Source organism: Terrapene carolina, unplaced genomic scaffold (assembly GCF_002925995.2).
Source record: "Terrapene carolina triunguis isolate 2854851 unplaced genomic scaffold, T_m_triunguis-2.0 Scaffold558, whole genome shotgun sequence".
In the NCBI taxonomy this organism is placed as follows: Eukaryota; Metazoa; Chordata; order Testudines; family Emydidae; genus Terrapene; species Terrapene triunguis.
The window spans coordinates 9,824,018-9,938,922 of record NW_020664909.1 but is presented as its reverse complement, the minus strand read 5'-3'; the positions used below and the strand labels follow the sequence as shown (position 1 = coordinate 9,938,922).

Here is a 114,905-nt window from a genome sequence, read left to right as displayed (position 1 = left end):
GTTGATCAATGAATTGGTGTCTGGTCTCTGACAGATTGTGAGCCCCATACCAACTCCGCACGAACTCGGGTGCTGGAGAGGTGAGTAAGGACTTGCTTTTTACCTAACAATTTGGGGGCTCGTCCGGGATTTCCTTCTGGTGCGGTGCCTCTGTCCAGTACACGACCCCTCAATATTGAATTGGCTGGGAGAAATCTCCCGTGGCGCCTGCCAATTCGTATATGAGTGGTCTGACCACTGGACAGCAGGATAAACGCCAGTTGGAGGGCTCCTGTCAGACACCATGGGTCAAGGGACTAGCGTGCCTCTTGAGAGTCCGTTGGGGATTGTAAATAAGTTATGGAACGAAGGGAAACTCCCAGTACAGACAGGAATGTCTAGGAGGAAGTTGTACACACTGTGTGTAAGGAATTGGACTAGGTATACCGCGGTATTGGCCGACCCGGAGATGAAGTGGCCTTCGTATGGCTCTTTCGAACAGGCTGCCTTAAGAGGAGTAAGGAGCCAGATCGAAAAAGACCATCCGGGACAGTTATGTTACTGGTTTTGTTGGGACACAGCAGCAGAGCTGTGGAAATCTTTAAAAATTATGGCAGTCAGGTATTCTCCCGAGAGTGAACCCCCTCCATGTTATTTCAATGAAGGGTGTAAACCACGGCGTGTTTTGACTCGTCAGTTGGTCCCCACTGCACCTGCCCCTATTTCTCCGCAGGGGTACTCTCTCCAGGGCGCAGAGGGGAATCTGCAGGACTCCAGATCGGAATCTCTGCAGAGGGATAAGGGGGAAATGGAAAGGCACACCTCGGGAGGAGTAATTACTAGGCAAAAGATCAAGCAGATGCAGCAGGTTGCATACCCCTCCCCTGAGGATAGCCCAGAGGCTGCCTCCGCCAAACCTTTTGTGAGTGATAAAGGTGTAAGTAGAGAAATGCCTTTACAGGTGCACGACCAACCTTTTGTGAGCAATGATGGCCAGTTACAACATACTAATATTGTGGAATATAAAGGATGGCTAGAATGGGACTTGAAAGAGTGGGGACGGTTGTCAGGGTCCTTTGGGGAAAATCCCCGAAAGATCACAGAACTTTTAGAAAGATTGTTTTCAAGTCATAATCCTACTTATACGGATGTAGATCAGTTGTTAAGTAGAGTTTTGACCGGAGAGGAACGTAGTAAATTGTGGATGGCAGAAAGGACATGGGGGGATAGCGATGCGGTTAATACTACTTGGATGGATAGGCGGGATCAAGCCGCTGGCTGGAATCCCCTAGACTGGAGTCAGCCAAGGCTGACTCAGCTGCGAACAGATCGAGAGCGATTGTTAGAGAGACTCAAAGAAATGGCTCGCCGCTCGCCTAATCAGGCTAAGTTCATGCAGATTCGGCAGGAATCTGATGAGCCACCCAGAAAGTTCTGGTCGAGGCTATTGGAGGGGGCCCGAATGTTCACTCAGATGGATCCTGAGAGAGAAGCAGACCACCCTACTCTTATTTCGTTTTTTGTGAATCAGTCAGTGCCCCCTGTAAGGGATTATTTCTTAAAGTTTCGCCCTGGTTGGGGAGGTGAGTCAGTCACTTCAGTGTTGGACGTAGCTGATTTTGCATGGGAGAAAGAAAGGGAAAGTAGTAAAAAGAAAGAGAAAAAGGAAGAATATAAGTTGATGGCTTTAGCTTTTCGCGGCGGTGTTCGAGGCAGAGGCCGTGGCTGTGGCAGGGGATTTCAGGGTGCTCGGGGAAGAGGGTCCTGGCAACCCCAGCCACCAGGAAAGTGTTTTCAGTGCGGACAGCCCGGTCACTTTAAACGTGAATGCCCCTGGGGACGCCCAGAGGGTCCGGTCGCATCCGCAGATACTTACACCAGGGACGAATACACCCCTGCACCACCAGCTCAGCCCGTTCCCCAGGCCTGGATCAACTACGGGCAACAGCAGCAGCTGCAGCAAACTCAGCCTCCTCAATGACTGTACCCCGGGGGCGAAGGCAAACAATGTGATGGTCTTATTTCCTTAATGTCTTTAGCCGGCTCCTTCCTCACTTTCTCCCCTCCCAGCAAAGAGCCTCGTCTAACCCTTTCAGTCCAAGGACTGCCTGTCTCTTTCCTCATTGATACTGGAGCTACTTTCTCTCTTTTAAATCATGCCCCCTCTCCCTGGCTATCCTCTGAGGTTAAAACTGCAACTGGGGTGGAGGGCAACCCACAGTCTCTGGGACTCACTTTGCCTCTAAATGTTATTTATGCTGATAAATGTTTTTCTCACCGTTTTCTTTTTTCCCCAGCTTGTCCGATCCCTTTGATGGGCCGGGATTTACTCTGTAATCTTGAGGCTACTTTAACCTGCACTCCTGAAGGGGTAGGATTATTGATGACAGTGTTAGAAGATTCGGCCCCAACTCAGGGTAATTGGGAAACCCCCCTCTCTCTCCCCTGACCTCACTGACTTGCCTTTAACCCTCTGGGGAATTTCTGACACTGATGTTGGCCTGCTCCTTTCGGCAGAGCCAGTAAGGATTCAAGTGAAGCCCTCCTTAACCCCCCTGTCAGTCCCTCAATACCCCCTGTCGCTGGAAGCCCGGGAGGGCATCCGCCCCATTATCGAGGGATTCATTGCACAAAAGCTAGTCCGCCCTCAGCGCACTCCCTGTAACACCCCTATACTGCCTGTCAAAAAGCCTCCTAAAAAGGACGGAGACCCTATTCTTTGGCGCTTTGTACAGGATCTACGGGTTGTTAATCAGTATGTGGTCCCTCTTCATGCAGTAGTTCCTGATCCAGCTACTATCATCAGCCAAATCCCCTGGGATGCTGAGTGGTTCTCTGTTATTGACTTAAAATCAGCCTTTTTCAGCATTCCTGTGCACCCAGACTCTCAGTATCTCTTTGGTTTCACCTGGGAGGGACAAAGTTATGTCTGGCAATGACTACCTCAAGGCTACAGAGACAGCCCCACGATTTTCAGCCAATGCCTCCGCCACGACTTGGAAGGCTTCACCAGTCCGCAGGGATCCACGTTAGTCCTATACGTAGATGACATCCTATTAGGTAACCGCGAAGAAGCTGCCCTCCGCATCGATGGTAAGGCACTTTTATTATACCTACACACCAGAGGCCACAAGGTAGACCCTAACAAGATTCAGTGAGTCTCACAGAAGGTCCGATATCTGGGCTTCCTGTTAACCCCAGAGGGGAGACAAATGGACCCAGTCCGCATAAAGACTATCCAAAACTGCCCTCTGCCAAACACCAAGAAACAACTTCGAGGTTTCTTAGGATTAATTGGCTTCTGTCGCCCCTGGTTGCCGTCCTGCGGGGAGTTAAGCAAACCGCTCCACCGACTCACTGCTAACCTTGCTCCTGACCCTTTGCAGTGGTCCCCGGACACGATCCAAGCCTTTCAGTTACTCAAGGACAGTGTGGCCTCCTCCATGTCTCTCCGCCCCCCCAATTACAGCAAACCCTTTCACCTTTTTGTCCACGAGAGGGGCGGAATTGCTAGTGGCGTCCTTACCCAGCTGAGCGGGCCCCACCATTTCCCGCTTGCTTTTTACTCTCAGCAGATGGACCCTGTCGCTCAGGGAACCCCATCCTGCACCCGGACTCTGGCAGCAGCTGCCCTGCTGATCACAAAGGCAAAGAGCCTGACCCTGGGTCATTTTACCACGGTTTGGACCTCTCATGCCTTGTCAGCCCTTCTGCGTAGGGGCACAACCCAAGTCTTTTCAGCCCATCGGCAGCAACAGCTAGAGGCCGAACTCTTAGAAGACACTAACCTAATTTTTGAAAGGTGTGGGCCCCTTAATCCAGCTACCTTGCTTCCTGACCTGCCAGTCCTCCAGGATCAGCACGACTGTGTGGAAGTAGTTTATAGCATCTTACAGATAAGGGACAACCTTTTTGACGTGCCACTGGACAACCCTGATTGCATCCTCTTCTCGGACGGAAGCTCCTTCTATGTTGATGGCAAGCGTTTCACCGGTTATGCAGTCACCTCTGAATGGGACATTCAAGAGGCCGCCTCACTGCCAGGCAACTGGGGAGCCCAAGCCGCCGAACTCTATGCCCTGGCCCGAGCTTGCCAGTTGGCCGCTGGTAAGACCGTTACCATTTTTACTGATAGCAAAGATGCTTTTGGAGTTGTGCATTGTCACATCCACCTCTGGAAGTTTCGAGGTTTCCAGACAGCTGCCGGTAAACCCATTCAGCACCTCCCCCTCATCCACAAGCTTTTGGACGCCCTCCAAGAACCCTCGGTCCTGGCTGTAGTTCACTGCCGGGCCCATACTAAAGATGATAGCCCCGTCACCTGTGGGAATGCCCTGGCTGACGCCTCCGCCAAGACGGCTGCCGTCTTACCCTTAGCCATGCCCACGTTGGCTATTGCAGCCTCCTCCTTTACTCCACCGCACCCCGTACCAGTACCCGCTGCTGAACTACAGTCGTGGGAGAGCCTCGGAGCCACTCTGGTCAAAGGGACCTGGCTTATGCCGGATGGCCGAGCCTGCCTCCCTCGCTCCACATACCCCGTGGCAGTTCGCTGGCACCATGATAAGGGGGGTCACTACGGCACGCACGCCCTTGTGGACACCATCGCTCGCTTTTGGTATGCTCCAGGCATTCAACCCTACTGCCTGTCAATAGTGAAAGCATGCAGCACATGTCAGCGTAATGGACCTGCTCCGCCTCTTAACAAAATTAAGGGTGGAAGACCTCCGCCTGCTGCTCCATTTCAACATCTTCAAATTGACTTTGCAGATATGCCAAAGGCTTTTGGGAAAAAGCACCTCCTTGTTTTGGTTTGCCCTCTGACTTCCTGGGTTGAAGCTTTTCCTACTGCTAATTGTACTGCTGCCACAGTGGCGAAGATTCTCCTTAGAGACCTTGTACCCCGTTTTGGCATCCCCCTCGTGCTTGACTCAGATCGCGGACCTCACTTTACTGGTCATGTCCTTGGCCGTTTAGAACAAGGACTGGGCATTTCACACTCCTTTCATACACCCTACCACCCCCAGTCTAGCGGGAAAGTTGAGCGTATGAATAGGGAGCTTAAGTTTACATTGGCTAAATACTGTCAGGAAACAGGGTTAAAGTGGCCTCAGGTACTTCCCTTGGTCCTGTTTCACCTTCGTACTCGCCCAACCCGTGTATTGGGATTATCCCCCTTTGAACTGCTGTATGGACATCCCCCTTTCAAAGGCGGGGCGCTACCACGTGCTGATGTTTCACTATTGGGAGGGGATCATATGACCGCGTGCCAGTTTCTCTCCCTACAGGCTCGCCTCCGTACCCTTTGGAAAGCCTCGCAGTTTTCCCAGACCGTGCCGCTGGAAGAACAGATCCACCCGTTCCAACCAGGGGACTTCGTCTGGGCCAAAAAGTTCGTTCGTGGCGACACCCTCCAGCCGAGGTTTACTGGACCCCACCAGGTTCTTTTAACAACCCAGACTGCAGTGTTCCTGGAAGGACGCAAATCCTGGATCCACCACTCCCATGTCAAGCCAGCCGTAGTGGACCACAGTGACGGACCAGCAGCTCTTGCCACCACTAAGGACACTGCGTCCGACCAGTGGACCAGCTTACCTCTTTCAGACATCAGACTTAAATTGACTCGGCAAAAATGAGAGGACCTTTTATTCTGACAACTGTATGTTTTTTATTATGCCTTTTTAGTTTATTTTCTGCTTATGAAGATAATGCTTTTATTAGATATTCCCACGAGATTAAAACTCGTATTTTAGGAAATAGAAGTAATTGCTGGGTATGTACTCAATTTCCAGTAAATGCAGAACAGGGACTCCCCTTCACACCCATTCCCCTGACCACTGCTAATATGACTTGGATGCCACCGGCTAGAGTAAAAGATCCAGTCCAACACAATCTTACATGGGACAAAACAGGAGTGCCAATTAACAGATATCTCAGGGTAACCAATCAGACAGGATCACTGTGTTTTGTTAAAGAAAAGGGGTCAACTTTTGTGGGAACAAGTAAATGCAACATGTATTTTAATGGCACCACCTTTAGTAAAAATCTTGGCTTCAAGCCTTGCGCATCCCACTTATCCCATATGTGGATCCCTCATCCTGATCCAACTTTTTCATGGGTGGGCAAGTCTTCAGAGTCAGCTTTTAAGAAGCCCTGCTCAGATCACGAGGGTGTCCAACTAATTGCTAAGGGATATACGATTGCCTTCTACAACTGCTCAAGCAGTACTACACTGCCCTTTGAAAACACCACTACCAAATTGTGCCTCTGCAGTTCGCACAACGACCCCTCTGCGTTACCAGGGGAACAGTGGTCCAACGGGTGGTGGATTACCTCCTACTTTGAGAAATGGAATACCCGAAACGCATTGTATGGAACATACTGGGTGTGCGGGCCCAAAGCTTATTACTTTCTCTCCCCTGATTGGGCAGGGTCATGTTATTTAGCGTGGCTAACACCGCCTTCTCGCATCTCCCTCACTCCCCCTCATTTTCCCCACGTTCATAACATCCGTGAAACCTTCAGAGATATTAATATCCGTGATGGTTTGTCGTGGCAGCGGTGGGCTGGTCTCATTAGCTTGAGGGGTGGTGTCATCCGTCTACAGGGACTACTAGAATCTTTAACCAATGAAACTGCGACCCTATTTGAGAATCAGGCTGGGGAAATGTCCCAGCTGCGCCAGTTAGCTTTGCAAAACCGAATGGCTTTAGACATAATGTTAGCAGCCCAGGGAGGAACTTGCGCCCTCATAAATGAAGAATGCTGTGTTTTTGTAAACGACACCTACTCTGACACTTTTCAACGTACCAAACATCTAAGGGAAATGGCTAAGAACTACTCCTCTGGCCAGCCACCTTATGATTGGTGGGGAGCCTTATGGAATAGACTGCCTGGATTTGGGTGGGTTAAGAAACTCTTGGTGGGTATTGTTGGGACCATAGTAATCCTTATAATACTGTGTTGCTGTATTCAGTGTGTCCCCTCCCTCATAGACTCATGTGGGTCTGTTTATTCTTTTCCTACTTCAGCCAAGGGCCTTACTCTCTTCGAGTTGGCCCAGGCTGAAATTGCCAAGCGGCCCTTGGCTCCTTAAAATGGGGTGTAGCTTTTGGTAAATAGTTATCCCAAAGCTACAAATGGAGGAATGTTGAGTCTGAACTTTTGATGAGCTTAAACTTAACCCAGACTTGATGTTTCTGTCTGAACTTTTAATTAAAGCTCTGACCTGCGAACTACTCATGACACCCCCCTCCCCTTAAGTAGCCATCTCCCCTTTTGTCTTTTTGAATTTACATTTTAACCTGTTTTATCCTGTAGAATCTTGATTGATTATGCATGACCATTATGATCTGTTAATCACTTTGTTTACTTCTGTGTATAAATATTGATGCTCACCCCTAATAAACTTGCCACACTTACTCTAAAGCCTTTTAAGCTAAGGATAGTGTGAGCCTGTTGATCAATGAATTGGTGTCTGGTCTCTGACAGATTGTGAGCCCCATACCAACTCCGCACGAACTCGGGTGCTGGAGAGGTGAGTAAGGACTTGCTTTTTACCTAACAGCTTCGTTTGTGTCTGCTTCGGTTGATTCCCTCACTGCCAGCAGATCCTCTTGGGAACAGAGGGCCCTTCAGCAGCAATCCTAGTGACTGGGGGTTCATAGTGACAACCTCAGCTCTATAGCTTGATCTTAAATTGTAATGGTGCAAGCAGCGAAGGCAAGGATGTAAACAGAATAATGTGAGGTTGAGGCCTTATCTCATGGACAATCAGAGCTAGGAAAGCTCCTAGCCATTTGAGATTTCTGGCCTCACACTGCAGCTGTTCAGCTTCCATTTCTGGTGTTTCATGACATGGTGTACAGTAGACCCTCAGAGTTACGAACTGACCAGTCAACCACACACCTCCTTTGGAACCGGAAGTATACAACTGGGCAGCAGACAAAAATAAAGAAAAAAGCAAATACAGTACACTACTGTATTAATGTAAACTACTAAAAAAAAAGCTAAAGCAGCAGTTTTCTTCTGTATAGTAGTTTCAAAATTGTATTAAGCCAATGTTCAATTATAAACTTTTGAAAGAACTATAACGTCTTGTTCATAGAATCATAGAAGATTAGGGTTAGAAGAGATCTCAAAATAGTATAGGTTAAACAAGTCCTCTAAAAATTGATAGGATTGATTTAAAAGAGCTGCATTAGTCTGATACAGTACTTGGCTTTCAAAATGTATTACTTTTGCAATAAATTCCTTTATTTTATTTTCATCTTTTTCATTACGGAGGCTAGCTTTATAAAAAACTAAGAGCATACCTCCTACAAAATACTGTCACCAAATTTAGAAGCTTGTCTAAGATTAGTCAAGCCAACCCCCAGAGAAAGAGCCAGAAGTCAAAATAAAGCTTTATATATACACTCTCAAATATCAACTGCAAAAGGTCTGGGGATTTTTTTTTTAAATGCCAACTTCTGTAAGATACTGAACGTGGATAAAAATAGTCATGGTGAAACATACAGGGCCAAGTTCTCTGTGATGTAACTCCATTAAAGCCAATGATTGTTGCCAGAAGAGAACTGATCTCCTGTTTACCTTACTGATCAAACAAATACCATAAACATTTTGAAAGAACCATTCCACTCTAAACATTTATCAGTCCATTAGTGTATGGTGCTGCTAATGTCACTCACTGTAGCAGACAGCAGGAAGTCTGCAGCACAGTTCGCAGGATGTTAGAAAGGCAGTTTGGTTAAAATACATTACTTTTACTTTTGAAAAACAGACTGACTTTTTGGAATCTTACTGTGACATTGCACTCTATATGATTTTATGAATATGCTAATGAGTATGAATATAATGTAACTGGAATATGCTTCATGCAAAAGGTCTCTTGTAAGGTATCATTACAAAGCTTATAATCTACAGAGTGTGATCATCCTATTTGTATAAATGTATCACTATTGTATCTGAAACTGGAAATATAAAATATAACTCTGAGGGCCTATTGTAATTATGCAAAGTGTGGGCTATTAATGGTGGTTTGGAATCTTGATGTCTCCCATTAACCAGGACAATTGTCTGTAGATAGCTCTGTTTTACTTGTAGGTCTTTCTGTATACCTGTGTGCTGGCAAGTGGGTAATGAAGTCTTACAGTGACGTGATCATGTCACCTGAACTGGAATCCATCTTTAACCTGGTGGTTTTCCATTGAGGAGGAGGGGTGGGAACCCAGACGGATAAAGGATTCCTGCCTTATGCAAAAGATATATAAGTGGGTGGAACAGAACAAATGGGGAGCCATCATGAGAAAGCCCTTAGCTACCACCTAAGCTGGAACAAGGGCTGACCCAGGGGAAAGGATTATGCCCAGACTAGGAAGGAATCCAATCTGTGAAAGAAACTTATTGAAACTTCTCTGAGGATGAGATTTTATCTGTATTCAGTTTTATTACTGTATTAGGCTTAGATTGCATGTTTTATTTTACTTTACTTGATAATTCACTTTGTTCTGTCTGTTACTACTCGGAACCACTTAAATCCTACTTTCTGTATTTAATAAAATCACTTTTTACTTATTAACCCAGAGTATGTATTAATACCTAGGGGGGCAAACAGCTGTGCATATCTATCAGTGTTATAGAGGGCAAACAATTTATGAGTTTACCCTGTATAAGCTTTATACAGGGTAAAATTGATTTATTTGGGGTTTAGACCCCATTGGGCGTTGGGCATCTGAGTGTTAAAGACAGGAACACTTCTGTAAGTTGCTTTCAGTTAAGTCTGCAGTTTTGGGGCACGTGGTTCAGACCCTGGGTCTATGTTGGGGCAGACTGGCGTGTCTGGCTCAACAAGACAGGGTGCTGGAGTCCCAAGCTGGCAGGGCAGGAAAGCAGGGGCAGAAGTAGTCTTGGCACATCAGTTGGCAGTTCCCAAGGGGGTTTCTCTGGTCCAACCCATCACACTTACAAATTAACTTTTTAGCAGAACCTTTGAGGGACAATGGACTGCAATGGAAGTTGAGCTCAGCAGTTTTTGAAAAATCAAGCCACAGCTATTAATACTAACAGTTTCTGCACCATAAAAAGTACAGTAAGTTATCTGCAGTAGTGATTTTGGGGGTTACTTTGGATGAAAAGTTAAACCATGTTCCCTACAATGACTAGAAGTAAAACTAACTTCTTTCAAGATTCAGGGCTCTATTTCAGGGAAGCAGAAGCAAGGTGGACTAGCACTCAAAAGCCTCTGGTATTATCAGAAAGAGGGGCACAAGCCCTGATATCTTGGGCTGAGAGAGCGATCAGTATTCAAAAATACCATTGAGTCAGTGCCACCCCTCTCCAACTGTGCATCTGAATCCTCAGAGAGTACTCCCATGCACTCCAGAGAAGGCATGCCATTGTGCAAATGTTGATTTCTTTACCTCTGCACAGTCCAGCTGCAAGGGTTGTGGGGTTTCTCTTCTTCCCCTGGAAGCAAAGTAGAATACTGGGACCTTGGTGTTTCTCCTTTACTAGCTAAGACACAGGCCTTCAAAGTTAGGTACAACACATGCAGGTGGGCATGGTCCTGGATGGTACGAGGTTAGATTTAATAGGAGTTCAGCAGATGTTACTGAAAGTCTGAATCATATCCAACATATCCTGATTGCACTGGGCAGCAAATTTAAAGCTTTAGTTGAAAGGTTATCCAAAATTTAAAATTACAGGATCATGTAAATTAATACTATCCTCCCAGAGCCTGTGGTGGAGAAGTTGCTGAAAATTTCAAGATATTTCTCCCTCCCACTGAATAATGAATGTGTTGGGGCTAGATAAATTTTGAGATACTGCTTATGTGCAATTGTACACTGTATCCAGGGGAAGGCTGATTAGGAAATAATTTCCAAGAAGCTTGCAAAATATGCCACATTCCAAGGAACAGGAAAAAACTGAAATAGACAGTTAAACAGAGGTTAGTGGTCAAGGGTGAGAGGCACCTGATTTCCTCAAGCATTACAGTATTCTTTTTTGGCACAGAAAGCTATTTGGCCATTCATACAAGAATGAATAAATCTGGCTCTAAAGCGATAACGTTAATAAAATGTGAGAGTTCATGCTCCAGTGGGCCAGGTTAACAGATAAATGACTCAACATTGTCTCTACAGAATAAATGCTGAGCTGAAGCATGGATATTTTAGAAATTTGGAGCACAAACATCCATTTCATTAATATAAACACTTATGCCAAATTTTAAAAATAGTAGGACTTCTAACCTGAGTGTCTGGATTTCCACTTCTCAAGAAGAGAGGAAATTCAAAATAGTGGCCATATGGGACATTGCAGTCAACCAAGCACAAACAGGTTTAGTAAACTTATATATGAAAAAAACCATCCTAGGGATGTGATTTTCAAAAGTGCCCAACATTTGTCTAACTCTGCTTGGGCTGAAGTCGATGTTAAGCCAATGCTGAGTGCTTTTGAAAATCTCACCCTACAATTTCCCAGTTAGAGGTCAATCCATTTTTATGACCCTAGGTGGTGGTGCTGGTGGGGGGAGGGGGGGGTGTTACTGTGTGAAACGCAGTCACAATCCTATAATCTTTCCCCTCACTACCAGTGCAAGGGGAGTGAGGTCAACCCCATCTTCACTGGGGAGCAGGCAATGCTTTGCAGCTTGCCACAGTGCATTATTTTCCTAAAACAGTCTGTTGTGGAGTACAGCTCACCCTCTAATAAGTGCCAATGTGATCTTCAGTAAGATAGCAGAGTGTATCTAAACAGCAGAAAAAAACAACTTGAACATGTCTCTGCCCTAAAGTAAACTTTTATTATCATCTTTCTATTCACTTCTGTGAATCTGATTAATGGCATTTCTATTGAAATAACCTAGGATGGTGTTTCCTTTTGAGGTAATAACAGTATCCTGAGCTGAATGAACTCCAAAGGTGGCAGCCAAGGAGACAGTTATCACAAAGTGAGCAACGAAGCACCCTGAAGTTATCATACTGAACATTATTGCTGTCTGAAGTGGCATCGCTAGGCCGAGAAGCACAGTTTTCAGGCCAAAAATATAAATAAATAAATAAATGTTTGTGATGGAGAGAGAAGAAAAACAGGTACAGAATAATCTCCACAGAGCTAAGTTACCCCAAGCCTCCTCATGCTGCCTTAGGGGCAGAGTGCTGTTCAAAATCTCTGCATTGCTGCACCCTTTGCAACTGACATCCCCAACATCCCCTTGCAAGGGGCTACTTTGACAGCTATCTACAACTGCCTTTTGCAGTTCTCACCCCGTGTGAAATCTTTTAAGTCCTCTGTAGATTGCTCTGTCCCCTTTAGCCATCATAAACGGCTGCAACAGGGTGAGGATCTCATCCAAGATTTCTAATGTTATGAGTGTCCGTTATTTCAGACCCAGGTTTCTCCTGCTCCCATGTAAGTGTGGGGTTCTCTCACTTACTGTAAATTTACATAAAAATGATAAATCAGAAAAATGTGGCTGTAGACAATGTCAATCTGAAATGATTGTACTGTACTTTTAGAATACACAGTTCTAAATATTATTTACACTAAAATTCAAGCATTTCAGTCAACTTTGTGTCCCCCACCCCTTCCCTTATTTGGAACATGGTGAAAGGGGCTAAAGAAAAAGAGACTGATTTGCCTTTTGAGGCATTAATTACATTTTGGCATTAATTACATTTTAACATTAATCTAGCATTTGCAGCCACTATTTCCCATATGTTATGAAGCTATGTGGAGGTCTTCTCTCACCTATCTTTTCTCATGTCCCATGAAGTTAAAATGTTACACAGATAGCGGCTTTATCTAACAGAACAGTTGCATGTGTGAATCATCCATGTATTTAAGAGCAAGTACCTTTAAGAGTTGAATACATTGATAAATGCACAAGGATAAAATCTCAAACACAAAATTTAAGACAAATACAGCAGAACCTCAGTAGCCCAATGTTATAGTTTGCTAAAAACTGGTAGTATCTCCTACCGTCTCAAAGATTAATAGTTAAGTGCAGTAGTGAGGCCTCAAGAAGTCATTTAAAATAGTATTTTTTTTATAATATGCTACAAATATAAATACTAATCTATAGTTATCAAACTACATGAAGTACTTTTTCTTTTTTAAATTTGTTCACTCTCACTAATTCATGGTATTTAGCTATGCAAATTGAAAAATGGTTCCCACAGTCATTAATAAGAATTCATGAGGTTCTTCTGTACTTGCCCCCCAAAAGTATTTAATATGTAATAAAGAAAACACTTAGATGATGTACATTAGTTTTATTCTATACACAGAAGACCTCAGGAAATGTGACCTTCAACAAATAAAAAGCTCATGTAGTATAAAATAATGAGAAAAACAATGCAGTCAATTACAGTAGGCTTTCATATATAAAACTGTATGAAAAATATTTCTAGTAATTTGGTCTCATAACAATATACATTTATTTTAACAGTAGAAACACATTTTGAATGTGAGAAATATCATTGTTTTAAGTTTCAGTTCCTCATTTAGTTTCCATGCCAGCTTTCTTTTTAGTTGCACTTTAAAAAGAGAAACAAAGACTTTCATTAATTTAATTTGTTTTGCATATGGGTAAAAAAGAAAAAACTCAAAGGTCAAGATGAAACTGAAAAAAGTGTCAAACTACAATACATAGACCCTTCAAGCCAAAGGAACATGTATGACAAGGTAGCTAAAAATGGTAAGATTAATGGGCTCATGCGTGTAAACTTTTAAGCAAAGAATGCTAAATATTAAGACACATTTATTGAAAGCAAGCCAAACTACATCACAATAGTATCATTATTTATTCAAACAGAACCCTGTTACCATATCATAGCCTGTTACCACTACCAGGGAAGTATTCTCCTGCTATTTCCAGTCACATTCAAATGGTTTTATACATACAACGTTACTCACTGAATTGGAGTATTCTCTCTTCCCAATGCAATACAACATCCTTAATGTTAGTGACTGTTTTGCTTTAGTTAAAACAAACTAATGTTTTAAATCATTAAGTAAGGGTTATATTTCAAAAGAATTATGTGGGGTTTTAGCTGTGTCACTCCCATGGACTTTAACAAGAGTCATTGGCTAAAACCTCATGCAATGCTTTCAAATTTTAAGGTAGCTGATGAACATATTTCACTGTATTAGCACTGCCTAGTGTCTTTTGCTAGTATGAGATGCCAGGAAGCTGGTAGTGTAATAGAAAGTCACCATTGCCTGCCTATTCCAAAAACCTTTGATTTAGGACCTGTGCTTTTTTCACAAATGCTTTCAACCTCACTATAACATTGTAGGGAAGTTCTTCCAGTCACCAGCAACTAAGCAGTAAAATTATACGTACACACATGGTATAGAAATTATTCTCCCAAATGTAACAGAATACAAACTTATATCAAAACAGCTCAAGTACTGTAAATCCAATTCTCTCCTCCAACACACCACTCCCTTTTTAAAAAATAAATATGAGAGGGGCACATTATTTGGAAGGTTAGAATTGGGCTCATTACATTGACTTAAAAATCTCAGGTTTTACATTTTCAATATGACATTTTTAGTGTGTATAGAACACATTAAACAAACATGTACGCTAACTGATTTGATTTTTCACCAGAATTCTTAGTTGAAATGAGTTCAACATTTCAACTGTGTGCAATTTTATCTTATAGCACATAATACAATATCCAATTAAGATATTTGAAAATATATTTACTATGCATATCAACTCCCATTTAACAAAACAAAAGAAAATGATCCATAGGAAGAAAACTTTTAGATAGTCCATTCAAGTACCATAATTATGTGCAAAATCCGTTTATCTTAAAAACCCCAGAGACTGCCAGAAGGGCAATATATGAATAATTGGGCAACTGGTGATGTAAATCCCAACCAAAATGTATTGCTATTGTAAAGTAAACATAAAAGTCAATATACTCATATGGGTAAAGCTATCAACAAATTTCTAACACTTTCTAGACATTTTGATGGTGAGTAACAGGCATTAATGTTAAATCAAATTCCCAAATAAAATATTAGAAAAAATTATAAAAATATAGTTAACATTTGTAGTGTATAATTCTCTATATTCACTCTAACGTGCACACATCTTACAAAATGCCTTAAAATTATTAGCTGTAGAAATATGGATTACGACAACATATGAACGACAGTCTTGATGTGCACACCCAATGCAATTGCATTTGGTCTTGAAGGTGTTTTTCTTCAGGGTTATAGCTATATAGTCTGGCAAGTAAACCCCAATATGAAACCCAACAGTACTAACCTGATCCCAAATTCCATGTGCATGCAAGTGCTCTCAAACATTTCTGTTCTCCATCTCCCTGTTAACCCCTGAAGAAGAGCTGGTGAGAATGTGAACAGTAATTAATAAGCCAAGTAGAAAATCTCATCAATCAAGTCCGGTAGAACTAATCCATGGCAGAAAAGAAAATGGGTTCTTACTGTCTCATCTCACAGCAACTTTTTAAACAGTATCAAGTTTTCTTCAAGTAAGAAAATTGTTTAATATAATGTTGTGATTAAGTTAAAAATGTAGCATGTGATCTGGTTAAGAAATGACATCATGGGTGTCACTGTTAGGTCTCTGCCGTATAGTCAATGGAGGTAGCGGCTTTCCATAGAAATCTACGTAAGAAACATTCCAGAAGAAAAACATGTTAGTATCGAATTTACAACATCTTTTTTAAAAGGACAGATTAATTCTGTTGAATTCTTGCTGCCTTAAAAACCAGGCAGACCACAATTTTAGGGCCAGATCCTACAAACAATTACTACCCTGTGTAGCATTTACTAATGCTAATAGTGCTATTGATTTAAATGGGGTAAATCACATTATTAAGCACTATACCCAATAAAGAGTGTTTGTAGGACTGACCATTTTGAAAAACATCCAAACACAGCACTGTTGAATACTGCAGGCATATACAGGCTTGACTAAGTCTAGCAATTATGCAACTGCAAAATCAGGGACAGGGACACCTATTCTAGTAAAGAAAATTAGGTCTAGTTTTTCAAAAAAGACCAGCAATTTTGGACACCTGACTTCACACACCTTAACGGGGCCTGATTTTCAGAAAGTACTGAATTGCCACTCTCTGAAAATTCAATGTTCTAATGGTGTCTCAAGTTGGGCAGCCAGACATTAAGGTATTCAAAATCACTAATTACTTTGGAAAATTTAGGCCCCAATCTTTAATTTTGACACTACAGCAGTCTAATATATATAAATATAGATATAGATATATATTTTGTATTTCTGCTTCTTGGTCTAAACATCACCAATAAAAATAACTTCATCAGCGTGTACTGCTATTACCAACTTCATTTTTCATTTTCTGACCATACTGACATAGGACCACAACTCACACAGACATGCTCGAATGATCAAATTACTTGATTGGATGACCTAAAATTATGGCAAATTACAGGTATGCCATGTTGCCCAGGTAAGATATCAATATTTCATATGAATTAAAAATGGCAGTTATTTTATGCTTTATTATTGTTTCCTTGCTCATATCACTTCTATTATAGGGTATTCATGTTTACAGTGTCTAGGCTAAAAATCACTGATCTTGGTGGTTGTTTTGCTCAAAATGCTTCTCCGAGTCATTGTACAATACATATTAAGAAATAGGCACTTTGGAGTAAGCATATTAATGGATTGTAAGAGTAACTTGTAAAAAATAACTAAAAAAAAGCAATATATGGTGGTTAGATTACATGGTTAGGCTTTCTTTTGTTTCTCTTTCCTTGGAGGAACTGCTCAGTTCCTTCAGGAAGATGCATACACCAGATCTTCTGGTCTCAGCTATGTAAAGTCCTGGAAACATTCTGAACACTGCACATTCTGAAGAAGACAGAACTGAATAGATAACACCACTTAAATTCATAATAAAAAATTGAGAATAATAATTCATAGGTGACAGAAATTGGCAAGAGCTACCTAGACCTTGCAAGAAGAAGGTATCAAAATTAGAATTGCTTCTGTGGTCAAAATGGCATTGCTCCTCAATGTCTGCAGTTCTCAACTGTGCCGTTTAATGAATTACATACAAAACTTTTGATAGAATTTGACTGAAGCCTCTTCTTTTATTCTCCTCTAAGTGAGAATGTGTCCAAATGTCTGAGACCACTTATATTTTAGTTCTTATAACAATCATGCTAGCCCTCTGAATTGGATGTTGTAGTCATTTTTAGCCATCAGTGCAATGTGTTTGCAGCCAGCAATAGGTTTTCAGGTGCGAAAATTTGATTCCCAGCACCAAGTTACAAGCATGACAAAACAGAGGAAAGAGATCCTGCCTTACATAAACAGTTGTTATTTTTTACAAACTTGCATGCGAATTAGTACATGCAAAATATTAAAAATAAAATAAAGTGTCAAGAATGGTTGTTAACAAGAAACAGGTGGAAAACAGGAAAATGAACAAGCAGCTTTTAGAACCCTTTGAATCTCAATTTCAATAGTATTGACAATGGAACTGTAAATCTTAAACCAATTATAGCTTGCCATTGCAAATTTTCAGATTTTTTTTTAAACTCACAACACTGAATATATATTACAATTCACATTAAAAATATATATGCCTTTACAAGAATTTTTATCTATAAATGTAATGATCTGTGGTTAAATAGTTTTTAGAGTTTAGAATTAACCAACGCAAGCAAATTCAGGTCTTACTCCTTAAGTACATGTATACATGTTAGCAAGATCAGGGTTTTATTTTCCCCCATAATACTTAGGATAAGATCAGCTACTGAAGACTAGTTTTACACTGATGTAAATCCATTGAATTACTCCCATTTTACAGGTGTGAGAAGAGAATCAGGAGCACGAGATTGACAGAACCATTTTGAATCCTAACAGGGTAAATGAAAGCTTTTGAGAGGCGTCTGTTATAGTCAGCCTCTCACTAAGTAACTAAAAAGGAATTTTAGGAAGATTGGGTTTGGAGGGCAATCTAAGCACTATATCAAAGCTGAAATAGTTTACGATTGATGCAAATATATCCTTCATCAAGAATAATGTGACACTCATTTACAAGTGTTGTGCTACAGTCACTTACCTAGCTGGCAACATTTCAATCTTTGTTGGCTCTGCCTAAACATCCTGCATACAACTCTCCACAAAGAATGATGGAAGAATGATAATATTCAGATCCTAAATAGCCTGATGATCTGTTACTATAGCAAGTCAACAGTATTAAGAAAAATTTACTTCTCTGATAACACTCAAACAGCACTATAACCAGAGCCTTGCAGGTTTCTTTTACTGCATGTTACACAGTACTGATTTTTAGACCTCTATATTGCCATCACCGTACTATGCGTCTACTACACATCTAGAAATAGTCCAACATTTTAAAAAAAGACAGATAGAAATATTTCAAATTACTCTCCTATTCTTACTAACACACAGAGTCACACAAGAGTGACTAGGAATACTAAAGGAGCACGTGTGGTATCTCATGAGCATAGACAGAAACTAAAGCCACAGAAGTCACATTTAAGGGGATGGAGGCTTTAGATTCCCATATGATGTGCTTGCTTTATTGACCTAGCAACTATTTTTATAATACAGTCTTTGCAAGTGACTTGGGTAAAATAAACATGTTATAAAGTTATGACTGTGCATAAGTACAAGATGGTGTTTGAAGTTTAACAAATTGGTTATTTTCAGTGGCTTTTTTCTTGGCTAAAAGGCCCCAAAACTACTTTAAGTGGAGCACTTGCAAAAAGAATGTTCTCATCCTACAGTAATTGTGGTTCTTCGAGATATTGAGTTCGTGTGGATCCCATTGTAAGCGTGCATGTGCCTCATGTGCACGAGATGGGATTATTTGAATAGCAGTGTCTGTTGCCTCCTTGTAGTTTTATGAGAGGGCATAAAGGGTGCAGCACCTGCAACTCTCCCCAGTTCCCTTTCAATTCAAAGCCTGGGCTAGCTCGACTGTGAAAAGCAGCGATGGAGGGCAGGTTGTGAGATCCACACTGATCACATCATCTTAAAGGAACTTGCAGTACCTGTCAGTTAAGTAACCTTTCTTCTTTGAGTTTGTGTCAGTGCAGATCACACTGCAGGTAACTGGCATGCTGTCTTCCCTCAGGTTGGTGGAGATGAGGAGTTTCAATTGTATCCGTCCAACAGCGACTGTAGTACTGCTCTCCCGACCTTGCCACCTGATTTAGCTGCTGACTACAAGGCACAGTGTTTGACAAAGGAGGTTACTTGTTGTTGCCGTACAGATCTCTGATATTGGCACAGTTGTGAAGCAAGTGGTAGACTGTTGCTTATGCTCCGGTTTAGCATGCTTTGCAGTTTGTTGGGAGAGGTACAACATCCAACTGGTAACACCGCTTCATTGCGATATCCTTCATTACCCGTGACATGGCCTGACCTTTAGAAACCCTGGCTGTGACTAGATATAGACAGGGTGACAGTCTGAACAGCTCAGTGCTCGAAACGTAATAAAGTAAACTCCTGGATACCTCTAGTGTATGTAATTTCTTTTCTCACAGTTCAGTGTGGCTTTGGGAAGAAAACTGGCATATTGATTGATTGCTTAAGGAGGTCTCAGAATTTCACCTAAGGAATGAACTTATTGGGGGGAGGCGGGGTCTCAGCACCATCTTTTCGCTGTTGAATGGATAGGATCGGCCATATGTGCTTGAAGCTCCCTCACTCGTCTAGCTGAAGTGAGAGCCACTAGGAAGACAGTATTCAGAGCAAAGTGATGCAAGGAGCATTCTGAGAGAGAATAAAATGGAAACTCCATGAGCCTCAGGAGGACTGCACTGAGGTCCCAGGCAGGGGGTAGGTTTTCTGACATATGGGTAAGTATGTAATAGCACTTTGAGAAACTTCAGTACTGAAGAGGGATGAGAAAAGGAAGTAGGTAGGGGGGAGGATATGGAAATGAATGGGGTAGCCATGGGCAATGATGTTCAGCGCCCGCTTGTCTGAAGCAATATCAGACCAAGCCCGATGGAACAGGCAATGTGGCTTCTTAAGATGGCTGCTGTCTCCTGATCATTTCTGATGTGGTTCCTGACATTCCTGTCAAATCTGCTGTTTAGCTGCTGGGGTGAGGTGAGCGATGGAGGAGGCAGATGATCTCAAGTATTGCAATGGTTTCTGTGGTGGGTAGACCCGATGTCTACCCTAAAAACAGGGGTGTCTGCTGTCTCTCTGTTTAGGCTGATATTTGTAGGGCTTCCTAGAGGGGTAGTATATAAATCCCTGGTGACCCCAGCGTGGCCCTTAAATTTTTCAAAGACTGGAGTGCTTTGTCCATTCTTTTGCTGAAGAGCTCATTCCCTCGAGCAGGAGGGTCCTATATGGTGTCTTGGACCTCCTTTGGTATTTCAGATGTCAAGAGCCATGGTCATAACTGTGGCCATATCAGAGGCATCTATGGCTGCCCATAGAGCTGTTCTAGCAATTGTTCGGCCTTCTTTAATGATCTCTCTAAATTCCCTCCTAGCATCCTGTGGTACATTTAAGAGGAAAGGGACCAAACTTTCCTATGTCAGGAAATTACATCTGGCAAACAACTCTTCTTAGTTTGCCACACAGAGTTGCAGTCAGGCACCCATAAAGGTCCAGCTTTTGGGGGTGTTTGTTCTTGGGCTTGTCTTTGTTGAGTTTTGACTTTTCCGCCTCTGATGATGGTGGTCTCGGTAGTGATGTAACAAGGGAGCCTGTTGTCCTCCTCTTCCTGGAGGTACAAGAGGGAAATCTGCTGTGAGACACCTGAAATGGTGGCTCCCATTCAGGCCAGCGTGACCAGGGCAACATACTGGCCAGTTGCAGCTGTTGGCCCAATGCCACTCTTACCTCCTTTGCAGCAATGCCCTGGGAGAGGGATCTCTGGTACCAGCTCTAGGGCTGGCTCTCAGAAAGTAGAGGAGAAGCATTTCTGCTCAACACCATGGAGCAAGTGTAAACCAGTGATGGTGAAGAAGAGTAAGACTCTTCAAATGACAGCGCCATGGAGTAAGGGCTCAGATCCAATTCTGGTGCTGGGTACTACCCTGGTACCAATGATGTCCCCAGAGGGGATCTCGACAGTTCTGAGAGAGCATCCATAGGGCTTGTAATCAGCAGGGTGGTTGGTGCTGGTGCCTTCATTGATACTAGTGTTGATGCTTGTTTACTGAATTTTGCTCCTTCCTCAGACACTTTGACCTTGGAGGAGTGAAGATGCTTCTCCTCCCTATGGGATGGTGTCTCCTGATGCTCAGAGCTGTGTTTGAGCTCCACTTTCTTTTGGTCTCACCGCTCTGTTGGTGCACCTTTGCTGGCTCCGATGATGACATTGTCTGAGCCAGAGGCGCCGCTGCCAAAGATGGGGTTGTCAACTCTGGTGTCAATGTAGTGGTGACTGGTGCTGAAGGACTTGGTCAATGTCAACATAACCAGTGCCAATTTTGGCATCATCTTCTTTCCTGCCATTCTTTCACTACTGGACCCTGTGATATTACTCCTGAGGGCATTCTGCACCAAAAAAATAAAAATTCTGTGTACAATATTTTAAAATTCTGCACATTTTATGTGTCAAATAAATGTGGAAGCTCCAACATGGCACCGAGGAGGACAGGCCACTGGTTGCACAGAGGTGGGAGATCACTCTGCAGCTCTTCCACCCTCCACCCCCCAGGACACAGACTCAGCAATGAGGCTGCACCCAACCCTGACACAGCACAAGGACCAGGCCTGCCTCAGAACCACCCCAGGGCCCTGCCCCTCTGTGCCAGGTGCACAAGGTGTGGGCAGGCAGGCTCGCTCAGCCCGGCAGGATCCATCCAGGTGTGAGTGAAGAGGGTTCAGTATGGGGCAATCTGGGTGCGGGCAGCTCAGAGGTGGATCCGGGTGCGGGATGCGATTTGGATGCACCAAGGTTTGTTGGGGGGTTCTGGGTGCAAGGGTAATGGGACTCTGTGGGGGAGTCCAGGTGAAGGTGGTTGGAGCTCAGTGGCGGTGGGGATCTGGGGTTGGGGGGGGATAGAGCTTGGCAGAGGGTCTGAGTGGGGGGGGGTCAGATGCTGGGGGGAATGGGGCTCAGTGAGGTGGGGATCCAGGTGCAGCTAGTTGGGGCTCAGTGAGGTGGGGATCCGGGTGCGGGTGACTTGGCAGGGTGGTCCAGGTGCAGGGGGAGTGGGGCTCAGCATGGGGGGTTCTGGACAGTGATCCCTCCCCCTTCAGCTGAGGAGCGACAGGTGCAGGAAACGAGGGCAGTTTGCAGAGCTTCCTGCAGCCTGGAGAGAAATCTAGGGGTGGGTCTGACCCAACTCTGGATGCTGTGCAAGGGAAGAGGAAGTCCTCCCCTCCCCACCAGCCGGGACTACCACATTCACCTGGTTTCGTCTTGCTGCCATGGGCAATAAGAAGGAACTGAAGGACGGTCATGGCCGTTCTGCCCTTTATGCCCTTGCATGGGAGTATGAGGCAGCACAGGGAGCATGGTGGCCCCAAAAGACACTGTTAATCAAAAACATGTGCTCATGCACCTGAATGCCTAAAATGGGATTCACACTAACATACTCGAAGAAGAACTTCAGTTTTTAAACTTCAGCAAATATTATATGTAGCAGGGGACAAAAGGACCTGAAATCACAAAACACAATGGATTTGACTGCTCTAGGGTTTAAAAAGTTGTTTCACAGAGTTAATTACTGGGAAAATTTTGCACTAATTAAATAAATCCCTGAGAAGAACAAGGGTAAACAATGTTTTTGCACTTGCTTGCTAGATCCAAACTCCCATGGTCTTCAATGGATACCTGCAGTCAACAGGAGTTCCTCTCACAGCATCTTTCATTCAAGGATCTCAAAGTGCTTTTAAAGTATTATCACAATTTTACAGATGGGAAAACTGAGGAATACAGAGGTTAGGTAACTTGTCCAAGGTCACACAGAGCCAGTGGCAGAGCTGGGAATAGAACCTAGGTCTCTTGATTTCCAGTCCCGTGCTCTAGCCACAAAACAGAAAGCCTCACTTATGAGCAAAACAGATGTAAGCAAAGAGCATGACCCTTTCCCTTCTCTCCCTACCTCTTTTCTGGCTTTTCTTTCTCTCTTTCTTCTCTTTAAACTCCTTAAAAGAAGAGTAAGATTGTTTTATGATTAAGATTTAATAAATATAAACTACAGATACTTCTCTTATTGCACGTAACAGTGTCTCCTGTAGAAAGTAAATTTTTTCTTTTAAAATCTCATTTCACTTATAACCATTTGATCAGAATTTGAAAAAACACTAACATGTAAAAAAAATAACGTACACTATAAAAGCCTCTGTATGGCACTGGGAACAAGCTGTAATACCAGACAATATACAAAACATCTCTTGCAGGGTCTGCCGTAAAAGGAGATGTTTTATGCAAACAAACAATACTGAAATTATTTCCGCCCTAAATAGATATTTAAATTATTAGAATAAAGAGAAATAATTCAGCTCAAGGAGGAAAAGTTAAAACCAGCAATCTCCTATATTTTAATACAAGTTACTAAGCTTAATCCTCCCAGCATTTGGTGCAGTTTACAGGGACATTTTCTATTACAGTGTCAGCTATGTAATTCAAAGGTTCACAGATGCCTTTAATTTTCATTCTGGCAATAAAACAGATCCAGATCTATGCCAAAGTACACATGGATGATGCCCATAACATGTTACATTTTTTAAAAATTAAAAGTAGTTCTTTGTTTTAAAATATTTTGGAACTGTCAAATTAAAGTTCTTCACATTCAGAATGTTGCCAATACATATGGATAATTGAAATGTATATTTGATTTACTTCTAAGTTTTAAAAGCATTTTAAACTACTATGAAGTAAAAAAAGGGTTTGATTTTGAAATTTTAAGGGATGGGCCCTATTACTGCAGTATTATATGGCATATCATAATAGGTATGTGCATGCTATTGTACAAACATCCTCAAATTATTTATGACACCACATGCTGCTTTGAACTCCTTTTGGGGGAAAAGGAAATAAAGAGAACAAACACACTAAAAAAAGGAACCGAAAATCAAAAAGATGCTTTTAACAAGCAAAGGGTTAGTTTTTGGTTGAAGGTATTAAAGAAATAAAAAGGTGAAGAATGGAATGAATGTATAAGAACAGCAAATGGTGCTCTTTTTTAAAAAATTACCAGAATGACGGGTTTCACCAAGAGGTTCAAGTTTTCGAAGTCTATTAACGTTGGGGGTTCCCCAGCCAACTAAAGAAAAACAAGCACAATAAAAAACGTATCACTGTCAAAATATTTGGCTCTGAAGAAAAGCTGGGAGGGAGGGGGAATCTTTCTCCTCAGGAGACAAGAAAGTATCGGGGAGTGGGGAGAGGAATACTTTCTACATGGTGTATTAAGTGAATCCACTGGAAACAAAATACTATTTAAAATATAATGTAAAGCAGCAATGAAAAATATCTTAATATTTTAGAGAGTTGCACTTAAATTCTTGCACTTTTGTTAAGCAACAGACAAAACACTTTCCCTGTTTCCCCAGCTTTATACTTTCAACCTAATATTAACTCCATACACTGTAAAAGATTCCAGCAATAGATGCAGATACTGAAAAAGTTAACCAATTAAAAGCTGGAAGAACAGTGTACTTCAATCAGATAGGACAAGCAGATCATCCTGAAAATCAGGACACTAGCCATTTGTAAGACAAGATATCTAAATCATCTCTGAAATATTTTTGTACCTGCCTGTTAATTGCTGTAGGTACCATCAGTATTTTTTTCCCCCCTGCCATAGAAGTCATGTTCAAGTTATACCAAGGTGCATGATTTCCAAGATCTGTGAGGAGTTCAAAAGATTAAGTTTTCTACTGGCAGTTTTACATATTAATAATCAGATTTTTCTTACTCAGCACATTATGAGCGTTCTTGGAAGGATGTCACTGGGCCTTCTTTTGACTCTCTCGAAAGCAAGTGATTGTGTGTTTTCTCCAGCTGTTCCTACTGAAGAAGCTCACAATATGACGAGCAAGAAATCAGAATGGTCACACTTTATATTTAAGTAATATTAACAATTTATAAAGGGCTATTATTGATATATGTAGTTATACCAAATAAATTACATCTAAATGGGGAGTTATTGAAGCAGAGCTATATATTACTCTTCTACAGACATGCTGGTCAATTTTCCCAAGCCCTAACTAGGAACTGAGAAAATATACCCTGCAGGTTAACTTGCCCTAGTGAGTTGAAAGCCTACTGACATAATGATAGTGCTCACCAGCCTCATAAAAGTGGGGATCTACATGGGCAATTCTCAAAAGAAACTAATCAAACAATGATGGCATAATCCTGTGTGAAAACTGTTTTTCTCTGCATGTTTAAAAAGCCAAGTCTTTTAAGGGCCCAGCTTTCATGAAGTGGCACACTTATCACCACAGGGTATTTAACTCACCTGGTGGAAGAGGTGGAGGTGGGGTTGGATTTTTGGGAACAGCTTCCTCTGCACTGATTGGTTCCACCCTGTGACTCCTTTTTAACTTCAGTTTCTTTATTTTCTTTTTACTGGTATCTACACCAAATGGAAAGAAAACAGTTCATTGACCACACATTTACTGTTAAGAATGAACTCTACAGTACTGTACAGATGTGTCCTTTTGATGACTATAAGTGTTGGGATGGACTGCTCTAAGTATTTTCATTCTGTATGTAATGAACAGCAGTCCTGACGTGATATAACCCACACAACAGACTTTTAAACCTTATTACTGTAAATAATCAAGTATGTACATGTAAGGTCCAAAGTTTGTCAGATAGGTGAGTACAACTCATTGATATTAATGCAAGGTTATGGATTTGAAGGTACTGGTAAAAATGGGTCAATTGTAACTGGACAAGACTGATGAAAAGACGGTTACTCACCGTTGTAACTGTTGTTCTTCGAGATGTGTTGCTCACATCCATTCCAGTTAGGTGTGTGCGCGCCGCGTGCACGATCGTCGGAAGATTTTTACCCTAGCAACACCCGGTGGGTCGGCTGTGGAGCCCCCTGGAGTGGCGCCGTTATGGCGCTGGATATATACCCCAGCCGACCCAGCGCCCCCTCAGTTCCTTCTTGCCGGCTACTCCGACAGTGGGGAAGGGGGGCGGGTTTGGAATGGATGTGAGCAACACATCTCGAAGAACAACAGTTACAACGGTGAGTAACCGTCTTTTCTTCTTCGAGTGCTTGCTCACATCCATTCCAGTTAGGTGACTCCCAAGCCCCACCTAGGAGGCGGGGTCGGAGTGAGACATTGCTGTGTGCAGAACCGCTGACCCGAAAGCAGCATCGTCTCTGGATTGTTGCACCAGCGCATAGTGAGTAGCGAACGTGTGGACCGATGACCACACTGCGGCTCTACAGATGTCCTGGATCGGGACTTGAGCCAGGAAGGCAGTCGAGGAGGCCTGGGCTCTCATGGAATGAGCGGTGAGGCGTGGCGTCGGTACACCGGCCAGGTCGTAGCAAGCACGAATACAGGACGTGATCCAAGAGGACAGGCACTGTGAAGAGACCGGTGAGCCCTTCATCCGGTCGGCCACGGCAACGAAGAGTTGCGTCGTCTTCCTAAATGGCTTTGTACGGTCAATGTAGAAAGCCAGGGCCCTGCGAACGTCCAAGGAATGTAAACGCTGGTCTTGACGAGTGGCGTGTGGTTTCGGATGGAAGACCGGGAGGAATATATCCTGGTTCACATGGAAAGGTGAAACCACCTTGGGAAGAAAGGCAGGGTGGGGGCGAAGCTGCACCTTGTCCTTATGGAACACCGTGTATGGGGGCTCGGATGTCAGCGCCCTGAGTTCGGAGACGCGCCGTGCTGAAGTGATGGCTACGAGGAAGGCTGTCTTCCAGGATAAGTACAGGAGTGAGCAGGTCGCCAATGGTTCAAACGGAGGCCCTGTGAGCCTGGAGAGCACGAAGTTGAGGTCCCACGCCGGAACCGGCTGTCTTTGCTGTGGGTACAGCCGATCTAAGCCCTTGAGGAATCTAACGACCATCGGGTTAGAGAAGACCGAGGACGTGAGTTCTCCTGGGTGGAAAGCCGAAATAGCGGCGAGGTGAACCCTGATTGAAGATATCGCCAAGCCTTGCTGTCTAAGGGACAGGAGATATTCTAGAATAAAAGGGATAGGTGCCTGCAAGGGAGACGTAGCTCGTTGCTCACACCAACAGGAGAACCTCTTCCACTTGGCTAAATAAGTGGTCCGCGTAGAGGGCTTTCTACTTCCCAGCAGGACCTGCTGGACGGCCTGCGAGCATTGCCGCTCTGTGCAACTCAACCATGAAGCATCCACGCCGTGAGGTGGAGCGACTGCAGGTCGGGGTGACACAGCCGGCCGTGGTCCTGAGAGATGAGATCCGGACTCAAGGGGAGCATGATCGGCCTCTGTACTGACAGCTGCAGCAGTGTGGTGTACCAGTGCTGTCTCGGCCAAGCGGGAGCGACTAGAATTACCCGTGCATGGTCCCTGAGGATCTTGAGCAGCACCCTGTGGACCAGCGAGAATGGAGGAAAGGCGTAGAACAGATGGTCTTTCCATGCTATAAGGAAGGCGTCTGACCGAGAGCCTGGGGCTCGCCCGTGTAGGGAGCAGAATGCCTGGCGCTTCCTGTTGGCCCGAGATGCGAACAGGTCGATCTGGGGAAACCCCCACCTCTGGAAGACGGAATAGATGATGTCCGGGCGAATCGACCACTCGTGCGTCTGGAAGGACCTGCTGAGACGGTCCGCCAGCGTTTTCTGGACTCCAGGCAGGAATGATGCCGTGAGATGTATCGAATGGGCGATGCAGAAGTCCCACAGGCGAATGGCCTCTTGGCATAGGGGAGATGAGTGGGCTCCGCCTTGCTTGTTGATGTAAAACATGGCCGTGGTGTTGTCGGTGAGAATCAGCACGCAACGGCCCTGTAGGAAGTTGAGAAAAGCCTGACAAGCCAGGCGCACCGCCATCAGCTCTCGGACGTTGATGTGCAGGGCTAGTTGGGACGCGGACCACAGGCCTTGGGTATGGTGCTCCCCCAGGTGAGCGCCCCATCCCAGAGATGAAGCGTCCGTGACTAGGTGGAGGGAGGGTTGCGGGGCGTGAAAAGGCACTCCTGCACAGACCGCCGTGCGATCCGACCACCAGGTGAGGGAGGCCAAGACCAAGGACGGAACCGTGACCACCATGTTCAGGTCGTCCCGGTGAGGGCGGTATACCGATGATACCCAAGCCTGTAGTGGGCGAAGCCGTAGCCTGGCGTGCCTGGTTACGTAGGTGCACGAGGCCATGTGGCCCAACAGGGCAAGGCACGATCTCACGGTGGTAATCGGGAACGCCCTGAGTCCTTGAATGACGCTTGCGATGGTATGGAACCGGCTGTCTGGCAGGATGGCTCAGGCACATCTGGAGTCCAGGATTGCTCCAATGAACTCTATCCTCTGAGTAGGCACTAGAGTGGACTTCTCTCTGTTGAGTAGAATGCCCAGCTTGTGGAAAGTGTGTGTCACCATGTGGACGTGCGCCTGAACTTGGTCCCTGGTGCGGCCGCGTACCAGCCAGTCGTCCAAGTACGGGAACACCTGCACCCTTTGACGACGAAGGTAGGCCGCGATGACTGCCAGACACTTTGTGAACACTCTGGGAGCCGAGGACAAGCCGAAGGGAAGAACTGCAAATTGGTAGTGCACTTGGTTTACTACAAATCGCAGGAAGCGCCTGTGAGGCGGATAGATTGCTATATGAAAGTATGCGTCCTTCATGTCGAGGGCGGCGAACCAGTCTCCAGGATCCAGTGAAGGGATAATGGTCCCCAAAGATACCATGCGGAACTTCAACTTTACTATGAATTTGTTGAGTCCGCGCAGGTCTAAGATGGGTCGAAGACCCCCTTTCGACTTGGGGATCAGGAAGTAGCGGGAGTAAAACCCCATGCCCTTTAGCTGCGATGGAACCTCCTCTATGGCCCCCATGGAGAGGAGCCCAAAAACCTCCTGCGTTAGGAGTTGCTCGTGAGAAGGGTCCCTGAAGAGGGACGGGGAGGGGGAGTGGGAAGGGAGGGGGGCGAGGAAAACTGGAGGGCGTATCCCCTCTCCACCATGCGAAGGACCCAGCGGTCCGATGTTATAAGAGACCAAGCACGGTGGAAACGGGAGAGGCGATCCCGGAAGGGGGGAATCGAATCCTGGAAGCCGGTTGAGGTGCCGTCCTCGACCGCACCTTCAAAAGGTTTGCCTAGGCCCTGAAGGTGGCCTAGGCTGGCCCTGGTTCTGACCGGGTTGAGGGCCGGTCGACCTTCGCCTACCGCCTCGACCCCGCCTCCTAGCAAAGTCCTGTCTTGGACGAGGCGGGGGAGGGTAGAACCGCTGAGGCTGGGGCCTGAAGGGTCTGCGCTGAGGCCCTGGGACATGCATCCCAAGGGAGCGCATCATTGTCCTGGAGTCCTTCAGGTTCTGGAGCCTCGAGTCCGTCTTTTCCGAAAAGAGGCCCTGGCCCTCAAACGGAAGATCCTGCAGGGTCTGCTGCAGTTCAGGTGGCAAGCCTGACACCAGGAGCCAGGAGATTCGCCGCATTGCTATCCCCAACGCCAGGGTCCTAGCGGCCAAGTCCGCTATGTCGAGGGAGGCCTGCAGGGAGGTGCGTGCCACCCGCTTCCCCTCCTCTACCAAGGCCCCGAACTCTTCCCTCGATTCCTGGGGAACCAGCTCTTTAAATTTCCCCATCGAGGACCACGAATTAAAACTGTAGCGGCTCAGGAGAGCCTGCTGATTCGCCGCCCAAAGTTGCAGTCCGCCAGCCGAATAGACCTTGCGTCCGAACAAATCGAAGCGCTTAGCGTCCTTCGATTTGGGCGCAGCAGCCTGCTGGCCATGGCGCTCCCGTGCATTAACTGATGAAACCACCAGTGAGCACGGTTGGGGGTGAGTGTACAAGTACTCATGTTCCTTGGAGGGCACAAAGTACTTCCTCTCAACCCCTCTGGCCGTGGGTGGAATAGAGGCCGGGGTTTGCCAGATGGTGGTGGCGTTCGCCTGAATAGTGCGGATCAGCGGTAACGCCACCCTAGATGGAGCATCCGCTGAAATGATGTTCACGATTGGATCATGGACCTCCACAATCTCCTCCACCTGGAGGTCCATATTGCGAGCCATCCGGCGCAACAGGTCCTGGTGGGCCCGAAGATCTATAGGAGGCGGCCCAATGGCGGATGTACCCGCTACGGCCTCATCAGGCGAGGACGAGGAGGATGCCCGGTGGCAAGGGGTCCAATGGCTGATCCTGCTCCAGGTGTTCCTGGAGCTGGGCATCGCCTGCCCCCTGGTCCAGGGCCTCCGCCGGTGTGGGCACTGGAGCCTCCATGCCCCTTGGAGGAGGGCGGGAGATGGTGGACTCTGGGACCCTGGGTTCAGAACGGCCTGAGCGGGAGGCAGATGGTGGAGCCCCTTGTGCCTGATGGTAGGCCCACGGAGTCCAGAAGGACCAATGCGCAGGTCCCTGCATAGAGTCCTCGGTCTCCTGCAGGTGGCCAACCTCCACTGCATCCGACGAGCGCGATGCCGACCTCGACGGCCACGGCGGTGCCGAGCACGACGCCGTCGGCACCGGATGGTACGGTGCCGATCGGTGCCGGTCGTAAGGCGATCTGTCCCTGCGCGGTGCCGGAGAGCGGTGCCGGGATCTGGATCGGTGCCGGTAGTCCCTCCGGTGCCGACATCCCGACCTGGAGCGGGACGACGATCGCGAAGAGGCGTGGTACCAGGAGCAGCCCCTCGAGCCCGAGTGGCGCTCGTACCGGTGCCGGGAGCTGCGTCTCGAGCCCGATCGGTGCCGGTCGTCGCGACGGTGCCGAGATGTTGAACGGCGCCGCGAAGATGATCTCGGCCGCGAGTACGACCGGTGCCGAGGTGATATTCGGCGCCGGGACTCCGAGCGGCGTCGGGACCTGCTCCGAGACCTGGAGCGGTGCCGAGAGACTTGAGCTGGCGACGGTGGGCGCATGAGGGCAGGCTTGCCTCTGGACTGCGGCACGCGTGGAGCCACCGGTGCCGGGAGTTGTGACGGCGCCGGCTCCGTGAGGGCGATCAGGTCCCTCGCTGTCGCAAAAGTCTCCGGGGTGGAAGGGAGACAATGTTCCACCACCAGCCTTGGTGGTGAAACAGTCCGCACCGGACTCAACGGCCTCGGTGCCGGAGTCGACGGTGTGGCCGCCTGCCTTTGGCGGTCCAACTGCAGACGCGGCTCTACCCCCGGCACCCGGGGAGCCGGTATCTTCACGGCAGCAACGTCCCGCGCCTTGCTGGCCTTCTTATGGCCCGGAGAGAAGGATCAGCGCCGAGGCTCTTTAGGCGGGCGCGGTGCCGACGTCGGCCGGTGCCGAGATGTCTTTTCCGCCGCACCAGTCGGGGCCGCCGGGGCGCTGCGCACCGAGGCGCTCGGTGCCGGGGCTGGGCGCGCCGAGGGAGGATCCGGGCTAAGTGCCGCCTCCATGAGGAGCTGCCGAAGCCTAAAGTCCCACTCCTTCCTTGTCCGAGGCTTGAAGGCCTTGCAGATCTGGCACTTATCTGCTTGATGGGATTCCCCGAGGCACTTCAAGCAGGAGGTGTGCGGGTCGCTCGTGGGCATAGGCTTCGCGCAGGAGGCGCACTGCTTGAATCCAGGAGCCTTGGGCATGAGCCCGGCGAAGCGCCGAGGGAAAAAAGGGGGGGGGGGAGAATGACCCCCTTAATCCCCGGTGACCATTTAAACTACAAAAACTAACAATAACTATCTAAAAACTTCTTAACAACTATAAACAACTGTAACAACTATCTAGACTAATGAAAAAACGAGTAAAGCTAGGGAGTGTGGAGATCAGCTATGCCGCGCTCCACAGTTCCAACGACTGTCAGGGGCGGTAAGAAGGAACTGAGGGGGCGCTGGGTCGGCTGGGGTATATATCCAGCGCCATAACGGCGCCACTCCAGGGGGCTCCACAGCCGACCCACCGGGTGTTGCTAGGGTAAAAATCTTCCGACGATCGTGCACGCGGCGCGCACACACCTAACTGGAATGGATGTGAGCAAGCACTCGAAGAAGAATACACTAATTCTTGGTTGAATTATGACATTCTTCTGTACAGTAACATAATTGTGCATTTGTATCCTTCAGTTATTTGTGATGTGGCATACACAAAGTCATACAGACACAGGAAAGAGTTGGGTGAAAAATAAGAATCAAATTAAATATAACAGTGGTAGTTATGAGAGTAAGAGGCTATATTAAAATTGGAGTTATCACCTGAATCAAGGCATTCTGAGGTTTGTTGGTCACCCTCTTCTTCATGCTCCAATTGCTGTGCAAGTGCAGATTTGTATGTTTCTATAAGTCTATAATCATTTGTTTTTTGGCTACAGCTGCTGGTCAGGCTCTGTGTGTCCATTTGTTCCTGCTCTCCTTTAGGTTTCAAGGCAATGGCATCCTTTTCAATCTCCATCCTCTGCCTCTTCTCTTGTTCAATTCTTTTTTCATTCTAGCAAAAGTAGTACAAGATGTCATTTTAACAATATTGAGTGTCAGAGACTGCTCTAAAAAGATAGGAAGAGCATCCTAAACACAAGGGGGTAGACTCTGATAGACCATTTTTAAAAAAAATTCTCATGTGTAGCGTAATTAACAAGTTTCAAGAATGTGCAAATGAGGAAATAAAACCCCAAGTTTCACAAGATGCTGCTCAAGATTTAACGTAGAAAAATGAACAACTAAAAGCTCTAGAAGTGATGTTTAGACTTCTGAGTGGTAACCAGTTTAGGGAGGAATGGCTGCACACAGCTTCATAGCCTAAATGCATTTTCGTTCTTTTTACTTTTTTTAAATGCCATGCTAGAAAAAGATACAAGTACAAACAGTGTCAATACTCCGAGCAAGAGAATTAAAAACTTTTACTAACTCCTTCAATTTCTATTCATTTATTTTGTTTAGAAAAACACACAAGTTTTGAAATACCTTGCAAATCACCATTTTGTCTTGGTGGAACACTGATTACGTACTGCAGACTTGACAGAGTATCTGTTCTACAAGTTCTACATAATGAGCAGCTCTGCTGCACTTGTAGCATTCTCCTTCTCCCCCCGCCCCACAGATGTGCATTACTGTAGGATCCTGTGAAATCTGTCATTGTGCACATAGCTGACTTTACATGATATGATCGTGTGGATGCTCATCCTTGAGAGTAGGACCAAACCTTGACTATTTACATTTATCGGAGCTCACTATTTTTTCTATAAGCACAATATCTTAAATCAAACAAAAGACAAATATGGTACACTAAATATGAATCCGATGACTATTTGAATTAAAAGGAAGTGTCTGAAGAAAAATTTATACAGTTTTCATGTTCCATAACTAAGACACCAGTCCAACAGCTCTAAACCAATTGAAAATACTGTATTATGCCGCAAGTCTGTACGGCTAAGTAAGGCAGGGGGACCCTATATGACTGGCGATATGGTTGAAACAGCTCCCGTAAAGCCAAAATAAAACCTCCCTTTTGCAACAAAAATTAAAAAGAGTGAATGAAGCTGATTCCAATTAAATGGGTAACCGAAAATGGCTTCTTCTGAACATTGCAGTTTATTCTGAAAATTCTGCAGTAAATTGCATGGCAAACAAAACATTTTTCTTAAATTGGTACTAAGATATTTCTTTATTGTTAGATTACTGATACAACTTCACAGAACACAAAAAACAGTTACTAACCTTTCGTAACTGTTTTTCTCCAAGATGTGTTGCTTATGTGCATTCCATGTTAGGTGTGCGCGCGCTGCATGCACCAGTGCCCGAGATTTTTCCCCTCAGTGGTATCCATTGGGTTGGCTCTAGCACCTTCTGGAGCTACACACTTATGTGTCATTAGAAGGGGTGCCGCCTGCCACGCACCCTCTCAGTTACTTCTTGCTAGTTAACTCCAACAGAAAGCAATAGAAAAGGATAGGAGGGTGGGTCATGGAATGGACATGAACACCACATCTCAAAGAACAACAGTAACTAGTAACCGCTCTTTCTTCTTCGAGTGCTTGCTCATGCCCATTCCATGTTAGGTGACTCACAAGCAGTACCCCAGGAGGCGGGCTCAGAGCTCATGGACACTCTCTTCTGTAACTGCCGTCATCTTGGGCCTGCTGGGTAAAGATGTAGTGGGATGCGAAGGTATGCACCAACGACCAGGTTGCGGCTCTGTAGATGTCCTGAATTTGGACCTGCGCGAGACATGCTGCTGATGAAGCCTGGGCTTGTGTGGAGTGAGCGGTTAAGATGGATGGAGGCAGGACATTCGCCTGCACATAGCAAGCCCAAATACAGGCAGTTATCCAGGACAAGATCCTCTGGGTGGACACAGGAAGCCCTCTCATCCTTTCTGCTATTGCTACGAAGAGTTGTGTGGACTTGCGGAAGGGTTTTGTCCTTCTCAATATAAAAAGCAAGGGCACGCCTAACGTCAGAGTGAAGCCACCGTTCCTCAGAGTTCTTGTGAGGTTTCTGGAACAGACTGGTAGGAAAATGGCTTGCTTGTTATGGAATTGTGACACCACCTTTGGTAGGAAGGCCAGATTGGGGCACAGTTGGACCTTGTCCTTAAAGAACACAGTGTAAGGCAGTTCTGACATAAGAGCCTTGATTTCAGAGATCCTTCTGGCTGAGGTGATCACCACTAGGAAGGCAACCCTCCAAGAGAAAAGTAGAAGGGGGCACGATGCTAATGGCTTAAAGGGGGGAACCTGTTAGTCTTGACAGAACCAGGTTTAAGTTCCATGGGGGGGTTGGCTCACGGACCTGAGGAGAGAGCCTCTCCAGCCCCTTGAGAAACCATATTGTCATCTCCTGGGAGAACACTGACCGGCTGTTCACTGGAGGGTGGAGTGCTGAGATGGCTGCTAAGTGTACCTTGATAGTCATGAGAACCAGACCCTGATGCTTTAAGTGGAGCAAATAAACCAAGATAGACTGGAGGGAAGATTGAGATGGAGAGAGCGCATTGAGAAGCTCAAATTGAGAAATGCTTCCACTTGCCCAGGTAGGTAGCCCTGGTGGAAGGCTTTCTATTACCTAGAAAGATCTGCTGGACCTGTTCCGAGCAAGCCTGTTCTTCTGGGTTCAGCCATGCAGCATCCATGCACTTGGGTGCAAGGAGGCGAGATTTGGGGAAGCAACCAGCTACGGTCTTGTGAAATTAGGTCTGGATCGAGTGGGAGCGAGATTGGGGTTGCTACCGACAGGTGCAGCAGCGTGCCAAACCAGTGTTGATATGGCCATGCCAGGGCTATCAGAACAACTCTCACCTTGTCCCGTTTGATTTTTAGGAGGACCTCGTGAACCAAGGGGATCGGAGGAAAGGTATAGAATAGGAGATCTGTCCATGGGTGGAGGAAATCATCGGAGAGAGAGCCTGCGCTGTGCCCACGCAGCAAACCTCCAGGTGAAAGGAACACTTGTGGTGAGAGGAAAAGGAACTGTTGAGGTGATCCGCCAATACATTCTGGGCTCCCGGGAGATGTGACACCGCAAGATGAACGGAGTGCTTTACAAAGAAGTCCCACAGATGGATGGCCTCCTGACATGGGGCCAAAGATCAAGCCCCATCCTGCTTGTTGATGTAAAACATGGCCACAGTACTGTCTGTCAGGACTTGCACCACCTCGCCTGAGATCTGGGGAAGGAACACATGGCATGCTAAGCATCCCACCCTAAGCTTACTGACATTTATGTGCAGAGAGAGTTCTTCTTGGGACCAGAGGCCCTGAGTTTGGCGCCTCACCCTAAGTCTGACACATCCAAGATTAAAGTACATGCCGCCATGTGCCCCAACAGCTTGAGGCAAACCTGAGCTGTTGTGATTGGGTGGACCTTGACATAGGATATCAGGTCTGACCTGGGCTTGAATTAGGCCTCCGGCAGAAAGGCCCTGGCTTAGGTTGAGTCGAGCACTGCCACAATAAATTTTATTCTCTGAACCGAGGAAAGAGTTGACTTCTGCTCGTTTATCAGCAGACCCAGCGCTTGGAAGGTGGCTTGGACCATGCTGATACTTTTCTGTATTTAAGCCTTCTACCAACCTTTGCTCAGCCAGTCAAGGTACGGGTAGAGCTGGACGCCTCGCTCTCTGAGGAAGGCTGCTACTATCGCCATACATTTCATGAAAACCCGTGGGGCTGTCAATAGGCCAAAGGGAAGAGCGGTGAATTGGTAGTGGCGTTGACCCACTATAAAACTGAGAAATCTTCTGTGGCCACAGAAGATAGAAATGTGAAAGTATGCGTCCTTTAAGTCGAGGGTTGCGTACCAGTCTCCTGGATCCAGGGAGGGAATGATGGAAGCCAGGGAGACCATGCGGAACCTCAGTTTCTATTGAGGTGATGCAGGTCCAAGATAGGCCAGAGGCCCCCTTTGGCCTTTGGGATTAGAAAATACCGGGAGTAAAACCCCTTCCCTCTCAAGTCTTGTGGAACCTCCTCCACAATCCCCATCCATAGGACAGACAACCTCCTGGACGAGGAGTTGCTCATGAGATGGGTGCCTGAAGAACGACAGGAGTGGGGGGGTGGGAGTGAGAGGTGGATAAAAACTCACGGGTACATCTGCCTGTCCCTGTACTCAGGACTCAACGGACTGATATTATGTCTGACCATGCAGGGCTGAATAGGGACAGACAGTCCAAAACCAAAAGGGGAGTCAGATCCGAAACGGTGACTGGCACAGTACCCTCAGGCACACCTTCAAAAAGCCTGCTTAGGCCCCCAGGATATCAATGGCTGTGTGATGTCTCTGAGCTGCTCGAATTTCGAGACCCAGGGTCTCGGGACAGCCTCGTGTGGGGAGGATGAGGAGGTGGCTTGCATCAGAGGGCCTCCTTCCTCTTCCTCAACTATGTTCACCTGAGCCAACTCCTGAACATTGGTACAGGGGTCGGTATCGGAGTCGGTGTCCGGTGCCGAGTGGGAAGGAGCAGTAGCCTTAGGAATGATGGGAAGTAAGACCTGGTAATGGGGAAAACCCTCAGGGATTCCAGTAAGGCCATGGCATAGGCCAGTGGCCCATTGGCCAGGTGCTGGCAGGGGGACTGGCACTGAAGTCCAGTGGCTGATAGGCTGGGTTCTGGTGATGGGCTTTAGGTTGCACATAAGATGGTCTTGACACCGGGATCAGGGACGGCTTGCCCTTAGAAGGTGCCAGGGGGCCAAGTGCCGGGAAGAATCCTGACACTCTTTGTTCCTTCCTACTTCCGGTCACTGGAACGGACAGATGTCCCACTGGAGTTGGAGGAACTGGGAGAGAAAGCAGGCCCCTACCTGCTCGGGGTCTATGGATCGGTCAGACCACTGGTACCACAGTGGCTTCCATGTGTCAGCGGAGGGTCCCGTACTGGATTCAATGTTCTAGGTGGAGTTGACGGTGCCATCGCAGGCCCGGGAGAGGAAGAGTAACCCGGCACGGCACTGTGCTGCCTTCTCTCCGCTTCTCTTTTTTCTGCACCGGTGAGCACTCTCTGTCAGTGCATTGCTTTTTCTGCTTCTTCCTTGGCACTGGACATGGTGAACGGTGCTGGGAAGAGCTCCGTGCCAGAGTGCTTCTCACTGAAGCCAATGTGTTCGGTGCCGAATCCATGAGGGCGACTTCCATGTGGATAGCCTTCAGCCTAATGTCTCTGTCTTTTTTAGTACAGGGTCTGAAGTCCTGACAGATCTGGTATTTGTCCTTCAAGTGAGTCTCCCCTAAGCACTTCAAGCAGCTGGAGAGAGGGTCACTCACAGGCATAGGTTTGCCACAGGAGATAAAAGGCTTGAAGCCTGGGCACCAGGGCATGCCCAGCCCCTGGGGCGAAGGAGTCCCTCGATGACAGGAACTATCTATTTACATTATGTACACTAACACTAATGATGAAAACTATAGACACTGAACTATGATAACTAAGAATGAAGTTAGAGTCCAAAAACCACTGAGAAGAAAGCCTTGCCGGAGCAAGAGGGGTCGTTCCAGCAACCGTCATGGGCGGTAAGAAGGAAATGAGAGGGTACGTAGCTGGCAGTGCCCTTATATCGACGCATAAGCACGCAGCTCCAGAGGGTGCTAGAGCCGGCCCGACGGATACCATTGAGGGAAAAATCTCCAGGAACAGTGTGTGTGGCGTGCACACACGTAACATGGAATGGACATGAACACTCAAAGAAGAAACCAAGATTCTCAAGATGAAAGCTATCACAATGTGTATGCAACTTTATAGATGAACAAAACTCTCAAGAGCCCAGATTTTTATCATTGCTCAGACACCTCAGTTAACTGTAGGTCCAATATGATTGACATTTTTAAATACTCGTACCTCAGTGATTACAGTAGATATTGGCTGGAAGGGGTTGCTAGAAATTGGCTCAGAGTCAACCTCCTTAGGTACACCTCTTCCTTCAAATTCAGTTTCTTTTCTTTCCCTTTGTTCTCTATTTTTTTGTTAAAAAAGAGAAGAATCTTGAAGCAATAGAATCAGAAATATTAGAACACTTATTAGGTCATCTAATTCATCCCCCAACTCATGCTAGATTGTCTTTTTACAGAATGTCTGTGTTTTGAATACTGTACTCCAAAATGATAAAGTTCTGAGCTAACCTAAAAAAGAAAGATTGATTTTATTGAGTTAGTTTTCAATAATATAGCTCTAAATGGCCTGGGGCCAGGCTACCTGAAATTGCCTCCCTCCTCACAACATGCTGCCACAGTTATGATCAGCAGAGTTACTGATGATAGATTCCCTTCTACAAGCTACAGACCGGGCTGCTAGCAGGATGTTCTGAATAAGGGCTCTGGATTGTCCTCTGATCCCTGCTGTGCTTTAGCCCAGATTTGTCCATTTTTACTGCATCCTTTCTGCAGGGCCCACTTGTTTCCCCTGGCCTTTGACATGAGTTCAGGAAGAACGAGGTATTGGCCAATACATTGGGGAGCTATCTGTATTTAGAGCAGCTGCTTGGCAGAAGCAGCCTCTACTACATTAAATCCTTACAATTTATCTAGCACTGCTTTTCCTTGGATTTCCTAAATACTAAAGTAAATGGGGGACTGCTTCCGATAGCTCAGCATTGGTACTACAGCACTACATTTCATAGAAGTCCTTCATGGTTAATTCTAACTGGCTAATTAAAGCATGGCATGGGCACTTCAGTTGTTTGTTTACTTAGATTTATAATCATTTGAACAGTCCACATCCAATGCAATGCCTGAAAACAGGTGTAGTGCTGATTAAAACTGATGTGAATAAATTCTCTGGCTGATGCATTCTGAAGTAACTTCACTTAGAGAGCACTCTTGGGGAGACTGTGTGAATGGAATCGCAGTAATCAATCAGGGAAGTATCGATTGAAACAGAATTCCACCTGAGTTATGAATACGTACAAATATCTCATGACAAGAGATTTATCTGATGCAAATAGCCAAATGAAAGTACCATGATAACTGTTAAATCTGAACCCCTCAACTGCTGTCAGAAATAGCAAAGTCTACAAGCTGGGAAGACGGCCTCACCCCCAATGGCACACAAGTTTACCAATCCCCCAAAACTTTTAGCCTAATTAAGTCTGAGCCAATTCTATAATACTTCCCAAGGTAAACAAACATGACCAGTAGCCACGGGTCAATTAAAAAATGTGGAAGCCATACATCCATTTGAGACATTTCTTCTCAGAACCCATTTCCCCATTACCTCTCCCAGACAGAGCAACTCGACAAAGTCAAAGACCCAGTCAACACAGAAAACTACACCAGTTTAACTAAAGGTGTTGTTTTACACCAGTTTTATGTGACCAATTAATTCAATTTAAGCCTGGCTTATGCTGATTTAGCTTAAATTAATGCATTGCTGATTTAAGATAAATCAATATTACACCAGGGTTAAATCAAAGTAAGTGTGTCCGCACAGAGTTTTGCACCAGTTTAATTAAAATGAAAAGGCCCTGTACATTGCTGGCGTACATTTTAGGGGCTAGGCGACTGGCAGAGATGGAAGCCATGCCCCTTAGGAGAACCTTTACAGGGATAACCCCAGTTGGGCAATTCACTATTGGTGCCAACACTGGCTGCCAATGATAATAGAGGGCTCTGAAGGGAAATAATAAATCCTTGCATTGCTTCCCCTGCATCTCCTCAAACCCCACAGTCCCTCCCCTATTGTGTATTTTGGTGGGGGCTTAAATGAGTTCTCAATAAAGTTGCAGCAACTTTGCCAAAAAATTCAGATGTCTCCCTCTATCCTCACTGGTGCCTGCTATTCACAGATTGATTGAAAAGTTTATTTTAATTACATTGCTGCAACTTGTGATACGGTAGGCCCAAAAGATCTCCTTGCATCAAGCAACAGAAACTATTTTGGGTCAGCTTCCAGTCAGGTAACACTAGTGACTATGGACTATATCTATTCCATGTCTGCCATTGCCCACTCATCATCTTAGAGAAGATGATCTTAAGGCTGTGTGCCAAGCAATTTCTTTTATGTTTTAACAAAAGAACAACTTGACTATTCCGTTTCAGCTCTTTTCTTATAATATGAAACACCTTTTGTTTTGTAGTGGGTACTCAAGAATTTGAATAAGAAGGGCCATACTGGGTCAGACCAAAAATCCATCTAGCCCAGTATCCTGTCTTCCAACAGTGGCCAATGCCAGGTGCCCCAGAGAGAATGAACAGAGCAGGTAATCATCAAGTGATCCATCCCGTTGCCCATTCACAGCTTCTGGCAAAGAGGCTAGGGACACCATCCCTGCCCATCCTGGCTAATAGCCATTGATGGACCTATCCTCCATGAATTTATCTAGTTCTTTTTTGAACCCTGTTATAGTCTTGGCCTTCACAACATCCTCTGGCAAAGAGTTCCACAGACTGACAGTGTGTTGTGTGAAGAAATACTTCCTTTTGTTTGTTTTAAACCTGCTGCGTATTAATTTCATATGGTGGCCCCTAGTTCTTGTGTTATGAGAAGGAGTAAAAAATAGTTCGTTATTTACTTTCTCCACACCAGCCATGATTTTATAGACCTCTAGCATATCCCCCCTTAGTCGTCTCTTTTCCAAGCTGAAAAATCCCAGTCTTATTAATCTCTCCTCATATGGCAGCCATTCCATACCCCTAATAATTTTTGTTGCCCTTTTCTGAACCCTTTCCAATTACAATATATCTTCTTTAAGATGGGGCAACCACATCTGCACACAGTATTCAAGATGTGGGAGTACCATGGATTTATAGAGACAAGATGATATTTTCTGTCTCATCATCTATCCCTTTCTTAATGATTCCCAACGTTCTGTTCGCTTTTTTGACTGCCGCTGCACATTGAGAATGGATGTTTTCAGAGAATTATCCACAATGAATTGTTAACATGACGGCTTTATTCATGGAACCCCTTCATGTGGAGGAAAGAAAGCCAAGGAAGGTAGAATACCTTTCTTCTCGTATCTTCCTTACTCGTTCAGCTCGTTCTCGTTTCTCTTGTTCCTCATATGCTTTTTGCTCTGATGTGTCTTTTTGGACGCGCTCATTTAAGGCATCGAAATCTTTTGCTATAGTATGTAGCAGCCAATACAGACCTTTTCTTATAGATTTGTCAATTTTTTTCCCATAGCCCATGACAGCTGAGCAAGGCTCCTGTAAATTTAAGAGAGAAAGTAAAGGGGAAAAAGAATAATTATATCTCAGATCACATTCCTAAATTATAAACAATGAAGTCTTAGCAAATGGTTAGTAAATATTCAAAATATTGTTACAGCTAAAGCACTACACACTAAAAATATCTTGTAAATTTAAGAGATTTTTTTGCCAACATATCAATCATGAGTTTTATCCAAATGCTTTATTTCCAGTCCCACTCCAGTAATAGTAGAACTCTCTAGAGTCAATAAGAAAGATGGGCACTCAATTCCTCTGTCCCACTCACAAGTACCATGAGAATCCAACCATATTCTTCTAACAGCAGCACTGCTTTATGAGTGGTCTAAATTATGCATTCCAACTTTTCCTTGCAAATCCAAATATAGCAGCTTCAGAAGTGGATCCATTCTCTAATGACTGATTGACCCCTTAAGCCTTCCCCTGCATAACAGCTAAACTGTTCACGCTACTTTAAAAATGAAAGAAAAAAGTTTCCCGTTACTTGTTTTCAGAATAAAGTAGTTAATTCTCCTGCGATTATATCACCAACCAAATGTTGATGCCTTTGAGGCACATTTTTTTTATTATACATAAAGCACCAAAACTGTGCGTGGAGTTTATAAACAACTTACAGAAGAAAACAATGTTACCTGCTAAGGACCTACCACACCACAATCCCAGCTTGGCTCTATCAGTATATGCTCCTGCTCTCTAGAGAGCTTTGTGTTCACTTTCCTAGGTGTAAATCAGCATGTGGTTCACCAGTGAAAGCTGCAGCATCTGAAGGTGGAGCCAAATCACTGAGAAGATGAACAGGTAGCACCATCATAGCCTCTGACTTGGTTTCCCTCGTTAGCTGTTTACAGCGGTTTCTGCAGCATGGCAGTAACTAACCAAAGTCTCACAGAGACAATATCTGGATATAGGAAGTGACAGTGTTTTCAAGTTCATAGATACTATAATGATAAATACATTAAATGTAACTGGGGGTTACAAATCACTTGATTGTTGGTAGGATATCTGCAAATTTCATTGAGAGTTTTCTTTAAATCAATTTTTTCTGCATAATAAAATGAATGAGTTTGGAAACCGTCAATACTCTGAGCTAAGGGAAAAACACTGAGCCCCAAGACTAGCATGACTTCTATAAGGGATGAAGATGCTCTTGACTGACATATCAAGTTGCACAGAAGTCAATCTTTTCTGTCTAGGAAGTGAAAACGGCTGTAAGTAGTTTATTTTGTAATAAAGACAAATAAGACCTACCGCACTTAGCTTCCATAATACATTCTTTGACTCATGAAGGACCAATACATTCCTTACAAGTACATCAGTGTTCTCAGTCCCTAAATTCCTTTCATCTAACAAGACAGAGCTTAGAGCTCTGTGCATTTTGAGAAAAAAAATCTTTGGAAAGGTTTATTGAGAAAGCACTTCTTATTTTCTATCTTGGCACTGCATATATTAGAAAACTAGGGCATGTCTTTCACAGAAACTTTTGACATACTACTAAAGTTGAGCAAGAGGAAACAAGTCAGCTTCCTGGTTCTGTAAGAGATAATGGGATGTAGGAGGAGACATTTCCTAGTAGGAATCCATAATCTTAAATATTTTAGAGAGAGTTTTAAATTGAGAAATTAAGGGCCCGATTTTCAGAAATGCTGAGCACCTGCAGCTCTCGCTGACTTCAGTCAGTGCTATGGGCCCTCAGTACTTCTGAAAAAACAGGCACTATATCGTTTCAGGGTATCGTGCTCCCAGCCCCCGCTCTCAGCGGCTCCTGACCACGGTTCTGGGTGGGGGGCACAGACAAGTTCCATTGTGGGTAAGGAGCTAAGTTCCCTCTAAGCCGCACAGCCAGCTATCAAGGGCCGCACAGGCGGGGAGAGGAGCCCCTCCTCCGGCCCGGCCCAGCACAGCCCCACCGGAGCTGCCATGGCCAGGGAGAGGCGTCCCTCCCTCAGCCCGGCCCAGCTCAGCCCCACTGGAGCTGCCATGGCTGGGGGGAGGTGCCTCTCACCTGGCCCCAAGCTGCTGCGGCGAGAGAGGGCTGCGGGGAATCCTCTCTCCCTGCCGCAGCCCCAGGCGGCCTGCATCCCAAACCCCTCATTCCCAGACCCACCCCAGAGCTCGCACCCCCAGCCAGAGCCCCCCCACCCCCACACACACACCCCGCAACCCTCTGCCCCAGCCCTGAGCCGCCCCCCCCACTCCGAACCCCTGGGCCCCACCCCCATCACATATCACCTCCATATTGGTGCACATAACAAAATTAATTCCACACATAGACGTAAAAAATTAGAGGGAACACTGGTAAGTGTCAGGGACAACAGAAAAAGGTTGGGGACTACTGGCTTAGACCACTTTAGAGTACTGAGAAAGAGGTTACAGTACTTTTTCAGTTCTTTACAAAACATTTTGTTAATGATTTTAGAGAAAGTGTCCTCGGCATAGGTATTCCTCCAGCAATTGTCTCTAGCATGTGTACAGACTTGTGAACAGTCAGGGCTTGTGCTGTCTTAGAAGTTTCCTAAAGACCCTGTTTTCCTTTGCTTTCTTATGCTCCAAATATAGAGTGCAAACCACCTATATCAGGGCTGGGCAAACTATGACCTACGGGACTGCCACCCCCATGGCGCTGCGGGCCCCGCGCCGCTCCCGGAAGCGGCCAGCACCACGTCCCTGCGGCCCCTGGGGGAGGGCACAGAGGGCTCCGTGCGCTGCCTTCGCCTGCAGGCACTGCCCCCCACAGCTCCCATTGGCTGGGAATGGGGAACCATGGCCAATGGGAGCTTCGGGGGAGGTACCCGCAGGTGATGGCAGCGCGCGGAGCCCTCTGTCTCCCCCACCCCCCACCCCCCACCAGGGGCCGCAGGGACGTGGTGCCTTCCAAGAGCGGTGCGGGGCCAGGGCAGGGAAGGAGCCGCTGACACCCCCTGCCCTGAGTCCCCGCCGCACCCCTCCTGCACTCCAACCCCCTGCCCTGAGCCCCCTCCCGCACTATGCACCCCCTCCTGCACCCCAACTCCCTGCCCTGTGCCCCTTCGTACACCCTGCACCCCTCTTCTGCCCCAACCCCTTGCCCTGAGCCCCTTCCTGCACACTGCGCCCCCTCCCACACCCCAACCTCCTGCCCCAGCCCTACATTCATGGCCCGGCATGCAATTTCCCCACCATGATGTGGCCCTCGGGCCAAAAAATTTGCCCACCCCTGACCTATATAGTAAGATATACCCAGTCCTCCTGCACTACTGTCAAAGTTTTACAAATGAAAAAGCCTGCACCAGACAGAACAGTGAGAGGCTACACGCATTTCATGACTCTGGAGAGCAGTCAAATTGAAACAGGCATTTTACATTTAATCATAGATTTCACAGTCATCACCTCTAACTGAAAGGAGTAAGGGACTAGGATGGACTCCAGATCTGATCCAGTATGGCAATTCTTACGTTGCTAGGAAACAAAGCTTTTTTATCCAGTCATACACTCTATCCACCCTTTACTGAATAAATTTTGGAGACAGCTTGGTCATTTGGGAATTATCCCTTGAGTGAGGGGAAAGCCTTTCTGAGCCAAGACAAAATGTCATAGACTCATAGACTTTAAGGTCAGAAGGGACCATTATGATCATCTAGTCTGACCTCCTGCATGATGCAGGCCACAAAAGCTGACCCACCCACTCCTGGAATAATTCTCTCCCTTGACTCAGCTGTTGAAGCCCCCAAATCATGATTTAAAGACTTCAAGTCACAGAGAATCCTCCAGCAAGCGACCCCTGCCCCATGCTGCGGAGGAAGGCGAAAAACCTCCAGGGCCTCTGCCAATCTACCCTGGAGGAAAATTCCTTCCCGACCCCAAATATGGCGATCAGCAGAACCCAGAGCATGCGGGCAAGATTCTCCAGCCAGACCCACATTGACCATTGATAGTAATTACCAGCGATGGCATGTTATTGACCTATTGACTAAAATCACGTTATCCCATCAAACCTGTCTAGGCTAAGTCTCAGACTTCCTAGAGACAAAGGGAGAAGAAATCCAACTTCTGGTTCTTTAGGATATGTAGTGAGTTCTCTGTATTTGCATGTCCTGCTACATGAGCCATTCGAGTGCAACTGTATTTGGCAAAATTAGTGCGGTTTTTTGTTTGTTTTTTGTTTGCTTTTTCACTCTTTACTAATTTTTGTTATCAGAATTTTCTCTGGAGAGCATGTCTACACTACAAAATTAAGTCGACTTACGTTAAGTCAAAGTACCACCTCTGCAGTAATTAATTAGATATTTAATGTCCAAATTATGGGGGGGGGGGGAGGGATAGCTCAGTGGTTTGAGCATTGGCCTGCTAAACCCAGGGTTGTGAGTTCAATCCTTGAGGGGGCCACTTAGGGATCTGGGGCAAAATCAGTACTTGGTCCTGCTAGTGAAGGCAGGGGGCTGGACTCAATGACCTTTCAAGGTCCCTTCCAGTTCTAGGAGATGGGATATCTCCATTAATTAATTTATTTATTTATTTATTTATTATGCTCCTTCTGATGGCAGTGCACATCCTTACCAGGAGCACTTGCACCAATTTAACTGACAGTGTGGGGCATTGTGGAGCACTTGCCGCCCGGGGCTGACTGCCTTAGCCCTGCTGCCCAAGCGCTGGCTCTCCTCCCCTAAATCCCTCACCAGGAGGCGGCAACAGGGCTCCAGCTGTCAGCCTCAGGCAGCAATAGGCAATGTAAGCAACAGTGTCTACATGGACACTGCATCGACTTAACTACATTGACTTCACATTATGCCTCTTGTGGAGATGGAGTTATTAACTCGGTGTAGCAAGCAACTTACATTGGAGGGAGCAACATTTTAGTGTGGATCCTTACAGAGTTAGCTCAATGTAAGCTGCCTTATGTCAACCTAACTCTGTAGTGTAGACCAGGCCTTAGATTCTGGAAGAGCATGGCGAAGCTGCCTGCTGTAGATCAAAGCTGAAGCATGGATAGAACTGCTTTGCATGAGCGCACCGAATATATAAGCTAGAAAATAAACTGAAGGATGACAATCTAGAGAGAAAAGTGAATGGGGTGGAAGATCTCATTCTTGGAGAGATTATAGCAGTGCAATGAGTCGCTTGGAAATATCTTCCCTACAAATATTTACTTATGTGAAAAAGACTTCACACTATCAAAGCTAGTGTTGCAAAGTCAAATCCTCATTACATCAAGTGATCTTGATGCTAAATCAAAAAAAATATGCAGTCATGCACTGCAACTTCTTGTAACAATATGTAACTTATTAAGAATCTGACTGCTATTAGTTTTAAAGCTAAGTTAATTTTACTTTATAATGCTTTTGTTTCCACTTTAAAACTAATGATACAATTTGGCAATGTAGGTGGGTTGGGGGGAAGAGCAGAAAATCAACTCAACTACAGGTTATCCTACACTGATCAAAAATGGATCACAGAAACATACAACTAGGTAAGCCTACATGGCTCAGGGGATTGGTAGTGGAATTCAAACCAATGGCCCTTGATGTTTCTGTGTCACACTAGGTAGTGACCAACATTTGCTAGCCCATGTTCAATGGATAACATCTGTTCAGCTTTTGAAGCACTGTTTTGAAAACACACAGTTTGAGCCCCAAAGTGGACACATGGTAAATTTGAGACACTGGTTATGTTTGAGATAGCCAGTTAGCCTTGGCTGTGATTATTTTCTTTGTGAACGCTTCTTTACAGGCAAATTGGACTGAGACCAACCCCGTCCCAAATTTGCTTCACAAAAAGATCCAGTTTGTCAGATGGTAACTCTGTTTAAAGAAGGTTAGGCTAGAGAACAAATATGGGGCCAAAATCTTGTTTGAAAACTGTGTTTAATGCCTAATAAGAATCCAAGGTCAGAACCCAGTTTCCTCTTCTGTTTTTAACAAGGTTTGGCTCTAACAATACTGGCTGACCAAACAATCTTTAAACCAAGTTAGCATGAACCATTTTAATATGATTTCAAACTGGTTCAGCAAACACAGCCTGAGCCCATGTACAGATGGGGCCCTAGGAAGGATTCCTCCTGGACAAAGGCAGGGTGATACCCGGAACTGTTTGTACTGCAGACCAACATGCTGTATCTTTGCTGGGATTACAGGATCACATTATCACCTTTTTTAAGCATTACATTTATACAAATAAATCGAGTACAGTAAGATATACTTACAATCTGACACAGACATTTATGCTCATTGACAAGCTTTTCCAGCGATAAGCACTCAATTACATCTGCTTCTGCCAACGCTCCTTCTCGGTCCTGCTTATTTGCCAGCCTAAAGAAAAGATGACCAAAAGTGAGAAGGCAAGTAAAGGCACTTACCACTCTGATCCACAATCAGAGTCAAGCAGATTAGAGGCCAGTTCAGAAAACAAACTCCATATATATTTCAGACTAATTTAGGATGGATGGGAGGAGGAAAGAGGGAAAGTAGCGAAAACTAGCTTGTTACTCGTCTAAAAATTATGGTTTTGGTGTCCTTACCTACGCAATAAAAAAGCAACTATTATTCCATACGTTTTAAACTTTCAAAGAACTACACTAATATCAATCCACACAATGCAACCATGAGTTAGGTAAGTACAATTTATAAATGGGTAAACAGGCTGAGGGATGAAGCGATTTATTCAAGGCCACATAGTAAAATCTGTGGTAGTCTCTGTATTAGAACTCAGGACTCCCTGACTCCTACTCCCATCCTCATTCCTCTAGATCAATGTTAGTCAATCTTTTTGATACTAGGGACTGGCTTGCTGCCTTCCTAAACTGTGTCAGGGATATCTCAGGGACTGGTCTCACAGACTGGTCGTTGTGAAACACTGCTCTAGATCATGCTGCTTCATGCTTGAGACCATCCCAGGTCCTCCTGCACTCCAGTGTTCCACCTACTGAAGAGCCAGGACTTTAAATCTAGATGATTGCAGTCAGTCAGGGATAGCTCCAATTCTTACTCCCTCAGTGGAAGAAAACGAATAGGACTCTAGAGAGTCATAACTATTAATAGGAATTATAGTTGTATTACAGCAGTACCCAGCTACTCTCATCTGGATCGGGGTCCTCTTGTGCTAGAAGCTGTACAAAGGAAGGCAGTCCTTTCTCCAAAGAGTGTACAATCTTAGGGTATGTCTACACTACGAGGGTAATTCGATTTTACTTAAATCGAATATGTGGAATCGATATTGCAAAGTCGAACGTGTGTGTCCACACTAAGGACACACTAAGGACAGTAATTCGACTTTGTGAGTCCACACTAACGGGGCGAGCGTCGATATTGGAAGCGGTGCACTGTGGGCAGCTATCCCACAGTTCCCGCAGTCCCCGCTGCCCATCGGAATTCTGGGTCGAGCCGCCAATGCCTTCTGGGTAAAAAAAATTTGTCGTCATCCGTCCGTCACTAACGCCCTCCCTCCCTCCATGAAAGCGCCGGCGGGAAATCAGTTCGCGCACTTTTCTGGTCAGTGACAGCGCGGACGCCACAGCACTGCGAGCATGGATCACGCTGCGACCATCGCTGCACTTGTGGCCGTTCTCAACACCTCGCAGCTTATCATACACCTTTCCCTGAGGCAGATGCAGAGAAATCGGGCGAGGAGGCTACGGCACCGCCGTGAGAGCCTGAAGTCGGAGAGTGGCACAGAGCTGTTAGAAACCACGAGCCCCAGCGCCCAGGACATGACGTTGGCAATGGGGCATGTGGATTTTGTTGAACGGCGATTCTGGGCCCGGGAAACAAGCACGGAATGGTGGGACCGTATAGTGCTTCAGGTCTGGGATGAATCCCAGTGGCTGCGAAACTTTCGCATGCGGAAGGGGACTTTCCTCGAACTTTGTGAGTTGCTGTCCCCTGCCCTGAAGCGCAAGGACACCCGCATGCGAGCAGCCCTCACTGTCCAGAAGCGAGTGGCCATAGCCCTCTGGAAGCTTGCAACGCCGGACAGCTACCGGTCAGTCGCGAACCACTTTGGTGTGGGCAAATCTACCGTGGGGGTTGTTGTCATGCAAGTAGCCAAGGCAATCGTCAAGGTACTGCTCCCAAAGGTAGTGACCCTGGGAAACGCGCAGGTCATCATAGATGGCTTTGCCGCGATGGGATTCCCAAACTGCGGTGGGGCTATCGATGGGACTCACATCCCTATCCTGGGACCGGACCACCAGGCCAGCCAGTACATCAATAGAAAGGGCTACTTTTCAATGGTGCTGCAAGCACTGGTGGACCATCGGGGACGGTTTACAAACATCTACGTCGGATGGCCGGGCAAGGTTCATGACGCTCGCGTGTTCAGGAACTCTGGTCTGTTTAGACGGCTGCAGGAAGGTATTTACTTCCCAGACCACAAAATAACTCTTGGGGATGTGGAGATGCCTACAGTCATCCTCGGGGACCCAGCCTACCCGCTAATGCCCTGGCTCATGAAGCCCTATACTGGCGCCCTGGACACAGAAAAAGAACTCTTCAACTACCGGCTGAGCAAGTGCAGAATGGTGGTGGAGTGTGCTTTTGGCCGTCTCAAAGGGAGATGGAGAAGCTTACTCACTCGCTGTGATCTCAGTGAAACCAATATCCCCATCGTTATTGCAGCTTGCTGTGTGCTCCACAATCTGTGTGAGAGCAAGGGGGAGACCTTTATGGCGGGGTGGGAGCTAGAGGCAAATAGCCTGGCTGCTGATTACGTCCAGCCAGACAGCCGGGCCATTAGAAGATCCCAGCGGGACGCCCTGTGCATCCGGGAGGCTTTGAAAGCTAGGTTCCTGAGTGAGCAGGGCAACCAGTGACTTTTCAGTTTGTGGACAGAAAAGCTGAACCTGCCCCCGTTTCTTTACCCAGTTCATTTTGACTATCCTCTCCAGTTACATACCCCCTTCACCCCCTTCCCCTTCCCAAAAAATAAAATCATTTCGATTTTGTTAATGAACACCGTTGTCTGTATTGCTGTTTTCGCGGGAATATTTTAAACCGGGGACGCAGACTGTGGCGGGGGGCGGGTTTAGTGTTCTGATGCAAATGATGCTTCTAAACTCCCGGAATGACAGGCTCCGCACTGGTGGACTGGTTATTTCAATGGAGCCTGCCAGCACTCCTGGGGGGGGACTGTGTGTATGTGTCGGCTATGTGACTTTCTGGCAGGGGGGGTAGGGTTACAGATCCCCTGCTGCGTGGATCGGTGAGCCAGGATAAGGACCGCTGCATAAGATCTGTAACCGTCCTCCCCCACCACAAACTAACAGAGCAAAACCCCCCCCCAGAACATGAAAACCACCTCCAAGACTGACCAGGGTAACCAGTGACCGCACTGTGTATGTGTCCTGATGCTGGACCTGACACCGCCTCTGTACCCTGCTAAAGGTCACTGTCCTGTCCAATTACCAAGCCCCTTCCCCCCCTCCAGACAGACTCTCCCTCAAAAGAACCTGACTGAAACAGTAATGAACAGAAACAAACATTTTATTGCGAACCAGACATGAAACGTGGGGGGTGAAACTTGGACGGGGGCTTGTGTGAGGTGGGTAGGAAAGGACTTATGAAATTTTGGGGAATGTCAGCCTTCTACTGCTAGAGCAGTCTGCAGGGGTTGATTGAAAGTTTTAACGGCCCTTGCCGCCCCTCCTTCTTTGGACTTTGGGTGAGGGTGGTGTGGGACTTGGTGGCGGGTGAGGGCGGTTACAGATAGACTGCAGCGGGGCTCTGTCCTCCTGCCTCCGGTCTTGCAGAACATCCACAAGGCGCCGGAGCGTGTCCGTTTGCTCCCTCATTAGTCCAAGCAGCTTTTCAGTAGCCTGTTGGTCCTCCTCACGCCACCTCTCCTCCCGTTCCATGACTGCTCGGTGCATTTGTGACAAGTTCTCCCTCCACTGTGTCTGCTGGGCTGCCTGGGCTCGGGAGCAGCCCATTAGTTCTGTGAACATGTCTTCACGCGTCTTCTTCTTCCTCCGCCTAATCTGCGCTAGCCTCTGGGAGTGTGCTGACAGGCTGGGTTGGGAGACAGTCGCAGATGTGTCTGTGTGAATTTTAAAAAGGGAGTGAATTCCTGAGACAGATAAATGAAATTGTATACAAAGAACCTAGTCTTTCTCTGTGAACAAGACCATGCACTGAACCTCTCACATGCGCACTCAGGACAAGGTCGAATTTTCGGCCGTCGCCTTCAGTGCCTGTGGACTTGCGGAGGTCTTGGAGTGTTCAGAGAACTGTGGCTGGAGACCTGAACTTCTGGAGCGGGCAATAATGGTAAGCCGCAGACTTGTGGCTGCTTAAAACTCCAGCAGTAGCACTGGCCTCCTTTCACATTGAAAGCAATGCCAGTCTGTGCTGCCAGCAATCAGGACAGCATCAACTCTGCCCCTGTCCCACCCCCTCGCGGCTGTCCCAGGGAAAGATCCCTGTATGCTGCCCCTCTCCCTCCACCGCGTGGCTGTAAAGCAGTCCCAATACTAACATTCCCCTCCCTAATTCAAAGCAGGGCGTCATGAGCGACATCACCCTCCTGAGGATCCCGGACACCCAGAGAGAACGCATGCTGCGGGAAAGCATGCAGAAACCGGGGCCGTATGCCGCCATGCTATGTCGGGCCATGATCCCGGAGTACTTGATTGTGGCGTGGAGGGGACATGTCTGCTACCACGGAGGGCCCACTAAGATCGCCCTACCCCGGAACCTGATCAACAGGCTTGAGCTCTACCTCCACGAGACCTACGAGGAGTTCTCCTACGAGGATTTCTCGTCGATCCCCGGCCACATTGACCGGATTTTCGCGTAGGTGCACTGGGACTTTGGAGTGGAGCGTCTTGGGCCTGGGAATCATGTAGTAACGGACATTGTGAAATTTTTTTAAAATACTTGGGACTAAATTGAGAATAGCCTAAGACAGAGAAATCATGAAAACCCATTTGTTACCTTTGTAAATATTCCTGTTTTGTACCTGATTATTTTTTTACTAGTTTACAGCACTTTTATAAATATACATTGTTAATAGTATAAATATTACCGTTCTGTTTTAAATAAATGTTTACATGTTTACAGCACTTACTGCTTGATCCTTCCCCTGATTCTGTGTCCGGGGTAAGGGATGGGGACGGTTGGTAGGGGATCTCGGTAAGGGTGATGAATAGCTCCTGGCTGTCGGGGAAATCAGCGGTGCCAGCGCTGTCGACTGCCTCGTCCTCCTCATCTCCTTCCTCCTCTTCCCCGTCCGCTGAGGAACCGGCCGCGGACAATATCCCATCCTCGGAGTCCACGGTCAGGGGTGGGGTAGTGGTGGCGGCCGCTCCCAGGATGGAATGCAGTGCCTCGTAGAAACGGGATGTGTGGGGCTGGGATCCGGAGCGTCCGTTAGCCTCTTTGGTTTTTTGGTAGCCTTGTCTCAGCTCCTTGATTTTCACGCGGCACTGCGTTGCATCCCGGCTGTAGCCTCTCTCTGCCATGGCTTTGGAGATCTTCTCGTAGATCTTAGCATTCCTTCTTTTGGAGCGCAGCTCTGAAAGCACGGACTCATCGCCCCACACTGCGATGAGATCCAAGACTTCCCGATCAGTCCATGCTGGGGCCCTCTTTCTATTGGATTGCACGGCCATCTCTGCTGGAGAGCTCTGCATAGTTGCCACTGCTGCTGAGCTCCCCTCGATGTCCAAAGAGGAACTGAGATTCAAACTGCCCAGACAGGAAAATGAAAATGAATTCAAATTTTCCCGGGGGTGTGGCTGGTCAGAGCATCCGAGCTCGGACTGCTGTCCAGAGCGTCAACAGAGTGGTGCACTGTGGGATAGCTCCCGGAGCTATTACCGTCGATTTCCATCCACACCTAGCCTAATTCGATATGGCCATGTCGAATTTAGCGCTACTCCTCTCGTTGGGGAGGATTACAGAAATCGATTTAAAGAGAGCTTTATGTCGAACTAAATGGCTTCCTGGTGTGGACGGGTGCAGGGTTAATTCGATATAACGGCGCTAAAGTCGACATAAAAGCCTAGTGTAGACCAGGCCTTAGTCTCAATCCTGCAGGCTGCTGCACATGGCCAGAACCCTGTGTCTGCATGAAGGTGTTTGTAGAATCTGGGGCCCAAAATACATGCGACACCCAGAGTGTGTGGGGGGGAGGAAGACATACAATCAAAAGTATACAACTGACAAAGCAACTACTACTCTCGATAAGGTGCCATCAAGTTGGCCATTTTCTTATAGACATTGCAGCAAAGGTAGGCCTGCAAGAGAGACAGAGGAGAAGGTATATAGGAATTGTCATACTGGATCAGACATGATCCATATAATCCAATATCCTGTTTTTAAGAATGGCCAACACCAGATGCTGTAGGGAAGATGCAAGAAACCTCGCACTAAGCAGAGGCAAGATAATGAACCACATGTAGGTCTCAGTCTTTTTTCTAATAGAGATTGGCACTTACAACCTGAAAATGATGTTTTATCTCCCTTCTAATTCTCTTTTTGTTACTGTTATAACTCTGAATAATCTTATCTATATAAACATCCACTCCCACTTTGAATCTTGCTCATTCATTGTCACAGGATATTGTTGCATGGAGTTCAGCAGTCTAATCAGAGGTGTGGAAAAAGTATTTCTTTATAGCAAGTTTGAATTTGCCACCTCTTAGTTTCATTGAAGGTCCCTTTGTTCTTATGTTATGACACAGGGAAAAGACGTACCTCATCTAAGGCCTCAAGGAAGACGTCCTACACATACAGGGCAGCAGAGGGGAAGATACAAATATATTTGCATAAGAAGATGACGACCACCGCACTGAAAGACCAAATCCTGTTTAGGAATCACTATTCATACAGCTTTAGTCAAGGCCCCTTTTACAAGCAAAAGCACTTGTAATATTTTCATAAGCAGAACCTTTTGGAAAATATTGCAAAATCTGCTGGAAGACCCTAGAAACCAAGTAACTAACAGACTCTGCATGTCCCAAATTTGGGACACTCTCAGAGGCCAAACATTCTTTTGTAAGTATTTCACTTCTCTTGAAATCGGCTTATGTGACCATAGACAACAAGTATCTGCTTTACCAGCGTATACCTATCATCTTTCTCCAAAAGCTTAGTTTAACCACATTAACCTACCACTTTCTTCCATTAAATGTGCCATCATTCCATGTCAATGCATGTCCATCTTCCCAATACACACATTCTAAAGCTTCTTGAAAATTTTAATACTATATAACGTGATGTACTTTTCTCAATTCTGCCATAATTGTATTGGAGTGAAACAGTATGCAGAGAAGCATGCTAGAACATTTACTTTGAGCTTTGCAAATAACCCTAACTTTAAATGTTTCAGAACAAGAATTTATTGAAGAGACCTTTTTCTAAGTACACCTCTACCCCGATATAACGTGACCCTATATAACACAAATTTGAATATAACACGGTAAAGCGGTGCTCGGGGGGCGGGGCTGCGCACTCCGGCGGATCAAAGCAAGTTCGATATAATGCAGTTTCACCTATAACGCGGTAAGATTTTTTGGCTCCTGAGGACAGCGTTATATCGGGGTAGAGGTGTAGTCTTTTTTCCAGATCCATAACTAAGATAAACATGCAATCAGCTGTTTGATAATTTTCTGAGGAGCCTGCAGTCACACAAATAGATTATTGCTTACTAAAAAAAAAAAAAAAAAATGCAAAGATGCAGATGTAATCCAAACTATCTTCTGTAAAAAACCAAACAACACAAGTCACACACATTCACTGATGGTTTTAAAATTGTAATGTTGGAAGATTTCCTAGGTTATTTAGTGGGACTTTAACATGTTAAAACATCAAATCTTTAATAAAAAAAAAAAAAACCAACCACTTATTTAGCTTTTCTTGAATGCCTCTGGTTCCAAAAGGATTAAACAAATAGTCTGATGACCTCAATACAACGAATAGTTCTCTCAGCAACCATACTGCTATTAAAAGATCGGTGGTAACACAATATGGCATTTTCTCTCCCTCTACCTGTTTTAATTAAAAACTAATAATTCTTGAAACCTTCCACCATGGCAATACCGTTCCTTGGCAAACCTCTTTGAACTGTGAGATTGCTACTGAGCAACATATTTCCCTGGCATTATTTTCCTCCTCCTGAAAGTGATTATCTTTCAGTGAGAAAACTGTTACTATCTACTGTGCTTGGATATGATGCAGAACATTTTGGAATACAAGCATAAATCAAAGTAATGTTATTTTGAACTTTCTGTAACTGCTATGATTCTATACTAAATAGAAAATCAGCAACAGCAAGGAACACGGCATAGCAGCAAGAGTCTGAAAATTACACTCCCCTTTCCTTAATATATTTAATTAAAAATTAGATTTTGAAATGAGCACCATCAAAACGTCTTTCATAATCCTCTCATTGTGATGAAACTTTTATGTGACTTTTTGAACAAAATCAACAACTGTCATCTCCATAAAGGAAAGACACTACATTTGTTTGTTTGTTACATTTGAGGAGCCAAACACCATATTTATCTCTCTTTTCTTCTGGGGTTTTTGTCATTTTTACTCACCAAAATACTAGTAGTGTCATAGCCTGTGCTGTGGACCCATGTCATTCCTGACTGGAGAAGGCCAGTGCTTAATAACTGGTTCCACTGTTGGCAGACATTGTCAGCACCTCTTTAAGGGCAGGTTGCCAGCTTTTGTTAATCTAAGTACTCTAAAAGCTCCCAATACTGAAGTAATGAGCCTTAGTCATTATTTTATTCTCAAAAGAATCCATAACTCACGGAAACTATTAAGGAAGCTGTTGTGTTGTACAACCACTGCTTAAAAAAACATCACTTGCCACTGATAATCTGGTAGTTATCTAGTATCTAATCTTCCATTGCTGGCTAATATTATTCAGGTGGTGGTTATGGCAAGAGAACTTCCCCAGTATCCAGTTACCGCATCTCTCCCTGTCAGTCTAGGTACAGAACTATTTATGTTATGCACCAGACAAAATTGGCAGATCACCTGGTGAGGGATTAAGAGCAATACTGCTACTGATAGACTCAGTTGCCTTTAATACCATTGATTATAGGGTGTAGCTGGCCTGTTTGCAACCCCCCAGAAAAGACAGATGGGGCTGCAATTTGGCAATTTAATTCCCATCCGGGAAATGCCAGAGGGGGCAGAAAAGCAATAACTTAGAGCTACCAACTGCTCTCATATGTGAGTTTCTACAGGGCTCCATCTTGCTCCGACATCTTGTTCAATTGGTACATAGAGCCAATAATGTTTTCAGCACGCTCAATGACCCCCAGCTCTATTCCTCTCTTATCCAATCTAGCCAGTGCTATTAAATGCCTTACTCAAGATTTGGTAGAGACTGGGAAATGAACGAGGAGCTAAAGCTAAACCCAAGAGAAAATTGAGATGATGCTGGAAGGTTGGGGAAAGTAACCAGGAAATAAGGTGACAATTACAAATGCTTCCTTAACTGAGGGTGTACATCTACAATTTGTTACAAGAATTCAGTCTGGAAGTACTGCTGGATCCACAGCATCTACCATCCATGCCTGGGCCAGAAATTGTGATATGTTTAGACACACATCTTGCTGCCATGGTTCACCAATTGTCACTTTGAGATTAGATTCCTGCAGTGTGCTCTTGATTACTGCATCTTAATTCAAAGTGAACTGAACATGGTACAGAATGTGACAGCCCTCTGGGGCTATAGCTACATTACGAGGCTTTTAGCAATATGGTGTTTGTTGGCAGGAAAGAGCTCTCCTGACAATAAAAAACTTCCACCCCTCACAAGTGGCAGCCCCTTTGTCGGCAAGAGAGCGCTTCTGCTGACAAAGCGCTGTTCACACCGGCGCTTTTCATCGGTAAAACTTTTGTCGTTCGGGGGGGGGGGGTGTTTTTTTTAATACCCCTGAACGACAAAAATTTTGCCGAGGAAGTGCCAGTGTAGACAAACCCTTGGTGAGCATGCACCATGTCGTATGACACCTGTGCTCTATGATTTGCACTAGTTTCCAGGTGGAGTTTTAACATGACACCCTAAATGACAGACCAATTCTCTCCTCTTGACACACTATTCTAATTGCAGTTAGTGGAGGCATTCAGACAGGATCCCACTGAAAGAAAGGAAATTGTTGGCTGGGTATGTATTCTCCATAAGCAGCCCTCAGCTCTCTTTCCTTTCCTCCAAAATAACCCAAATCTGTTGACTTTCAGAGCATGCAAGGTCTATCTTTATACACAAACTTTTGTGATGCGATAAGGACCATTTCTAGGCAGGGTCGGGGAGGGAATACTTGCATGATTGCATTTCTTACTGGTCATTTCTAAATTTTGAGTGGCTACTCCTTTCTGTCATAGGTGTCTAGAGACCTTTCATTATACATCTAAACAAACATCTTTAAAATGTTAAATTTTAAATTGGGTTTCCTGTTAATTTTTTCCTTCATTGTGACTGAACATTCGTTTGCTCATAAACAATGGGATGAAGAAAGAAATCTCCTCGTAAAGATGAGTGTCCATATCTTAGACAGAGATTAAGAAAAATATTTAAAGGAACACTAAGCTTTCAATGAAAAAAAAGGTTTTAAACAAATCAACATTCCTCTGACATGCTTGAAACACAGCAGCATTAAAAACCTAAAAGTTCAACTGACTTGGCTTTCATTGTCTAAGTGCGAGAAGCATAAAAGAAGGTAAACAAAGAGCGTAAATGGTGACACGGAACATTAAGTGCATAGGTACAACAATGCTTACAACATATGATTTTTAAGTTGAAAGTGTCCCCTTTAAATTAAGACTTTTTTAAATTATGTGAAAGTCACACACTCACTTATTGAATTCTGTCTTAGCCCAGGTCTATACTACAAAAGGTTTTTCAGTATAGCACTATACAGCAAACCCTCCTAGCATAGATGCAACTTATACCAACACCAGCATGCCTTTGCTGGTTTGGCAAACAAAACGAGCTCTACTTGCACATGCACTTTTATGCCAGTATAACTGCATCTACACTAGGGATTTTGCCAGTATAAAAAAAGCCACACACACACACACACACACACACACACACAAACAAATCACACACTCCTGACATTAGTGTACTAGCACAGTGTTTAGTATAATGTGATGCTTTCTCAGGACACCCAGGACTGAGAGTCATCTTGTTATCCCTTACTCATGAAAGTGTCTTTCTTGTGGTAGCTGATTGCCAGCACCTGTACTCCAATTGCCTTTCAACAACTAAGATAAGGTGGGTGCAGGGCCGGCTTTAGGCCGATTCAGCCGATTCGGCTGAATTGGGCCCCGCGCAAAAAGGGCCCCGCGCTGCAGCTCTCCACCCCGCCCTCAGCTCACTTCCCCCTCCTCCCCTCCCCTGAACGCTCCGCCCCCTCCCCTGCTTCCCGCGAATCAGAGATTCGTGGGAAGTCTGAAAAGCAGGGGCGGGCGGGCAGGCAGCACTAGGTAAGCTGGGGTGGCGGGGGGCGCGAGAAGGGCTGCGGGGGGGGGGGCGCGAGAAGGGCTCCGGCCGAGCACGCAAGCCCCAGCGGCTCTGGGCCGGCTTGGCTCCAGCCCGGTCCCCGCGGCGCGGCTGGCGGCCCCGGCCCGGTCCCCGCAGCGCAGCTGGCGGCCCCGGCCCGGACCCAAGCCCGGCAACCCCGGCCGGAGCGCGGCTCGATTCCTGGGGGCGGGGCTTGCAGCAAGCCCCGCCCCCAGGAATCAGGCCCCGCTCTTGCTAAAGCCGGCCCTGGGTGGGTGAGGTAATATCTTTTATTGGACCAACAATAAAAAGTAGTAAAAGACATTACCTCACCCATCTTGTCTCTCTAACAACTACGCTGCTTTCACTAAACCACTCTCCTCCGGACTCTGCCACTTTGCAAGTTAACAATAGGTGCATCCAACCCCTGAATTCCCTGGAAGACTGTTCCCTGTAGTGTTTAGCCCCTCTGACTGGAACTCACATTACCAGGTTCACTACTCCAAAGGGAATAGCATACATACAAAAGCTTGTTTGATTCAACTGAGTATGAGCTCTAATGTAACACAGAATTTTAATCAATTTATAGCAAAAACAAATAAGTTTATTAACAAAGTTTAAGATTTAAGAGACAGTGAGCAAGGCCAATAAGAGGAACAGGTTACAAATAAAACCAAAGTAGAACATGCTTTCCAGAGACTAAAACTCAGCTTAGGCTGCAATCCTTGTCTGAAGCAGTCTTATCTCACCTAAGCCTTTTCTGAAGTGTTTCAACCCAGGTTGGTTGAGATCCTGTTTTCATGGATGTAATTGCACTGCCCAGCCACTCACTCAAGTGCCGGATAAAAGAAGGGTCCTGGTTCCTTCTTTTTATAACCCCAAAGTCCATTGTTTTTGTCCCCACAGTCAGGATGACTCCTTGTGGTTTCCTTCCTGGGGTGCTGGCTCCAAAGTGTCTCCCATACTCTGGTTTGTTTCACATTCTCCACAGACCTGTTTTTCCTGTTGACTTTCATATGTAAATAGGGCTCTCTGTGTTGACCTTACAATGTTTAATTTACACTGGAGATAGGGATAGTTGAATATACATGCTTTGGTCTGGCAGAAGACCTGTTTGTCAACTCTCCCTTCTTTTAGACTTTTAAAACATTAGGTCAGTATACATACCCACAGTTCCTTATATACTGTCAGTACATTTCACCATATTAATGACCAGCATGTCCTCGTCTTTCAATTGCTACCTCACATGATATTCTTTACAGATAAATACACTGGACCCTCGCTACAATGGATCCATGCCCAGTCCCGCGTTAACGCGGGGACCGTGTTACCATGGATTCCAGTCAAGGTAATTAAATTTGGGATCCATGCGCGGTCCCGCGGTATAAACGAATTCACGCTATATAGACGCGCGTTCTAGTGAGGGTCCGCTGTACTATGAAAGCAGTGTGTTGGCATAGTGAGTGTGTCAGGGCTGTTACAGAACAATGAACCCTTTGCCAGTTGGCACTGAGGGATTCTTGGGGACACATATAGACATGACCTTAAAACTAAACTGTAAACTATTCAGTGTCTCTCTTATGTGTTTGTGTAGCACCCAGCACAAGAGACCCCATGATCCATAACTCCAAAGCATTACCATACGTACAGGATAGGAACTAAACTTTTGCCTAGACACTGTAGCTCAAGATGTATTTGCACACATGGCTTCTAAACAAGATAGTGTATGGGGCATTTTGCACAATTTAAAAACAGATATTCAACTGAATGTAAACTGGAGATTGGGAGGTGTGGGGGGAAGCGGGCAGCATGTGAGAATGACAATCTTGTGAGCGCCACCATGGGTATGGTAAATAGTTACTATACAACACTATGCTGCTCAAAAAGTTGGCAGGAGATGATCTGGTTGCAGGACACCATGTAGGATATTTAGAAAACAGAGGAAGAACTAGGAATGTAAACATTCTTTATATACTAAGAGAAATAAAATACTAACTTCAGTGTTAAAGTAGGTCCTGTCTTCATTGACAACCCCTTGAGGAGAATCTAAAAGGTAGCTTCGCAGAAATACTACACTTATACTTAAGTGCAGTCCGGTCAACCAAGGACATCAAATATGAAGAGAAACTTCTTTTCCCCACACACACTGACTTAAGCCTAGCCATGACAACTAAAGAGAAGGAGATTGCTGAGGACAAGATTTTTTTAAAAATGAGTGCCTAAGTTTAGGCTTCTACATCTGTCATTTTGCACCTAAACATGTGGTCTGGTTTTCAAAAATGTTGGCCACCCAGCATTTCCCAGTGCACTTCACTAGGAGCTGCTGGATGCTCAGAACTTTTGTAAACCAGGCCACTGATTCAGGTGCCTAATAGACAAGGGACCCTAACCTTAGGAATTCTCACTATTTTCCACCTCTTTTCCCACCTCTGCAGCATGGGGAGCAGGTCACTTGTTTTGATCAAGTGAGATATACCCACATAATACTCTCCCCATCATTACAAGGGCCTTGAGCACTGATGCACCTCAGCACCTCCACCTATTCTCGGCCTCTGGAACACTTTGCATCACACTAATACTTTGGTCTAGTTTGGGTTGTTGGATTTAGTGTGCGGCTGTTGAGTGGTGTTGGTGACCTGTGACATAGAAGAAGTCAGACTAGATGATCTGATGGTTCCTTCTGGCCTTAAACTCTGAATATTTGGACAAAGGATTGAGGCTTCTATACCTGGCATAAGTAACAATTACATAAGAAGTGAAATAACTAACTACTTATATCTGTTGGACAAGGTAAAGAGCCAGAGAAGAGGACACAACTGGTGAAGAGAACTGATTAAGATGATACAACCTACATATGCTTGGAGGGATTAGATTTTTACTGGTAAATGTTGGCAAATATAGATTTCACCATACACAAACAGATGAAAAAAATACTTCCATTGATGATCATCAAAACTTACAGATGGGTAAAGTAAGAAAAATGCTGTTTGAGAACTTAGCTTGATTGAAGTATATTTACTTTGTACACTTTGACATGTGATGCTGACAATTTGTGTTTTAAATGGGTATACGCTTTAACTTTTTTAATTCGACATCATTAAATAATTATCTGACCCCATAATTTCCCACAGCTGTGAAAATTAAAAATAAAAAAAATCTTAAAAATAAACACTGATATCATCCACTGAAATAAAAAATAAATGAAAATTGAATTCTGACAAGCCTAAACATGTCACAACACTGGTGTACTTTTTCCTGTGTGTTATCTTTGGATTGAATTTATGAACTGAGTTAAAGACTTTTAAAATACTGACTGTTGGGGGGCCTACCCTTCCAAACTAGTTTTGTGAACAGGTCTGTGAGCTAGAACTTCAATTCCTGTTCAAGGAGGTTTTTGATTTTTATTTTGTTTTAAATGAATATTGTACTTAACAGCCATTACTGTACTTCCAGCCTACAAATACTGTATCTAAGAAGCTAGTCACAGGAACTTTCTGCTATTGGCCAATTATAATAAAATGAACCTCCTCTAACACAAGGCTGAGTCTCCAACCGGCAGAACCAGATTCCCCAAGAGCAAAGTAACCAGTTTGCTCTTCTACTGTAATACTACATTACAAGGAGTCAGCTTCTCATACCACAGCTCTCCGAGATGCACCCTCCAGATGATTATTTAAGAACTAGGAGGAGCAGGCATGCAGAAACTGTTTAACAGAAAGGCACTCAAGACGCATTACTTAAACAAATGGTCAAAATCATACTTTTCAGGATACACTGAAGTTTACCCTTAGAAGTAGGATTACAGCACTGAAGAACAAAACAAAACGGAAAAAAAAGACTGCCACCAGCACAGGATTATAAGGTAAACAGTTGGTTTTATTTTGCATTAATAGTTGCAAATATTACAGAAACAGTATATAGTACAGTTTAAAATGAAATAACTAAGTGTGAAGATACACAAATAGTGGATGTCTCCCCTGCTCAGAATTTGATAGTGCTACTAGTAAATATGCTCTCAACAGTTTTACTGCTCATGTATATGAATGCTAATTTGTGAGACAAGTTTTAATGCATAAATTTATTTTTCTGGAAGTGTGCCAGAATCACCTTAAAGGAAAGGACTTGCTTTTAATTTTCCAAGTCAGTAGAATCTTTTATTAGGAAGGTTCATGTTTAAAACTGTGGGAGGCATACATCAAAACATACTTGAAATGATATACCGGCAGAGTGCTTCACTCAGTTTGTCAAATTAAGTTTACCAAGTGAAAAACTGTATACACAGAAGAGCATGCTTATTTTATTTTAATTTTATATTAAGATACTTGGGTTTCTCTTAAGATTGCATATTAACATATTTACTTCTGCATATGTTAAAGTCAAAGCACTAAAACTTAGATCAATTAGGATTTTTATGACGACTAGAGCTTTTGAACTTTATTTGAAGAGTCATGGGAAAGGGAGTGTTTGTGTACATTTAGTAGCACTGACATCATGCATCTGGCATTTAAGAAAAGTATTGCTGATACATGAACAGAACTTTTGACTGAATGCTTGTCTACCTATAGGCAAAATCTGAATGCCTCATAACAATACAAAATAGGCAAATCAAGGAGCAAGTTATTTCTAAAATTTAAGAAACCTGAGCAACAGAAAACAAAAATCTGAATGCTACGTGTTTTTGAAATACAACAGATGGTTTAGTGGATTGATCCAAATATGGAAAAAGGACACTTTCAAATTAATGTCAGGTTGCACATTTCTTTATTTATATTTCAAGCTCCATCATACATGAAAGAATTTTACAAAACCAATTTTACTTCTCTGTTTTTTTGCCTCTCAGCCTGGGTCAAGATCCACTGATTTTCATGCATAAGCACAATGCTGCAATGTAAATACTGAAGGAGTATATTGACTCCTATCTCGCCAATGGATTTTCTTTAAGAAGTATCTTAAAAACATTCCTATGTGTAATAATTTTTGTAAAAGCCTGTGACTATAGAACCTAAAATGTTGGACCCAATTTGACCTGACAAGATAAATCATGTATTGCCTACAAATGTGATTTCTCTCCAATTGATTCTAAAGCCTCTGTACTGCCCAAAATTCTAATAAATACTGCCCATCAAAAATCATGAACAGTGAAGGGTACCACAAACTCAGAAAATGTACAGTATCAGAAATGCTAGCAATAGCAGAAGTACACCTCTACCCCGATATAACATGACCCGATAGAACACTAATTCGAATATAACGCGGTAAAGCAGTGCTCCGGGGGGAGGGGAGGGCTGCACACTCCGTCGGATCAAAGCAAGTTTGATATAACGCGGTTTCACCTATAACACAGTAAGATTTTTTTGGCTCCCGAGGACAGCATTATATTGGGGTAGAGGTGTAATTCAATAGGAATGGATTTCCATGAGCAACAGTGGTTTCATTTAGAGATCATGGATACTGGTCTCTCTCTCTCCCCTCAGCCAAGGTAGTGTATTAACCAAGATTCTTACCATATGTAGTGGGAAAAACAAAGGAGAGGTATGTGCATGCGTATGCACAGAGGAGATCTGATCATAACAGTGATCGGCAAAGGAAAAGCAAGTTGGTTGTGCTTTTCTGCACTTCATGGTATACAGAGAAGGCCTGAATTTATTAATTGTATTAATACTTAATAATTAAAATACATTTATGTATTAAAGAAAAGTGTGTTCAATTTGGTGGTGGTGTTTATAACATTAGAAATTCAGGTCTTCTTTACCCTGTTCTTCCCGCAAGGCCATATGGACAACTAATAGAATGACCTACTCCTACTAATACCAGGAAAATGAAACCTCAGCAATTAAGACAGGAAAGGATTTTTATTCCCTGTTTACACTGTGTTTTTCATTAATGCCTATTTAACTCAAACACCTGGCCTACAGTTGAGAGGAAAGATTTATTTAGATTCCACATCCTTTCCCCTTCAACTAAGGGCTTAGTAAGCTCCCACTGTAAATTTTTTAGTCTTCCAATGAAATCTATGGCAAAGTCATGGAAGACAAGACTATACTGATTCTAACATACAAAACAAATACCAACATACAAAAACTCTCACTTTCAGTCCTCCTTATATATTATGAAGGACCTAGAAAGCAAGCCTCCTTTGATTCCCATCTCCTCTCTTTGCAGGACACCTTTAATATTAACCAAGTAAAATATTACAAAATGAAACTAGCTATCTACAATAGATTTTTAGCTATAAGTAGTCTCCTATCCTCTATTTCCAAAGTAACAGACTCAGTTTACAGTATGTTCTCGATTTGTTGAGAAGTGAGAGTCACATAATCCATCATTGCCTTTTTTGTATTTACCAATAAATTGGCACTGGCATTTCTTCCTCAAAGACAGTGAATTATACTACTTTACCTCTCAAACTGGGACTCCCATTTAAAATAGTGAGTTATCCTGAAAAACTGATGGCATGATATGCCTTGAAGTAAGGTGCTGCAGTACAATCCACCTGCTAAGGGGATGGAATGGAGAGTTCGTACACGTGCATTTGGAAGGAGATTAAAGAGAATCCACTTTATCCAATTCAAGATTCCCCCCAGCCAACTCCACCACCTCTAAATATAGGGTATACTTAGAAATACAGTAATAATCTCTGTGTGTTAGTTATATTTGTAGCCATGTCTAGTGCAGCTCCTTTCTTAGGCTACCACTTGAAGTAATCATGATAATGATAATTCTAACTCTTGTTTCACTTAGAACAACTTAACCTGTGAATCATTCCCACCTCACTTCTGAATCCTGTTTTCATTTACTGGGAGTGTTTTCTCAAAGCTCTCCACCCTGAACTATTTGAATCATGATTGCCCGATCAAACAGGCTCTATTCAGAGAGAACTCTGAGTTCAACACAAGGATTCCAAACTTCAGGCTGAAGGGCAGACAGACAATAGACAGTAACTGGTATTTTCATATGTCTATGCACAGGATTTAAACTATATGTAAACACATTATAAAGAAGAAGGAACTGGAAACCTTCCACAGACAAAAGACTGAAGACTAAATAATCCGGCTCTAGCCTTGTAGAAATTGGGTAATGGGATATAAAGCCTTTCACCTGTAGCTCAATGGATTCTATTTGACCCAGATCATCTGACAGCTAGTTGGGTGGCCAATGTAAAGTGAATTGGTGGGTTTAGGCTACTTCCTCATATAACTGTGTCCATAAAAACTTGTCAGGTTTGTTAGCGTAGGGGCCATGGGTTGGTTTAAGATCTCTCTCACCACCAGAAGCAGAGCAATGCAGAAGGTTACACTACTACTGCCTCTGCTATACTGTACTTGGATAGAGAGCTTGATTGTGGAGTCAGCATACAGTTGATGTGTGCTCTTTGCACAGTGCAGTTCTTTTGATAGAAATACTGAAAGTTGTCTGGAAAGCTCTTTCACACTTTAGTAAAGCTCTGTTTCATGGGGACAATGTCAGCATTCTGGTCTGGCAGCTGTGAAATGGGACCAAGCACTAGTTGGCAATCTAGAGTATGAATTTTTAGTCTTCAGTTGTATTTGTCAGGAGAGCAAACCTTGAATGGTCTGGGTAGCTACCAGATGCCACAGAAATTAAATGCATTGATTTCACCCATCTCCCATGCTACCCGGCTTTATTGCCCTCAAAGTATAGCAGTGGCTGAGCTTCCAAAATAGTCACCATTGCAGCTGAGGTTTGCCTAATTTTCATTGGGGAAGTTTTGTCATTTGTAGTTGTATCACATTTTGCATTAACAATCAAGTAAAGGTGAAGCTACTCCATTTTGTAGCCACAAATGAACTGAAGAAAGGTCAGCATCTCCATTACTCATTTTGAAAACCCTGCCAGTTTTTTTAAAAAGGGGCACTGACAACATAAAGACATTTTTAAAGTTAGGATGTTAGCTACGGTAAAAGCCATGTTGGAAACTTTAAAAAGCTCCATTCTCGTTTCTAATTAGGTTTATTCACTCCCATTACACAGATTGCCTGTTTCTGCAGTTAGTAAAAAGAGTGGTTTGTCAGTCTGGACTTCCAGGTGCAGTGTACGTTTAACAGCAAGAGGCCACCTCCAGGCTGTTAGTGTTGAGTTCTTGAAGTCCATACTGCATGCACTTCTCACTTTCCGTTACCCAAAGAAACGGTGAAATACAGCACAACTGCTATCTGTACGCATGGGAATTGTGACAATTATTATCATGGCAATGTTTAAAATAAAGGATCCAGAACTTGCAGGTTTCTAATCCAAGTCCTGGTTTCGCCAATGACAAAAGTGTGTACAAGATACTTCATTACTTATCTCAGTTTCCCCAACTGTAAATAGAGGCAATAAAACATTTACCTCACAGGAACATGTGGAGGATCAGCTGTTGTAGAGCACTTAGAAGGCATAAAAGCTTACACAGACTATGACTTGCAACAGCCACCATTTCTTCACATTCCACTAATGTTAGTGCTTCAGCCCATTCTCAACCCTGTACTATCTCAGCTGCTCACAATCCCCTCCTCCACCCAGCATCTCAAGGCTAGCAACTTACAATAATTCTCATTCTTCCCAGAATATAATGGCTTTACAAAATTCTGCAGTTCCCTCTCCTGGAGTTTACCAGTCCCTCAGGAACCTTCAATCCCTACTATTATGTCCAAAGAAATCACTTTTTCCCCTGTCCGTCACATCCAGAACTTCCCACTCATCCCTCACACCCTCAAACAACCCTCTCATTAATACCACTAGCCCTTTCAGCTCTTAACAAAGCTTGTTCCTTGTTTTCCCTTCACAACTGTCCTCTAATCCAACTCCCAGTTTCACACACTGCACCCAATACCATCACTACTCCTCAAAACCTACTCATGCTAATCACCAAGTATCTAAATATACAACCTCGCACAAATTCACCACTCTCTGCTCACACCAGAGCCCTGTTCCAGGCACCCTCTATCAACAACCCTATAAGGAGTCAGTGGCAGAGCCTACCTGCAGCAAGCTAGGACAGCTGTATGGACAAATAGCCCCCAAAGCACTCGCTCCGGTATGATCCCAGTTGGGTGTCACATTCTTAATGTAAGCCCCAAGCATCAGATTTCTAACGTCAGCATTATTGCCCACTACTGTTACTTTTTCAACACAATGGACAACGATGTTGCATTATAAACGTGCAGTGCAGTTTAATACACTATAACAACCTTCAGTATATAAAGCCTGTTCAAGCGGGTATGTTTTTTCAGGCTGAACAACCTTCACAGAGTCCCTCTGTTTGCTACATTCCTTTTATTGCACAACATGTAACACACAGATACCCAGAGTGTTTATAGTGAATAATTCATTTTTTACAATATGCACAAATACAGCAGTGTTTCAAAAATAGAAGCTGGTCTAACTGGATTGAATTTGGCACAGAAGCAGAAAATGTGACTTGTTCCAATACAATTTACGAATAGCTATTTTTCCATGAACATCAGCTTAACATTTTAAAGCAGTGACTTTTTTTAATAGAGGAAATAGTCATCAAGCCTGCTTACCATTTGATAAACAAAAAAATTAGCCTGCATATCCTGTAAGCAAGATGTTTTAAATTAAAAAAAGAAAACCTGTGCCTGCACTTCATTTTTCTTCTGTATCTACTTTAATGCAGCATTAGGGGTAATCTCACTGGAAGATTCTACAGCAAAATGTTCAAAGCATAACAAATTGTTCTCCAATTTCGTGAGAAAATACGCAAGCAAAGCTGTTAAATAAACTGAAAATTCAGATCTAATCTAATTTTTCCCATGTGGACCAAAAAATATTTTAACTACAGGCATTTCAAATGTTGCACATCTCACCGAGCCTATTCTTGCACTACTAATATGAGGCACCTAAGAATGACGACTTGGACTCCAGACCACACTACACTCTTAAAACTCTGCTCACAGCCACTGTGCTCAAAAGCAACTGTCATGCAGGGTTCTTCTCTCTCATATAGTCTATAGCGTTGTTTCTGAACACAGTTGTAATATAGCTTGGTACCATGTTAGAAATGGATATCAACCGTGTTTACAGCCATTCAAGGCTGCACTGTGTTTGACTGAAAATACTGAGCATTACACCACTTGTTTTGAGCCATAGCATAATGAGACCACCAGCAGTTACACAATCTGCCTATCCCCCACTTCAACTTGTCAACTGTATTTATCTGAAACTTCTGACTTTGCATTTTTCTTAGTTGACAACACACTGAGAAACTTAATTGGCAAGCAGTGTCTGCAGGCAAGGGCTAGGCTGAAAGGATGTAAGATATGGAACTAAGTTTCAATTGCCTACATACCATTTCCACTAAGACAGTAAAATAAAAACACAAAGTCATCCAATTATTAATAGCTACTTAAAGTGTTTTCCTCTTAACTCTGAGTTTAATATTTGAACACTAATTGCTCAATCTGTGAGCATGTAGGGAAAGAAGGGGAGACTGGTATTCTGAATATTCCAGTACACAATCCCAGGATATTCACACACTATCACTACATTTTCCTATAAGGAAGAGTGCATTCACCAATTTGAAGATAATGTCACTCAAATACATGGAAATTAAGTAGACAGTTCTTTAAAGATATACAAAAACACACAAAATCCCAAAACACTATTTTTCTGCCATTGCATGTTTACACTAACACGGAGTTGGCAGCCAACTTTCATTATGATTATAACTGGTTTTGAAGGGGTAACATGGTGACTGCTTGTTTTAAAGTTTTCCAACAATTAACTGCAAATCATTCAGCTTCACAAAAGCTCTATCTTGCCACCTTCCATTACCACCAATGGTGTACCCTCATAACTTGCCTTTTAATTATAGGCTTCTTAAATCATACTAAATTAACACGGGTCAACAGATGTGTTAGGTTATGCTAAAACAGATTTTCAGGTCACTTCTCTGAAGTTTTATTCAGCACTCCCGATTACTTTCACATGCCCCAATCTGAACTTTCCCTGGAGCAGTCTAAATGGTGCCAAGCAATTCTGAAACATTTCAAAAGAATGTTATCTTTAACGAATCACATGTCTTCTACTAGGGGCAGATGTACAGTAAGTTTAGCTATGCTAAGGAATTATTGCAACAACATGAATACATCATGCGAGGGCTTCTTCGTTTTGGGCAAAATAATGTTTTCCAGTAGATTAACAGGCTTGCCTGATCTTAAGTCTTTGTACATTACCAAAACACTGACACTGCTGGATTTGTTGGCTCTTAGAAAAATATTATTGTATCACAAAAAAACTAAAATAGCAGGAAAAAACAAGAAAAATCAAGGAGAGCATGGGGAGACTACCAATGCTAGGATACAGTATCTATCTTTACTTCAATTACTTATGCCCCGAAGCAAAAAGTCTGAACACAGTTTACATTTATTGTTGTTTGATTTCCTGTTAAATCTTCCTGTGGACAGGCATATTTAAGAGTTTGTTGGAAATATATTCACAAGAGTTCAGTTTCATAACTTTTCATTATGCAAAAATGTATTTAGGGACCTTAAGTGTAGACTAGGGATCAGAGAAACTACAACTGTACTATTATTTAAGGTGTTCTCACTACTGTGTAAATATGTACAAAGGGTGTTTTGCATACTGACAATTTATAGGAATCACTCCTTTGCTGTCATTACGTGTGTCACTACTTGGATGCTATATAAGCATACTGAACTTGATTGTTAAAGATCTTTTCTTTAAAAACATCAATATATTAAAAAAAAAGAGTTGTCCTGTCACTACCAAAAAAACAGCAAAAATGTTACTACATTCTACTAGTTTACACTTACTAACTGTGGAGGCAACTCTTTACGCAGTAACTCTAAACAATTTTGAATTATTTGAAGGTTATGGAGTTGAATCTTGGCAGTATGATGGTGAACTCTGATAACATTACAGAAAGGCTTTAAAAACGTAACTTGCTTCATATATTCTAACGTGTTCTGATCTAATTGGTGAAGTTCATCTGAAAATTAACCTTGTGCAAAAGGTACACTTCAATTAAGGGTGGTGGGAACATTTGAAGATAGGACGCACTTGAACTCTCCCTATTAAGTCTATAGGAAGGGAGATGTAGTGTCCCAGTCTGCACAAATCCTCCATTTTTGCCACCAGTGAGAAGTTTATCCCAAAGGTAAAGGTAACAGAGAGTAAACCTACCTAAATTGCTAACTGTTAGAACATTCAGATCATCTCTGCAGACACAATGAAAAGGATTTCAGAGCCAAACAAGGGACCATGACTGTAGTCATGGTATTGTGTATAGTTATGTAAGGACCAGTGAACAGTTTACAATAAGTTTTTATCATTTATCCTTTGTCACAGCAGGCAGTCATGACCTCTATATCTAAGGACGCACATAAGTTTCTTTTACAACTCCATTATCACATGCTCCTCTCTTCCTTCAGTCTTCACCTCTTTGAAATTTTCCATTCTTGCTTTTTGCCAGATGGTAAGGTTTTTGGAAATTTGAGCAAAATCTTATTAGTCATTTTTGAGTTCAAGGAGAGTGGGGACTGTTGTGTTTTTCTTCAAGGCACATGATGAGAAATTTCTACTAGCCAAACTTTAATAAAAACAGTACTACAGCACTAGCTGGTTGATATCGGAGTTCACATCCCAAATGTACATACCTGTTTTGCTGACTAGACCTAAGGTTCCTGTTCATTCACAGAAAAGATTATAAATATAATTTAACCCAGAAGTAATCTACCCTTGGTAATTTGCTGCTCTGTTGCATCTAACGTAGATGTATCAGGTTGACAACTCGTTATCCTGATAGACAAAGCAGCAGCTTGAAATCAACATGAACAAATTTAGACATTAACTTAAAGAAAATCCTAAATTGGTTTAGACTAGATATAAACAATTTATTTTCCATTCTATATATAGAACATATATTTCCCATTCAACATATAAACAATTTATTAAAGAAAGTCACTAACTTCACATTTAATGATGCTTGTGTAATTTACACTCCTAAGTGTAGTTATCTTCAGTTTATAATTTAAATATATCCCTCGTCTCAGATCTAGTATAAACAATGTTTAATTCCAGAAAAGTTTCAGAGTCATGTTGTAGAAGTCCTCTGGAAAAATATTTGGGCTGACTAAAGCTCTGACATTAAAATGAATTTTACACTAGTAGCTCCAAATGTAAGGTCATCAGGTACTATACAACTTTATCATATTATGCTGTACTTGCACAAAAATCCTGAACTAGACAGTTACCCCAAGTCCTATTCCAGAGCGGTAGCTGGGAACTGAGATTCTATTGTAAAAACAAGCCCATAAATTATTTTCTCCTTTGATAGGGAGTGGGGGTGTAGGAAGAGGAGAAGAGGGCTTAATAGCAATAGTACTGAAACAGCTACAAAAATGCCACTACATTAAAACATGTCAATTCCACATTTGAGATACCAGCCCATATAAGGTTTTTCACCACACTGTTTAAGACGACCACTATTTGAAAGCCCCTATGAGTCTGAGAGACAGCAATAAGCACAAGGAACACAAGCAGTCATCTGGGGCTCTGCTCTATGTAATGACCCGTACAGTATAACATTTAACTAAATACTTTAAAACTATGACACTCCAAAGACAGTGTAAGCTAATCATTCAAAGAAAGCTTCACTCCAAGTGTGCTTTTTGTTAAAGTTGCATCATCAGACATTGGATTCATTCCCTTTCAAAATCCTGCTATAATTTTTTTTGAAGAATGGTGGAGGGCTGATAGTAGGAATAGGCAACACTGCTGAAGCTGATTTTTAGTTGTCCACAGATGATAGAGTACACAGGCACAGGAAAGGGTGGAACGCTGCTTCTTCAAGATCATTTTGAAGGAGCAGCTGAAAAGACTACAGTAAATTCATTTTCTAAGGGATTAATCATCTAAAACAGTCTACACACCTTACATACTTACATGAATAAAATATTTCATACATTAAGATAATTAAAATCAGAGTGCTGTACCAAATAAAAAAATCAAATAGAACTTAAACCTCTTAAAACACACCTATTACATGGCACTTACCCAGTTCCAGAAAGAGAAGATGCCACAATGCCAGGCTTCAGAGGACAAAATATAGACTATACCCATTTCCCTTAAATAAACCTTTGGATCCAGAGACTTGTTTCTTTTTTGATCTGAGATATAACTTATTATATTTTGCCAAACTCCCAAGAGATAGTTTCTTCCAACTTTTTTCTTCCTTATATATTACATGGTTGCTCTTTTAATATAAAAAGAGAAACACCCAAATTTAAAAAAAATAATACTTTTATTTTCCAGGACTCTACTTATTCCACTATTGATTTGTTTATGTAACAGACTAAAGAGCATTGATCCAGGGAATTGTTACAATTCAAGATAATAGACAACAGTGCAAAAGTCACCAGCCATGAGTGTGCATGTTTATGTGACAACTCTTCTCTGATAAAATCTGCTAAATACTTGAAGTTTTTAAAACCAAAGCCTTCTTCACAGTAAACTATTTTAATCTCCAATGAATTATTTTATATTAAAAATAATCCGTTTAAGAATGATCAGACATGAACTCCTTGGAATCACAGAATCATAGAATAATCAGGGTTGGAAGGGACCTCAGGAGGTCATCTAGTCCAACCCCCTGCTCAAAGAAGGACTAATTCCCAACTAAGTCATCCCAGCCAGAGCTTTGTCAAGCCTGACCTTAAAAACCTCAAAGGAAGGAGATTCCACCACCTCTCTAGGTAACAGTGCTTCACCACCCTCCTAGTGAAAAAGTTTTTCCTAATATTCAACCTAAATCACCCCCCCTGCAACTTGAGACCATTACTCCTTGTTCTGTCATCTGCCACCACTGAGAACAGTCTAAATCCATCCTCTTTGGAACCCCCTTTCAGGTAGTTGAAAGCAGCTATCAAACCCCCCCTCATTCTTCTCTTCTGCAGACTAAACAATCCCAGTTCCCTCAGCCTCTACTCATAAGTCATGTGCTCCAGCCTCCTAATCATTTTTGTTGCCCTCTCCTGGACTCTTTCCAATTTTTCCACATTCTTCTTCTAGTGTGGGGCCCCCAACTGGACACAGTACTCGAGATGAGGCCTCACCAATGTCGAATAGAGGGGAAATGATCACGTCCCTCGATCTGCTGGCAGTGCCCCTACTTATATAGCCCAAAATGCCATTAGCCTTCTTGGCAACAAGGGCACACTGTCTACTCATATCCAGCTTCTCGTCCACTGTAACCCCTAGGTCCTTCTCTGCAGAACTGCTTCTTAGCCATTAGGTCCCTAGTCTGTAATAGTGAATGGGATTCTTCTGTCCTAAGTGAAGGACTCTGCACTTGTCCTTGTTGATCCTCATCAGGTTTCTTTTGGCCCAATCCTCTAATTTGCCTAGGTCCCTCTGTATCCTATCCCTACCCTCCAGCGTATCTACCACTCCTCCCAGTTTAGTGTCATCTGCAAACTTGCTGAGAGTGCAGTCCACGCCATCCTCCAGATCATTAATGAAGATATTGAACAAAACCGGCCCCAGGACCGACCCTTGGGGCACTCCGCTTTATACCAGCTGCCAACTAGACATGGAGCCATTGATCACTACCCGTTGAGCCCGACGATCTAGCCAGCTTTCTATCCACCTTACAGTCCATTCATCCAGCCCATACTTCTTTAACTTGCTGGCAAGAATACTGTGCGAGACCGTATCAAAAGCTTTGCTAAAGTCAAGAAATAACACAACCACCGCTTTCCCCTCATCCACAGACCCAGTTATCTCCTCATAGAAGGCAATTAGGTTAGTCAGGCATGACTTGCCCTTGGTGAATTCATGCTGACTGTTCTTGATCACTTTCCTCTCCTCTAAGTGCTTCAGAATTGATTCCTTGAGGACCGGCTCCATGATTTTTCCAGAGACTGAAGTGAGGCTGACTGGCCTGTAGTTCCCTGGATCCTCCTCCTTTTTTTTTAAAGATTAACATTAGCCTTTTTCCAGTCATCCGGGACCTCCCCCGATCGCCATGAGTTTTCAAAGATAGTGGCCAATGGCTCTGCAATCACATCCGCCAACTCCTTTAGCACCCTCGGATGCAGTGCATCTGGCCATGGACTTGCGCTCGTCCAGTTTTTCTAAATATTCCCGAACCACCTCTTTCTCCACAGAGGGCTGGTCACCTCCTCCCCATACTGTGCTGCCCAGTGCAGCAGTCTGGGAGCTGACCTTGTTTGTGAAGACAGAGACAAAAAAAGCATTGAGTACATTAGCTTTTTCCACATCCTCGGTTACTAGGAAGCCTAGTTCAAGGTTGTCCCATGTGTCATTTGAAAGATAAATTCCTCAGATTTGCAGTTAAATCCTAGTCTGTGCTATAACCTTAGTATCAGAAGAACATGACTATTTTTAATATAGATAATCCTCAAATGGGTTCCAAGTACCTCCCTGACTATATCTGGTATATTCTAGTTAGGTTTCTATGCTTGAAATGAAAAGCTTGTGGAGTAATGTGGTTAGAAACTAGAATCAAATTCATTTTCCATTAAAAATTATAGGAGAGACTCACAGAGAGGAAGAGAATATAGGATGTCCTGGTCTGATATAAACCTTATTAGCTTGAGATGGCTTTATTAGTCACATGTTGTAGAACTATGAATATGTTAAGCAGGTACAGTAGAACCTCAGTGATACAAACACCTCAGGAATGGAGATTGTTCGTAACTGAATAAAATGTGGTTGTTCTTTCAAAAGGTTACAACTGAACATTGACTCAATACAGCTTTGAAACTTTATTATGCAGAAGAAAAATGCTACTTTTAACCATCTTAATTTAAATGAAACAAGCACAGAAACCATTTCCTTACCTTGTCAAACAAATTTAAATTTACCCCCTTTATATTTTTTTGTAGTTTATGTTTAACATAGTACTGTATTGTACACTGTTTGTTTTGTTTTTTCTCTTTTTTTCTCCTCGTCTCTGCTGACTGATTGGGTACTTCCAGTTCCAAATGAGGCGTGTGGTTGACCAGTCAGTTCGCAACTCTGGTGTTCGTAACTCTGAGGTTCTACTGTAATTCTAATAAAGACAGAGAAAACCTTCCAACTATACTACCATAAATGCTGTATGCACCAAATACAACTTACAGAACAATAAAGGAATTTTAAAAGTAGCTACCCTTAGTTTAACTATACAGGCCTTGGAAGGAGAGGGAGGGGGGACAGAGATTTCTGAATCATGTTAAACAAAAGGCCTAAAATAGCTTTTCCAAACAAAAACATTTCACTTTTGAAGGTCTAGCTTGTAACAACCCAAGGCTAGAAATTAAGTGCTGTGTGGCCCATTGGGAAGCTGAGAATGCTATAAAACTCCTGTTTCTAATCCTGCAAATTCAGAGCTACACTAGTAAGAATTTCACCTCACACTCCAAGAATTCATATTAAAATGTAAATTATTTTATGACAATTTTTTTCAAACATGCCCTACCTTCGTTTTCTAATCCATTTTAATTTCTAGATAAACCATAAAACTACTACTGGCACAGGACTGAACAGCCCATCTTGGGCCTCAAGCCAGTGTACATTTGGGGAGTAAGTTCTGCAGTGAAAAGGCTAGGATATGCTCTCAACTGGCACCTGTTTGAAGCAAGTCAAAGGCTTGGGGTTTTATAGCAAGTCCTAGTGGAAGTAGATTAGTGGGCAGGGTGCAGGTGAGGCAGTCAGCAATACATGTTAAATGCAATTTATCAAATAGCTGTGATCACCAGATACAGGGTATATTTAGTCAGATGCTCATCTTCTCCCATTTGCTGCATCTTATCTCTGTGCACAGGAATAGCGCTCTGCCATTTGCATAGCCAGTTTGTGTGCCAATAATTGCTAAACAGGGTTTTTTTTGTTCTTGTTGTTGTTACATTTAGGATTACAGTGAAATCATCTCATAAGGAAAGAAAGTTAGCTTGCTGTTCCTTGCACAGCGGAAAAAATGAAAGACCGCCTTCAAGAACTTAAACTGCGAGCAAAAGAACTGCAGCTAGCTGAAGAGAACAGCTGTGCGCCTGAGGTGAAAGAAGACCACCAAGTAGAGTTTGAACAGCAAGCTATTATTTATGAGAAAGAGCCCATAACTGAGAGGCACCTAAATGAAATCCAGAGACTTCAGGACGAAATTAGTAACTTGGCAGAGGATGTTCAAAAGTTTGGTCAGCAGCAGAAAAGCCTTGTGTCCTCAATGAGAAGGTTCAGTGTTCTTAAAAAGGAGTCCAACATTACAAGAGAAATAAAAATACAAGCAGAGCATGTAAGTAAATGCCTGGATGAACTATCAAAAACAGTGAAGAAGTCTGAAAGTGAACACGGGCCATCTTCCGCCATTGTAAGAATCCTTACATCTCAGCATGCGTTCCTTTTCCGGCGTTTCCAGAACACCATGCTTTCATACAATGATGCTATAACAGCCAAGCAGGAAAAATGCAAGACATTCATTGTCCGCCAGCTTGACGTGGTTGGGAAAGAGATCTCCGAGGAAGAAGTGAATGATATGCTTCAACAAGGAAAATGGGAGATTTTCAATGAAAATCTGCTTACTGAAGTCAAAATCACTAAAGCTCAACTATCGGAGATTGAACAAAGACACAAAGAACTGGTCAATCTGGAGAACCACATCAAAGAATTGAAGGAATTGTTTATCCAGATCTCGCTTCTGGTGGAGGAACAAGGAGAAATTATCAACAACATTGAAATGGGTGTAAACAATACTCAAGATTATGTTCAAATATCAAGAGAGAAGTTTAGACTTGCAGCCAAGTATAGAAAGAGAAACCCTTGTAAAGCAATATGTTGCTGGTGTTGTCCACGCTGCAGATAACAAAAAGGGATGATTCTCAATATTCACAGGCTACTATTTTGCCAGCAGAAATTTTGAAGCAGTTCTGTGGGTTCCATTTACACTTCAGTTTGTCTCTGCTTACTCTCCCCCAACTCGAGGGCTCTTTCCTTCTACTTCTGTGCATCTCACACTCAAAAGGGAAAAAAAAATCCTCTCTGTACTCCTGCAAGTGACTACTTCTCTAGTTCTGCCAGGAAGAGCACCTAAGGATTCTCAGCAGTTTGTCTGCTTCTGATAGGCTGTGGTAGAAGTGTTATATTGGAAACACAGATGAAGCAGAGGAAGTGGAAAGATCATCTTTTCTGATCCTACCAACCCAGAGTAATCCTGCTTTACAAGAGGTTGTCCAGTGGAGTTGGTGGGTATCACAGTGACCAGTGTGATATAAACGCAAGGTCTAGGACGTTCCACCAGTGGTGCTGGGAAGTATTAACAGTATTGCTAACACCAAACATTCAGAAATCATGTGTCGGGCCCCAAAAACCATGAGACTGGCTTAGTTATAGTTAAAAATATATATAAAAGTTTAAGGTTATTTTTATTTGCCTTCTGGTTTTTGAGCTTTCAACTTGCAACTGAGTCATGTTTTCAGACTTTTCTCAGCAACTATGAGGGCGAGCAACTTTTTTTTGTTTTTATATTTGCAAGCTGAGATCTATTTAATCACTTTTCTCCAGGAACTGAGGCTTTAAATTAAGACATCATGTATAACTAAAATCATGATAAAAATCACAAGTGTTGCCAACTGGAGAGAGGAACCACGCACATTTCTCCATTTATAAAACATGTGAATTATATTTCTGTCCAGAGTGAATGTATGTGTTTATGATGTGTAACACTGGTCTACAATTTTTGAGAAGTCGTCTGCTTCAGAGATAAAATGTGCTATTTATTATGTATTTTGATGTGCTGAATTCAAATATGACAATTAAAACAACTGATTGGCTACTGTTTCTAAGATATTTAAGCTTTTACATTTTATGTCTATGTATATTGTGTAGATAGTAGAGTTTTAATCATAAATTGTAAACCTAGGTCTTTTCATGTGTTTATGGTTGCTTTACATGATAATATTTCACCTGTCCGGTTTATGTAACACTTTCAAAATCAGCAAAAGGGTTATATAAATAAAATTTATTATGAAACAAAAGGCAAAAAACTATTCTGTACATAGTTTAGTCCTATTCAGTGTCTACTCGGCGCTTCTTGGCTTGTCTCTTGTATTCATTAAATGGAGCATCTCTTGTCACTGTCCAGCAATAGTCTGCAAGCATTGATGGGCTCCATTTGCCCTGATAGCGTTTCTCCATTGTTGCAATGTCCTGGTGAAATCGCTCGCCGTGCTCGTCGCTCACTGCTCCGCAGTTCGGTGGAAAAAAAATCTAGATGAGAGTGCAAAAAATGCATCTTTAGTGACATGTTGCAACCAAGGCTTTTGTATGCCTTGAGGAGGTTTTCCACCAACAACCTGTAGTTGTCTGCCTTGTTGTTTCCGAGAAAATTTATTGCCACTAACTGGAAGGCTTTCCATACCGTCTTTTCCTTGCCACGCAGTGCATGGTCAAATGCATCAACTCGAAGAAGTTCACGAATCTGAAGACCAACAAAGACACCTTCCTTTATCTTAGCTTCACTTAACCTTGGAAATTTTCCACGGAGGTACTTGAAAGCTGCTTGTGTTTTGTCAATGGCCTTGACAAAGTTCTTCATCAGACCCAGCTTGATGTGTAAGGGTGGTAACAAAATCTTCCTTGATTCAACAAGTGGTGGATGCTGAACACTTTTCCTCCCAGGCTCCAATGACTGTTGGAGTGGCCAATCTTTCTTGATGTAGTGGGAATCTCTTGCACGACAATCCCATTCGCAGAGAAAACAGCAGTACTTTGTGTATCCAGTCTGCAGACCAAGCAAGAGAGCAACAACCTTCAAATCGCCACAAAGCTGCCACTGATGTTGGTCATAGTTTACGCACCTCAAAAGTTGTTTCATGTTGTCATAGGTTTCCTTCATATGGACTGCATGAGCAACTGGAATTGATGGCAAAACATTGCCATTATGCAGTAAAACAGCTTTAAGACTCTTCTTCGATGAATCAATGAACAGTCTCCACTCATCTGGATCGTGAACGATGTTGAGGGCTGCCATCACACCATCGATGTTGTTGCAGGCTACAAGATCACCTTCCATGAAGAATGGGACAAGATCCTTTTGACAGTCACGGAACATGGAAACCCTAACATCACCTGCCAGGAGATTCCACTGCTGTAGTCTGGAGCCCAACAGCTCTGCCTTACTCTTGGGTAGTTCCAAATCCCTGACAAGGTCATTCAGTTCACCTTGTGTTATGAGGTGTGGTTCAGAGGAGGAGGATGCGAGAAAATGTGGGTCCTGTGACATTGATGGTTCAGGACCAGAAGTTTCATCCTCTTCCTCGTCTGACTCAAGCGAGAATGATTCTGGTGCATCAGGAACCGGCAGTCCTTCTCCGTGGGGTACTGGGCGTATAGCTGATGGAATGTTTGGATAATGCACAGTCCACTTTTTCTTCTTTGACACACCTTTCCCAACTGGAGGCACCATGCAGAAGTAACAATTGCTGGTATGATCTGTTGGCTCTCTCCAAATCATTGGCACTGCAAAAGGCATAGATTTCCTTTTCCTGTTCAACCACTGGCGAAGATCTGTTGCACAAGTGTTGCAGCATATGTGTGGGGCCCACTTCTTGTCCTGATCTCCAATTTTGCAGCCAAAATAAAGGTGATAGGCTTTCTTAACCATAGTGGTTATACTGCACTTTTGTGATGCAAAAGTCACTTCACCACAAACATAGCAGAAGTTATCTGCACTGTTCACACAAGTACGAGCCATCTCTGCTCACCTTGGCTAAACAGAAATGTGTCCCTTTGCAAAATCAAACACTGACAAATAAGAGAGCACGACACTGTATGATTTCTAGAGCTGATATAGGGCAATTTGTTCAGCAGAGTGACTTAAGCTTCGTTATGATTGCATCATCCATGACTTCTAAGAATAACATGATGCAATTCATATCATGTATGACGCAATACCAGCTTCAGATTGCATCATTCATTGTTTTGCCTAAAAACTGTCCAAACCCAGTCATAGATTTATTCATAGATCCAGTCAAAGATGTATTTTAGTCATTTCTGGTTTAAATTGAGATCCCTTCCCTTTATAACTCACTTATCCTCCGCCATTCCCAAGTCAAGGGTCGTATATACTGACCCAATAGCATATCTTGAAAACTAGAGCCAATCAACAATTTTAAGCATCATTTTCGTTCTCAGTGACCCAGAATTAGTAAAGTTTGACCACATTTATTTCAGAAGCATTTTGGCTGTAGAGCAGTTAATGTGTTTATATCTTAACTATTTAAATATAAGGACTGAACCAAACAATTCTAAATTATTAAGGTAAGCACTGTTTTCTAAAAGTGTGAATTAGAGAAATATAGAAACCTCATTCAATGGCTATACTGTCCATATTTTATTCTATTCCCTCACTCAAAACTTTCCCTCTCCCCATTCCCACACAGAGAGATTATCCAGTAGTTCCTATTTAGCAAGGTGAGTATTTAGAACATACCAGTAAGCTGCCAAGTTAGTCAGGTTTTTCAGTCTTCAGTTAGTTAAAGATCTCAGATCACTTGCACTTCAAGACAAGTATTTCTTAAATTCAATTAACCTGTAGAGTTGCCAATTTAGGTTGTACGTATTCCTGGAGGTTTCATCACATGACAAACTTTAATTAAAGATTACTCTTTAATTCCTGGAGACTCCGGGACGATCCTGGAGGGTTGGCAATCCTATGCTAGAAGCAGTCAGAGCAGCAGAACTGAACTTACATCAAATATGCAAGTACATGAATATTTCCATATAAAAACTACACTGAGAATGTTACAGAGGCAACTATATATATATATAATTTATTTATTTATTTATTTTCCCTGATGGTGCCTATGTAGCCAAAGTGACATGAATTAATTCTCCTTTTTAAACTTCTGAATCTATATCTCAAGATTTTCAACTTCTGACAAATTAATTAAAAAACAGTCTGTTTAATCATAAACATAGTTTTAAAAGGTAAATTCACAATCAGACATTACCTCTTCATCCACTGCAAACCTACAATGGAGTCCAACCCAGAGTTGGTAGCAAAGATTAGATAGGAGCCTAATGCAGAGATGCCCAAGCTGCTTTTTTCTTTTGCATCAGTTCCCCTCAAGATAGAGGGATGGTTGGATGCCCTCAAGGTCCTACTTTCACCAGGTCTCAGCCATGTTCCTCTCATCCTTTTAACCCTGTTCGCTTTATCTCCCCATACGTTGTTTCTTCTTTTAAGCATATTTGCCTTTCGATTTATAATTGTTCCCCCCTCCCATCCTGCCTCAAGAGCTATGTGCTGTGGTGCTTGAGTCCCTTGGAGCCACAAGGAGCGAAGATGAGAAGCAAAGCTTGAGCTAGCTGAGCCTGCAGCCTTAGACACTTAAGCTGCTCCGAAGGACAGCTGCATTAGGAAGGCAGGAAGTGAAGAAAAATTACTTTTGAGAGGCAGCCCATTGCTTTACTTGCAGCAGAAGTATTTCTGCAGTGGGAAGAAGTAGGTGGATCTGGAGTGCTAAAGCCATCTACATCCCCACTGCTGTCTCCCTCCTCTGCTCAAGGTCCCATTTGGAATAGCATTGCACCCTCCAGCTTTCAAAATGCTGGCCTACTGCAATTCTAATTGAGAATGCCAATGCAATTACTTCAGGAAAAACTTGGAAACATTTCCAAACTCCCATAGGGCATGCTAAAATCCAGGCAAATCTAGACACATTCAGAGTGGTCAGATCAAAGCCTACTGAAATTCTGAGAAACTGGATTTGCTAGTTTTCTCTGATAATTATGCTAGAATCCCATCAAGTCACTATTGGTGCTAATAAACCCACACAGAGAACTACTAAACTAATTCTAAACGCTTACATTTAGCTTAGAAATATAATGAAGCAATTCCCCACTTCAAATTTAAGTTATAATCCAAACTAACCTGTGTCAAAGTATTATCAGAAGCTTGGATTCCAAAGAAACTCTTAACAGAAAGATTCTTTGAATTCCTCCTTTGGACACTGATGCAATCTGCCAAGATTTCATGTAAAGGCTTTGATTATAGCAAGCAACTTCTATAAGATACAGACCTACATTTTAAAAGCAAATAGTGATTTGGGGTGCGCTCAATTTGACACACTTGAGTGGGGCCTAACTTCCAGTCTACTACAGGCCACCTAACCAGGTGGAAGAGGTGGATGAGGCTTTTTTTAAACAACTAACAAAATCATCCAAAGCTCAAGATTTGGTGGTGATAGGGGACTTCAACTATCCGGATATATGTTGGGAAAATAACACAGCGGGGCACAGACTATCCAACAAATTCTTGGACTGCATTGCAGACAACTTTTTATTTCTGAAGGTTGAAAAAGCTACTAGGGGGGAAGCTGTTCTAGACTTGATTTTAACAAATAGGGAGGAACTCGTTGAGAATTTGAAAGTAGAAGGCAGTTTGGGTGAAAGTGATCATGAAATCATAGAGTTTGCAATTCTAAGGAAGGGTAGAAGGGAGAATAGCAAAATAGAGAATGGATTTCAGGAAGGCGGATTTTGGTAAGCTCAGAGAGCTGATAGGTAAGGTCCCATGGGAATCAAGACTGAGGGGAAAAACAACTGAGGAGAGTTGGCAGTTTGTCAAAGGGACACTATTAAGGGCCCAAAAGCAAGCTATTCCGCTGGTTAGGAAAGATAGAAAATGTGGCAAAAGACCACCTTGGCTTAACCACGAGATCTTGCATGATCTAAAAAATAAAAAGGAGTCATAAAAAATGGAAACTAGGACAGATTACAAAGGATGAATATAGGCAAACAACACAGGAATGCAGGGGCAAGATTAGAAAGGCAAAGGCACAAAATGAGCTCAAACTAGCTACGGGAATAAAGGGGAACAAGAAGACTTTTTATCAATACATTAGAAGCAAGAGGAAGACCAAAGACAGGGTAGGCCCACTGTTTAGTGAAGAGGGAGAAACAGTAACAGGAAACTTGGAAATGGCAGAGATGCTTAATGACTTCTTTGTTTCGGTCTTCACCGAGAAGTCTGAAGGAATGCCTAACATAGTGAATGCTAGTGGGAAGGGGGTAGGTTTAGCAGATAAAATAAAAAAAGAACAAGTTAAAAATCACTTAGAAAAGTTAGATGCCTGCAAGTCACCAGGGCCTGATGAAATGCATCCTAGAATACTCAAGGAGCTAATAGAGGAGGTATCTGAGCCTCTAGCTATTATCTTTGGAAAATCATGGGAGACGGGAGAGATTCCAGAAGACTGGAAAAGGGCAAATATAGTGCCCATCTATAAAAAGGGAAATAAAAACAACCCAGGAAACTACAGACCAGTTAGTTTAACTTCTGTGCCAGGGAAGATAATGGAGCAAGTACGCTTGGAAGGTGGTAAGGTGATAGGGAACAGCCAGCATGGATTTGTAAAGAACAAATCATGTCAAACCAATCTGATAGCTTTCTTCGATAGGATAACGAGTCTTGTGGATAAGGGAGAAGCTGTGGATGTGGTATACCTAGACTTTAGTAAGGCATTTGATACGGTCTCGCATGATATTCTTATCTACAAACTAGGCAAATACAATTTAGATGGGGCTACTATAAGGTGGGTGCATAACTGGCTGGATAACCGTACTCAGAGAGTTGTTATTAATGGTTCCCAATCCTGCTGGAAAGGCATAACAAGTGGGGTTCCGCAGGGGTCTGTTTTGGGACCGGCTCTGTTCAATATCTTCATTAACGACTTAGATATTGGCATAGAAAGTACGCTTATTAAGTTTGCGGATGATACCAAACTGGGAGGGATTGCAACTGCTTTGGAGGACAGGGTCATAATTCAAAATGATCTGGACAAATTGGAGAAATGGTCTGAGTTCAACAGGATGAAGTTTAACAAAGACAAATGCAAAGTGCTCCACTAGGAAGAAAAAATCAGTTTCACACATACAGAATGGGAAGAGACTGTCTAGGAAGGAGTACGGCAGAAAGGGATCTAGGGGTTATAGTGGACCACAAGCTAAATATGAGTCAACAGTGTGATGCTGTTGCAAAAAAAGCAAACGTGATTCTGGGATGTATTAACAGGTGTGTTGTGAGCAAGACACGAGAAGTCATTCTTCCGCTCTACTCTGCTCTGGTTAGGCCCTAACTGGAGTATTGTGTCCAGTTCTGGGCACCGCATTTCAAGAAAGATGTGGAGAAATTGGAAAGGGTCCAGAGAAGAGCAACAAGAATGATTAAAGGTCTGGAGAACATGACCTATGAAGGAAGGCTGAAAGAATTGGGTTTGTTTAGTTTGGAAAAGAGAAGACTGAGAGGGGACATGATAGCAGTTTTCAGGTATCTAAAAGGGTGTCATAAGGAGGAGGGAGAAAACTTGTTCACCTTAGCCTCTGAGGATAGAACAAGAAGCAATGGGCTTAAACTGCAGCAAGGGAGGTCTAGGTTGGACATTAGGAAAAAGTTCCTAACTGTCAGGGTGGTTAAACACTGGACTAGATTGCCTAGGGAGGTTGTGGAATCTCCATCTCTGGAGATATTTAAGAGTAGGTTAGATAAGTGTCTATCAGGGATGGTCTAGATAGTATTTGGTCCTGCCATGCGGGCAGGGGACTGGACTCGATGACCTCTCGAGGTCCCTTCCAGTCCTAGAATCTATGAATCTATGAATGAAAAAGGTCCTTCTGAAAATAAGGCTTCTTTAAACAAGTCTCAAGTTCAGCAACCACAAATTGGGACATCCAAAAACATTAGTGAAAACACACAAAGTCTAAGAGGGCTAAGATAGATGGATATAGATGATATGCATCAGCATTAAGATAATATTTATCAAGTTTCAGGTACAAAAAACACAAGAACTTTTTTTTTTCTTCCCAAAAGCTTTCTACTAAAGCAGAACCTTCTGTGGCGGTGGTTTTCAAACTGTGGGTCGCGGAATAGAAGGCACTGGGTCGCAGAGGCTCTCGTTAGCACCGCCAACCAGGCCATTAATAGTCCCGTCGGCGGTGCTGCCTGTCTAAGACAGGCTAGTTCCTACCTGTTCCGACACCGCGCTGCGGTCTGGAAGCAGCCAGCATCAGGTCCGGCTCCTAGATGCGGGGGCCACGGGGTTCCGCGCGCTGCCCCCGCCCTGAGCACTGGCAGGGGCGGTGGCTGCAGGTGAGAGCCACCCAGAGCCGCTTGCGCGCCTCTGCCTAAGAGCTGAACATGCTGCTTCCGTGGCACAGCGGTGCCAAGACAGGTGGAAAGTCTGCCTCTGCACCCCGGCTGTGCCGCTAACCAGGAGCCACCGGAGATAAGCCCTCGCCCCAACCCCCTATCCCAGGCCTGAGCCCCCTCCCACACCCTGAACCTCTCATTCCCGGCCCCGCAGCCCTCACCCCCACCCTCTGCCCCAGCCCTGAGCTCCTCCCAAATCTCTCATCCCCAGCTCCGTTGGGTTGCGGGCATCAACAATTTTCTCCAATGGGGCCCCCAAATTTTTTTTTTTGAAAACTACTGTTCTGTGGTATACTGCAGGAGTCTCAAACATGCGGCCCACGGACTCACCATAGGTGCTGACTCCATGGGTGCTCCAGTCCTGGAGCACCCACAGAGAAAAATTAGTGGGTGCTCTGTGTGACGGGTTGGATCACAGAAACCCCCTTGGGAGCTGCCACACAATGTGCAAAGACTACCTCTGCTCCTGTTTTCCCTGCCAGCTCAGGACTCCAGCACCTTGTCTTGCTGAGCCAGACATTCCCGTCTGCTGCAACACAGACCCGGGGTCTGAATCACTTGTCCCAAAGCTGCAAGTTTACCTGAAAATAGCTCACAGAAGTGTGCTTGTCCTTAGCACTCAGATGCCCAACTCCCAATGGGGTCTAAACCCAAATAAATCCGTTTTACCCTGCATAAAGCTTATGCAGGGCAAACCCAGAAATTGTTCGCCCTCTATAACACTGATAGATATGCACAGTTGTTTGCTCCCCCAGGTATTAATACATACTCTGAGTAAATTACTAAATAAAAAGTGATTTTATTAAATACAGAAAATAGGATTTAAGTGGTTCCAAGTAGTAACAGACAGAACAAAGTAAGTCACCAAGTAAAATAAAATAAAATGCGCAAATTTATGTCTAATCAAACTAAATACAGATAAGTTCCTCACCAGTTCCAGAATGCTCCCTTTTACAGGCTAATCTCCTTTTAGCCTGGGTCCAGCAATCACTCACACCCCCTATAGTTACTATCGTTTGTTTCAGTTTCCTTCAAGTATCCTGGGGCGGTGGAGAGGCTCCTTCTTTAGCCAGCTGAAAACCAAATGGAGGGGTCTCCCACGGGTTATATAGACTCTCTCTTGTGGGTGGAGACCCCCTCCCCCCCTCCCTCCTTCCTATGCAAAGTCCAGCTCCAAGATGGAGTTCTGGAGTCACCTGGGCAAGTCACATCTCCCTGCATGACTCAGTCTTTACAGGCCGAAGCCATTGTCCACATGGTATCTTGCATGTCTCCAGGAAGACTTCTTATGTGGATTGGAGCACTCCAAGATGCATTGTTCTCCAAGTGTTTCCTGATCAGGTACTTAACCTGGCGAATTCCTTCCTAAAGAAGCTGACCAAATGCCTCCCAAAGCTTACTTAGAAACCAAGCAAGCATACAGCCCATATTCTTAACCTCAAGTAGAAAATGATATATATGAACAAATAGGATGAATAGATATAGTAGACCATAACCTTTACGGAGATATGTTTCATGGCACAGGCAGCACAAAACATATTCCAGTTATGTCATATATACATTTATAAGCACCCCCTCCCCATAAAGCCTTATGGGGTACACTGTCACACTCTGCACCCACTGGCAGCCAAGCTCCCCCCTTTCACCCACCCCATCTCCTCCTCCTCCCCCCCCGAGCACACCACGTCCCCGCTCCTCTGCCTACCTCCCAGAGCTTCCTGCCCAGCAGCCGCCAAACAGCTGTTTGCATGCTCCGGGAAGGGGGGGCGAGGGAGGGAGAAGTGGGAACGTGGCATGCTCAGGGGAGGAGGCAGGGAAGAGGCGGGGCCGGGGCAGGGATTTGGGGAAGGAGTTGGAATAGGGGCAGGGAGGGGGCGTGTTTATCGTTTGAGTGAGGTGGTTTGGCATTCTGCTTTGGCTGCTGCCTGCCGAAGGTGGAATGTTTGCAGCTCTGCGGGACGAGTGATTTGGGTGGGAAGTTCTCTTGAAAGTGCGGGTTGGATGGTTTTGTTTACTTGAATCAGATCAATGTGCGTCTATCCCGCACCATCTCAGGACAGCACCTCCTACCTCCTGTTACAAGATGTGCTCACATGCGGCACATGCTCCCTGCCTACAAACTGCAGCCTGCCCCTTCAGCATTTTCATTCTTTTGTGTACATGAACTAGGAGGCTCTTCCCCCACAGGAACGGTTACAACAGAACATCACCTTGTGGAAGCTCATGTCCTCTTTGCCTTTAGCCCCAGCCCAGGTGCTCAGAGCTGGGGCTGGGGCTAAAGGCATCCTGCACATGTTGCCATACCTCTGGCCCCAGAGCCCTAGACTACCTTTAAATCAACAGACAGGAGTCACAAGAGACTTGACCACCAGAGCCTAAACTGAGACCAGCAAACTCATATCATGTAACATCAGTTTGGCTTTAAATCCTAGACTCAGGAGGTGAGAGCCAAGTGTCTTGCCCAGGATCTCCATTTTCCCTTTCAGATCAAATCCTTCTTGGTGCCTCCAGAGTAGCTGACGGGGCAGGCGAGCCATGATATGTTCAGCAGGACCCCACAGGTCTCACTTAGCTGTAGTAGTTCATTTTTTATTATACTTTTGTATCGTTGTATGAAGAGGTTTCAGTGATGCGGCCCTGAGGCCAATGTACTAGTCCTCATGTGGCCCTTGTGGTAATTTGAGTTTGAGACCCCTGGTATACTGTATATACCATATAGTCACTTTGGCTTTGGAAGAGTTAAGTGGAAACAAGCCAGCAGAAAGAAAGAGAGAAAGAAAGAAAAGGCTGCCATGGCTAATACGCTACCAATATGCACCGTTCCCTGCGTCCTTTTAAAAAAAAAAAAAAGACGTGGCCTTTTTTCTGTACCTGAATGGGAGGAAAACTATGACAAAAGTTCAAGAAACCCTGCCTAAAATATTATTCTAATGAAGTGCACATTTTAACAAACACCACCTGTTTACACGAGATCCCATGTGGTATAGATGTACATATTGCATTCTTATCTGTGAAAAAAATGTGTTACCAGTCTAGCTCTTGCTGCTAACACAGTTTACTTCAAAGGAAAAAAACACTTCTATTTTTGAACATGGAATAAAGCCCAGGTTTTCAACAATAGTTATGAAAATAATTTTCCATCTAGGAGGAAGTAAATAGTCAAAGAATTTGTTTCTGCTGTCCGTATTAGAGCACAAGACAGACAAATATATAATATATTGCCAAGGTTTTGAGAGGAAAGAAAAAAACAGGCGTAGGGCTCAAAGGCTGCTATCAACTGATGAAAGTAGAACGTATATGGACATTGTGAGACTTTGATGTGGATCGTTTATGTTGGTTAGCCAAGGCGCTTGAGGTATATGTGTGCAACTAATAAAAACACAAGATCTTATTAGTGCAGTTTACTAGAACATAAAATGGGCTTTCTATAGCCGCAGAGTTATACAGAAAAACTAACAGACAAAGGAAAATACATTTTGGTTAGAAAAGTGCGTTAGATAGTTATGACTGTGTTATGCAACTATTTGATACATTAGCAGCTACAGTCCCTCATTAACAAAATGATAGCAGAAAAGAAAAATAACTTTCTGCCTTGAAAATACAACATTTTCCCTTGCCCTACCCAGCAATCTATTATAAGCCTCAAGGGCTATCACTGACATTTTTATGAAATTTACCCTCTCATTGTCATGCTTTCAAGCACTTAGAGAGAGAAGATCATTTTTAATAATGCCAGCAGGCTGGATATTTGTCTGCATAATATGAGATCTAGACCCTCCCTCCCAATTAGAGCATAGGGGAATTTAAGCACAAAGGAAGAAAATCCATTAGCATTAGAGATCTGTTTAAACCGCTAAGACATCGATGAGAGAACTGACCCATATGAATCACTGGAACACAAGTCTTACTTTCTATTACTCTAACTTATTTTCCACTGCTGTTCACTGCATATAAAATATTGATTAGCCATTTAAGTGTTCTAACACTCTTACAAGACCTACATTAGCAAAACAAGCTTAGCAAATTAAGCAGTCGTGTTGTATGGCAAAGAAAATGTAGTAGGCCAATGTCTTAAGATACTACTTCTCGCTATGGATAAATTAAAAAGCAGATGCCAACAGGACCTAAAGAGAGATGTCTTAAAAGGACATTAAACTCTAAGACATAATTATTACTGATAACCACATTCTAATGGGTTCCCCTTGGGGTACCACTTGGAACTGGGGTAACACTGAGCCAACTTGTCCCACCAGCCTGTGCTCCCTTTAACTGTATTGCTGTGACAAGCTGCAGACCACTCCCGGTCTCACATTTTCACCAGCATACATACACATAGGGACACACCCAGCAGTTGTAACATGCAGGCTTTCTGACTAGTCCCTGCATGGGAAGACTTCAGCAAAGGAACTACCCAGATACTCAAGTGCACACCCCCCTCTGGAGTGAAAACTCAAAATTACACCATCTTGTGCTGCACAGAGAACTGTACAGCGCAAACTCATGAAATTCGCTCCTTCCCTCAACGTGGAGAGCGATATGCAACAGCTTTTTGCCCCCCCAGTTATGAATTCCACACACTGGGTTATGACAAAACAAAACAAGTTTATTAACTACAAAAGGTAGATTTTAATTGATTATAAGGGATAGCAAACAGGTCAAAGCAGATTACCTAGCAACCGAAACAAACATGCAAGGTAAGCTCAATATACTAAAGAAACTGGTTATAACTAGCAAATTCTCACCCTAACTGTTTTAGGCAGATTGCAGAGGTTCTTGAAGGCAAGCTGCTCTTGCTTGCAGCTTAGAACTCTAGGTATTTCTTTCACAGGCCAGACACCTTTCCAGCTTGGGCTCAGCTCTTCTCTTCCCAGTCTTTTTCTTAGATGTTTCCAGGGGTCATCTTGGGTGAGTAGACAGTGAAGAATGACCCACGTTGAGGTCACTCCCCTGCCTCAAACTGCTTTTGCTTATGGCGGGAAGCCTTTGTTTCCAAACTTAGTTCCCACGTCAGTCAGTGGAAACACACTGGTATTCCAAGATGGATTCCAGTGCCAGGTGACTTAATCACATGATCCTACAGCCATAACTCAAAGACTAGTTGTAAGGTCCTCAGGAAGTCTTTCCAGGAAGGTAGGAGATTAGCATCTTCAAAGACTTATTGTTCTGTCTAATGGCTCTTCCTCACAGCCATCTAGACTGATTGTATTCAGTCTGGTGGGCGTTCCCCAGGTGTAAACCCACTGGTAATTGATACATAGTCAATATTCTTAACTTCAGATACAGAAATGATACATGCAAACAAATAGGATAATCGTATTCAGTAAATCATAACCTTTTCAATGATACCTCGCATGACCCATCTTGCCTAAAATACATCTTGGTTATGCCATAATCACTTCATAACAATATCTCTATGAAGAATATCTGGCATAATGTCTCACACACCTCACAAAACTACAGTGACATGGTTTCTTAAAGTACAGCTCAAGTAAAAAAGTTTTAGATCTAAAAATAAAAAAGGAACAGTTTAATCCAGAAGGTCTGTTCCCTATATGTATTCAGTTATATTTGTTAACTTTAATAGAGGAAAAAAAGATACACAATTTTTACTGCTTTTTACTTATTAGCCCTGGTCAAATTTACAGGAACCAGATTCTACTTATTCTTGTGCATCAACACAATTACTGAACTACCACATTTCCAAAAGTGTTCACCAACTGTGCATCTTTGAATTTTTGGATACTCAACTTGACACACCTAGGTTTTGATTTTCAGCAAAACTGAGCAACCACAACTATACTGATAAAATTGACTACACACTTTAATAGGCATTCATTTTACCTGACATGGACTGGAATTGTATTTGGACATGCTCTTATATATGTTCAGACATGTCAGTTAATGCAAAGGGAGATGGCAGATGTAGAAATTCTATCTAGCTGTATTAAACAGATATCAGTGGTGTGCTCTCATCTGGAATACCCTGTGCTTCATACAGAACTGGTTATCCTGTCTCAAAGAAAAGATATTACAGCAATCAACGAGGGGCTCAGAGAATAGTGCCAAGAATGATTACGGGCATGGGAAAATCCTCATATGCAGAGAGTTTAAAAAATTGGGATTGCTTATTTTAGGAAATGAATAAAAAGGGACATGATATAAGCATATAAAATAAGTGGTAGAGAGAACAGTGGTTAGGGACTTCTGCTCTCCCTGTCTCAGGGGACAATGAAATTAGAAGGTGGCAAATTCAAAACTGATAAAGTTAGAATGAGAAACTCATTTCCACCTGAATTTACTGAACCCAAGAATTTAGCAATATTCAAAAAGGGACTGGACATGTATATGCATAACAAGAATATTCAGAATTCTGCATTGATCGTAATCAGCACCTTCAATCAGAGAGTCTGAATGTGCTTAACAAACATTATTTACTCTCGCATCACCCTTGTGAGTGAGGTACAGTAACTCCCCACTTAACATCCTCTCGCTTAACGTTGTTTCGATCTTACATCCCTGCTCCATTACAGAACATGTTCATTTAAAGTTGTGCAATGCTCCACTATAACGTCGTTTGGCTGCCTGCTTTGTCCACAGCTGGCAGCCCCCACATCAGCTCTCCTATGCCCCCCCCCAGCACCTCCCAGCCGCTGGCAGACCCCGCGGATCAGCGCCTACCCCTGCTCCCCCCCGCCTCCTGCCCGTGGCAATCAGCTGGTTTGCGGTGTTCAGGAGGCAAGAGGGAGGAGCGAGGACTCGGCGCGCAGGCTCCTCCTCCCTCCCCTGCCTCCTGAACGCCGCAAACCAGCTGACTGCCACAGGCAGGAGAGGACCGAGGATGCGGCGTGTGGAGTAAATGGGGAGAAGGTGGGGGGGAGAAGAGGCGGGTTAAGGGTGAGGGCTTGGGGGAAGGGTTGGAATGGGGGGGCCGAGGGTTGAGCCCCCCCATCCCTGGTGCTTGCACAGTAGGGGAAGCTGCCGCTCCTGCTGCGCAACATGCTTCTCCTAGCCTACGGCACCTTCAGCCTCCTTGCCTGCCTCATTGTCTGCAGTGCCAGTGGGCTGTACCTGTTTGGGGTAAGGCGCGGGCACCTCCCATTGCTTCATACTCAGCAATGATGATTGTAGTATTAAATTGTTTTTTTTAAATTGTTTAAAACTTATACCTGTATTAAATTGCTTGTTTAAAATGTATATAATGCCTTTTGTTTGGCAAAAAAAATTCCCTGGAACCTAAGCCCCCACCCCCCATTTACATTAATTCTTATGGGGAAGTTGGATTTGCTTAATATCGTTTTGCTTAATGTGGAGAAATTGGATTCGCTTAATATTGTTTTGCTTAATGTTGCATTTTTCAGGAACATAACTACAACGTTAAGCGAGGAGTTACTGTATCATCATCATTTCACAGATGAGCAAACTGAAGGAAGAAACATTTAAGAGCCTGATTTTTCAAACCACCATATGATCATGCATATATAAGACAGGCATCTTCATGCACCATGACCAGTTAGGCGCATAACTAACCATGTAACTACAAATACTTTGTGTGTATAACTGAGGTATTTGAATACATATAGTTGCACCTGCTCTATTAAAAAAAAAAAAAAAAGTCAGGCACTACACTGATTTCTTGAAGGTGACACAAGAGGTTTGTGGCAGAGCTGAGACCAGGACCCGGGCTGAGTTTCATTTCTATGCCTTTACAGCCATCATTCCTTCCCAATGCAATTTTTATTAGTACTGATGGAATTGGAGCTGTTCTGTAATAATTTATGAATACTCTATGTTGACGTGGTTACTGGGATATTTACTGTATGACTATATTGGTTTCGTTTAACAGGGGCTGTAAGCAAAAACATGCAGGAAACAAAAGAAAGGCTCAAAATAAGCCACCTTTCAGCAAACACTTAGAGGTTATTAAGGGCTGTTAGCTTTAAGAGTCTACCTCCTCCTCAGACAGTCTGCAAATCCAATTTTGTCTAGAAGGGCCAAAGCCAACCTAGGCAGAAGAGCAAATGAGTACAGCAGGTCAAAAAGTCTCTCTGAAGAGATGGGGGTAGTTGTTCAGGGGAACCAAGTGGAGAGACAGGCAGAAGTGAGGCCTAAATAGGTTACCATCAGGGATGGCAAGCCTTAGGTAAGGTTGATATGCGTGTAGACATTTAAAATCCCCTCTTTAAATGCTTTATTCCTATTCCTACCGTACTTTGTTTTAAGAAGGGTATATGGTCACTATATTCACTACTGTCAGACTCCTGAAAGGAAGAACTACAGGTGCCAGATCTCAGTCAGACAGTCTAGATAAGATTGGTTGATTAAACAGGGTGCTGTATCCCAGGGCCCAATCTAAGAGTGGGAGAATTGTGGAATTCCACTCCAGGAGAGGCTAAGGCACAAGGCCTAAAACATGAGAGGGAACACAGAATGCAGAGGTGCAGCTAGCCTTGCAACCAGGACAGCCAAAATAAGTTATTGCCTGGTTTAAAAAGGGATACAGCTTCCTTGGAAGAGGGATGGTTTTCTATGGCCTTGCATACAATTGATAAGCAGATTGCTCATTAAACAGATTATGGACATGCAGTAAGGCTTTTGCTTGCTGTACAGAAAGTCAAAGAGGGTCCTAGGTGCATTCTAATACTTCAACGTATGGACAACACAAGCATTTGCTTTTGTATGAGTGAATAATCTTATATAGTTCATGATAACAATTTAGGATACATGGCTGGCACTGTTTTAATCTATGTTAAATTGATGGCATTTTAGCTCAATCTATAATAGGTATTTCATGCTTAAAAAGAAACATGAATATCTATTTGTTCTATTCAGTGATCAGATCTCAACCACTCATCAGTACACACATGCTGGAAATGAAGTGGAATTGAGCTGTGACTCCAGAGACAGGTTCCTTCCATTTAGGGATGTCATTATTCACCTGAGATAGATAGACAGATAGATAGATCGATCCTTTTTCTCTTAATTTCAATAGAGTAGGGAAAAAATGATAAATATTTTCTTAACAGTTAAACATACTGTACTTTATTTATAAAGTTCTACTTTCCAGAACTTTATCTTCAAAAGTCAATGCATCATTGACTAAATCTTAGTTTTCTACCACATATACATAAATGCTATTTGCATCAAATAAACAGATTTAATAAGATTTTAAGCAGTTTTCTCCAACATAGACACCAGGTTTATGACTAATTATTGTTAAGGCTGCAATTTTGTCATAGAGGTTGCAGAAGTCACGGAATCCGTGACTTAAGCCCTGGCAGCTGGGAGATGGAGGGTCCCGCCGCCTCCCGCAGCAGCAAGGAGTTGTAAGGTACCCCCCACACACCTGAGGCAGCAGGCCTCCAATCTCTCAGGGGACAAGGGGACCCCAGGCAGCTCCCCGGCTGCCATGGGGACCTCTGCAGCTCCCCACTGTGGCGGTGGCAGAGGGATTCCCACAGCGCTCCCCGCCTCTGGGGAGGGGGCAGGGGGACCCTGGAGCTCCCCTCCGCTGCTGGTGGCATGGGGACCCTGGAGCTCTGAGCCCCCACAGGCGATGGGGGTCCCAGATCTCCCAACCACCCCGCAGCTGCCCAATCCCTTCCCATTTTGTCATGGATATTTTTAGTAAAGGTCAAGGACAGGTCATGGGCTTCCATGAATTTTTCTTTATTGCCCGTGACCTGTCTCTGACTTTTACTAAAAATATCCATGACAAAATCTTAGCCTTAATTATTGTTCATACTCTTTGCTCTGTAAGTGTCATTTTCCAAGCATCAAGCTAATGATTTCGCTTTGAAAACAAAGGAAAACTATTCGGGAGTAAACATGAACAGTAAGAAATACTAGATAAAATAAAACTACACTTCTTCAAAAATTGAAAGCAATGGAATATTAAAAAAGACCGAGCTCCACAATACAAACAAACACTCCATATGCTGCTATATTGTCATCTCCTGTACTCTGGTCTTAAGAAGTGTTTTCATTTTTTTTTAAGTTTTGTGAAGGACAGACCTACCACATGACACATGTCTAAGTGAGAGAGTGCAACATCTTTTCCCTATAGAATAATCTTTTATAGGTGCACTGGGCTGTGATCAAGACCCCATGGGTCCGGGTCTCTCCTCCTCTACCAAGCACTGTATTTCCATGCTGTTCACAGTCCTACTTATGGTCCAAGGCCTCGTTTCCAGGGTTCGAATACTCGGAGGCACAATGGGACCAAATTCTGTGTCAAGCACCCCTAAATCCTGTGGCAACAACCTCTAAATTATACAAATTAAATAATTCATATAACATGCCTCCTGAAGCTGCAGAAAGCTTGGCAATTATGCCAGCGGCACAAGAAAAGAACAGAGAAATGGAACCGTGCAACATATTGCACCAATCCTGGAAAAAGATCCACTGACTCATGTGGGGCCATGGGGCTGTGCATGGGTGAATCCCTTTTCAGGACTAGGATTTATGGCCAACATGAATTTTGGCAGCAGGCCACGAATCCTGTACTGTCAATCAGCTAAAAAGCAACAACTTCAACAAACCTGAAGATTGAGTTAGCCCACCGCACTCCGATTATGGTGCTGATCCTGCAATTAGATCCATGCAGGGAGGACCATGTGCCTTTGTCAAGTCCACTGAAGTCACAGAGGCTCTGTATGGGCACAAAGGCCCACGCTTCCCAACTACAGGATCAGGACCTAGAGATTTTATAATGGAAAGCTGAACAATTTTTATTCATTTAGAGAGACTGACAGTTGACGGCTGTCACAATTTCATTTTTAAAACACACTGTTGGGTTAAAATATTTTTAGAAATAGATTTGTCCCGGTAACACCAACACTACCATAGATAACAAAGACGACAAGTAAAGAACCTAACTTACTTTTCAACATTATGCTGTTTGCTTTCTGCACCTCACTTAACTTGATCAAGACAAACTAGTCAGTTTCACTTTTAGAGTCTCATACACTAGCAGATTCCCAGCACTTAAGCTTTAAAGCAAAGAGTTTCCCCTCCAAATTATATGCATGGTAACCTTGTAGATACCATTGGTTATGTAAGGTTAAACTGAAGCATTTATTTATATATATATATATATATATATAGTATTATAAAATTCAATCTTGTGCCCCCTACACATGGGTTTTGTCCTAGTTTACAATTTATGACCTCCATCTTTCTTTTGGCAAAGTTGTTGTACAGTCCTACTTTTGCACAATTGTTCTAAAAATGGAATTAGTAAAGTTTGTTATTTCTGGTGTTCTTCAAATATTTGTTTTTAACAGAGAACTTGAGGAGTAGAATTCTAGAAGTCAATCATATTCAAACAAAATTTAATATTTTTCTAGTTGTTAGACCTTCTGAAACCCTCAACTTTTTTAAAAATTAAGCATATGCACCAAAAGCAAAAACAAATCCCAATTGCTATTAAAGTCAGCTTTCTCTAATTAGATTTTTCTGATCATGTACAAGTAGCACCACCTTGTGTTAGATACGCACAACTTATGAAGGTTAAATTTACTGGTATTTAGAGCTGGGCAAATAACTGTTTTTTTTTTTTTTTTTTTTTCAATGGCTGTTGTAAAAAAAAATGGAAGAGATTCAGTTTGGGCTGAATGCACTGTTTTGCATTGGGTATTTTTAATAAAAGCAAATAAAATGAAAGACTAGATTCACAAATGAAGAGGAGGTGGTATCCCTCATAACCAACAGCCCAGTGGTTAGAGCACTCACCTCTGGAACAGGGACTGGAACCCAGGTATGCTCCCTAACCCCTGAATATAGTCATACTCTCTTCTCCCCACCCCTAGCCCAATGGCTAGTCAAGTATTTTATACTAAGAGGAACAGCTTCAACAGAATGAGAGAATCCCACTCCCGAATTCTCTATAGCCTGGTGGTTAGGATACTCACTGGGATGCAACAGATCCTAGTTCAAATCCCTCCTGAGAAGGGATTTGAATGCAGGGCTCCCCCATCCCATTTGAGTGCCCTAGCAACTGGACTATTGTGCATATGGGTGGAGGAGGCATGTTGGGATTACTGGGCCTAGAGGTTTACCCTAACAGTGAGCTCAACTGTAGAAAATGAGTGTGTGAAGTTCATAAGAAGTCTCAATAACCACTTGTAAGATCACATGGTGATGGGAAAAGGTGCAAAAGAAACAAAGATTAATTAGTAAAAACAAAAAGGCCTATGGCATAACTCAAAGATTGTGTTAAGATAATGCTTGGTAAACAAGAATAGTGTAGAACTGGAAATCAATGAACTAAAACTGGTATGTTACAAATTAGGCCTAGTTGATGGACAACATAGTGAGGGGATAGGCTGTTCTGCCCATCACTCCTTTTGGGGTTCTCAAAATGTCTTTTTGTAAGAAGAAAATTAGCAGAGAGGAAAAGCTGGCTAATGTGATGCTGACTGACTGAAAGATAAGAGAAGGGGTAGGAGTGAGCTTCACCGTCATGTCTGCCACCCGCACTGTCTCCTAGGACCCTGGACCTGCTTCATCCTAATCCTGAATGAGGCCCTGACCAAAAAAGGTCAGAGAAAGGGAATGAGATAACACTGCCACCTCCACTGGTGGTACAAGTTTGCCAACTGTCAAAATGGCTGATAAGACTATGTACTGTGCCTGTTTCTCTCCAGCAATGAGGTTGCAAATGAAAGTCAACATCAGAGACAGAAGCTGCATTTTTTCATCTTTGCTGTTCTTTTCTCTCTCCTTTTGTATGTGCTTCTCTTGTTTTCTCCTCTAGGAAATGGGATCCAACTTTGTTTCCAAGAACAGCAACAACAGCTCCAACCCAGCTCAACTAACTCCTTTTCTCCAAAAAAGGACAGTTATCACCATCTTTAACACCATCTAAGAGACTGTCAAAAAAGGGTTTTTCTCCTTCTAAAAATTTCTCCAGTTTAGCAGAAAGGGAACAAAGGATGTTTTTAAAATGCAAGTCTTATACTTTACATTTCAAATGCTTTCACTGTTTTTTCTTCATTTTCTATATCTTTAATAAAAGGTTAAAAAAGGATTTTGAATTATGTGCTGTAATGGTACTAAATAGGCTAAGGTTTCCGTATACCAAACCCTGAATCTTGTTTGACACTGTCTAATGTTGGGCAGTGGCTCGGTTATATTAACACCTTTGACTCATTAGTCCCATTTATTCCATCTAAATTAATACAAGAAGCAGCACCACCATCACCACCTTCTCTTTCAGTGGTTTTGTGAATGATGCCTAAATCCCCTTGTGAATCTAATCCCCAAAAATATCAAAGTGTTTCACTAGGATATTGTCAAAACAAACCATTTTGACATTTCTGAAACTAAATTTTTTGTTTCAGACAAAACAATTAACTGAAATGAACCCAAATGTGCATATTTTGGAGAAAAATTCACCTGAAAATTTTTGCCCAGCACTATTGGTAATATAAAATATAAAGAGCCATTTATAAAAATAATGTTATCACTGCATAAGCCTGTACTGATGCTTTCACACAATACACCAAACTGCCTTGAAGCTACTGCATTAATGGAAACACTACCGAAGTATTAAGTACAAAAATACTATGTTATTCGTTGAACTTCTCTACTTTTACTGAAACGAATGTGAATAAACTGCACTTACAATGGACTAAATATGAGAGGATCAAATGCCACAAATGTAATTATAGTATTCATGACATTCAGTTCAAGAAGAAAGAGAAAGTTCTGAATAAGCTCAAAAAAAAGAATTAGCCCCGTAACACCATGATACTTAGTCTGATGTGTAAAAATACGTCAGTAATACCACAATACAGTACAGAACTGTAATACTGTATAGGCAGTCATGGGGTAAGATGGAAGGTCCTCATGCATCAGTAACTAGTTAGGCAGAAAAAACTGTTAGTTTTCACAGTGGAGAGATGTAAATGGCAGGGTCCCTCAGGGCTCTGTAACACGACTAGTCCAGTTCAACATATTCATAAATGAACTGGAAAAAGGGGTAAACAGTCAGATAGCAAAATCTGGAGATAACACAAAATTAAGACCAAAGCAGACTGTGAAGAGTTACAGAGAGATCTCACAAAATTGAGTGAGTGGGCAACAAAATGACAGATGAAATTCAATCTTGATAAATGCAAAGTAATGCATACTGGAATACATTCCCAGCTATACATACAAAGTAATGGAGTCTAAATTAACTGGCACCACTCAAGAAAGATCTTGGAGTCATTTTGAATAGTGCTCTGGAAACATCTGCTCAATGTGCAGCGGTTGTCAAAAAACCCTAATAGAATATCAGGAACCATTAAAACAAAATTGATTAGGGGTGGAGAACAGCTTCCATATAAGGAAAGATTAAAAAGACTGCGACTGTCCATCTTAGAAATGAGACAAATAAGGGGGTTATGATAGAAGTCTATAAAATCATGAATGGTGTGGAGAAAGTGAATAAGGAAGTGTTATTTACTCCTTCGCATATCACAAGAACCAGGGTTTTCCAATTAAATTAATAGGCAGCAGGGCTAAAACAAACATAAGGAAGTACCACTTCACACAATGCACAGTCATCCATGTAACTCCTTGCCCAGGGATGTTGTGAAGGCCAAAAGTATAACTGGGGTAAAAAAAGAATTAGATAAGTTCATGAAAGATAGGTCCACCAATGAGTCTGAGCCAAGATGGTCAGGGATGCAACTCCATGCTCAGAGGGTCCCTAAACCTCTGATTATCAGAAGCTAAGACTAGATGACAGGGAATGGATCACTCAAACTGCCCTGTTCTGTTCATTTCCTCTGAAGCATCTGGCTCCAGCCCCTGTGGGAAGACAGGATCCTAAGCTAGAAGGACCACTCATCTGACCAAATACAGCCATTATGGTGTTATTCTGTAATTATACTAAAAGAGGTGAGGCTGAGGGGGAAGAATTATCGTACTAATCTGAATACATACAACATTTAATAAGCTATAGGTTAGTAGTAAATCATTTATTCATGTTACTTACACTAATACAGGCTTCCCAGATATCCTAGGATGCCTTAGAACTTCAGTCATGGTCTCTTTCGTCTCTTCCATTCTCTCTGTGTCACTGGAATCCACAACAAATATTATCCCATATGCCTCAGCATAGTAATTCTTCCAGATGCCTCGTATTCGTTTTCCACCTCCTAAGTCAAAGATAGTGACTTCAAACCTTCCCTGTTTAAGGTCAATTTTAGAAAATCCAACTGTTGGAGCTACATCTTCAGGAGACTCTGTCAAATCATAAAGAAAACATTTGGTGAAAGATTCGTTTAGCTATAACAATTTCATTTATTTTATGATTTGTATGTCAAAATTCAGAGTCTAAACCCATACAATTAAAATGACCAACTCGCCTCTAATTACATGTTTTAGATGGAAAACAAGTTTGCAACCTTAATTCCAGATTAACATGTGCTTCTGTATGAGAATTACCTTGTCTTTAAAGTTTTTTTTTTTTTTTTTAGACCCAGGAGCTCTTGGGAATTCCTCCCTGTGGGGTACCCTCAAGCCCTTTCACCACCACCCCTCCAGGGAAGAGCTGAGAAAGAAAACAAAGGAAATCAGCTGTTGCCACCAGCTAATTAAACAACATATGCACAAACCTCTTAGGACCCAAAAATCCTAATCCTGTGCTTAAAAAAGGTAAATTTTATTAAAAACAAAAAGAAAGAAAATACATCTGGAACTTAGGCTATTGTTAGATTTAAAAAGAGCAAATATAATTAAGCATCAAGAATGGTTTTCTTGAGGTCCAGCTTAATGATTACACGCAAAACAAAAGCATTTCAGGGTTAGCACAGAGAAGTCCACAAGCCATAAAGAAATAAAAGATAAACCTAATTGCATCTTCCTAGACATTTCTTGATCTATTTACATATCTGGGGTTTCAAATGAGTAGTTTCTAGGTATGATTTAATGATTTTTCATACCTGGCGCAAGATTTTACAGCATGCTCCAGCCCTGTCCCTGCTCTCTGGGAGAACTACCACAGACACACAAAAGGGGAGTCTTGTTTCAGTTTTAAAAAGTTCTAGCCTTCCCATTGGCTCTTTTGGCTTCCTTTTACCTATGCATGCAGTCAGACTTTTTAACCCTTTACAGGTAAAGCAAGTAGAGAACATCTACCAAGAGGGATTTTAAAGCTAACTGGCTGGCTGGGTGTCCATAAAAGGGAGCTACCCTTCTTCTCACTTTCCAGCTCCTCCCTTGGAGGGAGCTAATTAGATTTCTGTGCACTGCTACATGGAGCCAGGCAACAGAGGGTTGTGGAGCAACAGCTGGAGTCCAGCTTGCAACCAGAGAGCAGGAAGAGTCAGAAGCAGCAGCCTGAAGAACTCTGCAGCAGCTGAGGTTTGTGAAACTAGAAAGATGAACCAATGAAATGGGTACAAGCACCCTCCCTCACTGGCATATCAGGGAATGGTAATTCTGAGCCAGACCACTTCGACAACATCATAGGAGCCAAGACCCAGGCTGCACAGCCAGGATACATGGAAAGTATAGTGAAAAAATGTTATCTTCAAAAACAGCAGACAAATTTTATGCTGAGTATTTTCAACTCTGAGCCATAATTGTGTGTGTTTGTGGGGGAGGCACAGTGAGAACTAAGGGTATTTTTCATGGTCGCAGAACAAGTTAATGTTGATGCAGAATTTTAGAGGCTGCCGCCGCAGAATTTAGTCCCATTGTACTGTGAAGTACAGAGGGCCCAGATTATGATGGACGGTCTTTTCTGTGAAACTTTCCTGGCTGCAGACGCCTCATAGCAAATCTTTGCCCACTGTGCTGGCCGGTCCATGTATTGCGAGTTCTGCGAGTCAAAATACATTAAGGTGCATATATTTGGAATACATGTGCATTACAATGCACTCAATTAAAACTATGTTCACCGTCTGATATTATTAATGACCCCCAAGCATAACTAAACAATTAGCTACTATCAACCCTGAAAACTAATTGAATGCACTCTCCTCCATGAGGTCAGTTGAGAAAAACAAATGTGACATTTCTAGGCCAAGCTGTTTTCACAACAAAGCATTAAGAAACTTTCAGAGTCAGAATCTCTTAATATGGAACCCCATATTGGAAATATCTAGTCCATTTTGGTTCCATCTTTCTAGAAAGAGTTTATCCTGGAAGAGGACCTTTCTGTCAAATTTTGAGGAAAATTAGTTCGTTTTGCTGATGGAGGTGTTAGTATCAGTGCTGAAACAATGGCAGATTAAATATCAACTATGGACTCACTGTCTTTAAAAAAAGATCCAGAAGGACAGAATGGGGGGAAAAGTCTTCATAACCTCATTTACACCTGATAAATCCATTGATTTACTGACCCTCAACTAGCATTTTGGGGCAGAGAGTTTGTCTTTATACCTGTCAGTATATTGTGTAGCACACCCTAGATGCTAAATTAAATGCACACAGCTGGAAAAACCTTCCACCATCTCAAACACAAAGTTACACCAAACATTTGTCTTTAAAAGCACCAATTTTATCAAATTCCAATTATGGCCTGCATGCATGTGCATTAATCAGTGGAGAGGGGCAAGAGAAAATTCTCTCCAAAGCCAAATGAGCTCTTGCTGTAGAAAATGTCTAGAAAGTTGCTGGCGCTTTCCTGGTTATAAATGAGGATATAAAAATATATCATTAGAACCATCTTTTAAAGTTATATACACACCATTTCCTTCTTCAGATTCCTTTCCTAATTATACTGACAGTCAATATCATAAAATAGGTTATATTTATAACATTGACTTTACATAAAGTTTACTGATGTATGCACATTACGGTATATTTCATCAGAAAGCAATTTCTGTACAAAGAAATCAGATCTATTGATTTCTCTAACCTATGCTAATAAGTGAAATGCCTCATTAACCAGAAGAAACACTTTATATCTTTGCAATAATTCAAACAAAATTATGAGCTAGAATATCAGTCCTAAAAGAACGCTGGAGATTTTTTCTCTCTCTTTCTGTCACAAAGCTAGCAATTTATAGTCAGCTCCTTCTCTAACAGAAACAGCATCTTACCCTATGAGGAAAAATATATATGCATGGCCATCAGACATGAGCATGCACCCTCACCCAGAGCAGATGTACACATGAATCATGATTGTGCACACACTTAGCCACACAAATCCCAGATGCAGGTTCACACAAACAGGGCACATGCACTTAGGTTCCCACCTCTTTGAAAATTTAGGCTTGGAATTTTAAAAAAGCCCAAGGTAATTATGTGCTAAACTTCCACTGAATTTAAATGGGAATTGAGGGCCTAATTCCCTTCAGATCCCTTGACTCACTGGACTACGGTTTGGATTTTACGATAGAGTCATCTGCAGGATTGGGGCCTATATTCTCAAAACAAGAAGCCCAAATAAAAGTCATTTTTAAAAGGGACACCATAAACTCAGGTGGGTAGAATGAGGGGGGAATTCACTTCTGTCTCAAAGTGTTATACATCATATAATTACAAGTGACACATCACAGTTCAGGGCAACTGCACCCATATTCCCCTCTATGGCCCAGCAGGAGCACCAACAGGCCAGGCTCCTCAGCCATCACCTCTCTTGAGTGGAGTCACATGTTTCTCTCCCTCTTGATGGGGGTACTTCGAGGCTGCACAGTTTCCTGACTACGCTGTGATATCCACAGCAAAAGACAGACTGACTACAGAGGCCTGTTTTTCCATTTCTTCAAAGATAATTACACAATAAAATTGCCACAGTTCTAAGTTACCACACAACCCTTTATAAGCAAGCATATTTATTCTTAAGGTGAAAGCATTACAGAGAAAAACATTAAAAACAATAAAAGAACCTACAAGCATGCTAATGATCTTACCAAGGATCACTCCCTCACTCCAAAAAGGGTTCTGTTTGGTTATTAGTCCTTCCAACCCCACACAGGGGTTTTTCTTGTGGTCACAAGTTCATCACACCTTCAGCTCACAACCAGCTGATGTCTTATGGGGCATCAATGGGCCAAAGACAGACTTCCTACTTTCCCCTAAGGACTGGGGGCCCCACCTGGATGTGAGACCCTTTCTGTTTGCTGGATCAGAAAGAAGACCCCGAGTCAGTTTTAACTCAGGCTATTTATCCAAAATTCTTTGACTGTTGGTCCCTGGAGAATTCAGTATGAACAAGCAAGGTAAGCTTCCACCACTGGAAAGAGGCTATCTGGAGGCGTTATGCCCTGAGTGAATGTGCCTAAGCACCTCCCCACCTCTGCCGTTTTTAGTTCCTGGAGGGTTGTGGTCCCTCCTCCCGCATATAAACACATACAATCCCTCAATAGGGCATTGACATTTTCATTTTTAATACAATCAACTCCTAAAATACTTAAACTTAATTCAATAAAGTTTGTCCAGGACACTGTCATAGTTTCCACAACACCTAAGAATACTATAACTGAAATAGGATCTTTTCCCCACAATGTAGCTCTCTCTGCTTTTGACAGCAATTTTGTGACATCTGTTCCTCTCTTTCCTTTGTACAGTCAGTTTTGGCCTTGCTTGGAATACCCATTTAAACAGAGGAACATAAAACCCCTTTCTAAAGCCTTTTAAAGAGATCATAGAATATCAGGGTTGGAAGGGACCTCAGGAGGTCATCTAGTCCAACCCCCTGCTCAAAGCAGGACCAATTCCCAACTAAGTCATCCCAGCAAGGGCTTTGTCAAGCTGGGCCTTAAAAACCTCCAAGGAAGGAGACTCCACCACCTCCCTAGGTACCACATTCCAGTGCTTCACCACCCTCCTAGTGAAATAGTGTTTCCTAATATCCAACCTAGACCTCCCCCACTGCAACTTGAGACCATTGCTCCTTGTTCTGTCATCTGCCACCATTGAGAACAGCCGAGTTCCATCCTCTTTGGAACCCACCTTCAGGTAGTTGAAGGCTGCTATCAAATCCCCCCTCATTCTTCTCTTCTGGAGACTAAACAATCCCAGTTCCCTCAGCCTCTCCTCATAAGTCATGCGCTCCAGACCCCTAATCATTTTTGTTGCCCTCCGCTGGACTCTTTCCAATTTTTCCACATCCTTCTTGTAGTGTGGGGCCCAAAACTGGACACAGTACTCCAGATGAGGCCTCACCAATGTCGAATAAAGGGGAACGATCACGTCCCTCGATCTGCTGGCAATGCCCCTACTTATACAGCCCAAAATGCCGCTAGCCTTCTTGGCAACAAGAGCACACTGTTGACTCATATCCAGTTTCTCGTCCACTGTGACCTCTAGGTCCTTTTCTGCAGAACTGCTACCTAGCCATTCGGTCCCTAGTCTGTAGCTGTGCATGGGATTCTTCCGTCCTAAGTGCAGGACTCTGCACTTGTCCTTGTTGAACCTCATCAGGTTTCTTTTGGCCCAATCCTCTAATTTGTCTAGGTCCCTCTGTATCCGATCCCTACCCTCTAGTGTATCTACCACGCCTCCTCTAGTGTAAGAATTGAGGTCATATCATTTAGGATTTTTTTTAAGTTGGTCATTTTAAAAAAAGGTTTTGAGTTGACCATCATATTTAGTCTTAAAATACTTAGTTCAGAACTTCATATAAAGATTTACTGCTTACCTCCTTGGATTCCTTTCACTGTAGCAGTTTTACCAGCATTATCAAGTCCCACCATCACTAGTGTCACCTTCCTTCAGGGAAAAAAGAAAAAAAAAAAAAGATATTGCAAGGCTTTTTCCCCCTACTTGAACATTGTGTTGGACTTTTGCAAGTATCTGAATGCATAAATAACAAAGTTACCACAAAGTTGTAAAACCAATAGGCTTCAAAATATCCAGTACCAGAGAGACTTATGTTTGTTTATTTGGTATTTAACATACAGCCAGCTAATCAAAGAGTTCAGCAGACTAAGTAATAAAGAGATAAGCTTAATACTGGGTGATAATATAATTTGAAGAGATACATATAAGACTTAATGATTTTGCCTTTCATTTCTATTTGTCTTTTGGAAATTGAATCCCAGGTACCATCAATTTGAATTCCATATTTTTTGACATGGTTGTATTCTCTTTAATAACTACCATAACTTCCATTTCCCCCTTTTCCTACAAACTAAAACTAAAGCCCTATCCAGACTGGGGATTTGATCATACTGCAACCATCAGTGTAGCTGCAACATTGAAATACTCCTTTCCTTGTCTGTAGTGTTATCCCAGTTGCAAGCAGAGTAATTTATGCTCTACCGGTGCAAACAGCAACATTGCCTGTGTACGCTACGTGTTCATACTGGTATAGCTAGATCAATGTCTAACCAAGGCAAATCCCCAAGGCCATAATGAAGGTATTCGTTCCTATCAATGAGCAATACATCAAATATGTCACTTGTGCTGTAGCCCTGTTAAATTCACATACACCCCCTCTCTCCGTGGTTAGAATTATTTAAAATACAGCAATGAGGAAATATACTTTCATTACTTTCTCAATAATTCAAGTGAGCTTGAACGGATTTGTGAAAACAAAAGACAAAAAACAGAAGCTTTTGCAACCAACACCTTCGCTAATCTCATTTTAAAAATAGGTAAAACTGACATTTTGGCATAGTTGGGTGGCAAGTCCTCAAATTCCACTAATTAAGGTGACACTAAATAAAACATGGTTATTTCTAATCTCCTTCAGAATATGATAACATTTGGTGACAAACTAAGTTTGTAAAGCTGCACACCAATTTCTTCAGGGCATCCAGAAGGGCAAGAGGAGGTAGTGCACGAGGTGTAGAGCAGGATCACAATGAATTCCAGTGGTGGCAATAAGCAGCAACCAAACAAATCAAGTGAAATAAGCAGAAAAAAGTCTGCAAGCGTTTGTCAGATAAGTGACAGACTCATGTGATCCATTTGACAAGCTTGAATTCTGCAGAATCCATGTTTTTAAAATTAAGTTTCTAGCTCTCAAGGCTGTCAAGAAATTCTTCCAAGGTACACCAAATATAAACAAATGTGTTGTTCTCCTGTGTCTGGAAACGGACAATCCAAAACAATGGCTCTGAGAGGTGTCAGCAATCCCATCCAGGGAAAGGGGAGACTAAAACCAGGAAGAAAGATGGGGAAGGAAAAGAAACAGAGGGGAGAAACAACAGTGGTCCCAAATGTGAGAATACTCTACCAGAATGCTGAATGTAACAATGAGACAGTTAAATAATGATGATTAAAACTAACATTTCATAAAGGCCATATTCCACCCTTGATCTTTGTTCAAAACTCTCAATGATATAACATGCTACCCTTCATCCACAGCAGATATTTACCCTTTAATGTATATCCCTCCCCACGGACAATAATTAAAAACAAAATCCAGAATTTGACAGCCCTACATTACACATTTTAAGTCATTGCTCTTCTCTGTCCCAATTCCCAACATTAGTCCATACAAAAGAGAAAAGTAAATATTTTGAACTTCACGAATTCTTTCAGTCAGAAACAAATTACCTGAGTAACTGATCTTTGGTTTGAGTTTTGTTTTTTAAAACTCAAAAACCATCTGATTTTCTCTCAAAGAAAAAACAATTATGCACCTTAAGTTTTGATCTTTTATCTAAAAAAAATAATAATAAAGTACAAAATCAGGTTTTACCAAAGGGTAACTAAGAAGAAAAGTAAGAGACAAAATGGTAGTATGGAGTAACCCTGCACATATAGTACAATACATAGAGCTCTTGAGGTTCTTTGGGACGAAAGCCACTGTAGAAACATAGAATACTCATTTGCTTAATCATACCTGACAGGCTCCCGCCACCGTTTTAACCAGTTACAGCAATTGGCCATCAGACTAAACATCCCTCTTCGCCAGCCATCCAGGGCCAAGGAAGCTACTGAAATTGTGTGTGGACAGATCAGAGAACTCCAGTGAGAGACAAGAAGGTGGAGGAGCAAAGAGCACCAGCTCGGGTGCAGTCTTGTCACTAGTAGCAATGAAGAAAACAAAACAAAGAACACAGTCAGTCCCCAAGCGTAACCAAAGCAAGTTTTCTTTCCCTTATCGGGAAGAGCCACCCTGCTTAGAACCACCCCTATCCTAAGGCTCTGTTTACACTGGGCATTAGCCCCTATTTCAGGCATCTGTGAAGTGCTAAATTAGTGTGGACAAGGAAATCTGCAACTTGCACCAATAGGATTTACCCAGTTTTCAAGCAGAGACAAACCCCATGGTACAAATTGCAGCTTTCTTGGATGACCCATCACACAGCTATGCTGATGGCTGAAATCAGTGATAATTCCAAGTGTAGTCACGATCTAAAATCCTAATGGAAGGAGCATCAGCATATAGGCCTTGGGAAAAGGAGATGGAGCTATTTTTAAATGTAAACTTTCAAATTGGTCTGGCTTCTGATTGCTTATCTACCCAGATTTGGAGACTTAAGAGTAGTCTCAGATGCTTCCTCTTCCCCATCTGCTTTGCCAGTGCCAATTTTTATGGGATTTACAATCCCATTTCCCTGTTTGTTTTTTGGAGTGACAGGGGAATATTTCTCTCTCCACTGTTGCTGTGTAAAACACCCACACAAACAGAGGCAACTGATTATACATAAAGCTTATGCCCAAATAAATTTGTTAGTCTCTAAAATGCCACAAGGACTCCTCATTGTTTTTGCTGATACAGACTAACAGGGCGACCACTGTGAAACCTGATTATACACAATAAGCAGTCAAAGTAAACAAAAATTTAAGAATGGTCTGATTTCAAGGTAGAATGATCTTAGGTGCTATAAACAACAGTAGGAGACAAGTGTGATTTTTAAATTAAGTGTCCCTTCAAGTTTGTTTATGCTGCTGGGACAGAAAAGTCTACCACATCTAATAATTAACCAGAGTAGCTTTTCTATTATCTAGTGGCTGATATGGAAGAGTATGGGAACCACCCTTCCTAATACCACCATTTCTCTCTCCACTAGACTCAGCAGCAGCATGCTGGTAAGAAGCCCGTATCTCAGCACAAGTATCCTGGGATTACTACCAGGAAACTGTCCTCAGAATCTGCTCAAAGATGCTGCCTCTAATCCCAGCCTCTGACTAATGAGGCTTCAAATTTATCAGCTGCTTATCTGACCGCTTGGAGACAGATTTGTCTCCCCAAACATTCCAAAGCTTTCCAGGGGTGGAAGGAGTGCCTCTACAACCACACTCCTTCCATAGCTTCTTGGCTGCTGGTGGAAGGAAGTCTTCAGTAAAATAGTCCTCTCCTAGTCTGTCTCTTCCTCCCTCATCAATAACTACATCACCTATTTTTGCTACTGCTCATGGCTTTCCCAGAGAGTAGCATGAAACCAGTAGTTCAGGGGTTCTCAAACGGGGGATCGTGACTCCTCAGGGGTCGCAAGGTTATTACCTGAGGGGTCATGAGCTGTCAGTCTCCCTCCCAAACCCCACTTCACATCCAGCATTTATAATAGTATTAAGTATTTGGGGGGGATTAATTTAAAGGGGGGGATCACACTTGAGGCTTGCTGTGTAAAAGGGGTCACCAATACAAACATTTGAGAACTACTGCAGTAGTTCTTGATGGCTTCTCTGCTGCCTACAGGGGTTTGAATGTCAACTACAAAACAGAGCAGAACCTTGTTAGTTTCACTCTGCTGTTGCTGCTCAGCAAAGCTACAAGCAAACGCAAAGGACTGGAACCCAAATAAGCAGCTCTCTCTTTCACCTTCAGGACAAGCATATGAGATATAAATGTAGGCAAATCATTATCAGGAAAAAATACTATATCTATGAACAAAGTCACACAGTGGAACAAAATTAAAACACATGTTTATGTATCTTCACAGTGTAGGGCAAAACTGTTTTTAGGTAAACCACCATCATGTCTTAGATTACCAGACAATTTTTGCCTTTGCTGTGGTGAGGCTTTGGGTGGGGAATTTTCTTCCCAAGACAACAGTCTGATGTCTCACTTATAAATTAATAATTTAAAAAAAAAAACCACCAAGCCTTTAAAACTACCACTCCCCAAGAAGTGTTTTAATTTAATCACATTTGGCTCCATATTTATTACATGCCTTGTGTGACTTTTCTTAAATTTGAATTTTAGAGGAGGGGATGGGATTATTTTAGTTGTATTTTATTTTGAACAAAACCTCACAGTGGCTTCAACAGTAAAAGCTTTTTCGGCAAAAATTTGAATACTATTCCTACCCATGAAAACTAACTTAACAGATGTACAAAATAAGAAGGAACACTACTGTGCTGTGAGACAGTAACAGACAGAACTACTACGAATGATAGTCAAACCACTAAAAGCTGTTCTTCTGTAATGCAAAGTTACTGCATAAACAGTAGTTCAAACGGATCCATGCATCTGCAGCAATGTCCAGCCACCGCTCTGCAGACAGGTCTAGTCTATTGGTCTCTTCCAACCTGGGAAGAGATTTTCTTCCTGGTTGTACCAAAGATCCACTCTACTCGGTCTAGAGATTTAATATGTTGTTTGCACTGTTCTCCTGGCCAAGTCGGTGCCAGACTATTAGAGAGACAATGTAGGGAAGATATTTTCTTTCATTGGACCTACTTCTGTCAATGAGAGAGAGACAAGCTTTGGAGCCACACTGTGCTCTCTCCCCCAGACCTGAAAGAAGAGCTCTGTGTAGCTCCAAAGCTTCTCTCTCACCAACAGAAGTAGGTCCAGTAAAAGATATTACCTCACTCACCTTGTCTCACTGCAGACGTAATAGTCTGCCCAAGGCTTTGCCCACAGACTTCTCTTCCGCGACTGAAGCAACCTGCCTTCGGCCAGGAAGACACTCGGGCTACACCCCACCACCCAGGGGAATGATGCCCTGGAACTCCCAGGCCTGCCCTGGCCTGCCCCATCCCCGACCTGGCCTGCCCCAGCCCCGGGCTAACGCTCCCGGCAGCAGACACCAGCGAGCCCACCCAGCGTCGGTCAGGGCTCCCCAGTGTCTCGGCCAAGCTCCCCGCGCCTTGCAGCTGTCCAAAGCCCCCGCACATGAAGCTGGGACGCGGCTCCGGCACCTTTCCGCTCGGAAAGTGACCCCGTGCCCGCCCCGGTGGGAGAACAGGGCCCGCGGGCACCGCGAACGAGCCCAGTCAACCCCGGCCCTGACATCAACGGCGGCGCGCAGGAGCGAGGGGAGCCGGGGCAGGGGCAGGGACCAGGCCCCGGGGAGGGGGGAGCGGGGTCAGAGACTCCAGCCAGACGCTCGCGGCCACCCCGTTACCTGGCGCTCAGCAGCGGGGCAAGGCGACGAAGCCGCGTAGGCGCCTGTAGCCCCACCCGCCGGCTGCTCCCCGCGCGCGCCCCCCGCGCCGCGCCCTGCCCCCGCCATGAGGGCCCCGGAAGGGGGAGGGGGAGGCCGCGTTCGGGTCGGTAGGTCCACTCAGAACCGGCTCCTCCGGGCCCAACGAGGCCACTGTGGTGGCACGTGACCGACACTCCCCCGCTCACGTGACTCCCCCCCCCCTCTGCGCTCGCCCATTGGCTGGGGTCGGGGCCACACGGAGAACGCTACAAGCGAGGAAGAAGGGTAACGTAACTAGGATGGTAACCCATGGTTACCGGAAAGGGGGCGGGGCCACCATGTTAGCCAAACGAGGGGGCGGAGCTGTGGGAGAGCCAATCGGGAGCGTGGGGATTTTTGTTGATTAACGAGAGGGGGGGCACTCCAGCTTCCAGCCCATTCACCCCTTTATAGCCTCCTAACATGGGCCTGTGCCCCACCCCCCACGCTCAGCAGGGCTCGCCCCATCCCTGCAGAAGGACCACGGTGTCCTCGGGGTGTCTGGCTGGGGACTGGGGAGCTGTGCCTGGTGTCCCCGGGGAGGTGTCTGGCTGGGGAGCGGTGCCTACTTGTGATATTACCTAGCTGTACAATCTGGACTGTTGAACATCTGTGTCCCCTCAACTCTCCAACCTGGGGTGTCTTTTGCACTGTTTTGCGGTGAGAGTAACCACTCCTGGTCTGCTCACTGCCTTCAGCATCTAAGTTACTTGGCTCCCAGTTATAGTCTAGGAGTGATATAGCCAACCACCCTTGCATTACACTGCATGACAACCCCAACAAATTCCCAGTCCTAGACTTTCCCCCAGAAATGTACTTTTTCTACTGCCCAGCTCTCTCCTGGACAACACAAGTTTATATAAAGTCTGTCAATTCATTAATAGAAAATGATGTGCACATCCCATGTTATCCCATATGGAGTTTCCCAAATGCTTCAATCCAAACACACCGCTTTAGATAAAATGATAAAACAAATTTATTAACTACAGAAGGATAGATTTTAAGTGACTACAAGTAATGAGCCATAACTGTAACTGTTATTTTCTTGTAACTGTTGGTTACAAGAAAATAAAACACAATTAATGCTTAAGTTAAGCTAAATGAATTCAAACTCTTACCCATTGTCCCAGCAGTCTTACTGGCTGAATTTCTTTCAATGCCCCAGTTCAATGCTGCTTCCTTTGTTCTTCGGGTGTTGTGGATGCCATGGGCAGAGAGAAAGGGCTTCATTTGGAGCATCTGCCCTCCCTTCTTATAGTTCTTTCTTTTCTTCAAGAAGCATCTCTAGGGGAGGTTTAGGAGACAGAAAGTGTGTGTGGACAGAAACCCCAAACTGTTTCTTTGTCCAGATGTAGATTTTTCACCCACACCCTCTGCCCTGCCAAAAAATGGCTACTTAACCAGGTGACGGTCCTTTTGATTTCATTGACACCTGGCTGAGGGGTCAGCTTGACTTCTGTCTCTGGGCAACTTCTTTGTGGCCGCTCCCCAGACTTGGAACAAGTTCAGGAACATGTCTTAGTTATATCATGCACAGGAAGCTTATAACTTTACATACAAGGTTGCCACATATATTTTACCAGGACACTGATAATCAGCAAATTGTGTGTTTTTAAATGATACACCACAAGGCATACTTTGTATAAAATTTATCATAATCCTGTGAAGGGGTGAACACAAGGTACAGGCTGTCACACTGGTGTCCCCGGGGAGATGTCTGGCTGGGGAGCTGTGCCAGGTGGGGCTAGGAAGGTGTCTGGCTGAGGAGCTGTCTCTGGTATCCTGGGGGGAGGCAGGAGGGGTCTTGCTGGGGAGCTGTGCCTGGTGTCACTGAGAGGGTTTCTGTGGCTGGGGAGTTGGGCCCAATGTCTCCAGAGAGGTGTCTGGCAGGGGAGCTGTGCCTGGTGTCCCTGGGGAGGTGTCTGGCTGGGGAGCTGTGCCTGGTGTCCCTGGGGAGATGTCTGGCTGGGGAGCTGTGCCTTGTGTCCCCCGAGAAGTGTCTTGTCGGTGCCTGGTGTCCTTGGGGGTGGTTGTATCTGTGACTGGGAACTGTGCCTGGTGACTATCCACGAGGGAGTGTCTGTGGCTGGGCAGCTGTGCCCGGTGTCCCCAGGGAGGTGTTGGGCTGGGGAGCTGTGCCTAGGGTTGCCAATCCTCCAGGATTGTCCTGGAGTCTCCAGGAATCAAAGATTAATCTTTAATTAAACATTATGTCATGTGATGAAATCTCCAGGAATTTGCCCAACCAAAGTTTGCAACCCTACCTGTGCCCGGTGTCCCTAAGGGGTTGTTTGTGGCTGGGGAGCTGTGCCTGGGGTCCTTAAGGGATTGTCTCTGGATGGGGAGTTGTGCCTGGTG

General features: G+C 43.6%; 2 protein-coding genes across 5 annotated transcripts; one reads left to right on the top strand and one right to left on the bottom strand.

Moving 5' to 3' along the window:
- Window positions 1-13,259: 13,259 nt before the first annotated feature.
- ARL13B (ADP ribosylation factor like GTPase 13B) lies at window positions 13,260-112,576 on the bottom strand. Of its 4 annotated transcripts, XM_024208617.3 has the most exons (12): window positions 112,488-112,576; window positions 109,031-109,214; window positions 106,877-106,947; window positions 101,279-101,528; window positions 47,845-47,950; window positions 41,446-41,648; window positions 38,344-38,458; window positions 32,271-32,502; window positions 25,426-25,542; window positions 24,157-24,225; window positions 23,062-23,104; window positions 15,546-15,630 (listed from the first exon to the last, which is right to left on the bottom strand). In XM_024208617.3, the coding sequence occupies exons 2-11, from the start codon at window positions 109,087-109,089 to the stop codon at window positions 23,097-23,099; spliced, it is 1,230 nt and encodes a 409-aa protein (XP_024064385.2). In that variant the 5' UTR covers window positions 109,090-109,214; window positions 112,488-112,576; the 3' UTR covers window positions 15,546-15,630; window positions 23,062-23,096. The 4 variants fall into 4 exon arrangements, with proteins under 4 accessions (XP_024064384.2, XP_024064385.2, XP_024064386.2 ...); XM_024208616.3 differs by lacking the exon at window positions 23,062-23,104 and having other exon boundaries at window positions 13,260-15,630; XM_024208618.3 differs by lacking the exon at window positions 24,157-24,225.
- On the top strand, window positions 77,068-77,949 carry STX19 (syntaxin 19). Its single transcript, XM_024208619.2, has one exon. The coding sequence runs from the start codon at window positions 77,068-77,070 to the stop codon at window positions 77,947-77,949; it is 882 nt and encodes a 293-aa protein (XP_024064387.1).
- Window positions 112,577-114,905: the final 2,329 nt, after the last annotated feature.

Bases quoted from the DNA above. Each gene is read 5' to 3' on its own strand.
- STX19 (XM_024208619.2), top strand. From the start codon at position 77,068: ATGAAAGACCGCCTTCAAGAACTTAAACTGCGAGCAAAAGAACTGCAG.
- ARL13B (XM_024208615.3), bottom strand. From the start codon at position 109,089: ATGTTTAGTCTGATGGCCAATTGCTGTAACTGGTTAAAACGGTGGCGG. The intron at 106,948-109,030 runs GTATGATTAAGC...TTTTCCCTGAAG, and splicing joins CGGTGGCGGGAGCCTGTCAG to GAAGGTGACACTAGTGATGG. The intron at 47,951-101,278 runs GTAAGTAACATG...TCTTTTCTTTAG, and splicing joins TCTGGGAAGCCTGTATTAGT to GCTGGCAAATAAGCAGGACC.